This window comes from Coregonus lavaretus, assembly GCF_964263955.1.
Source record: "Coregonus lavaretus genome assembly, chromosome: 10".
NCBI classification, from domain to species: domain Eukaryota; kingdom Metazoa; phylum Chordata; class Actinopteri; order Salmoniformes; family Salmonidae; genus Coregonus; species Coregonus lavaretus.
This window is the reverse complement of record NC_139997.1, coordinates 57796148-57940326: the sequence shown is the minus strand read 5'-3', so window position 1 is coordinate 57940326 and position 144179 is coordinate 57796148. Positions and strand designations below refer to the sequence as shown.

Sequence of the window (144179 nt, the reverse complement as noted above, 5' to 3'; positions counted from 1 at the left end):
TATACACATGTTATGTATGGGAACAGAAGGGACTAGATTATGGATAAAAAGCTAGGAACAGTGATACATTTCTGACACAGTACCTCACAACTTTTCAAGACAGCAGAGAGAATAATCTAATTTGAACATTAGTCTTGGAGAATACAAGTATGTTGCCAGAGGCGAGCAAGTTATTTAGGTACACCTAACACAGTCCAAGTGGCTATCGTGTTCAACACAAGAGCTCAGTCAATTATTCAACACAGTGTCCCCTGCACACAACCTGATGGATCACTGCTTATGCGGATGTCTCCCTACACAAACAGGATTCTTTATGGAAAGGCAAACAAAACACAGCATGCAAAGTAGCCTAGCCTCAGACGGCCTACCTAACCTGTGCTCTTTCGTATCTTTCTGTCACCAGGCTCATCTTTTTTGCACACAGATACACACACACACACACACCCAGTAGGTAAAATTGTCTGCAATTACTTTATTTTGGTTATGAGGTCATAGTCAGATGGCAAACAGGTTGTACAATTTTTTTTTTTAGGGTTGTTTTCAATTACTGCCATGCAGAGGGAGGAATTTGCAGCAATGTTCAAGCAAGGTCTTATCCAATGCCGACAAGTACAGTTGAAGTCGGAAGTTTACATACACCTTAGCCAAATACATTTAAACTTAGTTTTTCACAATTCCTGACATTTAATCCTAGTAAAAATTCCCTGTCTTAGGTCAGTTAGGATCACCACTTTATTTTAAGAATGTGAAATGTCAGAATAATAGTAGAGAGAATGGTTTATTTCAGCTTTTATTTCTTTCATCACATTCCCAGTGGGTCAGAAGTTTACATACACTCAATTAGTATTTGGTAGCATTGCCTTTAAATTGTTTAACTTGGGTCAAACATTTCGGGTAGCCTTCCACAAGCTTCCCACAATAAGTTGGGTGAATTTTGGCCCATTCCTCCTGACAGAGCTGGTGTAACTGAGTCAGGTTGGTAGGCCTCCTTGCTCGCACATGCTTTTTCTGTTCTGCCCAAAAAAATTATATAGGATTGAGGTCAGGGCTTTGTGATGGCAAAGCAACCCCACAACATCCTGCAGCAAAGCACCCCCACAACATGATGCTGCCACCCCTGTGCTTCAACGGTTGGGATGGTGTTCTTTGGCTTGCAAGTTACCCCCTTTTTCCTCCAAACATAACGATGGTTATTATGGCCAAACAGTTCTATTTTTGTTTCATCAGACCAGAGGACATTTCTCCAAAAAGTAAGATATTCATCCCCATGTGCAGTTGCAAACCGTAGTCTAGCTTTTTATGGCGGTTTTGGAGCAGTGGCTTCTTCCTTGCTGAGCGGCTTTTCAGGTTATGTCGATATAGGACTGGTTTTACTGTGGATATAGATACTTTTGTACCTGTTTCCTCCAGCATCTTCACAAGGTCCTTTGCTGTTGTTCTGGGATTGATTTGCACTTTTCGCACCAAAGTACGTTAATCTCTAGGAGACAGAATGCGTCTCCTTCCTGAGCATTATGACAGCTGTGTGGTCCCATGATGATTATACTTGCGTACTATTTGTTTGTACAGATGAATGTGGTACCTTCAGGCATTTGGAAATTGCTCCCAAGGATGAACCAGACTTGTGGAGGTCTACATTTTCTTTTCTGAGGTCTTGGCTGATTTCTTTTGATTTTCCCATGATGTCAAGCAAAGAGGCACTGAGTTTGAAGATAGGCCTTGAAATACATCCACAGGTACACCTCAAATTGACTCAAATGATGTCAATTATCCTATCAGAAGCTTCTAAAGCCATGACATAATTTTCTGGAATTTTCCAAGCTGTTTAAAGGCACAGTCAACTTAGTGTATGTAAACTTCTAACCCACTGGAATTGTGATACAGTGAATTATAAGTGAAATAATCTGTCTGTAAACAATTGTTGGAAAAATTACTTGTGTCATGCACAAAGTAGATGTCCTAACCGACTTGCCAAAACTATAGTTTGTTAACTAGAAATTTGTGGAGTGGTTGAAAAACAAGTTTTAATGACTCCAACCTAAGTGTATGTAAACTTCCAACTTCAACTGTATGCAACAGTTCACCAATGACCAAGAAGAGGATAATGTTGCTGGAATTTCTCCAAAGGCGGTTGGTTGATTGGTTTATAAAAATCCAGTTGGAGGGAGGGTGGCTGCTGACAGACTTTTGACATGTTGACACGTTGGCTGGTTCTCTGTTGATGTGTTGGAGAGCAGAGGCTGGTTCTGTGGTTCTAACTGTGATACATATATTTTTGCAAAAGCATAAAGAAGTTACAAATAAACTGATACCAGGCTGGCTCTGGAGCGTTATAGAGAGGGCTGTTGACACTCTTGAGGGGAAGTACAGCAGGAAGCAATCAGGTGTCTGATTAACTGGAGCTCAGTGATACTCAGGGTTGATCTACTCATCAGAGCTCATCAGGGGTCCTGACAGTCCGCTGGTACAGGCCAAGGCCAGTTATTATACTGCAATATGACAACTGCATTGACATCCAACTACAATAGTTTCTGATCACAAAGCTTTCACATCAGAAGATCATCTTTCAAGTCCGAAGTCCAACACCCACGGGATGGCTGTGTTCGCTGGTGATTAGGTAGGACCATTAGTTGAACTGTTGATTGGATCAATGGAAAGACTTGCAGAGAGAAAATCTTGTGAAAAGCAGAAACCCAAGGATCTTGTCCTTTTCCACCACAATGTGTAGTACACTGACACACAGACATTATACATGTGACGCAACAGAGTGCTGGCTGGAGGCAATCCCATCTCAGAGAAGTGGATTATGAGACAAATTAATGTTCTCCATCTCTTCATGATGCGTCCCACAGTTATCAAGACACTACCTCCTTCAGGCTCTTTCTGTTGTGTGAAGGCAGGGCCTGTAACTTACAACACACACAAACACACACAGTTGCAAAACCTGCCTAAAATGCCAATCTATCTCCATTATCAAATCATCCTGCCAGAGCCCCTCTTCTTTTTCGTCCAGTCCTCCCTTACACATCCCTACCTTGCTCCATCACTCCCTCCATTCCGCCATCCTTCCCTCAAAGACTCTATCACATCCCTCCCTCCCTCCACCTGTGCATAGTGTCTGGCGGGGATCTCTGGGGTTGTTTTGTGTTGTTGTTTTACAGTGGCTAGGTGGGTGGGCCTTCCCTCTCTTCTGGAGGGTCCATTATCGATTAGGGGCCAGTGATTCACAGAGCTGCCAGCATCACACAGATAGCACACACACACACACACACACACACACAAACGCGCATGTATGCACACATGCATGAGCACACATCCATACTTGCACACACATTCACACATACTCACAAGCTATGAGCACATTAACAAATAAAGTCACTGACTCTGTACACACCCACAAATATTTACTCCAACACGTTTTCATAACTGCATTTATATGCAAACATAGACAAAGTACAGTAGATGTCTTTCTCTTTATTCAACCCCAAATCACTCAGGATAGTCAGGCTACAGCTCAGGCAAGGATAGCAGCTCACTGCTCTTTCCCTCTCTTCCTTTCTCTTTCCTTCTCTCTCTTTTTCACTCAGGCACACGCACAGTCATCTGACAGTAGGCAGGGTGATGCTGATATGATGAGTAAAGGGTTTTGCAGTAACAGTTAGTAATCGTACAGGATGCCTGAGTAGGTTTTTATCCAAGAGTCAGCCAAAACGACAGCTTGGGAGAGGAGGACAGACTGTTTACCTACGTGCTGCTGAGATGTTTATGTATGTAATGGTTATGAAACCAATATATGTATGAGATCTAAATATGGATCATAACTGATCTGGCCATGCTACTATACTAAAGGGGTTGGAGTGAATGGCACTGAATGTTTTGATGAAACACGAAAAGAGATCGTAAACTATGATCATTCTGTGGTGGAGAAATAAAGATGCAGAAACACTGAAAAGCAAAGCAACGCAAATCCCAGCCCTGAACACAACAGCTCTGATTACATCAGGCCCAAAGTTAGCAGAGAGAAAAGGGCTGAGGTGGTGAAAGTGCTCAGTGAGTTTTATAAGGTCTCTGTCGTCACCTCTATAAGGGCTGTGCAGTGAAGCCTTGAAGCCCCAAAGGACTGCCGCCCACGATAGGAGACTTTAAATAAAGCACTGGCCTGATTACAGTCTTACAGACACACGCACACACAAACACACACGCAGGCACTACAGGCAGGCTGGCCTGAATTCACCACAGCCCAGCTATCCACAGGTGCTCTAGCTAGCACAACGCGGAGAGGGAGACAGAGAGAGGGTAATATAAAGGTTGTGGTGGTGGTAATGGTTGTTCATGTGGGCTGGGGGTTGTGGTGGGAGTAGGGTGGCTGGTATTGTTATAATCATGTTATATGTAATCAGGGTAAGAAGGACCAAAGTCTCACCTTTGCTCGTTGAACAGACTCTTGTAGCTCTACATCAACAGGTGACCTTTCTATGACCTTGCTTGGTTGGTGGTTAAAAAACAACAACAACACTGCTGTTGGCAATCACCTTGACAGCCAACCTGTGAGAATAAGAGCAAACAACCTGGTCTCAGAACATTTCGTATTATTCTGTACGTAAATCCGTGAGACTCTGTTTAGTATGATATGTTACGTTTTGTATGGTATGTTACGTTTCATGTGGTATGTATTCATTTGTGGATGTCCGTCACCAATTTCATATTATATGTTACAAATTTACAAAATGTATGATATGTTATGGATGTTAGCTAGGTGCCTAACTTTATCTAGCTGGCTAATGTTAGCTAGGTTAGGGTTAGGTTAAAAGGGTTAGGGGAAGGGTTAGCTGAAAGGGTTAAGGTTAGGGTTAGGGGACGGGTTAAGTTTAGAGGAATGGTTAGCTAACATGCTAAGTCGTTGCAAAGTAGCTAATAAGTAGTAAGTAGTTAAAAAGTTGCTAATTAGCTCAAATGCTAAAGTTGTCCATGATGAGATTCAAACTAGCAACCTTTGGGTTTGCCTTAAGTAACCATCTGTCTTATTTAACCATACCAAACATAACATATCATACTAATTTGAGTTTCCCAGATGTACATTTACTATGTAAATGAGTATGTCTATGAGACCAGGCTGGAGCAAAGGGTGAATCATCATTCTAGAGCAGACTGACTGCCTGGGTAACAGGGGGTGAGGGGAAGGTTGACTTGTCAGATCGATGCATAATATTTGCCTGGCAAACGATGGCAGACTGGGAGGGCCATGCAAAAGAGGAGAGGGAGCAATGAGAGTGGTTGGTGAAAGGTTGCCTGGAACCCAAAGTGAATATTGCTCCATTTCACTAATGTGTGCTAGGACCAACCTCTCCCTGCCAGAGATAAGACAGGAGGCAATAGCCACTAATAATGCAGAGAGAGAGAGAGAGAGAGAGAGAGAGAGAGAGAGAGAGAGAGAGAGTGTGTGTGTGGAAGGTCAAGAAGGTTAACTCATCTAACAGCTAACTGTACATCTTTGTTGTCTCAATACAGAAAAGCAGAACAAATACACCCTCAGATCCTACATTGAGGCAAAGCAGTGCCAATTGTTACTGAGTGGACTATCATGGTTAAATAAATAACATAAAAAAGGCTATCTGTCTTGTATTCAAGAGCATGGCCAAGTTAATGATATACAGTAACTAATTACTTTGATTATGTGATTAGCACCAAATTGTAAGGCAGAGGTATTGACGTTTGGCCACTTGCTATTGTCTGTCAGAGATAATTCTTCTTGGCAAAAGACCACTAGTTATTATAGCAGGCACTTTCATCTTTGCTCTCTCCATAGACAAGATTAATCTTTCCCATTATGGAGAGTCCATAACAGGGATTCTGTAGGTACAGGGAATGAAAGGATTCAGAGCTCTCTGTGTGTGTGTCTGACTCCTTTCCTTCCCTGTGTGTGTGTGTGTGTGTGTGTGTGTGTGTGTGTGTGTGTGTGTGTGTGTGTGTGTGTGTGTGTGTGTGTGTGTGTGGGACAGCAGACCCTTGAGCAGAGGGATAGACTAGCTGTCTGTGACAGCGCATTAACCAGTTAAATGTAACTAAATGTAATTGAAAATCGAATCTACATAATCCCCAAAAGTAATTATTTATCATGAGAGGGCCATAAACATTAACTAGTAATGCTGCTACTCCAAGAAAGGTTAAAATCTCACCTTTCTGGTAAAAATAGTTATACATTGCTGAGTTCTAGTCACTTTTGAGGACACAAGCTCAAGTACAGTACAGATATGATACAAATATGAAAATATGAAATATTTTATATTATGTATTTCCTATTCAACAAAACTGTATGAATAAGGCTTGAAATGACTTATATGCTTTCCAAATATAGTAAAATCAAATTATAAAATGACAAACTATAAGGTTTCACCTTCCTTATAACTGTAAAATATATATTTGTATGTTTAGTGTTAGAGAACATTTGCATATTTTCCAAAGGTCTCTCTTGATCAAAACATCTGCCCCATCCCTGTGAACACAGCTCTAGCATGGCTTCCTGAACTCTTTAGGAACTCGCCTTTCATCTCATATTAATCTTGTTAGTCTATGACACTGTTTTTTGTTTAAAATATATGAATTATTTTAGATGAATGGCTATAAATTGATCTCTGAATGTGCTATAGGGATGAAACCACTCTCTCCTGCTGCGCTACAATGTAAGGATTGCAGGCATGTGCTTTGTCAGTGGCTGTGACATAGGGTTCAGCCAGGAGTTGATAGACAGTCGGAAGAGCGAATGAAATGGTAGGAGGGACATCCCAGCTTCAAGTGGTTTCAGATTTCACATCCTATGTCACACAGGCTCAGAAAATAGACTACTGTGTCCATGGAAACCAGGGCTATCACTCAATACAAGCCATTTCGATCTACAGTGTCCACAGATCGATTTCATTTCAAATGTGAAATCATGTGAAACCATGTGGTTTTGGAACATTTCACATGTGATGATATTTCACATAAAGTTTCACATGTGGATAAAATATTTCACGGGAATATTTTTCACATGAGATTTCCCTGCAAACAAAAATGAGTTGTTAGGATGTCAACTTACATTTTTGACATACATGATTACATTGTGTATGTTTATTTATACAGTAATTATTATTCAACATGTCCTCACCTGGGATTTGAACTCACAACATCTTGGTTCACAGCATTCTGATCTTCCTGCTACACCACCGTGTCTGTGTCAATGACTGATTTCACCTGTATTCCTACACTTTGGATTTCAAAGTAAATCTCAGTTTTGTTAAAAATACATTCAAGAAAAATTATTATATTTATCATAGTGATTCAGGAGTAACATTAAAACAGAATAATATGCCCCATCAACATTAGACAACTATACAGAAAATCCTCAAATTACTGAAATAAGTACATTAAATCAATAAGAGAATAGTCAGATTAAATGATAACTAAAATAGCAGCGAAGATGCTACTCTTTTGTACATAGAGGTATTATAGGTAATGAATGTGTAGAGGACTTCTGAGAATGCTACAGACTTTGTGGCGCAGCAGACAGATCAGCATATTCCAAGTCCAGAGGGTGTGAGTTCAAATTCCAGTTGTTCATGTTGAAAAGTCAGTACTAAGTGATTATATAAAAAGTAATCATATTGTCATTGATTAAAGATTTTTACACTATTTTAGCTGAACAGCGTACCACTTACCGTAAAACCCCCATACCATTTAATTACGTCCCTTACAAAAAAAACACGTGAAATGTGCAGTTTCACATGTGAAATAGCTTTTTTCACATGTTCAGCTGAAATGTTCATGTGAAAACAAGAGACACATGAGGTCAGTTGTTCACATTTAGAGTTCACATGTTACTACCTTTTCACATGTGAGGAGAATAACATGTTTTCACCTCACATGTGAGTTGCAGATTCACATGTGAAATGTGCAGATTCACAGTTGAAATGTGCAGTTTCACATGTGAAAATGCAAATTCGACTGCAAATTTCACCTGAGTCTGCACATTTCACATGTGAAAACCTAACTCTCATGTGGAATTGCATTTTCACATGTGAAAATGCATTTTGCAGTTTTACTTTCAAATGTTGACAGAGGTGTAGTTTCATGGAATCACATGTTGACATTTTGCATCCCCATGTTGTCACATTTATTTCACATGAGATCATGTTTTCACATGTGCTCAAATGTTTTTACATGTGCTCAAATGTTTTCACATGTGTAGTTTCATGTTATCAAATGTTGCTTTTACATGTTATCACATTAACTTCACATAAGATTACTTGTGATCACGTAAGACTTGTGTGTTTTTTCCGTAAGGGACATGCACACACGCACACACACACAACCACGGAACCATGCATGAGAGCACCAGCTGTTCCGGATGACTGTGTGACCACGCTCTTCGTAGCCGATGTGAGTAAGACCTTTAAACAGGTTAACATTCACAAGGCCGCAGGGCCAGACGGATTACCAGGACATGTACTCAGAGCATGCTCTGACCAGCTGGTAAGTGTATTCACTGACATATTCAATCTCTCCCTGACCCAGTCTGTAATACCTACATGTCTCAAGCAGACCACCATAGTCCCTGTGGCCAAGAACTCCTAAGTAACCTGTCTAAATGACTATCGCCATGCAGCACTCACATCTGTAGCCATGAATTGCTTTGAAAGGCTGGACAGGGCTCACATCAACACCATCATCCCAGACACCCTAGACCCACTCCAATTCGCATACCGCCCTAACAAATCCACAGATGACAATCTCTATTGCACTCCACACTGCCCTTTCCTGTTTATTATCTATCCTGTTGCCTAGTAACTTTATCCCTACCTATATGTACATGCTCCCTCAATTACCTCGTACCCCTGCACATCGACTCAGTACTGATACTTCATGTGTATATAGTCAAGTTATCGTTACTCATTGTGTATTTATTCAGAGTGTTATAATTTTTCTATTATTTATATTTTTCTCTCTGCATTGTTGGGATAGGCCCGTAAGCAAGCATTTCCCTGTTATTCTACACCTGTTGTTTATGAAGCATGTGACAAATCAAATTTGGTTTGATTTTGACTTCATTGACTACAGCTCAGCGTTCAACACCATAGTCAGTGGTGCAAAGTACTTAAGTAAAAATACTTTAAAGTACTACTTAAGTCGTTTTTTTGGGTATCTATACTTTACTATTTATATTTTTGACTACTTTTACTTCACTACATTCCTAAAGAAAATAATGTACTTTTTACTCCATACATTTTCCCTGATACCCAAAAGTACTCGTTACATTTTGACAGGAAAATGGTCCAATTCACGTACTTATCAAGAGAACATCCCTGGTCATCCCTACCGAGTCTGATCTGGTAGACTCACTAAACACACATGCTTCATTTGTATATTATGTCTAAGTGTTGGAGTGTGCCCTTGGCTATCCGTAAATAAAAACAAAACAAGAAAATGGTGCCGTCTGGTTTGCTTAATATAAGGAATTTGAAATGATTTATACTTTTACTTTTGATACTTAAGTATATTTTAGCAATTACATTTACTTTTGATACTTAAGTATATTTAAAACCAAATACTTTTAGACTTTTACTCAGGTAGTATTTTACTGGGTGACACTTGGGTCCTTTTTCCACCACTGAGCCATTAAGGGTCATTAAGTATTAACCAGCTCCAGTTCAACAGTGTAACAGCTGCATTGTCTCCCAAGTCCTGATGAATGAAAACAACACTGATAGCTGTACGGCCTGGAAAAAATACCAAATTAAAATCTCTGTGTCGTCTTTCCTCCAGCTTCTTGTTTCCAGTGGCCTGACCTTGTCCATCATATTGTGTGTATTTGGTCTGTCTGTTGTCTGTCTGTGGTATGTACCAAGAAAGACTATTAGATGACTATACTACAGCACAGACACAGAGCCACAAGCTGACATCTGATATTGTTACAATGTGTCTGAAATGGCACCCTATTCCCTATAGAGTACACCATTTTTGACCAGGGCCCATATACCCTATTCCCTATATAGTGCACTACAGGGCACTATAGGGCTCTGGTCAAAAGCAGTGAACTATATAGGGAATAGGGTGCCATCTGATAGAGTTACACTGTGTCTCATGACGATAAAGTATATTTCTCTAGCTACGTACCTCCATGATAAAGTATTGTACAGCACCGCTGCTCTGCAGCACATTTCTGTTCTGCTCAGCCAAGTGTGACCTGAATCCAGCGAGGGAATGTAGAACAAGTGGAAAGGGAGATTAGAAAGAAGAAGACAAATCACCCACAGCAGTTCAGCCTTGTAGTCATGTTTTATGGAATGACTATTGAAAAATGTTTTTAAAAATATATATATTTTTTCTGTGACAAACCGCATCCATGATATTCAAGATAACAATACTGCAATATGGACATCTACACTGAGTGTACGAAACATTAAGAACACCTGCTCTTGCCATTACAGACTGACGAGGTGAATCCAGGTGAAAGCTATGAACCCTTATTGATGTCACTTGTTAAGATTGTTACAGTAAAAAGCTAAATCCTTCACACTCCAACACGCTTCAATAACAGATAGATACAATTTTTACAATTTAAATAAAAAGCCTACAAACAGACAGCTTATTATGACTGAATGGCCACAGACGGTGAATGGGCAAGACAAAAGATTGAAGTGCCTTTGAACGGGGTATGGTAGTAGGTGCCAGATTCGCCAGATTCATACAGTCACAGTGCCGATATCAGATGGGGGAAACTTAAATGAAGTAAAGCATCTGTATCTGCAGTTTCCAGCTTTATACTGTGATTCCCCTGCAATGCAGCTCTCGGCTGCGGTCATACAGACCGACAGAGACAGTCTATGTTTTTATTTAATTTTTTATTTTCCCTTTATTTAACTAGACAAGTCAATGAAGAACAAATTATTATTTACAGTGCATTCGGAAAGTATTCAGACCCCTTGACTTTTTCCACATTTTGTTACGTTACCGCCTTATTATTGTTTTTTTCCCTCATCAATCTACACACAATACCCCATAATGACAAAGCAAAAACATTTTTGGTTTGTTTGTTTGATTATACTGAAATATCACATTGACATATGTATTCAGACCCTTTACTCAGTACTTTGTTGAAGAACCTTTGGCAGCGATTACAGCCTTGAGTCTTTTTGGGTATGATGCTACAAGTTTGGAACACCTCTATTTGGGGAGTTTCTCCCATTCTTCTCTGCAGATCCTCTCAAGCTCTGTCAGGTTGGATGGGAGCGTCGCTGCACAGCTATTTTCAGGTCTCTCCAGAGATGTTCGATCGGGTTCAAGTCCGGGCTCTGGCTGGGTCACTCAAGGACATTCAGAGACTTGTCCCGAAGCTACTCCTGCGTTGTCTTGGCTGTGTGCTTAGGGTCATTGTCCTGTTGGAAGGTGAACCTTCACCCAAGTCTGAGGTCCTGAGTGCTCTGGAGCAGGTTTTCATCAAGGATCTCTCTGTACTTTGCTCCGTTCATCTTTCCCTCAATCCTGACTAGTCTCCCAGTCCCTGCCACTGAAAAACATCCCCGCAGCATAATGCTGCCACCACCATGCTTCACCGTAGGGATGGTGCCAGGTTTCCTCCAGACGTGATGCTTCGCATTCAGGCCAAAGAGTTCAGTCTTGGTTTCATCAGACCAGATAATCTTGTTTCTCATGGTCTGAGAGTCTTTAGGTGCCTTTGGCAAACTCCAAGCGGGCTGTCATGTGCCTTTTACTGAGGAATGGCTTTAGTCTGGCCACTCTACTATAAAGGCCTGATTGGTGGAGTGCTGCAGAGATGGTTGTCCTTCTGGAAGGTTCTCCCATCTCCACAGAGGAACTCTGGAGCTCTCTCAGAGTGACCATAGGGTTCTTGGTCACCTCCCTGACCAAGGCCCTTCTCCCCCGATTGCTCAGTTTGGCCGGGCGGCCAGCTCTAGGAAGAGTCTTGGTGGTTCCAAACTTCCTCCATTTAAGAATGATGGAGGCCACTGTGTTCTTAGAATAAGGCTTTAACGTAACAACATGTAGAAAAAGTCAAGTCTGAATACTTTCAGAATGCACTGTATGTATGACAGTCTGTTGTGTGTCTGTGGTACGTATGACGACAGCACAGAGCCGAGACACAGCCAAGGTCAGGGATGCCACCAAGCACAACCAATTACCCTAATTAGAATCATGACTTGTACTCTAAGTTGCACATCCTAACACTAGGAAGGTCTTACGCAACCTCCATATCTAGTTGGCCAAAATTAAATCTCAAAAGAGATTTTATCTTTGGAATTTTTTTAAATAAAATGCTGCATCTTTATCTGTGCCTGTCTTTGTCACTCTTTTCCTCTCCTCCCTCTCTTTCTCTCCAACTGTGCCATAGGAGCTTAGTGTTGGAGGTGTGCATTTCTTTGTAGTCTCTTTCACTTTGCAGTCTTTCAATCCATCTCTGTCCCTCCTCGCTCTACCTCTGGTATCTCTACCTCTGGTATCTCTACCTCTGGTATCTCTACCTCTGGTATCTCTACCTCTGGTATCTCTACCTCTGGTATCTCTATCTCTCAAGTCCGACGCTTTCCTGGCCGGGATGGGACAATGCATCACGCATCATGCGTATTCCTCTCATCCATCCCCCTTTCCCTCTTTCACTGTTGGAGCTGTGTGTATGTGTGCGTGCGTGCCTGCATGTATGCGTTCGTGTGTAGTCTCTCAGTCAGGTGTTGGCATAGGGACCTGACTGCAGTAGTTCCTGTATTCAGAACAGAACAGCGGTAACCTTGCAGGTCCGACGCTTTCCTGGCCGGGATGGGACAATGCATCACGCATCATGCGTATTCCTCTCATCCATGCCCCTTTCCCTCTTTCATCACCTGTCTCCTTTTCTCCCCTCTTCACTACCTCTTTGTTTCTACTCTCCTCCTCTCTGTCTTATCTTCATCCTGATAAGGGCCGGTGCATGGTGTGTGGTTGGTTAGTTGGTGGGCTCTCAGCCAAACCCCTGTGTCTCTGACGAACACACCCCTAATTGAGGGATTTCTCCCTGAGAGAATCCTGACATTTAACTCCCCCTCCCACCCCTCTCCCCCAATCTCTCTCTCGCCCTCCCTCTTTCCAAATCATCATGAGTTCTGTTCACATAGGCCCCATCCCACAACCCAGCGATGGTCCAGTAATTGTAAAATAGAGGACATGGTGCAGCTGGGCAGCATAATGTCATTTATGGAGGTGTGCGTATTCGGACCATAATGAATTAAGGCACTTAAACTAGGCTCACATTATTACACCATTTGACTCATAAATGTTCACTTGATGTCCCTCTTTAACTCCTGCATCTCCCCAGTAAGATCGATAAGGTGATCCTATCATGTCCTAGACCTAGATTGTGTGTGTGTGTGTGCATGCATGCATGCGTGTGTGCAGATATGTGTGTGTTCATAGTACATGTGTGTGGCCTACAATAGAATCCTTATTCATCCTGATTAGGTATGATTAGGACACACAGTAGGAGCGCATAGCTAGTAATGTAATAAGACTGAGATAAATAGACAAATTGATTTAATAAGACACCTATGACCTTATTCAAGCTAAACCACTAAGCAGCCGGGCCTCGTCTGAACACAGAATTAAATCAAATGTTTTTTTTCCCATCACTTATCTTATGCAACCTTATCTGCTGGTTCATCTGGTGGCGGCTGTTCAGAGATTAAAGAGACAGAAAAAGGGCAAAAGAGGGAAAGAGAAAAAGAAGCGAGGGAAGGGAAGAGATAGAAAGAGAGAGAAAAAAGAGGGGGGAGAGCGAAAGAGAACTAAAGAGAAGAGGGAGAATGGGAAAAAAGAGAGAAAGGAGAGAAAGAGGAATACAGAAAGAGAAAGAAAGGAAAACAATTTCAGAAAAAGAGAGAGAGGGGAAGAGAGAGTAGGATCCTCCAGGCTCACCTGCAGCCCCAGTCCATTAGTGACCCGTGGGCAGCTGGAGCGGCAGCAGTGAGGGGAGAGGAGAGCCACAGACTGAGCCACGCAGCTGGGACTGATGGGAGTTTTACGACTTCTCTCTCGCTTCGCCTGTCTCCTGGCTCCCGTCTGCCTCCTACAAGAAAAAGCAACACAACACAGACTCCCTCCCTGCGCCCCGGAAGACAGGATAAATCAAAAGAGAGAGAGGGATAGGGAGGGATGGAAAAGAGAGAAGGAGTGGGAGAGACTCGCTGCCTGAGGATAGGAGGAAGAGAAGAGAATAGAAAAACCTCTACCTCTCTTTTAACCTTGGCTGAGTTTGAACCAAACGCTGCCTATAGATGTTTTCCACGACCAACATCAACTCGAGTAAGGAGGATGCATAATAAAAGTATGAAATAAAGTAAACTTTGTTGAAATTCAAGATAATTATCTGTCTATTGCCTCAGTAGGCTACACCATCATTAGCATTGAGTGCAAACAAAAAGGAATCAATCTCAGAAAATGTCCTGCTGATCATAGCTTGCAGCATTTATCTGCCACCAAAACACCCCTCAAATTTAAATCTGGACCTCGAAGCCAGTTCCACTATTCTTTTTAATAGACCTGGGACACCAGGTGGGTGCAATTAATTATCAGGTAAAACAGAAAAACAGCAGTGTAACGGAAGATTTCAATTCCCCTGCCCTACAGACTACCTCATGTCTAGTATCTAATATCTGTCACAGAAAAGCCTACAGTAACCCTCACATATCTGTCACAGAGAAGCCTAACCCACATCCATTTCCTGTCAATGACACGGCTCTATGGAGAACAGTCTTGGCCCTGACTCAATATCTCTATGTCCTATTCTGAAGTGAAAGCCAGCCAGCCCTGTTTTATCTCTATGGGGCCAGCCAGATGCGGTCTGTGCAGTCTGAAGTGAGAAAAGAGAAAGAGAAGAGAGAGAGAAGAACGAGAAAAGAGATGGAGAGAGAGAGAGACAGAGACAGAGACAGAGACAGAGACAGAGAGAGAGAGAGAGAGAGAGAGAGAGAGAGAGAGAGAGAGAGAGAGAGAGAGAGAGAGAGAGAGAGAGAGAGAGAGCTGTCAGTGCTCAGTGTTGCCACACTCCCAAGTCTTATTCATCACTGGGCTGTGAGAAGGAAGCCTGGAATCGAGGCTAGCCTCGACCTGATACCACAGGTGGGTCCTGCTGGTCTGGCAGAAAAGTCTCTAGCCTAGAATGAAATGAGAGAAGAGAAATTACATCAAAAACATGGCCTGTTTCTCTCCCCATGCAATCAGAGACAATAGCTGGTGGTGTGATCTGAAGTAGCAGCTAAATATGGGTGGGGTGATATCTCTATGGGTCGAGTTCAATATGTGTGTCTGATTCCTGCCAGGTTATTTAAAATACTCAATTACACACGATGCTGGTGGGAGGTGACCCACCACTGCCCTTCCTGTCTCCAGTGGGCACCATGAAGTAGGTCTCATTATGACGACCAATCAGGCTGCCTGGGAACGGAGGAAGAAGTTGTGGAGGCAAGGGCAGCGGAGACAATGACATCACATCATCCTACCACAGGCTTGACCATCTGTTTCTTATAGATGCTGCAAAGCCCTGTGTTATTAGCCTGGTCTTAGATCTGTTTGTGCTGTCTTGCCAACTCTTATGGTCATTGTCATGCCAACAATGATCATAGGAGTTAGCAAGAGAGCACAAACAGATCTGGGACCAGGCTATTGCTAGATGCCATAAACTTTGACTGGGTCAAAGTACAAGTGCTTGTCGTGAAGACTTGAAAACATGAGCATAGATTCTGTTGAGACAGCATAATAAAGGATTCCATGGCATCAGCCCAGTTACTTATTTTTCATCCAATGAACCGAAAAACAAACACACGCACCCGAAATACTGAAAGAGAGGGAGAACTGTAAACTTATACTGTATATAGGCCACTGACATTTCATGGTATGTTTTCGAAATGATACAACTATAACTATGGCATACATCTGCATAGTTTGAGTTGGGAATAGCACCACAATAAATAAAGAAATAGAGCGGGAGATGAATCCAGCTTTGATGATGCCAATTTAGTGACCTTTATAAATTGAGTCAGTTTGATCTAATAGAAAGTCACACAAAAACATGGCTTGTGACACAAGTAATGTTTCAATGGGGGTTTACGAAGGGAGGGTGGCAGTGGCATACTTCCAGTGACGTCACTGAAGGAGCCACTAATCTTCAGCATTGGACAAGATTGCTCATTCCTCAGATGTATGCGTTTGTAATGTGATACTCTTACACACAGTCTAAAGAAGTAACATTATGTCTACACTACCAGTCAAAAGTTTGGACACACCTACTCATTCAAGGGTTTTTCTTTATTTTTACTATTTTCTACATTGTAGAATAATAGTGAAGACATCAAAACTATGAAATAATACATATGGAATCATGTAGTAACCAAAAAAATGTTAAACAAATCAAATATATATTTAATATTTGAGATTCTTCAAAGTAGCCACCCTTTGCCTTGATGACAGCTTTGCACACTCTCGGCATTCTCAAAAACCCTTGAATGAGTAGGTGTGTCCAAACTTTTGACTGGTACTGTATATGGGCCAACATAGTTCTGTAAGATCTTGGAAAGACAACAAAGTCCTGGAAAGTGCATGTGGGGTTATAAAATCAAATTTCCCCAAATTGAATTAAAGCTAATCGCATTTAGTGGGAGTCCCACCATACAAGATTGAATTGGATCTCTCCCAGTGATGTCATGCCAACTGTGAACTGGCATCCAGCTCAGACCAGCCAGACCAGGTAGGTAGACCTTGGCTTGATTGTTCCTGGAAAATAATATTAAGCCCTCAATCTTCTCTGCAGCCCCCTCCTCTCTTCTTACCTCAGTCTAAATGAACCATTGTTCTAGTGTTTTCACGGTGGTGCGGTGCTGATATCTGGCGTGCGTAGTCATCTGTAATGGGCTATTTATATGCCCACAGACGGCAGGATGTGTCCCCATGTGATGACATCACCATCATCTCTCTCCCCCTATTCTCCTTCCTAAATCTCTCTCTTGGACGAACAGTGGGTGAGAGGGTTGGGATGAGGAGGGGGGAGATGGAGGCAGAGCACTGATTCACCCCAGTGTGGGGGCTATATTGTGTGTGTGTTTTGCAAAAGGGCAGTGAATCACCCCTCTGGAACCATTATTGAATATTTCCTCCATTTGATGTCATTATCACCCGGACGATCAGCATTCCCATCATCACCGGTGTCCCTGAGATTGGGAATCCTGCAGACAGAAGCGAAAGAGAGGCAGAGAGAGGAAGAGAGAGAGAGGTAGAGGAAGGGAGAGAGAGGTAGAGAGATATATAGAAAGAGAGAGAGAGGAGCAGCTGAGGTAATACTGAACTAGGTAATGACCTTCTTCCTTCACTTCACAGGCTGAGAAATTAGTTGAATTAATGTTAGGAAGCTGCATGTCCTGCCAAGACAGAAAGAAAATGGACAGCAGATTTATATAATAATAATAATAATAATAATATGCCATTTAGCAGACGCTTTTATCCAAAGCGACTTACTTATATAAATGGAATGGCAAGATAGGGCTCCAGATTCCAGAAACAATCAAATAAAGAATGGTCATGCTTTTTCAATTTCAGTCAGGGGGAGGGTTTAGTATTTTTTTAATCTAGTCCAGGGGAGGGTCACGTACAGTGGGGAAAAAAAGTATTTAGTCAGCCACCAATTGTGCAAGTTCTCCCACTTAAAAAGATGAGAGAGGCCTGTAATTTTCATCATAGGTACACGTCAACTATGACAGACAAAATGAGAATTTTTTCTCTCCAGAAAATCACATTGTAGGATTTTTAATGAATTTATTTGCAAATTATGTTGGAAAATAAGTATTTGGTCAATAACAAAAGTTTCTCAATACTTTGTTATATACCCTTTGTTGGCAATGACACAGGTCAAACGTTTTCTGTAAGTCTTCACAAGGTTTTCACACACTGTTGCTGGTATTTTGGCCCATTCCTCCATGCAGATCTCCTCTAGAGCAGTGATGTTTTGGGGCTGTCGCTGGGCAACACGGACTTTCAACTCCCTCCAAAGATTTTCTATGGGGTTGAGATCTGGAGACTGGCTAGGCCACTCCAGGACCTTGAAATGCTTCTTACAAAGCCACTCCTTCGTTGCCCGGGCGGTGTGTTTGGGATCATTGTCATGCTGAAAGACCCAGCCACGTTTCATCTTCAATGCCCTTGCTGATGGAAGGAGGTTTTCACTCAAAATCTCACGATACATGGCCCCATTCATTCTTTCCTTTACACGGATCAGTCGTCCTGGTCCCTTTGCAGAAAAACAGCCCCAAAGCATGATGTTTCCACCCCCATGCTTCACAGTAGGTATGGTGTTCTTTGGATTCTTTGTTCTCCAAACACGACGAGTTGGTTTCATCTGACCATATGACATTCTCCCAATCCTCTTCTGGATCATCCAAATGCACTCTAGCAAACTTCAGACGGGCCTGGACATGTACTGGCTTAAGCAGGGGGACACGTCTGGCACTGCAGGATTTGAGTCCCTGGCGGCGTAGTGTGTTACTGATGGTAGGCTTTGTTACTTTGGTCCCAGCTCTCTACAGGTCATTCACTAGGTCCCCCCGTGTGGTTCTGGGATTTTTGCTCACCGTTCTTGTGATCATTTTGACCCCACGGGGTGAGATCTTGCGTGGAGCCCCAGATCGAGGGAGATTATCAGTGGTCTTGTATGTCTTCCATTTCCTAATAATTGCTCCCACAGTTGATTTCTTCAAACCAAGCTGCTTACCTATTGCAGATTCAGTCTTCCCAGCCTGGTGCAGGTCTACAATTTTGTTTCTGGTGTCCTTTGACAGCTCTTTGGTCTTGGCCATAGTGGAGTTTGGAGTGTGACTGTTTGAGGTTGTGGACAGGTGTCTTTTATACTGATAACAAGTTCAAACAGGTGCCATTAATACAGGTAACGAGTGGAGGACAGAGGAGCCTCTTAAAGAAGAAGTTACAGGTCTGTGAGAGCCAGAAATCTTGCTTGTTTGTAGGTGACCAAATACTTATTTTCCACCATAATTTGCAAATAAATTCATTAAAAATCCTACAATGTGATTTTCTGGAAAGAAAATTCTCAATTTGTCTGTCATAGTTGACGTGTATCTATGATGAAAATTACAGGCCTCTCTCATCTTTTTAAGTGGGAGAACTTGCACAATTGGTGGCTGACTAAATACTTTTTTCCCCCACTCTAATTTGTAAATGATGAAATATCTATATTTCTCAGTGTTTTAGAATTAGTTGCTTATTAGGCTATATATCGATGTGTGCCTGATGCCACCACTCATCTCTGATTCTCCGCTGGGTGCGCAATATCAGGTGCGCCTATAGGCTATTTAGTGTGGTTTCAATCCAATGATCCATAGCCTATAGGCTACAAAGTGCATGCTCGGAGAAGCACAGAGCAAAGTTATATTCTAAGATTGCTAATTGGATGGTGTAAATAAAACTAGGCTGCATTACACACTGCAATGGATATTCCAACCCTGAGCCACAGCCTGTTCTGCTCTTGCTGATCAAAAACATTTTTGTGTGCTGCCTAACCAATGGCTGTGCTGTGTAGGCCTACGGTGGCAGATCAGGAGGAGAGTCAAATGTTGCGCGGACTAGCCTATAGCCTATGTTCTGTTAAGTTTGAGAAGGAGAGTGCGAAGATGAGAAGGGGGACCGGAGGTCAACTTTGATAGCTTGCTACTACTATGCTTCTTGCCCATGATGTATTTATCAGAGTTATTGGCCTCACAATAAGCCAGATTCGAGTAACTTACATTGTGGTGCTGAAACTTGAAGCAGCAGCTGCGGCACAATCAATTGGAAATGGACAGCTCATGGTGCAAATTCGAGTAGACATAATTCATTTAAACCGTCTTCATTTTAATTAGACTTTAACAACAAGAGGGCGTTGTGTTGGAGCCTATTTCTTCCTATTTAAGAAATAAGAGGGAGGTCTACCTGTTTGACTGACGAAATTAGGCTATAGGCTGCTATCCATAGATTTGTCGGTCAATTCCTCCACCCACCATGCACCCTTTAAATAGCCTACCTCCGTGTCAGTGAAGGGCTGTTAAGTTAAAACCAAGACTAGAATTGAGGGGGTATGAGAGGATATGCCATAGGACTACATTTTATTAAAGAAAATGGGAAAAAGCACAGGCCTACCCCGTGTTAGCTTAAGAGTGAAGAAAATAAAATGGATCCGATCATATAAAGTGATCTATAACAGTGCTTTGGTCTGCTTTATACTAGAAACAAGCTGTAAAATACCTGGGAAAGACTCCAATGCAAATGGGGATATCATTGTTTCGTTACTTAAACATTCAGAGGCTGAGCTACAACCTTCTATAGCCGAGGAGGCCAAAAATGTACTTTGCTTGGTAAGTCATCTAATTATGTCACTATCAATTGATTGAGCTATTCACTTTCTGTACAATAGAAGATGTTTAAACCCAGACAGCTTTTAGAGAAACACTTGTGACCATCTCTTGTTGGGTTAAGCCACGAAAGAAGAGTAGCCAGCAGTTAATGTTTACATTTTTCTGCATTGGTAGGCCTACTCTGTCTGGGGTGGAAAGTACCATGCTCAGAAATGTTCATTGCAAACAAGACACACTTATTTGACATTGGAGAAATATGATAGGCCTATTTTGCTGAAGGGAGGGCCATCCATTTTCATTTCAGAGCGGTACGATTTTCTTAGTGGACAATGACCATTGTAGTTGGCAAGACAGCACAGACATTTCTGGGGCGTTTATAAGGGGGGTTGAGCAAGAATAGCACAAGAACTATGCAGTAACGTAATGCAGCATCCGACCTGACTGACCCTTATTTGAACAGCCTCCATATCTTATCCAAAAATAATACTCATCCGAATGTATCCGTCAATTTACAATTGTTAAGCACATTTTAGGGGACAATGTTTTCATGTTAAAGCGTTTATCTTATCTAGTTTTGATCTTGAATGTTTAATGTTGAATATTTGTATTAGGCCTATATCATAGCGATTGCAATACATATGAAACATATGGAGTATCCAATACTTTACCTTGAATTCGGTACAAATCACATTTTTGTGGAACCACCCCCTTTAAGTGTATGAATTAGGCTGTTTGAGAAGGTTTTAATCCTAAACAACCTGCCTACACATAGTTTGAAGTACATTACCAACAAAGCTACTGTAGTAGGTCAAAGCTGTGTGCTGGAAAACCTTGGTAGCGCATGGGTGAAGTAGGCATTTTGGTGCTAGTGAATTTCCTTTCTTTTTCGGCACAACTATTTTCAGGTCTCTCCAGAGATGTTCGATCAGGTTCAAGTCTGGGCTCTGGCTGGGCCACTCAAGGACATTCAGAGTCTTGTCCCGAAGCCACTTATGCGTTGTCTTTGCTATGTGCTTAGGGTTATTGTCCTGTTGGAAGGTGAACCTTCGCTCTGGAGCAGGTTTTCATCAAGGATATCTCTGTACTTTACTCTGTTCATCTTTGCTTTGATCCTGACTAGTCTCCCAGTCCCTGCTGCTGAAAAACACCCCCACAGCATGATGCTGCCACCACCATGATTCACAGTAGGGATGGTGCCAGGTTTCCTCCAGACGTGATGCTTGGCATTCAGGCCAAAGAGTTTAATCTTGGTTTCATCAGACCATAGAATCTTGTTTCTCATGATCTGAGAGTCTTTAGGTGCCTTTTGGCAAACACCAAGTGGGCTGTCATGTGCCTTTTATTGAGGAGTGGCTTCCGTCTGGCCACTCTACGATAAAGGCCTGATTGGTGGAGTGCTGCAGAGATGGTTGTCCTTCTGGAAGGTTCTCCCATCTCAACAGTGGAACTCTGGAGCTCTGTTAGGGTGACCATCGAGTTCTTGGTCACCTCCCTGACCAAGGCCCTTCTCCCCCGATTGCTCAGTTTGGCCGGGCGGCCAGCTCTAGGAAGAGTCTTGGTGGTTCCAAACTTCTTCCATTTAAGAATAATGGAGGCCACTGTGTTCTTGGGGACCTTCAATGCTGCAGAAATGTTTTGGTACCCTTCACCAGATCTGTGCCTCGACACAATCCTGTCTCGGAGCTCTACGGACAATTCCTTTTGACCTCATGGCTTGGTTTTTGCTCTGACATGCACTGTCAACTGTGGGACCTTATATAGACAGGTGTGTTCCTTTCCAAATCATGTCCAATCAATTGAATATACCACAGGTGGACTCCAATCAAGTTGTAGAAACATCTCAAGGATGATCAATGGAAACAGGATGCACCTGAGCTCAATTTCGAGTCTTATAGCAAAGCGTCTGAATACTTATGTAAATAAGGTATTTCTTTTTTTTTATATATATACATTTGCTAAATTCTGTAAAAACCTGTTTTCGCATTGTCATTATGGGGATTTTTTTTCAAAATCCAGTTTAGAATAAGGCTTTAACATAAAAAAATGTGGACAAAGTCAAGGGGTCTGAATACTTTCCGAAGGCACTGTATGTAGGTCTGTTTGGATTGCAGGGCTGGGCATTCAATCTGGCCCGTGGGAGGTTTGAGCGAAAAAAATGTATAAAGAAAATGTTGAGGAGGAAATTGTCACGCCCTGGCTCTAGGGACTCTTTTATGTTGAGCCAGGGTGTGTAGAGTCTATGTTTTGTGTTCATTGTTTCAGTTTCTAGTTCATGTGTTTCTATGTTGGCCGTGGTGGTTCTCAATCAGAGGCAACGTGAATCAGCTGTTGCTTGTTGTCTCTGATTGGGAACCATACTTAGGCAGCCGTTTGGCACTTGTGTTTTGTGGGATCTTGTTCCGTGTTGGTTTGTGTATGTACCCAAGGACTTCACGTATCGTTTTGTTGTTTTTGTTCGTGTGGTAAAATAATAATAAAAGATGTTCGCATTCCACGCTGCGCATTGGTCCACTCCTTTTGACGATCGTGACAGAAGATACCACCATAACAGGACCAAGCAGCGTGTCCAGGAGCAGACAGCCTGGACTTGGGAGGAGATATTGGACGGGAAAGGGTCCTGGACTTGGGAGGAGATCCAGGCTGGTATGGATCGCCGTCCGTGGGAGGAGACGGTGGAGGCGCGCCGTAGAGAGGAGCAGCGGCGCCAACCGGGCCGACGTCGGACACGCAAGAGGCAACCCCAAGAAATGTTTAGGGGGGGGGGGGCACACGGCATGGACGACGGGGCTGCTGGAGGCAGCTACAGGGCGAGTTTGGGGATTAGGAGAGGAGGCCACCGGGTTTGGGGGGCCGGAAGGGAGGTTTGGCGGAGCCTAGAGGTAGAGCAGAGCCAACTCCCCGTACTCAGGCTAGGCAGCGTGAGACTGGGCAGGTTCCGAGATATGCGGAGCTGCGTACTGTGCCGCGAGTGGTCCGGCACAGTCCGGTACGTCCTGTGCGAGCACCACGCACGTGTCGTGCTAAGGTGGGCATGCAGCCAGGACGGAGTGTGCCGGCTCAACGCTCGTGGCCTCCAGTACCCCTCCTCAGTCCCGGATATCCTGCGCCAGTGTCACGTGCTGTTGTGCCAGTACGTGTACACAGCCCTGTACGTCCTGTGCTGATGCCTCACACAGAGTGTGTTAAGATAGGCATTCAGCCAGGACGGGTTGTGTCAGCTCTTCGCTCCAGACCTCCAGTCAGTCTCCACAGCCCGGTCCGGCCTGTTCCTGCCCCTCGCACCAAGCCAATGGTGCGCGTCACCAGCCCGGTCCGGCCTGTTCCTGCCCCTCGCACCAAGCCATTGGTGCGCGTCGCCAGTCCGGCCCGGCCTGTTCCTGCTCCCCGCACCAAGCCAATGGTGCGCGTTGCCAGCCCGGCCCGGCCTGTTCCTGCCCCTCGCACCAAGCCAATGGTGCGCGTCGCCAGCCCAGTCCGGCCTGTTCCTGCCCCTTGCACCAAGCCAATGGTGCGCGTTGCCAGCCCGGCCCGGCCTGTTCCTGCCCCTCGCACCAAGCCTATGGTGCGTGTCGCCAGCCCGGTCCAGCCTGTTCCTGCTCCCCGCACCAAGCCTATGGTGTGCGTCGCCAGCCCGGCCCGGCCCGTTCCTGCTCCCCGCACCAAGCCAGTGGTGCGCTTCGTCAGCCCGGCCCGGCCCGTTCCTGCTCCCCGCACCAAGCCTGTGGTGCGCATCGTCAGCCCGGTCCGGCCCGTTCCTGCTCCCCGCACCAAGCCAGGGGTGCGCGTCGTCAGCCCGGTCCGGCCCATTCCTGCTCCCCGCACCAACCCTGTGGTGTGCGTCGTCAGTCCGGCACAGCCCGTGCCCGTTTCACCGGTGCCTGGTCAGGTACCGGTCAGTTGCTCCACACCGGAGCCTAAGCAATCCGCTCCACCGATGTCCAGTCCAGCTCCAGCCAGCGGGACCAGACCAGGGGCACTACGGGGGGGTTATTAGAGGGTGGTGGTCACGCCCGGAGCCGGATCCGCCTCCGAGGAAGAATGCCCACCCGGCCCTCCCCTGTTCGGTTTATGTTGGCGCGGTCGCAGTCCGCACCTTTGGGGGAGGGTACTGTCACGCCCTGGCTCTAGGGACTCTTTTATGTTGAGCCAGGGTGTGTAGAGTCTATGTTTTGTGTTCATTTTTTCAGTTTCTAGTTCATGTGTTTCTATGTTGGCCGGGGTGGTTCTCAATCAGAGGCAACGTGAATCAGCTGTTGCTTGTTGTCTCTGATTGGGAACCATACTTAGGCAGCCGTTTGGCACTTGTGTTTTGTGGGATCTTGTTCCGTGTTGGTTTGTGTATGTACCCAAGGACTTCACGTATCGTTTTATTGTTTTTGTTCGTGTGGTAAAATAATAATAAAAGATGTTCGCATTCCACGCTGCGCATTGGTCCACTCCTTTTGACGATCGTGACAGAAATTATTATTTTGGGTTAAAAAACCCTCCAGGCCACCCTTGAACTTCTAAAACTAGATAGAAAGTATATAAAAAATTATAATGGGCGTTAATACGTTTTATAATACATTTTCAAATAACTGCCTGGCCCGCAAATTGCTTTGATAAAAACAAATTGGTCCGAAAATTTGTCTGTGGGGCCCTCCACTGAATTTTGAAATCCCTAACCAAAATCCTCAAACCAAAATTATTGCCCACACCTTGTATATTATATGTATTTCATCAATTTAATTGTCTGTAAACTGCCTTTAGAGAGCCCAGTCTTGCCTGAGCTGTGCATTTGTTTGCCCATCTGATGAGGACCACAATGGAAGTAATTCTGTTGACTTAGTTTTTTTACCCTTTTAATGTTTTTGCAATTTGCCAAATAAATAAACAAATTAGGCCAATTCCTTAATTCAGGTGGAGACGACACTTCATTTTGGGATAACGTAGGTTTTCCACCACTTCCGAATTCGCAAGATGAAGTGCCGCCCCCATTCAATTTCAACGGCAATGCGCAGGGGATTGTGGGAAGGTGAGTGGTGCGAACCCTGCTAGTGGAGCGATAGAAAAAGTTAAGCTCTGCTCTACTTCATGCAAATTGCACACAGCCACCGCTGCCATTATCCAATCAGTTGAAGAGCAGACATTTGCTTGAAAATCTTCCTTTCATGAAACATAGTTCTGCCTGTCATTAGTTCTGGGCAAGCATAACCAAAAGAGATGGAGGAAAGCCAATCATCGCTGTGTCTGGTTTTCCAATTCTATATGATTTAGCTTTGCTAGAATACAGAGACAAAATCATAAGGTCAATCGCATGGAGGAGGATTACAGAGATTGTTGGTGGGTGAAGAGAGATTTGCACAACAATGTTTAATTGTGCTGCTAGCCAGCTCTGAACATCAAGCAACGTAAACCTCAAAACTGTGATCAAAGCCGCCATTTTTGTGAGTTTAGCTATTCTCTGCTTCAGATGTACAATGACAAGATGGCGTCGACGGAGATGGCTGCCTCACGACTAGCTCTTAGGAAACTTTGCGGTATGTTTTTATATGTATTATTTTGTACATTATTAGCTCAGGAAATGTTTGTGTCATTACATACAGCCAGGAAGAACTATTGGATATCAGAGCGGCGGTAACTCACCAGAACTACCAGCATCACGACCAGGAATACGACTTCCCCGAAGCAGATCCTTTGTTCACTCTCCCCAGAGCAATTTAACTGATTCCAGAGGCCGACCCAAAACATCGCCGGTGGAGGAGAGGCACTGGAGGCGGCCTGCTGGTTCAAACGCACACCACCCAAAGCTTCCGAGTATATTACTCGCTAATGTTCAGTCTTTGGATAACAAAGTTGATGAGCTCAGGGCAAGGATTTCTTTCCAGAGAGACATCAGGGCCTGTAACATACTTTGTTTCACGGAAAGATGGCTCTCTCGGGATACTCTGTCGGAATCGGTCCAGCCAGAGGGATTCTCAGTTCATCGCGCAGATAGGAATAAATATCTCTCCGGGAAGCAGATGGGCGGAGGTGTGTGTTTCATGATTAACGACTTATGGTGTAATTGTAGTAACATACAGGAACTCAAGTCCTTTTGTTCACCCGACCTAGAATACCTCACAATCAAATGAAGACCGTATTATCTCCCAAGAGAATGTTCCTCCGTTATAGCCATGGCTGTTTATATCATTGAACTGATGCAAAAACAAAGTTGATTCAACCAGTGTGGGCCCAGTGGGTTATGACTAAAAAGGCTTCATGCATAGCTTAAATTTTTAGCCGTAGGAGTAAAATGCATCTAATTCTCAGCACTAGCGACCAATTTTGTACTCTGAGACGCTTTATGGATATATACGGACCAAGCTCTCGTCCAAGAGCTCCAGACAGGGGTCTATGACACCACCAAGCTCCGGCTCAAGGGCACCGACCTGGCCGGCTACGTCAAGCGATCCGTGGTGGAATGCACCAAGGGACCTGGCCTGGGTCTGTCTGAAAATTACCACTCTTGTAATTTAGATTGAACAGACAGACAGACAGACAAGAGGAGTTAGACGGGACAGAGGAAGAGCAGTGGGGATGGGATTCAAGAACACACAAACACAGACAAAGATGTGTAGTGGCATCCGTGGTGACTTCTAGACTGGAATCAGCAATGTTTCCAATAAGAGGCAGTACTACCAGAGAAAGGAGGAGATAGGAATCCCATTGGGCAATGAAACGTATAATGCCCCACTCAGCAGACTGCCGACCAATTGCGTTTACGTTTTCACGCTGCGCCACGCGGTTGGTTAAGATAATCGTCACGTAATCCCTTCTCAAAGTCAGGGTATGAGTCGAGAAACCTGCCTATTTTTCTCTAAGGTACGTAATGTCACGATTCCAAAGCAATACGATATTACAGAGAACATAGTTCATTATCTCACATCTCGGAAAAGATTTGTAATGTTGTTTTTCTTGTTCACGAAATTCATGCTAATTTTGGGTTTTTAAGCTAGTGCCAAATTCACTCCAATTCACTCCTTGAAGAAGAGCTCGCCTTGTTCCAGAATGCAATGTGCGGCACATTGATGACACATGGGCAACGTACATAATGTACACAATGGCCGTTAATACGATTCCAATGGAGTTTCCCCATTTCCTCAAAAGTATCTCTGGTACTACTAGGAGGCAGTAGTATTTGATGTAGAACCATCAAATTCAACTGTGTAGAGCAAGTCCTCAAATCCACAGAAACACCTGTAGTTCTTTAATAAAATAATAAATCCAAATAACTCCAAAAATGCTTTGTCAAATTTGTTGATAGTGAAAATTAGAGGAAATTCAATCATAAGAAACAAGGGAATGTATTTGTCAAATTTGAATATAAAGGGTATTCTGTGTTTTCATAGGGAATGTAAAAGTAAAAAAATATATACACTACAAAAGTTTTAGAACACCTTCTCATTCAAGGGTTTTTCTTTATTTTTACTATTTTCCACATTGTAGAATAATAGTGAAGACATCAAAACTATGAAATAACACATATGGAATCATGTAGTAACCAAAAAAGTGTTAAACAAATCAAAATATATTTATATTTGAGATTCTTCAAATAGCCACCCTTTGCCTTGATGACAGCTTTGCACACTCTTGGCATTCTCTCAACCAGCTTCACCTGGAATGCTTTTCCAACAGTTTTGAAGCACTTCCCACATATGCTGAGCACTTGTTGGCTGCTTTTCCTTCACTCTGCGGTCCGACTCATCCCACACCATCTCAATTTGGTTGAGGTCGGGGGATTGTGGAGGCCAGGTCATCTGATGCAGCACTCCATCACTCTCCTTCTTGGTAAAATAGCCCTTACACAGCCTGGAATTGTGTTGGGTCATTGTCCTGTAGAAAAACAAATGATATTCCCACTAAGCCCAAACCAGATGGGATGGCGTATCGCTGCAGAATGCTGTGGTAGCCATGCTGGTTAAGTGTGCCTTGAATTCTAAATAAATCACAGACAGTGTCACCAGCAAAGCACCCCAACACCATAACACCTCCTCCTCCATGCTTTACGGTGGGAAATACACATGCAGAAATCATCCATTCACCCACAACGCGTCTCACAAAGACATGGCGGTTGGAACCAAAAATCTCAAATTTGGACTCCAGACCAAAGGACAAATTTTCACCGGTCTAAAGTCGTGGTCAAAAGTTTTGAGAATGACACAAGTATTGGTCTTCACAAAGTTAGCTGCTTCAGTGTTATGATATATTTTTGTCAGATGTTACTATGGTAAACTGAAGTATAATTACAAGCATTCCATAAGTGTCAAAGGCTTTTATTGACAATTACATTAAGTTTATGCAAAGAGTCAATATTTGCAGTGTTGACCCTTCTCTTTCAAGACCTCTGCAATCCGCCCTGGCATGCTGTCAATTAACTTCTGTGCCACATCCTGACTGATGGCAGCCCATTCTTGCAAACTGTTCTTGGATGGTTGGGAGAAGTTGCTCTCGGAGGATGTGTTGGTACCATTTTTTATTCATGGCTGTGTTCTTAGGCAAAATTGTGAGTGAGCCCACTCCCTTGGCTGAGAAGTAACCCCACACATGAATGGTCTCAGGATGCTTTACTGTTGGCATGACACAGGACTGATGGTAGCGCTCACCTTTTCTTCTCCGGAAAAGGTGTTTTCCGGATGCCCCAAACAATCGGAAAGGAGATTCATCAGATAAAATGACTTTACCCCAGTCCTCAGCAGTCCAATCCCTGTAAATTTTGCAGATGTTTTTCCTGGAGAGAAGTGGCTTCTTTGCTGCCCTTCTTGACACCAGGCCATCCTCTAAAAGTCTTTGCCTCACTGTGCGTGCAGATGCACTCACACCTGCCTGCTGACATTCCTGAGCAAGCTCTGCACTGATGGTGCCCCGATCCCGCAGCTGAATCAACTTTAGGAGACGGTCCTGGCGCTTGCTGGACTTTCTTGGGTGCCCTGATGCCTTCTTCACAACAATTGAACCTCCTTGAAGTTCTCGATGATGCGATAAATGGTTGATTTAGGTTCAATCTTACTTGCAGCAATATCCTTGCCTGTGAAGCCCTTTTTGTGCAAAGCAATGATGACGGCACATGTTTCCTTGCAGGTAACCATGGTTAACAGAGGAAGAACAATGATTTCAAGCACCACCCTCCTTTTAAGGCTTCCAGTCTGTTATTCTAACTCAATCAGCATGACAGAGTGATCTCCAGCCTTGTCCTCGTCAACACTCTACCTGTGTTAACGAGAGAATCACTAACACGATGGCAGCTGGTCCTTTTGTGGCAGGGCTGAAATGCAGTGGAAATGTTTTTGGGGGATTAAGTCCATTTTCATTGCAAAGAGGGACTTTGCAATTAATTGCAATTCATCTGATCACTCTTCATGTTCTGGAGTATATGCCATCATCAAAACTGAGGCAGCAGACTTTGAAAATTAGTATTTGTGTCATTCTCAAAACTTTTGACCACGACTGTAATGTCCATTGCTCGTGTTTCTTGGCCCAAGCAAGTCTCTTCTTCTTATTGGTGTCCTTTAGTAGTGTTTTTTTTGCACCAATTCGACCATGAAGGCCTGATTCACACAGTCTCCGTTGAACAGTTGATGTTGAGATGTGTCTGTTACTTGAACTCTGTGAAGCATTTATTTGGGCTGCAATTTCTGAGGCTGGTAACTCTAATGAACTTATCTTCTGCAGCAGAGGTAACTCTGGGTCTTCCATTCCTGTGGCGGTCCTCATAACAGCCAGTTTCATCATAGCACTTGATGGTTTTTGCGACTGCACTTGAAGAAACTTTCAAAGTTCTTGAAATGTTCCGTATTGACTGACCTTTATGTCTTAAAGTAATGATGGACTGTCATTTCTATTTGAACTGTTCTTGCCATAATATGGACTTGGTATTTTACCAAATAGGGCAATCTTCTGTATACCCCCCTACCTTGTCACAACACAACTGATTAGCTCAAACACATTAAGAAGGAAAGAAATTCCACAAATTAACTTTTAAGAAGGCACACCTGTCAATTGAAATGAAGCTGGTTGAGAGAATGCCAAGTGTGTGCAAAGCTGTCATCAAGGCAAAGGGTGGATATTTGAAGAATCTCAAATATAAAATATATTTTTATTTGTTTAACACTTTTCTGGTTACTACATGATGCCATATGTGTTATTTCATAGTTTTGATGTCTTCACTATTATTCTACAATGTAGAAAAAAGTAAAAATAAAGAAAAATCCTTGAATGAGTAGGTGTTCTAAAACCTTTCACCGGTACTGTATATAGATTAATAAAATAATATAAATGAAAAAAATCTAATTAAGTTTATGGTCCAAAGTCTCATACTAAGTACTAGCGACCCTTCTGTATATGTAACACTGGCCAAAAGGGGGTTACTAAACTCTAGGGACTAGGGAGCTGCATCAAGGAACATTTTAGCTTTACTGAAAGTGCTTAATCTTGAAAATGTACTGTTGACATACACAATTTCCTCCGCGGCATATCCCTAATGATAAAGTCCAATAGATTGCATTGGATTCGTCACAATCCACTGAATGCACCGCTTAGTTCATAGAACTGCGGTTAAGTGAGTAACCTTCAATATTTGCTAGCGGTTGGGACAAATGGAGCAGTTCCTATTTTCTTCCTACAAATTTGACTCTAGCTTTTGAACGGTTGGAGATAATGCACCGAAAAGTGTTTTAAATAATAAAGCGATTGCCTAGCTGGTCACTGGTACAAAAAAAGCTGTTATAGAGGACATCTCCAGTTCAAGAACACTGTTGCAAGATGTTTTGAAGAATGTATCATTTAAAATAGATGAGTTTAAGACATGTAAAAAGACCCATACAACATGTAATAGACATGACCATTGAACAACACACGTGAGATGTAGACAACCACTATTTTCATGTTTTAAAGAGGTAGACTCAGCTAAATGACTTTGCCACGAGCAGCACCGCAGATATTGAGATGAGCAAGATGCAAGACTTTGCTCTCATAGTATCTGCGCATGTGCATGGGTTTGCTTCACGTGGTTCACAGCATGGTAGCCAGGCCACCAAACAGCGGAGAAGTTGAGCCTCGTGCTTCAACGCTGACCCACTATGCTGTTTAATTTCTGCATGTATGTCAAAGAGTCTACCTTTAAGTATTTTTTTTCACAATTACTTGCGATTGAAAAATGTATGCATTTTCAATTCCAGTGAAACGAAGGCTGTAATAATGTAGCACGACAGCTCCAATTTAAAGCTGCCGAGTCTGACTTGTCTCAGAAAATATTGCAAAGTTTAGTTTCAAAATAAGTCCCTAATGAGCACATCTAAAAGACAGAAAAAAATAAAGTTAACAGAGACAAACACGTCCCGCATCAAAATTGTGTTTTAATTAAAAACGGAACACAATTCAACCCAAGCAGTACTCCCCCCCCAACCCCCCCCCCCCCCCAACCCCCCCCTTCTCCAATGTGCCACTCATACAAAATCAAAAGAAGTGTCTAGTCTTTTGAGAACAATACAATATATGAATATTATTCTTTGTATGGCGGTTGATATGAAAGACTTTCCTCTTTTTCCCCTGCATTATTATTACTATGTGCAATTAACAATATTCACAACTATGTACATTCAAACCTAAGTCAGTTTAAAATAAACTTCATTCACCAAAAAAAAAGAGAATACTTTAAAAGTAAAAAGATAGAAAAAAGCTCAAATTAAACAATATATTTATCTTTAAAAATAGAATTGATGAAGACATTTACAATAATATGAGGGATAAATTATGATTCCTTTATGGGATTTTTTTACCGTAGGCACATTATAGTGACACTCCCCTACATATGTATTTGGACATTGAAGCTAAAACGTTTAATTTGGCTATATACTCCAGCATTTTGGATTTGAGATAACATTTTTATAAGAGGCTACATGTCACCTTTTATTTGAGAGTATTTTCCTACGTATCTGTTTTACAGTTTATAAATGAAAGCACTTTATGTATCCAGTCCCCCCATTTGAAGATGACATAAGCCTCTGGACAAATTCACTTATACTGTACTCTTTATCTGACAGCCGCTTTGCACTGTTTTACTATGGCTGTATTCATCAATCTAGCAAGAAGGCCCAGAAAGCTATGGTCTTTGGCTTTCACCTGGAATTGTTTATTCAGGTCTGAGAAGAAAAATAAAAAAAGTTTCAATCCATATGATCTAGTAGTACATAATAAAAGTATAATAAGCCATATACAAATATGATGATATCATAGTAAATTCATGACATGTGAATGAATAATCATTTTCATACTTTATAATGCGTCTATATATAGTTACAATCAGTTTTAGGAACATCTACCCGAAATATTTCACCTTCTTTATTGCATTTGTGATTTGTGAACGTCTTATCAACATTTTGGCCATTTAAACGGCATGCGTCCTCCATATCAACAAGGGGAGATGCTCTGCAAAAAGGCCTTTTTATTGGTTCTACTGATATGCTTTGGTGTCGATCTTCGACGTAAAAATAGTTGAATTCCACACAAAATGTTTTACTCATTTTTGGTTTAAGGAAGTGTGTAGGTCGCATTCTTTATCATACAGCTATATATTTAGAACCGTCTGCTTGATAGGAATCCAGCCATGTTTGTGTCATGTCTGTGTCGTGAGCAAGTCAACATAGAGAGCTGCTTTTCTTAGGACCACCCCTTTGACGTGACGTGGCAAAGAGCTGACAAAATAGATCGTAAAGACACAACCGACCACTGGATGGAGGCAGAGACACATTTCTTAGACATAAAAGCCTCAGTGTCTTAGAACTGTCTAGTTTTTTTGTGTTCTGGCTTACACTACATGACCATAAGTATGTGCTCCTCGAAGATCTCATTCCAAAATCATGGGCATTAATATGGAGTTGGTCCCCCCTTTGCTGCTATAACAGCCTTGACTCTTCTGGGAAGGCTTTACAGTAGATGTTGGAACATTGCTGCGGGGACTTGCTTCCATTCAGCCACAAGAGCATTAGTGAGGTCGGGCACTGATGTTGGGCTTGGGTCGCAGTCGGCGTTCCCATTCATCCCAAAGGTGTTCGATGGGGTTGAGGTTAGGGCTTTGTGCAGGCCAGTCAAGTTCTTCCACACCGATCTCGACAAACTATTTCTGTACGGACATCGCTTTGTGAACGGGGGCATTGTCATGCTGAAACAGGAAAGGGCCTTCCCTAAAAAGTTACAAGCACAGAATCATCTAGAATGTCATTGTATGCTGTAGCATTAAGATTTCCCTTCAGTGGAACTAAGGGGCCTAGCCCGAACCATGAAAAACAGCCCCAGACCATTATTCCTCCTCCACCAAAAATTACAGTTGGCACTATGCATTCGGGCAGGTATTGTTCTCCTGGCATCCGCCAAACCCAGACTGCCAGATGGTGAAGCGTGATTCATCACTCCAGAGAACGCATTTCCACTGCTTCAGAGTCCAATGGCGGCGAGCTTTACACCACTCCAGCCGACGCTTGGCATTGCACATGGTGATCTTAGGCTTGTGTGCAGCTACTTGGCCATGGAAACCCATTTCATGACGCTCCTGACGACCAGTTCTTGTGCTGACGTTGCTTCCAGAGGAAGTTTGGAACTCAGATGATTTTTACACGCTACACTCTTCAGCACTCAGCGGTCCAGTTCTGTGAGTTTGTGTGGCCTACCACTTCGTGGCTGAGCCGTTGTTGCTCCTACACGTTTCCACTTCACAATAACAGCACATACAGTTGCTCTAGCAGGGCAGAGATTTGACGAACTGACTTGTTGGAAAGGTGGCATTACATTTTAGTCATTTAGCAGACGCTCTTATCCAGAGCGACTTACAGTTAGTGAGTGCATACATTAATTTTTTATTTTTTCATACTAGCCCCCCGTGGGTGCCACGTTGAAAGTCACTGAGCTCTTCAGTAAGGCCATTCTACTGCCAATGTTTGTCTATGGAGATTGCATGGCTGTGTGCTCAATTTTATACACCTGTCACCAACGGGTTTAGCTGAAATAGCCCAATCCACTAATTTGATGCGGTGTCCACATACTTTTTTATTTATAGTGTATAAAACGGTGGGAAATTAATAAAATAAGTCATGTTAACGTATTGGTCCCATATTACTAGCATGCAATGACTACATCAAGCTAGTGATTACAAACTTGTTGGATGCATTTGCAGTTTGTTTTGGTTGTGTTTCAGATAAGGTTGAGGCCAATAGAAATGAATGTAAATAATGAATTGTGTCATTTTGGAGTCACTTTTATTGCAAATAAGAATATAATATGTTTCCGAACACTTCTACATTAATGTGAATGCTACCATGATTACGGATAATCATAAATGAATCATTAATAATGATGAGTGAGAAAGTTACAGAGGAACAAAGATCATACCCCCAAAACATGCTAACCTCTCACCATTACCAATAACATGGGAGTTAGGATTTTTTTGGGGGTATAATATTGATGCCTCTAACTTTCTCACTCCTCATTATTCACGATTCATTCATGATTATCTGTAATCATGGTAGCATCCACATTAGTGTGTTCAGAAACATATTCTTCTTCTTACTTACAATTAAAATGACAATTCATTATTTACCATTAATTTCAGAAACAACCTAAACAAACTGTAAATGCATCCAACAAGCTTGTAGAGTCACAAGCTTGATGTAGTCATTGAGTGCTAGGAATATGGGACCAATGTACTAAACTTTGGACTACTTTAATACACTAAGTGCATTTGGCCAAATTCGTATGACACCTTCAAATGGGGGACTAGACACAAAGTGCTTTCATTTCTAAACGGTAAAACAGATATGTATGAAAATACCCTCAAATAAAAGGTGATATTATGTACTGTCGCCTCATAAAACATTTGATCTCAAATCCAAAATTCTGGAATATAGAGCCAAATTAAACTTTTAGCTTCCCTGTCCAAGACGTAGGGGCGCTGTTGAACTGGATTCTCTGGGAGGGAAGAGACGCCCATGTTGGCGGTCATCTTGGTGACCATGTGGCGGCCATTTTTAGATGCTCAACACTGGCTGACGCATGTAAACAAAAACGTAGGAGACCCAACAGCCTGTGTCATCATCAGCTAGAACCCAGCTAACCCTCTCTAACCTGTCCTCAATAACAGTACAGGACCTCCAATAACAGTACAGGACCTCCTTTCCCCTATTTCCACACAATACAGAGCAGCTATGTGACAACACATCCTTAGGAGGCTCCATAAAGTGCTCTGGTTGGAAGAGATATTACAGACACATTTCATGTTTTGACAAAAAGGGTATTCTTTGGCATACATACACCACCGTCCGTCGTCTTTCCTATTAAATTATGCCACACACAAAACTTCAACAAAAATAGAACTCTGAACATTGCAATGAATCCCAATCACCATACTAAATAACACTGCAATATAATCATCGATCCAATTAATCTCAAGGAAGCTGTTTTAAAATAAAGGGCTTTTGTCTTTTAATCTATTTGATCAGGACAATTTATCAAAGGAAAAAAATGAATAAAACCAAAAGAATAAAAACTAAGATCTAAAGAACTAAAACAAAAACGATTTAATTCTAAATGTGATCATGAAACATAAGGTGTTCACATGTTTCTGATAAGAACCAATCACACTCCAGAAAGCTCACACACCTATCTGACCACAACCAATCACGTCACCTCATCAATATCTCAATCTGGCATGTCATTCAGGTCAAATATCCATAGTTCTGATTTGTGGAAGTAATACTCATTATTGAATCGTGAGATCCACATACTGTATGTGCTGTAGCCAATTCTCAAGTATTGTCAAGCCACGTATGTTGTTTTTGGCATGACAATGAAGGAACACAAGCTAGAGGTTGGCTATGGCACATTAAGCATGGACCGCCAGGCTACTATAATAAACTAGCCACATTATACGGTGCGTGTGTGTGTTCTGTACAATGGGCTTCATCTCACACAGCTGACTGACCCTGTTCTCCTATAGCTTTGAACAGAAATGGCAGGAAAACACTTTTCCCTGATGTCCTTATAATCTACAGTACAGTATATAGCCAGAGTGTGAAGATCTACTATAAACCCCATCAATACATTGCCACTGTCATGCAGACAACTCTACAGTGGTGCGTGGTGTTCGAGCATTTCACTCGTGGCATAATTAGCCGACACCAGTGACTGTGGACAAAAGTGAGTTTACCTGTTAACCATTGGTGCCGTGTCCATGCCCTACGACAATTTACCATGTCAACGGGTGCATATACCTATAGTCTGTGTGAATATACTGAAATCCAATATATAGGGGAACCTAGATTACAACTTCTCCCATTCTGTTGCTGAGCGGATGAGACTAGGAAGTATGACAACGTGAGACTGTTTCCAGAGTAACCCCATACGACCCTCTAAATGAAGTACTGTGATACAGACAGACCACACTGGGGCCAAAAACAGTTGTCCTCCATGTTCACAAAAAGGAGGAAGCTGTGGAGAAAACACAGCCGAGATGTTAGGTCAGAGCTGAGCTTTCTCTCCCCGTGGTGACATATTTGAGGCTCAGGAGCCTCCACAGCAATGTTCTCTCCGGTTCTGGGCTGTAGCTGTATTTTTAGTTCTGCTCTACACTGTCCACAGAGAGACAGGGATTCGGGGAGCTAGGTAAGGTGACCCGCTTTCTCCATGAACGACCGATTGTCTAAAACCAAGGTGGCTTTTGTCTAAGAAATAAAATAAACCGGAAATAAACGTCTATTTCTCCACAGAAAGGTGGCAAATTTGGCACACTTAATTTTCTTTAGCACAGGGGCTTCTGCAGCATCTTCAACCTAAACATAAAGCCACACAGCTAGGCTATCTATCTTCCTTCTCTGAAACCCACACGATGCTGATACATTGTATTCACCTAAGGCAAAAGGATTGTGATAGAGTGATGTGTTGTTGTCGAGTTAGCCCCCCCCTTTTCCCCCGTCAGTAAAAATAGTACAAAGAGTTGGAGAGGGAAAACAGGGGGATGGAGAGAGGATAGAAATTGGGTTTGAGAGAGAATAGAAGCAGGGAAGGAAGGAGTGAATCCCTTTTACAGTTCTGCCATTGCGGGAAGACATTCAGAAGGTATTTCTTTCTTTCTTTCTTTCTTTCTTTCTTTCTTTATTTCTTTCTTTCTTTCCCCTTCATCCCAGAGACAGGATATGAGGATATCCACCCCTCCAAGTCGCTCGCTTTCTTTTTCTCTTCCTCTCTCTCCATCGTTCCGTCTCTCTCTCCATTCTCAGGGGGATGTATTGAGCAGCTTGGTGGATTTATTGGGGTAATTGATAGCCAGACTGATGGCTGCGATGTTCTTCAGAGCCTGCATGATAAAAAAAAGAGAGGAAAGTGAGTGAATGAGTAAGTGAGTGAGAGAGGAGGGGATGTGGGAGAGAGAGAGAGAGAGAGAGAGAGAGAAAGAAAGAAAGGTGGGGAGGAGGGAGTGTGTGAGAGTGGAGGAGTTGAGCAAGGAGAGGAGTTACAGTGCATTCAGAACGTATTCAGACCCCTTGACTTTTTCCACATTTTGTTACGTTACAGCCTTATTCTAAAATTCATTAAATTACATTTTTTCCTCATCAATCTACACACAATACCCCATAATGACAAAGCGAAAACAGGTTTTTAGAAATGTTTGCTATTCTATAAAAAATAAAAAACAGAAATACCTTATTTACATAAGTATTCAGACCCTTTGCTATGAGACTCAAAATTGAGCTCAGGTGCATCCTGTTTCCATTGATCATCCTTGAGATTTCTACAACTTGATTGGAGTCCACCTGTGGTAAATTCAATTGATTGGACATGATTTGGAAAGGCACACACCTGTCTACATAAGGTCCCACAGTTGACAGTGCATGTCAGAGCAAAAACCAAGCCATGAGGTCGAAGGAATTGTCCATAGAGCTCCGAGACGTAGGCCACTCTGTCCCCAAGAACAGAGTGGCCTACATTATTCTTAAATTGAAGAAGTTTGGAACCACCAAGACACTTCCTAGAGCTGGCCACTCGGCCAAACAATCGGGGGAAAAGGGCCTTGGTCAGAGAGGTGACCAAGAACCCGATGGTCACTCTGATAGAGCTCCATAGTTCATCTGTGGAAATGGGAGAACCTTCCAGAAGGACAACCATCTCTGCAGCACTCCACCAACCAGGCATTTATGGTAGAGTGGCCAGACAGAAGCCACTCCTCAGTAAAAGGCACATGACAGCCCGCTTGGTGTTTGCCAAAAGGCACCTAGACTCTCAAACCATGAGAAATAAGATTCTCTGGTCTGATGAAACCTTGCACCATCCCTACGGTGAAGCATTGTGGTGGCAGAATCATGCTGTGGGGATGTTATTCAATGGCAGGGACTGGGAGACTAGTTAGGATCGAAGGAAAGATGAATGGAAAAAAGTACAGAGAGATCCTTGATGAAAACCTGCTCCAGAGTGCTCAGGACCTCAGACTGGGGCAAAGATTCACCTTCCAACAGGACAATGACCCTAAGCACACAGCCAACAATGCAGGAGTGGCTTCGGGACAAGTCTCTGAATGTCCTTGAGTGGCCCAGCCAGAGCCCGGACTTGAACCCGATCGATCATCTCTAGAGAGACTTGAAAATAGCTGTACAGCGACGCTCCCCATCCAACCTGACAGAGCTTGAGAGGATCTGCAGAGAAGAATGGGAGAAACTCCCCAAATACAGTTGTGCCAAGCTTGTAGCGTCATACCCAAGAAGACGAGGCTGTAATCACTGCCAAAGGTGCTTCAACAAAGTACAGAGTAAAGGGTCTGAATACTTATGTAAATGTGATATTCCCGTTTTATATATTTTTAATAAACTTGCAAACATTTCTAAAAACCTGTTTTTGCTTTGTCATTATAGGTATTGTGAGTAGATAGATAAGGGATAAATACTTATTATATTTTAGAATAAGTCTGTAATGTAACTAAATGTGGAAAAAGTCTAAATACTTTCCGAATGCACTGTATATACACAATTAAAAACGAAAAACTATGTTAAGTGAGAATAGGCATTGGTCTGAAGCCGAAAAATAAAGGAAATTCACATGAGCACCAAAATGCCTATTTCACCCATGCTCTACCAAGGTTTTCCAGCACACAGCTTTGACCTACAGTAGCGTTGTTGGTATTGTACTTCAAACTATGTGTAGGCAGGTTTCTTAGGATTAAAACCTTCTCAAACTTTATGGACGCTATAGTCTCGTTTTAATCCGATGTCTAGAATGAGCTAGGTAGGCGCAATACATACTTTTTTTAAATGAATTGCTAATGACCCTGTTAAAAAATCTGGTTTGTGGTTCTCGGTAAAGGCCGGACGGCTCATGACGAGAGGCGGGAAGTGTGTTGTGTACCTCCAATTAAGTTGATTTGCAAGTTTTCATCGAGATTGGTGTCATACTGTCTTAGATATGATGGTAGGGAGATTTGAATTGAACACTGAGCTTCAACCAATGCCTATAATAGATGAAGATCAATGAGGTTTTAGACATCTTTATAAAATACAGTCTTTTACATATTGTTGAATGTAAAGGAGAACTTCTCCCTCAAAATCTAATATGTGTACACTGATGACATCACTCATGTTCTTAGCAGCCTGGCCAGGTAAACATAGACAGAACAAACAATTAAATAAACCCATAATAGAACATTGACTTGAATGGGAATGTCCGTTCTAGTAATTCTATTTCTATGCAGATAAACCCTTCTCCGCTCTGACAATCAGACATTATAATTTAATCGTGCATCTCACACCCCGGAATCTCCCCTCCCACACCCAATCCCCTCCACTCCCACCACCCCTGGATTCCCTCCTCCCTCCACACTGCTTGGCTGCTGCCCCCTTGCCCCTCTGTTCGGGATCACAGCATAGCGGAGCAGAGATGACGTTCACTAAGCCACGCATGATAATGGGAAGTAATTACCAAATACATTAGTACAGAATGGAGGGTGTGTGTGTGTGTGTGTGTGTGTGTGTGTGTGTGTGTGTGTGTGTGTGTGTGGAGTCCGCTGTGTGTCACTAGCATTATGATTCACCATTAGAGGAGGAAATGAGGAACAGCTGAATATCATAACTAAAGACTACCGGTATTCTCACTCTGGGGCTCATCAAACCCTGATTGACAAATGGGAAAACAACAGTCTTAAAAGTGGTATATCAATGTCATTTGTACAGCATGGATGGAGAATGTTTTGGAATATTATGGAGATCTGGGTCTGGAAGCACAGTGAGAACGTTATCTAGCCTATATGTTTGAGCCCACATTCCAAAACGCATCATTCATGATATTGATAACCATCTAGGTCAAAGAGTAGTCCTAGGCAAAGTCTAAGTACTTAGAAGATGTTTGAAAGAATAGTTTCTAAGCATTCCCATCCTGAGTGAGTTGAATAAGAAAACGTTGAGTAGTTAAAGCTTTAAATCTTTATATGAGATTTAAAAAAGTGTCACTTTCAACATTGCTAGTCAATCCCTGTCTTCAACATTACCAGGTACAAAGTGGTGCAAGTCCATACAACTATCATGTGTCTGCTGGCCAACACATTATCAGGTGCTGTATATGAAGAGGTCTAACTGTAAGCTCTTACCAGTGCTGTGCGGGCGAGGAGCTGTTCATTGGTGGTCAGGGCTAATAGGTACTCCTGGAGAATGCCTTCCTCCTGGAAAACAAAGACAATGGTTTGTAGTCCTTCTCAATAAGACCTTGCTCATCCCTCCTCACATGCTTGTGGCACTGTGACTCCCACTCACAGAGCATACATTGAGCAATACATCTCAGGTACAAACACTCATTTACAACCCATACTCTTGACCCTGTCATTCCCGGAGTGAATATGCCATGGCTTTCAAATCATCGATTTCTGCCAAAAGTGCCCATACTACCTACAGTACACATTCACTGGAAAGAGTTATGAAACATTCTAGAGACAAACTCTCCTAGTGACAAGTGAGATTCTCTGACCACTTACCTCAGAGTACTGAGAACAGCTTTCTGTGGTATGTAGAACTTAGCGTAGGAAAATCCTTCAAAATTACTAACAAATAAAATAGAGCTTTCAGCAGCAGAAGCCAATTCTGAGAAAAAAATAACTGTCATGCAGACCTGGGTTCAAATAGTATTTGTTTTCTGTCAGATACTTCAGCTGTGCTTAATTGAGCATGTCTGGCGCAATGGAACTAATGGAATAGTCCCAAGAAGTGCAACTCCAAACCTCGCCCACTTGGCACTCCAGACAGGCTCAACCAAACTCTGGAATTAGACAAAAACTAATCCTATTTGAACACAGGCAGTTCTGGTGTTACTGTTGTTATATAACCGTGGAGAGAGAGAAGAGTTCTAGAACATAGATAAGACTAAATAGAGTCTAAATGGGCTGTGACTTCACATGACTGGCCAAATGGAGCTTTTATGGTGTAGCTAGTAGGAGAGGGAAACACAATCCAGATCCTCATACCTCCATCCCTCAGTCTTGCAAGCTGCTAAATGGCACCCTATTCCCTATTTAGTGCACTACTTTTGACCAGGGTCCATAAGGCTCTGGTCAAAAGTAGTGCACTATATTGGGAATAGGGTGCCATTTGGGACGTCTCCTCACTCTCCCTATCCCAGCCTGCTGTTTATACCAAGGTAACATCCTTGAACTATTTGTACAGCTGACAGTGCATGACAATCCCTGACATGTATACAGCAGGAGATATAGGCTAATATAACTAACGGATCACTTTGATGATGTTGGAAACGCCTTTATACAAGAGTCACTTCCTGTCTGAAGTACATTATGTGTGCGTCCCAAATAGCACCCTATTCACTACATAGTGTACTGCTTTTGAAAAGCAAAAGTAGTACACTATATAGGGAATAGGGTGCTATTTGGGATGCACCCTATGTCTTAGAAAGGAAATAGGGTGCTATTTGGAATGCACCCTATGTCTTAGAAAGGAAATAGGGTGCTATTTGGAATGCACCCTATGTCTTAGAAAGGAAATAGGGTGCTATTTGGAATGCACCCTATGTCTTAGAAAGGAAATAGGGTGCTATTTGGAATGCACCCTATGTCTTAGAAAGGAAATAGGGTGCTATTTGGAATGCATCCTATGTCTTAGAAAGGAAATAGGGTGCTATTTGGAATGCATCCTATGTCTTAGAAAGGAAATAGGGTGCTATTTGGAATGCATCCTATGTCTTAGAAAGGAAATAGGGTGCTATTTGGAATGCATCCTATGTCTTAGAAGTTAACATCTTCCCAGGGTGCTCTCATGCACATAGAACAAACATTTCGGAAGTTGGGAACCCAGACCCAAATCTCCCATTCATGCTGGCCAGCTCCGTCACGAGACACTACATAAAACACTGTTTGGGGAATCAGCAGAAGTGACTGTATATTAACCACTGAGCCTTTGCAGTTCATACAGTATGTCTACTTGTTCTGGATGATAAAGTCCTGAACCAGATAGACCAGACAGGCTACAGTTGACAACTAGCCAGCGGGCTTTATTTGGCACATTAACAGAAATGTTGATTCATGTCTATTGTCCCTGTCAAATTCACCTCAAATATGAAGGAGTGCCTTGGTCCTCCTTGTTTGTTTTCTTGAAAACCTAATAAAGTGAAGTAAAGCAAACCTGACGTGTCAACTTGTCCAACAGCACGCCATGCTCGCTGCCGCATCACTGTCAACATGGAACTGTGAACTACGCTGTATGTCATCACCTTACTGTGAACTGCCCCATTCGTCAACACACTGACAAAGCAGATTCAACGCTCATACTTATTTTTAGGACAAAGGTGATGACGCATCTGTTACACCTTCACGTTTAACTTACTCCTGTAGTCTGGTCTGAGCATAGACATCTGTATAATATATCGTCAAGGTGTGTGTGTCGATCTCGCTCTTTGTGTGCGTGTGTCTCTCTCTGTGTGTGTGTGTAACATAGTAGGACAGAGTTCATGAAGTCCATAGTCATAATGTCTAAACACAGACTAGTGCACGCTACAAGCTACAGTCAGTGTTTCCCTAGGATTTTTTCCAGTAGTGGTGACAAGGGTAGCGGGGGGGGGGGGCTGCTTTGTCTGAGGTGCTGGAGAGCCAACCTGTGCCAGCCATGTTGTGGTTCTGGCAAGGGCAGGCAGCCTGACATCACAGTTCACCAGAGCCAGCATCCCTTCAGCTCTTCCAAAGACATAATGCATCCCAAATGGTACCTTTGGACAAAAGTAGTACACTATATAGGCAATAGTGGGTCATTTGGGACACACAAATAGTGTGCAATATGTGTGACAAGGCCCTGCACACCTCTGGTATGCCCCTCCTCCTCTGTTCATTCTCAGAACACAACACTTCACTGCCCACCAGTTCAAAGATGGAGGGTGAGTCAGCACTAAATAGGCTTCGCAGCAAACAAACACATTTAGGTGTTTGTGAGAGTGTTTGTAAAAAAGTCATTTTCTGGCGGATGATTATACAGAGAAATGGATTATATATATATATATATATACATATACATACACTACCGTTCAAAAGTTTGGGGTCACTTAGAAATGTCCTTGTTTTCGAATAGAAAAGCAATTTTTTTGTCCATTAAAATAAATTGATCAGAAATACAGTGTAGACATTGTTAATGTTGTAAATGGCTATTGTAGCTGGAAGCGGCTGATTTTTAATGTAATATCTACATAGGCGTACAGAGGCCCATTATCAGCAACCATCAGTCCTGTGTTCCAATGGCCCGTTGTGTTTGCTAATCCAAGTTTATCATTTTAAAAGGCTAATTGATCATTAGAAAACCCTTTTGCAATTATGTTAGCACAGCTGAGAAATGTTGTGCTGATTAAAGAAGCAATAAAACTGGCCTTCTTGAGACTAGTTGAGTATCTGGAGAATTAGCAATTGTGGGTTTGATTACAGACTCAAAATGGCCAGAAACAAATAACTTTCTTCTGAAACTCGTCAGTCTATTCTTGTTCTGAGAAATGAAGGCTATTCCATGCGAGAAATTGCCAAGAAACTGAAGATCTCGTACAACGCTGTGTACTACTCCCTTCACAGAACAGCGCAAACTGGCTCTAACCAGAATAGAAAGAGGAGTGGGAGGCCCCGGTGCACAACTGAGCAAGAGGACAAATACATTAGAGTGTCTAGTTTGAGAAACAGAAGCCTCACAGGTCCTCAACTGGCAGCTTCATTAAATACTACCCGCAAAACACCAACGTCAACAGTGAAGAGGCGACTCTGGGATGCTGACCTTCTAGGCAGAGTTGTAAAGAAAAAGCCATATCTCAGACTGCCCATCTTCATCTTTTCTTTTTATTGGCCAGTCTGCTAGCTAGAAGGTCAGCATCCCGGAGTCGCCTCTTCACTGTTGATGTTGAGACTGGTGTTTTGACCCCAAACTTTTGAACGGTAGTGTATATACACACAGTATATCCAACAAGTCTGGTGGTCAAATGTCTGCCCTGCTAGAGCTGCCCCGGTCAACTGGAAGTGCTGTTATTGTGAAGTGGAAACGTTTAGGCGCAACAACGGCTCAGCCGCGAAATGGTAGGTCACACAAGCTCACGAAACCATAAAAATCGTCAGCCCTCGGTTGCGATGTTTGACGAGCAGGTGTGCACATACTTTTGGTCATGTAGTGTATATAGTTAGATAGATATATGGATAAATGGATAGATAGACAGATGGATAGATAGACACTGATTCACCTAAGAGGAACGTGTGTGTGTGAACTGCGTGTCGATCTCAGGCCATCCTATCACTATGGTACCCAGTGTGACTGTGTGTGCACTAGTGAGAACTACTACTGCCCCCTGCTGGTAGAACCACACACAACACTCCCACAGGAAAACAACAACACATCAGCCTTATCTCAGACTCATCAGCCCCCCCCCCCCCCACACACACACGCTCAACAACAACAAAAACAACACATCCACCATAGGTATTAGCCCAGACCAGACAGACAGACACCCAGACAGATTAATTTCCTCTCATCTCCCCTGCAGCCAGCGGTGGAGATCCATCTCTGTGACAAGTCAACAGATCATTAATTTCAGTACTTTCACTGTTGGACTGGCAGCTTGAGGCTCATTCATTCAGTGGGGAGTGGGAACTGGTATAGTCGAGAGCTTTTATAGCCAGTCAGGTTGAATGGGTATCTATCTACCTTTAAATAAGTAGACGTGATATTGTCTCACGCTGGATAGTGTGATGGCTCCGTCTGCACTAGTTCATTTGCGACACACACAAAAAATGTCTCCACCTGTCAGAAGACAATGTAGACGTGACTGGCTCAAGTTAAGGGACTCTAAGCTGGACGCATCGTTTCCTGCTGGACTGCACAACACATGCACTCCTTTAGCCTTTCCTTAATTCAGAATTCAAGACAGATTAAAGAGCACCTATTGAAGGTTTCAGTTGGGCAGCCCTCTCACTCTTCCTCACTCTCTTTTTCTCCTCGCTATCTCTCCTCTGGCTCTTCCCCCCTCTCCCACGTTCTCTCTCTCTTTTCATCCCCTCTCCCTCCCCCTCTCCTTCTTTCTCTCCCCCTCCCAGGCTCCATCCCTCTCTCGCCACCATCAAGCTAGAGAGATAATAAATAGTAGTGTGCCAGCCAGGTGGCAGGTGTCAGGGGCTGTGCTGGGTGACAGATGGCAGACCTGCTGCTCTATGCCTTGGGCCTGGACTGGGCCCAGCAGGTGAACAGGTGGGCTGGATAACACACTTAGGGGTCAGGGCTATGTGACAGTGCTATTTTAACCTTCCTAGGTGGAAACAGGCAGGGTTGTTGACAATACAGATTACCACACGTTATCACACACACATATCAAAGTGCATTAACACATCTCGAGTGCCAGCACTATCCATAGACGGGTAACTGGTTCTGCACATTGACATGTCTGCCTATATCAAAGGATGAGCTCCTTGGGTATTGGTAAACTAAGTATGACACTGTACAACCTTATACTTACTACCCTTCAGTCATAGAATGGTATGTCCTATAATTGGATTACAGCAAGTGTGTCTGCGTGTGTATGCTGTGTGTGTATGCTGTGTGTGTGGTTCTCACCATGGCCCTTGCTTCAGCGATGAAGAAGAGCTCAGTGAGTGCTCTGTGTAGGGGCAGTAGTACAGTGATGCTGGTGGGGTCCTGACTCAGACCACTCTCCATTGTCATGAACAGCTGCCATAGAGGCCTCAGCAGGGTCAGCTCACAGCCCCTACACACACAGAGAGAGAGAAAGAGAGAGATAGAAGCGTTAGAGACTAGCACACCCGGACACACTCAAACACGCACGAGTGTGAACACACACACACAAAGACACTGTTGTTTACTTGTTAAGTGTTTTTTTCAGTCAGATGTGACCCTGCAAGGTGGGTCATGTTAAGCTCCATTAGTTCTTACCATTAGACAACATTAGACATCTGTAGGATAGTGGGTTCAATTCCCGGAATTACCCGTACGTAACATGTACGCACACGTCTGTAAGTCGCTTTGGATAAAAGCGTCTACTAAATCACATATTATTATTATTATTATAACACATTGTGTATTCTATTTAGTCAGGGTGATGATGTCACTACGGCAGATGGGGCCATCGGCATGGAAAATATGCAAATCCTCCAATAGATATGTGACCTCATCTCCATGGCAACTATCAGGACATTAGGTTTCTCTGGAATACTCCAAGTAAAAACTGTTTTCGCTAGCTCTAGGGGCAAACAGACACACTAAGGACATAGACATGTTTGTAATCTTCATATTGAGCCTTCGAAATTGGGTACAAAAGGTCCCCAGAATATCATCCTAGGAAACTATAAAATGGTTTCAGTTGCTAATCAATAGGTTTTACCAAAGTTTTAAGTATAATAGTGTAGCCCAATATTTGTGACAAGTTTGCCTTACGGTTCTATTAGGCAGAGAGCGAGGTTGAGTGTGTTTGGGAGTGTGAATCCAGCTTGTTACTTTAGGTACCTGATTCTAAACTAGACCAGCTAGAGCCTGAAGCCTTGAGCAGGTGACAGAATGAGGTGTGTGTGTACTTACCTGTGTGTGTGTGTGTGTGTGTGTGTGTGTGTGTGTGTGTGTGTGTGTGCACAAGCGTGCGTTCAAGGTGGATGCGAGGGACAGGGACATTGGGAAGAGGCTCACTTCTGTGATTGACACTGCAGGAGGCGGAGCAACAGGTGGATGGCCTTCAGTCTTTGGTTCCCGGTCTGGCGGCAGGCCACGCCCACCTGCCACTCCCAGATGTCAGCCAATGGGAGGTGGCTGAGCACTTGGTCGTCAGCCAACATTTGTTTCAGGATCTCAAAACCTGTTTGAGGAAGAGACAGAGAGAGAAAGAGAGAGCGAGTCAGAAGAGGTGTGAGAAAAATACTTCACACGTTTTGAGGGTTGGTTGACTAGTACACGTCTACACGGCTGGTTGCTTTTCTATTGAGTGAATAATAGTTTCCCAAGACAGCTGCGTTCCTATGATAGAGAATTGATGTGAAGTGAATATGTTCCCTGAGATTTAGACTTCGAACATTAAAGGATAGTTTCTATTTCCCTCTATGATCAGACCCAGTAGCTCTTCTTCTTGTGTGTGTGTGTGTGTGTTCAGTCAGCTGCATTAGACTCCCATTATAAAAGCTTAACCACATGTGACAGGTCCTCAGCTGATGCCAGCCCTGGCCCACGTCGTTCATCAGTCTCACTCTCCCAATGCCGCTGCAGTGTGTGTGTGTATGTGAGTGTGCGCGTGTGTGTACATGCATGTGTGTGTACGTGAATGTGTGTGTGTAGACTGACCTGTCTGGAAGCGGCCCCTGTGTCCCCCGGTGACAGTGAATTTGTATCCCCACTCTGTGTTGCTCATGTCTGAGATGAACCTGTAGTGCAGAGTATCCCCTGTGGAGAAAACACACAGCACACTCAGACACGTGGTCAAACTATGTAGATTAAAACCACATTGTGGAAACATCTTCAATACCAACCCCGAAGCAATTCACTTACTTGGGTGGCATACTTACTCCGAGTCCCCTCTCCCAGACCCCTCTCTCCCAGCCCCCTTTCTCTCTCCATGCCCTTGTCCCTGTCCCAGCCCCCTCTCTCCCAGCCCCCTCTCTCCATACCCCTGCCCCCTCTCTTCCTGCCCCTGTCCCTCTCCCAGACCGTTCCTCTCCCAGCCGCCTCTCTCCATGCCCCTGTCCCCTCTCTCCCAGACCGTCCCTCTCCCAGCCCCCTCTCTCCATGCCCCTGTCCCCGCTCTTCCTGCCCCTGTCCCTCTCCCAGCACCCTCTCTCCCTGCCCCCTCACCAGGGATCTCGAAGTCAGTCCATTTCTGTGGGGAGCCGCTGAAGTTGTGCAGGTCCTGGAGGAAGTCAGAGCTGCTGCCCATGATAAGCTCATCACAGCCCTCCTCAGTGTAACAGCGGGAGTCAAACTTCACGGATAGGTAGATGGCCCCCGGGATGTGCACCTTGTCCTAGAGAGAGAGAGAGAGAGAGAGAGAGAGAGAGACAGAGAGAGACAGAGAGAGAGAGAGAGACAGAGAGAGACAGAGAGAGAGAGACAGAGAGAGAGAGAGAGAGACAGAGAGAGAGAGAGAGACAGAGAGAGAGAGAGAGAGAGAGAGGAAGCTTTACAACATCATTGTTCGGCTGTAGAACAGTCAGTCCAATGCAAGCTTCCTCCAGTAGGTCACACAGGAAGGCCACAGTACATATCTGGCGTGGTATTATCTTAATATCAAAAGAATGAAAAACACTGCCACATGCTTATATTTGAAGTTATGTATCATTTTCTTGCAAATGATCATTAATACTGATAGATATCCTTTTAGTTGCCTATATTGGGAACCTTGTAGACTTCCTAGTGTGCCTGTAGACCGTTAGATGTGGTAAGACCTCTCAGTGGGGAATTAGATATATGTGGTACCCACCTCAAAGTTGGTGTTGTTGTCGTAGGGGTGTTTGGACTCCCTGACTTGCACGGCCATGCCAGGCTCCTCCATGAACTGACACGCTGTCAGAGACAAACTACCCAGCATGCTCTGGCTGCAGCCAACCAGCACTTTCTGTAGAATCTGGTGACCAGAGGAATGAGTTAACCCACATCAACATGTAGACACCCCACACACTTCCATACCACTCACTCACACACACACAAATGTGTGCACCCCCTCTCACCCGTTTCCAGAGTGGAAGCTCAATAACTCCCTGTGTGAAACATCACACACACACCACTACCACACACTTACCCTCTCCCAGAGTGGTCTCTCCTCCAGCTGCATCAGCATGTCCAGGATGTAGGCCATGTGTGATGCTCCGCTCAGCTCCAGAGCCTCCTCACTCAGTGGCGCCCCCTGGGGCCAGTCAGCCAGCAGCGACGCCAGCACGTGACGGGCATACAGGGTGGCGATGGCTTGGTTCACCTGAACATAATGATGTCATCATATCATTTAGCAGACCATTTTATCCAAAGCCACTTACAGTACAGTGACTGCGTACATCTTGAGTAGGTACAGATTAAAACAAGTCCTGGCCTAAAAAAGCATGTTCAATGGCTTAATATGTGTCCGGGAAACAAGCCCGTTTAGTATACGTGATCCTTGCGGGAATCGAACCCATAACACTGGCATTGCTAGCTAGTGCCATGCTCTTCTAGTACCAACTGAGCGACAGACAGAACCTCCACCTCCACCTACCTTGACTAGGTACTGTCTGACAGAGCGGTTGCTGCGTGCGTCCAGCTCCTTGTGCAGCAGGGCGGAGGACTTGGTGCGGCGCTGCTTGGCGTAACTCAGCTGGAGGTCAGTCTCTGTGTTGGTGATCAGCTTCTGAGTCACCACCGTGGTCTCCTCTGTCGCCTTCTCACAGTGACTGGGCTTGGACTGGGGGAGGAAGGGTGGGAGTGGGTTGTTCATCAGCTGACACCAATTCTTCAAACTATGTCAAACTGTAAATGCAATGCAGTGCTCACCACACAGGGCACAACGATCATGTCAGTGTCCACAGCCTTGGTGCTCCTCTCCTCAGAGCGAGGTCTCTTGGAGGGCTGCCACTTCTGAGCCAGCGTCCTAATCGCCTCGTCCGTCTTTATCACGTCTCCGTCAAACCTGCGGGTCGTCAACCAAGTCAGGCATGAATACCACCATGCAATGTCATAGCAGAACATTGTCTGTGATGGATGAAAGCTACACAAGTCAGGTATGAAAATGACATGGTGCAATGGTATTCGAAACACATTATGAAGGATGTACTATTTTGATTTATTTTTCTGTGAAGTGTGTTGTGACTGTTAAATGCACTTTCAATAAATTGTGATTTGATTTGTATGAAGGAATGTATGACAGGAGTGTGATCTAATTCTTACCTCTTCTGCACCTCCAGAAAGAAGGAGTCCGTTCTCTTCATCTGCAGCTCGTACATGGCCCGCAGGATGTGCAGGGGCGCGTTTAAGGCATCATGGGTAATCTGAAACAGACACAATTCAAAGAGATTGTTACAATTCAGAGAGAGAGAGAGAGAGAGAGAGAGATCGTTCCATTCTCGTCCAAGTCGTTTAGAGCTATTGGAGCAGTGGTTAACACATTTTCCTACGGGGGCTGGAAACCCGGGATCGACCCCGGAGATCCAAGGGGTTGTCGCCCTTCGATACATTAGTTTCAGAAGTGGGATTTTTTAAAAACGGTATAATGAGGATGTGGGCATCCCTGCTGACCTGGAAGCAAATCTTGGTCTCTTCGTCGAGCCCCTCCAGTGGGTCAGGCCGGTTGGGGTCGGGGTCGTCGGCACAACAACTAGAGTGGTCCGAGTCATGCTCCTTGTCTTGTTCCTTCTCCTCCTTCTCCCCGTCCTGGCCCTGGGCCATGCTGTGGATCTCCCTCTTGGAGGAGTAGAGCATTATGGAGAGGATCTCCAGGTCTCGGAGCAGCCACAGCTTACTGAAGCCTGTCCCCTTACTGCACTTCCTCACCAGGAGCTGGGTCAGACCGGACTGTTGGATGGCCTCCTGGGCCTCAGTAACACCGTGCTTCTACAGGGAAGGAACACGACAGGAAATGTTAGACAAAGTCTTCAACTCACAGTCCAACCACAGTCCTACCATAGTGCATGATATGAAGTACATATAAAACGGGAATAAATGAAAAAGATATTCAGCCACTAGAAGACGGAAATGGACATTCAATAAAAAGTCTACCAGGAAAAATCTACAGGAAAAACACATAAATAATAACATAATGTCATATTGAAAAGAGAGAGAAAAGGACATTCTGTAGTAGTTGAGTGATGATAACCAAAAGGTGGCTTCGTTTCCGAGGTACCTTGAGTGTGTTGTAGAGGCCCTTGAGGGCCAGTGAGACGACCCAGGAGGCCTCCACAGCGTCGGGGGTGCTGCTGTCCTGACTGCTCTGCAGCAGGTGGCTGATGATGGAGGTGAAGTTACTGAGGTAGTGGGTTAGCTGGGCCTGGGGGGGTCCCTGACCCTGACCTACACCCTGGACCTGGGACCCTGGGCTGTGGAAGCCTGTAGCACTGGAGTCCTGCAGCTGGATCAGCTGGTAGTCCTTCACTGTAAGGACAGGAGAGGGGCAGCATACAGATTCAGAACATCTTTATTGCCCCATTGCTGGGCAATTTTGTTGCATTAGTATAAAAACATCAAACATACACGCAAATGTGTGAGGGTTTAACACAGCTCTACTATGAGCACCATGAGCAAAATGTATGAAAATAACTTTGCGACAGTCCGTCCTCTAACCCGTCTTTCTCTTGCGGGTCTTGACATCCACCACAGCCGCATGGTTCTTCTCAGTGAAGTGCTTGAGTAGGATCATATGGTGCTGCTCGTTGGCATTGTCTATGAACACTGACTGGGTGCCCATACACAGCACCTAGGATAGCAGAAAGAGACAAGGGGTCAGACAGAGGGCAGGACAGAAGGTCTACAAGCCAGTTGAATGGTGGACTACTGGAGGAGACAGCAGCAGGACGAGGACTCCAGCACCATCATCAAGTTTGCTGATGACACAACCGTGGTAGGCCTGATCACTGACTTCGATGAGACAGCCTATAGGGAGGAGGTCAGAGACCTAGCAGTGTGGTGCCAGGACAACAACCTCTCCCTCAATGTCAGCAAGACAATCGCGCTGATTGTGGACTACAGGAAACGGAGGTCCGAGCACGCCCCCATTCATATCGACGGGGCTGTCGTGGAGCAGGTCGAGAGCTTCAAGTTCCTCGGCATCCACATCACTAAGGATCTATAGTATCATGGTCCAAACACACCAACACAGTCGTGAGGATGCCTCTTCTCCCTCAGGAGGATGAAAATATTTGGCATGGGCCCTCAGATCCATAAAAAGTTATACAGTTGCACCATTGAGAGCATCTTGACTGGCTGCATAACCGATTGGTATGACAACTGCTTGGCATCCGACCACAAGGCATTACAGAGGGTATTGCGTACGGCCCAGTACATCACTGGGGCCGAGCTCCCTGCCATCCAGGACCTCAAGAAGAACGCCCTAAAAACTAGCAAAGACTCCATTCACCCAAGTCATAGACTGTTCTCTCTGCCACCGCACGGCAAGCAGTACCGATGCACTAAGTCTGGAACCAACAGGACCCTGAACAGCTTCTACCCCCAAGCCATACGTCTGCTAAATAGTTTACAGATACTATCTGCATTTACTCTTTTTGCACTAACTTTTTTGACTCATCACATACAGTGCATTTGGAAAGTATTCAGACCCCTTGATTTTGTTACGTTACAGCCTTATTCTAAAATTGATTAAATTGTTTTTTTTTCTTCCCATCAATCTACAGACAATACCCCAAAATAACAAAGCAAAAACAGTTTTTTTATACATTGTATATGCAAATGTATAAAAAACAACAACTGAAATATCACATTTACATAAGTATTCAGACCCTTTAATCAGTACTTTGTTGAAGCACCTTTGACAGCGATTACAGCCTTGAGTCTTCTTGGGTATGACAATACAAGCTTGGCACACCTGTATTTGGGGAGTTTCTCCCATTCTTCTCTGCAGATCGGGTTCAAGTCCGGGCTCTGGCTGGGCCACTCAAGGACATTCAGAGACTTGTCCCGAAGCCACTCCTGCATTGTCTTGGCTGTGTGCTTAGGGTCGTTGTCCTGTTGAAAGGTGAACCTTCGCCCCAGTCTGAGGTCCGGAGCACTCTGGAGCAGGTTTTCATCAAGGATCTCTGTGTACTTTGCTCCGTTCATCTTTCCCTCGATCCTGACTAGTCTCCCAGTCCCTGCCGCTGAAGAACATCCCCACAGCATGATGCTGCCACCACCATGCTTCACCGTAGGGATGGTGCCAGGTTTCCTCCAGACGTGACACTTGGCATTCAGGCCAAAGAGTTCAATCTTGGTTTCATCAAACCAGATAATCTTGTTTCTCATGGTCAGAGTCCTTTAGGTGCCTTTTGGCAAACCCCAGCAGGCTGTCATGTGCCTTTTACTGAGGAGTGGCTTCCGTCTGGCCACTCTACCATAAAGGCCTGATTGGTGGAGTGCTGCTGAGATGGTTGTCCTTCTGGAAGGTACTCCCGTCTCCCCAGAGGAACTCTGGAGCTCTGTAAGCGTGACTATTGGGTTCTTGGTCACCTCCCTGACCAAGGCCCTACTCCCCCGATTGCTTAGTCTTGGTGGTTCCAAACTTCTTCCATTTAAAAATGATTGAGGCCACTGTGTTCTTGGGGACCTTCAATACTGCAGAAAGGTTTTGGTACCCTTCCCCAGATCTGTGCCTCGACACAATCCTGTCTCGGAGCTCTATGGACAATTCCTCCGACCTCATGGCTTGGGTTTTGCTCTGACATGCACTGTCAACTGTGGGACCTTACATATACAGGCATGTGCCTTTCCAAATCATGTCCAATAAATGTAATTTACCACAGGTGGACTCCAATCAAGTTGTAGAAACATCTCAAGGATGACCAATGGAAACAGGATGCACCTGAGCTCAATTTCGAGTATTATAATAAGTTATTTCAGTTTTGTATTTTTAAGAAATTTTCAAACATTTCTAAAAACCTGTTTTCACTGTCATTATGGGGTATTGTGTGTAGATTGATGAGGAAAAAAAATAATTTAATCAATTTTAGAATAAGTCTAACGTAACTAAATGTGGAAATACTTTCCGAATACACTGTATGCTGCTGCTACTGTTTATTATCGATCCTATTGCCTAGTCACTCTATTCCTAGTTTTATGTAGATATCTACCTCAATTACCTTGTACCCCTGCACATCGACTCGGTACTAGTACCCCGTGTATATAGCCAAGTTATTGTTACTCATTGTGTATCTATGTTTTACTTTTCTATAATTTCTCTATTTTCTTTCTCTCTGCATTGTTGGGAATGGCCAGTAAGTAAGCATTTCACTGTTAGTCTACACCTGTTGTTTACGAAGCATGCAAGGAATAAAATTAGATTTTAGATTTTGAGTTCCAGTCGATATTAGTCAATAGAAAATAGGTATATAGCAGTGGATGCTCCCAAGTGGCGCAGCGGTCTAAGGCACTGCATCGCAGTGCTAGCTGTGCCACTAGAGATCCTGGTTTGAATCCAGGCTCTGTCGTAGCCGGCCGCGACCGGGAGACCCATGGGGCGGCGCACAATTGGCTCAGCGTCGTCCAGGGTAGGGGAGGGAATGGCCGGCAGGGATGTAGCTCAGTTGGTAGAGCATGGCGTTAGCAATGCCAGGGTTGTGGGTTCGTTTCCCACGGGGGGCCAGTATAAAAAATAAAATAATGTATGCACTCACTAACTGTAAGTCGCTCTGGATAAGAGCGTCTGCTAACTGACTAAAATGTAAAACATGTAAATGTAAATGTAGAGGAGGAAGGGGAGGACCAGCCTCTTCAGTGAATTTAATAAAAATAGTGAAACATTAAAAAAGTTATCATTTTTAGATAAAACTATACTAAATATATTCAAGCCACCAAATAATTGATTGAAAGACACTGTTTTGCAATGAAGGTCTACAGTAGCTTCAACAGCACTCTGGCTACACCATGGTGCTACCTTACAGAGGACAGCTAGCTTCCGTCCTCCTCTTGGTACACTGACTTAAATACAAAACCTAGGAGGCTCGTGATTCTCACCCCCTTCTATAGACTTACACAGTAATTATGACAACTTCCGGAGGACGTTCTCCAACCTATCAGAGCTCTTGCAGCATGAACTGACATGTTGCCCACCCAATTAAAGGATCAGAGAATGAATCTAGTACTGAAAGCATGAGCTACAGTCTACAGCTAGCACTGCAGTGCATAAAATGTGGTGAGTAATTGACTCAGAGAGAGAAAGATAATAGTTGAACAGTTTTGAACAAATTAAATTCTTCAAAAATGAAGGAGACGCAAGAGAGAGAGCTAGATGTATTTTGTTGTAAATTTTTTTCAAATGCAGCGAGCTAGTTTAGCCTACTCAAACACCCGACTCAAACAGAGAGGAATGTTATGTTAGTTAGCAGGCTATGGCTATCCAACACTGGAACTCTTCCAAGTCAAGGTAAGCTTTTGGTTTTATTAATATATTGCCACCGGTGCCCCCTGGTGTAACTTTTAAACTGCTTGCTGCTGACTGTACATTGTACTGCATGATTGTAGCGGGTTTGCTAACGCGTTAGTTGACTATGTTGACTATGACTGTAATAGGGTGACAACGATGTAGGCTGTGTGTAGCGGTTAGCGGTTATGATATAAAGGTTTGGCTTGGAAAGGTATTTTCGCCTGGTCACAGACAGCTGATGTGTTGTGCACTGAAGTCCACAAGTGAAGGGAAAAGGTGAGGGGAGGAGAGCGCGTAGGTGTGAGAAGGAATTATACAACGATCAAAGGGATCATGCTGTTTGTATGTGGCTGCTATAAAAGTGAACTGTGTTTGTGTCTGATCAGGGGTGTATTCATTCCGCCGATTCTGTTGAAAAACGTTTCTTAAACGGAAGCAAACGGAACGAAACGGGGATAAACATACCTGAATTTGTCCAATAGAAACTTGTTTGCAACTATTGGACTAATGATTACACCCTAGATCAGCTAGATGCAGGCAAGAGTGTTCAAGGCGGTATTGAATGTGTCACTGTCTGTCACCTTGATTACTAAAATTTCACTCGACCTGTGCACCTACGTTGTAAACTTTCATTCTTAGGCTAGGTTGTAGCAACCTCATGATCGGTATGGGGGAAAATTATAGTATCATGTAGTATCCTTAACCTATCGATGTTACATTGAGCTGGGTAAACGGAATATGAATAACAGTCATCCAATATGCTGTAATAGAAATAAGGCCATGCTCCAAAACATTGTCCTCCCTCATCTTGTTTTATTTGAGGGGATTTCCTGCGTATCTGTTTAGCATTTAGAAATGTATAGTGTATTAAATGAAGTAGTATTTGGTCCCATATTCCTTTCACGCAATGACTACATCAAGCTTGTGACTACAAACTTGTTAGATGCATTTGCAGTTTGTTTTGTGCTATGTTTTCCCAAAGGTGTTACGAAACCGATTAACTAGCCTGCTAATATTTTTGCACTTGCTAAGTCTAGTTAACTGGTCTGTAACCTGAATAAATGTGTGAATTCATTTGAGAAATCAGCGTTTGAGGACCGTGTTGGATGCACATGTGCCCAGGGAGACAGCAACCAGGCTCAGCACCTAGACAAGGTTGCTGCTGCCCCCTGTGGGAATGGAATGTGGACGCAATAGTCAGCTGTAGTGTGCGGTCTAAACTACCTAACCTATTCCATAACAATAGTAACTGAATTAGTCAGTACCTCAGGGAAGCCGACCAGCACCAGCAGGGTGAAGAGGTTGGTGCGTTTGAGCACGTGTGGTAGTTGCCGGACACAGTGGTCGGTGAAGGTTGCTATGACAACACTCCACTGGGGACAGGCGTTCAGGCTCCGCAGGATATCAGCCACCGAACACGCCCAGTCCAGACCTATACGACTATATTTCAAAAGACAGAGAGAAAATATATCCAGTGGCTTCATCATAACAACAACTGTCAAGCAACCTCTTTAGATTTAGATGTGTCCTATATGACAACAAAGAAGAGAGAAGGAGAAGAGATGTCTTACAACAATGGTGTTAGAATAATAGTCAAGCAACACAGTCAAATCTAAGGTGAGTTCAACATGGGTTTTGTTTGCGGCAAACTTAGGAACAATCTCAGTTGAACGATTTGAATGAACAATCCAAAATGTTACTGTGAAGCCGCAAAATAGCTCCTTTTTGTAAGGATTACTGTGCCTTTTTAGTGGCAATATTCTAACTGAAAAGGACTTTGCCATTCCTACTACATGTAATAGACAGCCTACATGGACACCTGATTATTTGTAGCGTTGGTTTCGACCTGAAATAAACATTTACATTCGCCACACACTACCTTCTATACTGTTAGCTAACGTTAGCGAATGTTCGTGGGTAGCACAAAACAAACAGAATATGTTAGCCAACATTAGCTAACGTTCGCAAACTATTTCTCTAGTTGAACACACCTCTAGATCTACTGTATGTCCTGTTCCACTCTCCAGTTTACTGTGGTTTACAACTCGTATTTAACACAAACAGTGAATATGCATGACTATGGTGCCGTGGTTTACCTGTCCAGACAGACAGCCCCCAGACTGAAAAGTAGCTGGGTGGTCTTCCAGCCCTGTGTGTCAGCCCCGGCGGCAGCCCCCTCTCCTGGGGTGAGCAGCTCGTACTTATCGGCTAGGGCCTCTCTGACGGCCGCATCCGCCTCCAGGGGGGGTATCCTCAGCAGCAGCTGCCCCAGCAGACCCAGGGTCAGGTGGTAGGTCTCGTTCAGACACCCGGCGTTGGAGATGACCACCCTGAAGAGCTGGGGCAGGATGGGGCTCAGGCTGGACAGAGCCAGGGTGGTGCCCTGGGGGGGGGGGGGGGGGGGGGGGGGGGGGGGTGCAAGAGGTCAGAGGTCAATGGATAGATAGTTACAGCGGTAACTACACAGTATTAACTGAAGTAACAATATTGCATTAACATGTAGTTGCATAGTAACCGTTGTTAGTTATTACTGTGTAGTTACATAGGGCAACTTAAGTGTTACCGATTAAACTTAAAGAATGGTGTATTGACTCTGAGCCCCCTTGGCTATTCGGAACAATAAAACAGAAGGCACTTCATAAACTCAGTATGGACTTCCTAGCTTCTTCTGCTATCTGGTAGTACAATCATCTTACCGGTTTGGCTGGAGGCAGCATGGCAGCTAGCAGCCCCAGGATCCTCTCTCTCGAGCACTCTGCAAACACATGCTCCTGGATGGGCACCTTGGCCATCCTCTCCATCTTCTCATCCCTCTCCTTCATCATCTCTTTCATCTCCTCTATGTCCTCTGGCGTTGGAGAGGTGATGGTCTCTGAGCCCGACTCTGGAGCTGGGGGATACACGGAAACAGGCAAAGGTTAACTTAGCTTCGTCTCCAGGCTAGACTAGACTAGGCGCAACACTCATTGACAAAGATGGATGGATGATGTGATACCAACTGACACACTCATTCAAACAGGTCGGTGGCCAGGATGACTTAACCAACATTCACTTCAGCTATAAGATAGGCGCAACAGTCTTTTACCATTTCACCAATTGGTGATTAAAGCTAACAATGGTCTGACACACATTCAATTGAATTGAATTCAAAGTGACTTTATTAATTCCAGACGGGGAGCGATTAGAAAAGCACATGGCTGGTCCCTCCCGCCTCACCTCTGACCACAGGAGACAGTGTTCCCTCGCTGGACAGAGAGGGGGTCTGGCTGAGGCTGGACCAGTCCAGGGTGTCCTGTTTCACCAGCTTCTTCCCCTTCTCCTGTCCTCCTTCTCTCTCTGACGTGGAGCACACCTCCAGGGCAGCAGGGGGAGACTCCACATCCTTCTCCTTCCCCTGGGCTTTACTCTGATGGACAAACAGAAGAAGGATCATCAGTGTGTGGTGGTTATCCATGAATGCCATTGTATTGGAGCAGTAGAAGTGAATAGCTGCAGGGGGAAATTGGTTCTGAAGCAGAATCATATCGATAAAAACAGACATTTTACAAAGAGTAGGGACACAATATTGAAGTCAAGGCCTGGCTCGAGGCCAGGGTGTAGTAACTCACCTTGTCCCTAGAGGGCAGTGGTGAGCAGATAGCAGCGGTGGAGCCAGGCAGAGAGGAGGTGTCTTCTGTGGTGGTGTTGATGCTGAGCTCCTGGGAGGGTGACTCAGGACACAGCTCACTCTCTGACTCATTAGAGGCCAGCAGGGACAGCAGGGCAGAGGACCGCAGACCTGCACACACACAGGGATGGAATGATTCAACAGAAACAGTTGGGGGGGGGGGGGGTCAGGAACAATGGCTATATCAATGGAGTTTCAAGAAGTTCAGTCAGTAGTCTGATGGGACAGTAAAACTGAGCGACAAGAAATGTCCTCAATTTATAACACTGCTCTATTCCCATCTATTTGGAATGGATAAGTTGGTTTGGCTTGAGTTGAATGCTATCTAAATCAATAAAACCACCTTTACGATAGGGCTGGGAATTGCCAGGGACCTCACGATACGATGTTATCATGATACTTAGGTGCTGATACCATATGTATTGCGATTCTCACGATTCTACATGTATTGCGATTAGATATTGCGATTTGATGTTCCAAATATATTTCTCACTATACGTCTGCTGCAGAGAGACAAGAGAGAGCATGAGAAATGCATTTTGATCAGTCATGGAAATAAACATGCTGATAAGAACAAGGTATACAGTTGCTGTGTGGCCTACCTTTGCCAGTCTGTCCTTTGAGCAGGCACTCGGTAATGAGCTGTGAGCAGCGTGTCTGCAGGGCGGAGGCCTGGGTCAGGGTGTCTGGTCCCAGAGGCTCCCCCTCCTGCTGTCTCTCGCTGCTCAGGTCTGAGGTGTAAAGAAAAGAAACAAATACTCTTTAATGACAATTACAACTCCATCAAGTTGCTGGTCCCATTTTTCCATTGTTATGTGACTGACTATTGACTTGAAGCTCCCTTTCATTTTTTTATGCCAGAGGATAAGAGTTGAGCATGTTTACCTGAGGTGTACAGGGCCAAGGCAGCGAACAGCAGCCAGGAGTAGTTGTGGATGTAGGGCTGGATGAGGCGGTGGCGGTCACTGATCCTGATGGTCACCATGGGGCAGACAGTGATCCGATGGGTCGGGAGGTGACTAGAGGACGACGTGAAGGGAAAAACAAGAGACAGGGTGAGAGATGGTAAGCCGCTGCAGTACCTGTGCATTACCACCACACAGTCAATTCTACTGAGAAAGATATCAGCTTTAGCAGGTTTTAGACATTCGATAGAAAGACATAACATATATCAAGACATTATAAAGCCTCATTCATGCTTTTAGCATTATATCTAAAGTGTTTCCAAAACAAAAATGGATTAATATATTACCTGTCAGGGTATTTCTTGGCATTGTAGCAGCCGAAGCAGAGGTCAAAGTCTTCACAGACATTACAGTTGATCCTGCTGCCCACGATGAGGCCCTGGCAGTGGTCACACGCATACTCCATGTTCACCATCTCATGGTCGTCCTCGTGACCCTCCGGCTTGGCACCACCTAGACACACAGAGCCGGTTCAGTTAGACTAGAGGAAAGATGTAACTGTTTTACGTTCTCGCGTTGAAGCTTAAACAAGACATTTCGGGGTATAAGTCCAGCTCTATACAGGTATACAGGTAGGGTGTGTGTGTGTGTATGTGTGCATGTGCAATGGGAGTGTGTGTGTACTCACTGAGGAAGCAGGTCTTGCACAGGTCCATGTCCATACACTGCAGACAGCGGTACCGGTGCCAGGGAGCCATCCTCTCACAGCCATCACAGGAGATCACCACGTTGAGCAGGTCACAGTAACGAGCTATGAACATGTGCATCTGAGGACAGGACAGGAAGGGGTTAACTACCTCAGCTTTTGGACAGTATCATGGACATGGTTGGGGTCAATTCCATTTCAATTAAAATTGTCCTCACTGCTTTTCAATGACAAAACAACACAAACACCTAAGATAATGTCAAAGATGGTCTAAGCTACAACATATGTGAAAATGAAAAAAAAATCGAAGTTTACACGTTTTTCGATAATTGACGTTAAAAAAGTACAATAATTACAATTTCTATTAACAAATAATAATAAAATAGTTTGACAACCCTGTTTGTAGGCTTTTAAATTATATCAAACTCACCCGTTGATATTTTCCAGTAATGAAGACATGGATGTCTCATGGTAGGGTGGGGTATGCAAAATAGGTCAACTTTGAACACCTCTATCCCCTAAATGTTTTGGCATTCAGTTCCAGAAAATCCCTTTCTGACCACATCTACCATTGCCAAAATGTATAAAAAGTTTTGTTCAAATCAAAAGGGGAGCGGTCAAAAAGTGATTGAAATCAAATGGAACGACCCCCTATCCAATCCTCTCAGATCTACACAAGTGCCTAGGGGGTAGGGGCTAGGAATTGAGTATTTGGGATTTAGGGCCTGAGTCCGCTCTACCTTTCTCCTGTCCTCCATGGAACCCTCCTCGTCAATCTTGTCATACCACTTCTCAAACATCCCGTCCACACACTCGTCCATCCAGTCCCGGTTCTTCTTATAGTCTGCTATCTCATCCTCCTCCGTCCACTGACTGAGGACAACATCAGACAGGGTGGAAAATTAGATGGCCATTTTCTCACATTTAGGTAACATCCTACCTTTTTTGTCTGGCTAATATCTAGCGTAGCATGGTCTTCAAATTAACACTGATAGTAGATATTTTCACAGGCCACAACACTCGCTCTTGTGGTGCATGAAGAAGGCTGTTGTGTCTAATGCTAAATATTAATGTTATGTGGCATACATTATTATGAAGATACAGTACGTGAACCCTTAGTGAAAAGCTACTATACAGCGCCACCACCACTCCACGCCACTAGTTGGCACCCTTCCTCTGTCCTCTGTCCCTCCTCAGACAGTACCTGATGGCGATGTCGTGCACGCTGATGTTCTCCTGGGACATGGTGAGGAGGAGGTCAGGTAGTTTGATCTGGAGGAACAGGGGGAGGTCCTGTACCTCCCAGCTCATGTCCAATAGATGCAGCAGGCAGGTCTGAACACAGGACAGGGCAGGCAGCAGGACCCTGGGGAGGGGAAGATACCAAATGAGTTATCAAATCAGGAGGAGAGAGCAGAATGGGTTTCACTTACTTTCTCTATGCTCCCAAATACACAATTATTTATCATACTTATAAATGTCTTATTACAAGGCTTATAACATGTTATGTCTCTCTATGTAGCACATGTTCAACTGAACAGGGATGAATTAATACATACTTCTCGTTGAGACTGCTGAAGCCTTGTACTGCCTCCACCAGCATGAGGACTAGTCGATGGTAGGACTTCCTCACCTTCTCTCTCAGCTCCTGCCCACTTCCAGACAACTGGGAGAAATAACTGCCCAGGGAAAACAAACAAACAAACCCTGAATGAGTGTCTTAACAGGAAAATTAGGTGGAAATAGATTATTATATCAATACATCTCAATCAGACCCTTATTTATGCAATCCTGAAGCCGTTATGGCAGCTACATTACACATATCAGTATTTATAGGGTCAGACGGACCTGGTGAAGTCTTTCTGGCAAGCCAGCAGTTCCTGTAGGAACAGAATGCAGGGGGCCTGGAAGAGGTGTGGTTTCCCCAGGGACAGTAAACACTGCTGCACCGTCTCCAGGACCTTACAAACACTCTGAGCCTGGGCCTTGTTCAAGGACAGCGTCTGTCGGACACTGCACAGGTAGATAAATACACATCCAAAAACAAAGGCTTAGCAAAACATAAATCACAACATTGGATCTAGAGAGCAAGTTTGTTCAATCTAACAGTTTAAGAACGACAATATAATAACACATTTGTAAAAATCACTGCTTCCTAATCAACAAAGCCAAACAATGAACCCTTCCCGTGCCCAGTGTGTGGATGACAGTGACACATACCTGACAGTAGTCAGTGTCTGGTCCTTCATGAAGTTGATGATGTGTTTGAGGAGAGGGTAGCGTTCCTTGACAGAGGGGGCAGAGCGAGGCTCTTCCACGGAGCGCAAGGAGAGGAGGCGGAGGCGGCCCCGGCTGAAGGAGGGAGCCTTCCGGGGGAAGGTGGAGGGGGATGCAGGCTCCGCTGCCCCTGGCTGGTAGGACAGGCTCTCTGTGGAGCCCAGTAGGCCCTGGCTGGAGGGGCCCGGCCCTGGGTCAGAAACTGTCGAACCCTGGGGATGGACCCGGAAGGAATGAGGGTAGCCTGGTCCAGGTACTGGGCCTACAGCTCCAGATCCAGCCCTTGCCTCACAGCCCCCCACCTCGGAGCCTGTTGCATGGGAGGACTGGGCTCCCAACGAGGGGCTGGGCAGGAAGTCCCCCTCTGATATGGAGCTGGAGCGGAAGAGTGGAGGCTGTAAGACAGCACTGCCCTCTGCTGCCCTGGAGGAGTCAGTGTCCAAGTGAGAAGAAGCGCCACTGGGGGGGAATCTCAACAACAGATAGGCCTTCCCAAGAAGCATCTCAGCTAGAGGAGAAGGAAGGGGCAGGAGGGAGAGATTCAAACATAAAATATACATAGAGAAGCATTTGTCCATAAATATGCATGATTCTAGTTAAGAGATTCGTATCAGTACGTTTCAAATACAAATCAAAAGGGTGGTAGTGCTCACCGAGACCATCCATGGTTACTTCACCGTGGCCCTCCTCTTTGTCCTCAGAGACATTCATTTTGCCCACCAGATACCGCTGCTTCATCTCCAACTGAAAACAACAGAAGAAAACACAACACTCACACCACTGATATGTCAAATCAAATCAAATTTTATTGGCCACATGCGCCGAATACAACAGGTGCAGACATTACAGTGAAATGCTTACTTACAGCCCTTAACCAACAGTGCATTTATTTTTAATAAAAAAAGTAGAATAAAACAAAAAAAAGTGTTCAGAAAATAAAGAGCAGAAGTAAAATAAAATAACAGTAGGGAGGCTATATATACAGGGGGGTACCGGTGCAGAGTCAATGTGCGGGGGCACCGGCTAGTTGAGGTAGTTGGAGTAATATGTACATGTGGGTAGAGTTAAAGTGACTATGCATAAATAATTAACAGAGTAGCAGCAGCGTAAAAAGATGGGGGTGGGGGGGCAGTGCAAATAGTCCGGGTAGCCATGATTAGCTGTTCAGGAGTCTTATGGTTTGGGGGTAGAAGCTGTTGAGAAGTCTTTTGGACCTAGACTTGGCACTCCGGTACCGCTTGCCGTGCGGTAGCAGAGAGAACAGTCTATGACTAGGGTGGCTGGAGTCTTTGACAATTTTGAGGGCCTTCCTCTGACCCTGCCTGGTATAGAGGTCCTGGATGGCAGGGAGCTTGGCCCCAGTGATGTACTGGGCTGTACGCACTATCCTCTGTAGTGCCTTGCGGTCGGAGGCCAAGCAGTTGTCATACCAGGCGGTGATGCAACCAGTCAGGATGCTCTCGATGGCGCAGCTGTATAATTTTCTGAGGATCTGAGGACCCATGCCAAATCTTTTCAGTCTCCTGAGGGGGAATAGGCTTTGTCGTGCCCTCTTCACGACTGTCTTGGTGTGTTTGGTGCCTTTGATTGTGTGTTATTTGTGATTCTTTCTTTTGTCTTCTGTGTGGTATTAAATTGTATAGAAAATGAGTTTAATGACTCATTCAAAAGACACTCACCATCCATGTTTTGATGCTCTCAGCCAGTGAGAAGACCTGCAGAAAGTCTTCACTCAGACTCCCCTGACCACCCTGGCTGGCTACTCGTACAGAAAAGGGGGGAGTGGGAGAAATGGGAAGGAACATAAGTCAATTCACCATCCAAATTCAACAACTGTGAATCTAATTAAAACAGTGGATATCAACAGTGCTCAGCACATAACAACCATGAGTGGGCTTCGCGTCCTGTTCTCACTGGCCACCAGTAAGCCTTTTCCCGTTTTCTAAACATCCATACAAGATCATAATACGGATGTGGTCCAGGAGGGGCCAGTTTTGTCCACAGGCGGTCCCAGAAGGCAGGCTGCAAGGCGGGCTGCAAAGCCCACATCCAGGGAGCATGGGCCTCCAAGTACCTGCTGAAGTTCTGGATGCCATTTTCTTTTGCCCCTTTTTCTCCCCAATTTCGTGATATCCAATTGGTAGTTACAGTCTTATCCCATCGCTGCAACTCCCTTACCGACTCAGGAGAGGCGAAGGTCGAAAGCCATGCGTCCTTCGAAACACGACCCTGCCAAGCCGCACTGCTTCTTGCCACACTGCTCGCTTAACCCGGAAGCCAGCCACACCAATGTGTCGGAGGAAACACTGTCAGCATGCATGCGCCCGGCCCGCCACAGGAGTCACTAGAGCGCGACGGGACAAGGACATCCCGGCCGGCCAAACCCTCTCCTAACCCGGACGACACTGGGCCAATTGTGCGCCACCTCATGGGTCTCCCGGTCGCGGCTGGCTGCGACACAGCTAAGGATCGAACCTGGGTCTGTAGGGACGCCTCAAGCACTGCGATGCAGTGCCTTAGACCGCTGCGCCACTCGGGAGGCCCACTATTTTCATTTTTGCACGTCATCTCCACCTCCTTATTAAGCTAAAAGATGACGTGGACATGACTATCCCCTGGCCATTCTTCAGGGAGGTGAGATGGATGAATGCAGAATCTTCAACGTTTATGATTGGATTACTTTCCAGCGTTAGGGTCTCTAATCTTTGCAGGCCAAAGAAACTATTCTCTGTAATCTGAGAGACCTTGTTAGTCATTAGGTTTAGGAATGTAGATCTTAAATGTAAAGTCCACAATAGTGATATCATTCCAACCGTTCCAGATTTATCCAGCAACAGAACTGCTCTGAGGGGATTTTTGCGATCTGACAGCGTCACAAGGAAAGTATTTTCAGCCATGTGACAGGACTCTTCTATGTGTCACAAAGCACATTTAACTCGGGGACAACATTGAAATCAGCAAGAACTATCATGTTGGTGAGATTCTTCAAATAATGTATCAAGCTCAGATTAATGGTCGCCTTAACACCAGTATAAAAGCTGATGTTGAGCACCTCAAGCCTTTGAGTATCTCACTGCAGATACTGCGTCGTTCCCAGAGTCATGGTTCTATAAATTAAGTTATGTGATAGTCTCAATACTGTTTCACAAACAGACTAAAAGGAAATGCTTTTCTCATTGAAAGAAACATAACGCAACTTGGAGACATTCGAATGCCACAGTACATTTCGCGTAAGGTTTTCGTGTAGCACATCCGGAGAAGATTATATGGACATTTAGAAAATGTGAAAAGGCGTCCTGCTTTAGAAAATGGGAAAAGGGGTGAGGCGAACAGGGCGCTAAAAGCCATTTTTGTAATTATCAAATAAATTATATTAATCACTCAATCAATCCATCACCCTAATTATTTAATTACCATAGATCCTGAGAGCCTGGTTGAGGGCTGGCGTGTGGTAAATCATGGCTGAAAAGATGGCATTCACCGCCATGTCAGCCTTCCACCCCGCAACTATCTCGTTCCTAATTGGCTGCTTCTTGCAGGCCAGCATGAGGCTTTTCATCAACTCAGTCCTGCCGTCTAGTGGCTCCTCTGTCGGGTTCCAGTGACCAAAGTCATCACAGAATCTCATGAACCAATCAGAACAACCTGACTGGCATGTCTTCACCTGATTCACAGAGCAAGAGAGAACGTTAGAAAGTGCCGTAACCTACATATACAATAAAATACTTTTCCATTTCATTCTGTGGCTGCAATATGATGTGACCTGCATTTATGCATTGGCATTCAGCTATCGAGTGAAAGGTATATACAAATATAAACACTGACTCAGTGCTTGTACACCATACCTCATCTGTATGGACGTGGGGAGATTCAATGAGTCCGTGTCTGAAGACAGGCTTCCACAGAGGAGAGGACAGGACGTGGGCCATCTTCCCAGCAGGAAGCTCCTTCACACTGCGGATCTCTGATGACAACATATCACATATGATCAAAAACCACATATACTAGAGACTAGGGAGTAGTTTTCGGTGCAGGCCTTAGTTTGAATTAGGGGAAAGAACAAAAATGGGGAGATTTTTGTTCTTTGTCTCTCTCTCCATCGCTCTCTCGCCCCCTACCTCCTTCCCTCCCCCCTCAGAATCCCTCTCCCCATCCCTTCCTCTCACCGTGGGGTGATTTGAGGGCCATGGTCCTGGAGGCCAGGCGGCCCATGAGTCGGGCCACCAGGAGCTGCAGGTCTGACATCCAGGACACGGTGATATCAGGCAGGCCGTGGGCCGTCACTGTGAACTTATAGCCCCACTCGTTGTTGCTGCTGTCTGAGTGGAACAGGAACTGCAGCTGGGGCCCAGCCTCAAACGTCACCTTCTGTGGAGCAAACAACACGATGGAGAACTGTCATTACCACAGACAGGGGAGAAGATGCCTGTAATGTCTCGGGTAGCCGTGGTTACCTGCGCACACTGTTCCTGTTGCGCACAATCACAAAAACGGAAACAATTTCCGCATCCAAAAACCAACAAGCCAATCACCCTGAAGAGCCTGACTTACTGCGCCTCTGAAGGAGTCATATAGGCTATCCAGTGCCCTATAGATTGGGAAGACCACACGCGCACTGAGAACACGGATCACAGAACACAAAAGCTCTATTAGACGCAAGGATGACAACTACACTCTAGCAGCCCACTTTATCCTGCAACAACACACAGTCAATGAACTAAAGTTCTGGGCAATAGAGAAAATGCAGAGGAATGAGAGAGGGGGTGATTTTTACAGTTTCCTACTACAAAAATATACGGCCGATCCCCACGGACTAAACAAACTAGAACTAAACAGTTTTCTAGTATACCTAGACTGACTAGTATAGCCTCTTGTGTATTTTCCTTGTTTTTCTGAGTTTTTGATGATTGCTATAGTCTCTTTTTTATAATAATAATAATAATAATAATATGCCATTTAGCAGACGCTTTTATCCAAAGCGACTTACAGTCATGCGTGCATACATTTTTGTGTATGGGTGGTCCCGGGGATCGAACCCACTACCTTGGCGTTACAAGGGCCGTGCTCTACCAGCTGAGCTACAGAGGACCACATTTATAGAACGTGTTTTATGCACCAGTGCATATACTGTTCTTTACGCACACAACTAACTCAGATTATCCCTTTACACTCTTCCTTTGTATATATTCCTGTGTGTTATTTTTCATGTTGCCTCTATACACTGACGTGATAATGTTGTAAATATGTTTTGTATATAGTTTATTTTCCTGTCATGTGACATTTACTTGTCCCCGCTTCTATTTCTAGAGATACGTCAGCTTCCGTCCAAAACGCTGCCAGAGGACGACTCTAGTAGTCGAAACACATTGCGGTTGTGCGTCCTCATGTACAATGCTGAGCTGCTCCTATATGTAGTCTTGTGTAAATATTTTCTGTTAATTGTTCACTAAAGTTTACTGCTCGTCTTTTTTTCTTGGATTACCTGCCATTTATGGGCATACCTTCCCACTGCCCTAATCTCAGCCGTGATTACCTACCTTTGGCCATTTCTCAGTCCCGACCTTCATGTCGTAACGGACCTTCCCTCCTCTGGCGTCTGTGAACTCTAGGTAGTCGTATCTGCCAGGATTCAAGAGAACGCTACATGAGGTAATGGAAATGTAAAGAGATTTCCTTCATCTCTTGATGATATTATGTCACATGAAGAGGAATTCAAATAATTACACGCATGCAAACAGTTGGTCTTCAGATATGCTAAGAATAAGTATCTGATCAGGCATACTCTTCAATGAAAAGAACAGAATAGAGAGAGAGGAAGAAAAGAGAGATAAAGAGAGGAGAGAGAGAAAAAGACAGAGAGAAAGAGAGGAGAGAGAGAAAGACAGAGAGAAAGAGAGGAGAGAGAGAGAAAAACAGAGAGAAAGAGAGAGAGACAGAATGGTGTGTGGATGATATGCTCACCTCTTCTCAGTCTCACTGCGTTCGTCAAACTCCACCTCGAAGGAAGTGGCCCCGGGGCAGGCGAAGATGGTGGTTTCGTGTCTGCTGTTCTCGTAGTTATGAGGAGACTCCATGTTCCAGGTCCTCAGGACCACCGGCTGCTGGGGCTGCTGGCAGCTCTCCAGGTCCACCTGGCAGGGACACAACACATCCCACATTAACATAACATCTAGGGTTGCAAATTTGCGGTAACTTTCCATAAATTCCTTGGTTTTCCAGAAATCCTGGTTGGAGGATTCCCAGATTTTCTCCATATTCTCTCATATTGGGACAGTTGCCGGAATGTTGCAACCGTAATCACATCAGACAAACACAGCACATGGGTTTATTCGGTTCCTTTAACCCAGGGGTGTCAAACGTACGGCCCGCGGGCCGGATCAGGCCCGCAAACGGGTTTAATCCGGCCCGCGAGATGATTAAAAAAAAAAAAAAAAATAAATAAAAAAAATTGTAAAGTATAAATATGCGCTGCAATTTTTCAATAATATAAACTGCTGTTCCAATTGCGTCCACTGGATGGCGCAATAGCAATTGTGTTAAGCAAGCAAACTGTTTATACCGGGGCAGAGCAAGTAGGTCAAGCACGTGCAGCCAATGAGCTACTTTGTTTTGCCCGCGATATTTATTACGGCTTCTACTTTTAACATTATGTGCTTTGGCACCCTCATTGCCCCAATATGTCTCTGTCAAAAAAGAGAAAAGTGGACGCAGAGTGCAGAGTGTTCCAAGAAAAATGGTCATCCTATTTAATCACGGAATTGAATGGGAAAGCTGTATGTTTGGTGTGTTCAGAGCATGTTGCAGTGCTGAAAGAATATAACCTTCGTCGCCACTATGTGAGTCTTCATGCCGACAAATATGACAACTTTCAAGGACAGCGGAGATGAGAGAAGGTGAATGAACTGTTGGCGGGTCTGAAGAAACAGCAGTCTGTGTTTACTCACAGCCGAGACATCAGTGACGCTGCAGTGAAAGCTAGCTACCTCATTGCTAATGAAATCGCAGTGGCTTCAAAACCATTTAGTGAGGGTGAATTTGTAAAAACATGCATGATGAAGGCAGCGGAGATTGTGTGCCCTGAAAAGCGGCAGGCTTTTGCAAATATCAGCCTGACAAGAAACACAGTTGCAGACAGGATTTCCGATCTTTCAGTGGATTTGGACAGCCAGTTGAAGCAAAAAGTAAAGTCATTTATTGCGTTTTCGGTTGCAATTGATGAAAGCACGGACATTACAGATGTTGCACAACTGGCCATTTTCATCCGCGGAGTTGATGACACATTGACCGTCACCGAGGAGTTCGTGGAGTTGGTGCCGATGACAGATACAACGACAGCAGCTGATATTTTTACCGCACTCGTCGGCGCGCTGGACAGGGTCGGAGTGGACTGGTCCCGCGCTGTCAGCCTGGCTACAGATGGTGCGCCCTCAATGATCGGGAAAAAGCAGGCGTTGTGACAAAGTTCAGAGAGAAAGTGCAATCTGCAAATGGAGGACGTGATTTTTTGACTTTTCACTGTATTTTGCACCAGGAGGCTTTGTGTTGCAAGTCATTAAAGATGGATAACGTCATGAAGGTGGTCGTCCAAACTGTTAATTTCATCGATCCAGAAGCCTGAATCACCGTCAGTTTGACAGCCTTCTCAGAGAGAAAGACCACATCTATGGCCTGCCATACCACACTGAGGTAAGATGGTTAAGCCGAGGTGCTGTGCTGAGGCATTTCTTTGATTTACGAGAAGAAATTGAACAGTTCATGGAAGAAAAGGGCAAACCAGTGTTAGAATTTCATTCCGCAGAATGGATGCCAGACCTTGCATTTATGGTGGATGTTACAGAGCACCTGAATAACTTGAACAAACAGCTGCAAGGGCGCAACAAAGTTGTCACGCAGTATTATGACAGCATACGTTCTTTCAAGTTGAAGCTGTCATTGTGGGAGACGCAACTTGCCGGTGGTGATGCAGCTCACTTCTCCTGTCTGAAAAATGTGTGCGCGACCCAACATGTGGCAGACATGAAGCGGTTCAAAGATAAAATAACGGGACTGTTACGGGAGTTTGAGCAACGCTTTCAGATTTATGTTTATATGTTTTTATGTTGATGTGCTATTGTTTTTAATTGTTTTTATTTTATTTGTATATTTAACCTATTCTTGACTCTGTGGTTCTTGCACTTGTTTGGGGAACAGGATTTCATTATTTTTATCTACATTTCTGCCTGAGAAATGACACCCTGATATAGTTCTGTGATCTGTGATATACTTCTGTGAATCACTGAGGCATTGTGTGTTTGTGTGTTCTTTGTCCTCAGAACTTTCAAATAACTTGAGGTGTTTTATGATTAATAGTGATGTTGTGCTTTTGGACACTGTCCTCAGGCTCCAGCTTTATGTTTATATGTTTTTATGTTGATGTGCTATTGTTTTTAATTGATTTTATTTTATTTGTATATTTAACCTATTCTTGACTCTGTGGTTCTTGCACTTGTTTGGGGAACAGGATTTCATTATTTTTATCTACATTTCTGCCTGAGAAATGACACCCTGATATAGTTCTGTGATCTGTGAAACAGTTCTGTTAATCACTGAGGCATTGTGTGTTTGTGTGTTCTTTGTCCTCAGAACTTTCAAATAACTTGAGGTGTTTTATGATTAATAGTGATGTTGTGCTTTTGGACACTGTCCTCAGGCTCCAGCTTTATGTTTATATGTTTTTATGTTGATGTGCTATTGTTTTTAATTGATTTTATTTTATTTGTATATTTAACCTATTCTTGACTCTGTGGTTCTTGCACTTGTTTGGGGAACAGGATTTCATTATTTTTATCTACATTTCTGCCTGAGAAATGACACCCTGATATAGTTCTGTGATCTGTGAAACAGTTCTGTTAATCACTGAGGCATTGTGTGTTTGTGTGTTCTTTTTCTTTAGAATTTTCAAATAAACTTGACGTGTTTTATGATTAATAGTGATGTTGTGCTTGTACTATTTTGGACACACTGTCCTCAGGCTCCAGCTTTATGTTGTATGTTGATCGTATTAAAACAAAGAAAACAATTTGAAGTTGTTGTTTTTAAGTTATATATACCATGATTTTTCCGGTCCGGCCCACTTGGGAATAGATTTTCCTCCATGTGGCCCCTGAGCTAAAATGAGTTTGACACCCCTGCTTTAACCCAAACCATATAGTTCTTCATGACACCAAAACCGTCCAAGTGCTCTATGGTAGTATTAAGGTTGACTGACCTTCGAGAAGATGTCTCCCGTCTCACTGGAGAGGTTTTTAAGCAGCTCAACCAGAGAGGAGAAACTGGTGAGCAGAATACAGTGAGGGATGTCCAGGTAACACAGCTCCAAAAAGAAGATCATCTGACAGAGACAGACAGACACAGAGGGTTGGTATTAGCATTTAGCATTAACCTCTGATAGACGAGAAGGTTAGCATGAGCATTAAGCGTCTCTCTGGATCAGTGTGATGGTACAGTTAGCTAGTTCAATGCTGGATAACTGCTGGATAACTACTAAATATCCAGATTCGCAGAACTGACTATTGAATGAGTGACGTAGCACCCAGTAAGTGATAAGAGGCAGGGGAGTTTTTCCACAGTGATAGAAACAAAGAGAGTGTACCATCTGTCTGGTGACCATGGCCAGGATGGATCCACTGAGTTTGTCAGTGATCTCAGCTCCACCGTATCTCTGCAGCAGGCCTCCCAGCACTGTCTTAGTGCTGCCCAGGAACTGATCCACATCTACAGGGACAGAGAAGAGACACACTCTTTATTCACTGTGGATCTCTGTAATTTAATTCATTTACAGATGCCCTTCAACCTCACAAAGTGTAATTAAAGGAGTGGTTCACTTTTTTTTCTCTCCCAAAATCCCTATTTTTTAAGGAAATGGCATGTTATAGACACTTTGGGGGAATTTACTTGGTTTTGAGTAACTTACTCTGCCGCAATAGACTTCCTCATTGCCCGTTCTGCAGTATGGGAGCTTCGGATAAACATGAACAAAGGTTCCAAAAATACCAAAATATGTCCCTTTTAGAAACCGCAAAGCTCTTAGCAGGTCATTAGATGTTGCACACATGAAATTGTGTCATTCCAAACTTTATCCGCATAGTTATATTCCGTTTTGTTGGACTTCAGCGTTACATGTGCGAGCATTTGCTGTTTCTAAACAGACTTATTTGGGTGTTTTTGGAGCCTTTGTTCATGTTTATCCATGGCTCCCATACTGCAGAACAAACAATGAGGAAGTCTATTGCAGGTGGGGTAAGTTTCCCCAAACCAAGTAAAATTGCACAAAAAAAGTGTTTGGACCCTACTATAACAAGCTATTTACATTAAAAAATAAAAAATAGTTTAAAAAAGTGAATCACTCCTTTAATTCAATGATCCACTCTACCATCCATCGACAGCATTGTCCTATGTAATAACAAATCAATGACATGCTGTTCATTTATTCCTCTTCAACTAACAAACTAACTAACTAACTAACTAACTAAGGAGAGCCTGTACAAAGGGATATTAAAAGTACCGGTAAGACATATTGGTGAGACACTTACACTTGAGGAGGATATCCCTGGCCAGGTCTGCAGCGGTGGGGGCTGCAGCAGCCCCTCCTTTGAGTTGAAGGTAACACCAGGAGAGCAGGCTGCCCTGCAGAGCCCAGAACAGAGACAGTAGCACCTTCCTGCTAGCCCCACCACTCAGATCCACCATCATCACCTCACACTGACAGAGGGAGAGAGAGATAGACATACAGAAGAGATGACCTAAATTAACATGACATTTTGTCATTACAGTTTGGAATGAGGTGAAGGAAACTGCCCAAAACAGGTGCACTGTTGAGGCCATTTGCTCCACTAGGGGCTAAAAGGATTATGGTTAAGTAAGTAAAGTCATTATAGTTGGTGTATAGTGCCTTGCAAAAGTATTCATCCCCTTTGGCGTTTTTCCTATTTTGTTGCATTACAACCTGTAATTTAAATGGATTTTTATTTGGATTTTATGTAATGGACATACACAAAATAGTGTGAAATGAAAAGTGAAATGAAAAAAATAACTAAATAATGGAAAAGTGGTGCGTGCATATGTATTCACCCCATTTGCAATGAAACCCCTAAATAAGATCTGGTGCAACCAATTACCTTCAGAAGTCACATAATTAGTTAAATAAAGTCCACCTGTGTGCAATCTGAGTGTCACATGATCTATCACATGATCTCAGTATATATACACCTGTTCTGAAAGGCCCCAGAGTCTGCAACACCACTAAGCAAGGGGCACCACCAAGCAAGCGGCACCATGAAGACCAAGGAGCTCTCCAAACAGGTCAGGGACAAAGTTGTGGAGAAGTACAGATCAGGGTTGGGTTATAAAAAAAATATCAGAAACTTTGAACATCCCATGGAGCACCGTTAAATCCATTATTAAAAAATGGCCAAGAGAGGGCTGCCCACCAAAACTCACGGACCAGGCAAGGAGGGCATTAATCAGAGAGGCAACAAAGAGACCAAAGATAACCCTGAAGGAGCTGCAAAGCTCCACAGCAGAGATTGGAGTATCTGTCCATAGGACCACCTTAAGCCGTACACTCCACAGAGCAGGGCTTTATGGAAGTGGCCAGAAAAAAGCCATTGCTTCAAGAAATAAATAAGCAAACACGTTTGGTGTTCGCCAAAAGCCATGTGGGAGACTCCCCAAACATATGGAAGAAGGTACTCAGATGAGACTAAAATTTAGCTTTTTGGCCATCAAGGAAAATTCTATGTCTTGCGCAAAACCAACACCTCTCATCACCCCGAGAACACCATCCCCACAGTGAAGCATGGTGGTGGCAGCATCATGCTGTGGGGATGTTTTTCATCGGCAGGGACTGGGAAACTTGTCAGAATTGAAGGAATGATGGATGGCACTAAATACAGGGAAATTCTTGAGGGAAACCTGTTTCAGTCTTCCAGAGATTTGAGACTGGGACTGAGGTTCACCTTCCAGCAGGACAATGACCCTAAGCATACTGCTAAAGCAACACTCGAGTGGTTTAAGGGGAAACATTTAAATGTCTTGGAATGGCCTAGTCAAAGCCCAGACCTCAATCCAATAGAGAATCTGTGGTATGACTTAAAGATTGCTGTACACCAGTGGAACCCATCCAACTTGAAGGAGCTGGGGCAGTTTTGCCTTGAAGAATGGGCAAAAATCCCAGTGGCTAGATGTGCCAAGCTTATAGAGACATACCCCAAGAAACTTGCAGCTGTAATTGCTGCAAAAGGTGGCTCTACAAAGTATTGACTTTGGGGGGGTGAATAGTTATGCATGCTCAAGTTCTGTTTTTTTGTCTTATTACTTGTTTGTTTCACAAGAAAAAAATATTTTGCATCTTCAAAGTGGTAGGCATGTTGTGTAAATCAAATGATACAAACCCCCCCAAAAATCCATTTTAATTCCAGGTTGTAAGGCTACAAAATAGGAAAAATGCCAAGTGGGGTGAATACTTTCGCAAGCCACTGTATAACTGTATGAGATGAAAGAAAAAGGGAAGTGGGGGGGGGGAATGACGACTCACTTCCCGAGTGGCCACCAGTAGCAGGGTCTCCATGACACTGAGGATTGGGCTGATGTCAAAGTCTGAAGGAGCTCCTTTAGGAGGAAGAAGGAGAAGGCCACTGGGATCCTGGTCACTGTAGTAGAGGAAGGGAAGACAACTGAGCACTAATTCACCTATTGTGTGTGTGTGTGTGTGTGTGTGTGTGTGTGTATGTGTACATTATTACCTGAAGTAATTACAAAGCGATTCAAACGTCAGCTTCACAGACTCTGGCTGATCCTCCTCTGTGATGTTTTTCTGAAACAATTAAAAAGAGAATATCGTGCACAGCTGTTAACAACAACTTCAACAGAAACAGCACAAAGTTCACCCATTGCCAATGGTCTGTCAGCAGCAGATGGAGCTCTTTCCCAGTCACTCACCATCATGTGGAAGAGTTTGTCTCTTCTGCTGTGTTTGTCAGGGAAGAAGATGGCTGCTCCGTTCAGAATGGCTTTCACTGCCTCCTTCCTCAGGGCTTTGTCCACCGTCCCCTCAGCCTCTGGACCGTCCACTACTGCTCAACACAACAACACAATTACAACGTTAAACCTTCTCCACTTCCAATACTCTTAATACAAGTCTCCAGTAGCTTTTATATAGTCTTTTATATTTTACCTTGGCTTCCAAGAGCACATTGCATTTTACGAAAAGTAACACTAAAACACCGGTAACACTGTGTGTCTAATAGATGGACAAGGCCTTTACTTTGACAGAGGTGGGTGTACAGCTCCCACACTGCCCTGGCAGAGTCTGGCTCGGTACCGCTGGATGTGGACGGGGATGCTGAGGCTGATGCTGAGGCTGATGCTGAGGCTACTGCATCCTCAGTTCCCCTGCTCTCCTCTAGGCCCCTGAATTCCAGCGAGCTGGGACTGGGCAGCAGGGCGAAACAGTTCTGGAGCAGCTGGAGCACCAGCACTCTGCTCTTCATCACCTCCTCTCCCTCACTGGGAAGACAGAGAGACAGAAGGTTGGTTAGACAGATGTCATACACCGGCCATACTCTGTTATCACAGACCACAATAGCAGCAGTCCCATGTGTGACCATGTGATTAGACGTCTTCATCACTAACCACGAGTGGTCAAAGGCAACTGTGGCCTATTCACTGACCACACCATTTCAAACCAACACAAACATTCACTTTATCTATACAGGAAAGGCCATTGAGAGAATAGGTTATCATGACTCAAAGGCGTGTATCTAGTGTATAACATCTCTCTCTGTACTCACATCTCCCGGAGTTTGTTGTAGAAGCTCCAGAACAGGATGAGGTTGAGGCCACTGAAGTCCAGTAGAAACTTCTGCTTGAACAAGGACACATCCTACAGAGTTAGATACAGAGGAGATATATCATGTCTTTATCTAGATATTTGATGCATAGACAGTCAACATGATCATCAAATAACATAATTGTCAAAGCAATGTTATTCGACTAGACCATTTAAAATCTGAGAGCTAAAAACGAATACAACAGCTGTATTGAGAACTGACGGACCTAAATTCAGTTCAGTTTAGTTCACTTAATTGGCCTTATTCATTTGTCTCTCATCTTGATCTTGGACTTAAGACACAATCAAAGGGCCTCCCGAGTGGCGCAGCGGTCTAAGGCACTGCATCGCAGTGCTAGAGGCGTCACTACAGACCCAGGTTCAATCCCGGGCTGTATCACAACCGGCCGTGATCGGGAGTCCCATACGGCGGCGCACAATTGGCCCAGCGTCGTCCGGGTTAGGGGATGGTTTGGCCGGGGGGGCTTTCCTTGGCTCATCGCGCTCTAGCGACTACTTATGGCGGGCTGGGCGCCTGCAGGCTGACCTCGGTCGTCAGTTGAACGGTGTTTCCTCCAACACATTGACGCGGCTGGATTCCGGGTTAAGCGGGCGGGTGTTAAGAAGCGCGGTTTGGCGGGTCATGTTTCGGAGGATGCATGACTCGACCTTCACCTCCCGAGTCCGTTGGGGAGGTGAAGGTGAGCTACAGTCCCGTGTAGCTCAGTTGGTAGAGCAAAAAATGAATGCACTCACTAACTGTAAGTCGCTCTGGATAAGAGTGTCTGCTAAATGACTAAAATGTAAAAAATTTAATAGAGTTAATTTCTTTGCCCCTTGTAGCTCAGTTGGTTGAGCATGGCGCTTGCAACGCCAGGGTTGTGGGTTCGATTCCCACGGGGGGCCAGTATGAATTTTTTTTTTTATGTATGCACTCACTAACTGTAAGTCGCTCTGGATAAGAGCGTCTGCTAACTGACTACAATGTAAAATGTAAATGACACAATATCGAAATTGGGGAGAAAAGGGGGGTAAAATACACTAAAGTAAATAAATAAAATAAAAGACAATCAACATGTACAGCCCACACTGACATACATAGTGTATACGTGTGCAGATATTATGATCATTTTATTTTGCTACAGCAAATAGTGTTTTATAAGCCCATGTAGGCTGGGCATCATTAAGACGCATGACAAGGGCTGTGGCGGTCATGACATTTTGTCATGCAATTAACTGCCGGTCTCACTGTAATTTTCCGCCATTAATTAACAAAAAACACGTTGAGCATCTCCGGCTTCCACGCATCGCCTACAAGCCACTGATGCGGACCTTTTGAACATGCACATTATAAAAGGTCTAATAAATCAATTTATTATAGCCTACACCATCACATTAAATCCATTATTTATTTAAGGCAGGTCTAAATAAATATTATGATATGAAGAAAATTAAGAAGAACATAATAGCATATTCTGAGTCATCCTTATGTTAGGCCCTGATCTGGCTATGCCATATGTCTGTGGGCTAGACTAGTTCATTTAGCAGGCAAGATTTGCTTATAATTCCAGTGGCATTATTTTATAGTAAGAACAATACAATTGAACATAGCTGAATAAAATAGAAAGGATATTTTTTATCCAAACATGCGGCTATTCTGTGTTGAGCGGTTAACAAAGAAACAGTTACTCCTACATGCCGAATTTAGAGTTATTAATGTAACTTTAGTTGTTCTACAAAAGGTTTGGCTACATGTTTCGATTTTTAATACATTCTAAGCCTGCATGATGATTTGAATAAAGTTGCATGGCATGAGCTCTGCTCTGTTTCTTGCGCAAGCTGCACACACTTCATCAGTCTCTCATTCACAATTTGACAAGCACTTGATAATACTTTCACCCAACAGACTAGTCTCAATTTAATCTGGTCTTTACAGATACTAAATAATATACACTGAGTGTACAAAACATCAGGAACACCTTCCTAATATTGAGTTGGAATCCCTTTTGCCCTCAGAACAGCCTCAACTCATCGGGGCATGGGACTCTAAAAGATGTCAAAAGTGTTCCCATTTTGACTAATGCTTCCCACAGTTGTGTCAAGTTGGCTGGATGTCCTTTGGGTGGTGGACCATTCTTGATACACATGGGAAACTGTTGAGCGTGAAAAACCCAGCAGCATTGCAGTTCTTGACACACTCAAACCGGTGAGCATGGCACCTACTACAATACCTTGTTCAAAGGCACTTAAATATTTTGTCTTGCCCATTCACCTGGTCAGTCCATGTCATGGAAAGAGCAGGTGTACCGAATGTTTTGTTTTGTCCACTCAGTGTATGTGTGACATTAGTTTTGATTTAGAATGGGCCATTATCATGCACTGTCGTAACAGCAGCAAGGTTAAAAAAAAGAAATGTAATCCGTATGCACTAGAATAGCGAATGGAGGACGCTTTTCCTATGGTTAATTTTCACGCCAGCCAGATAGGCTACTCCGAAGTTGAGAAATAAATATAGTAAGCCTATAGAAAGCTGATGGGATCATCCTCTTTTTAATAGAGGCCATCAAAACTCTGTTTTCTCACGCAATTGCATAGCATAGTCTTTAGAAATGTTGCGCAACATGAGCTTATAGGAACACTTATTTCATTCCATGCATCAACCAGCTATGAGGAGCTGTTTCTCGCCGCGCAACAGGTGATCATATTCCGGTCAAACTCTGAATGCCAGGGCTCTCATGAAGTGTTTGATTAGATTTTCGATTGCATTTGCATTGATGTCAGAATGATAAGAGGGACAATAGAGCGCTAGCTGTTAGCAAGTTTGGTAGGCTACTAATGACCATCAGCGGCATCACAGTTTTGGAGAAGCCTAGTTACCTTGACTCAACGGTCACATGTAATTTGACTGCGGTCATGACTTGTGACTGCCGGTGTGGCGGTAATACCGTCAACGTAACAGCCCTACGCATGACACTTTTATAATAAAATAAATCAAAACAGTAAAATGACTGAGGGTACTACTGACAGTGGGTACCATGTCTCGCGTAAGCTGCTGGATGAAGAAGAGGGTCTTCTTCAGCAGGGTGAGTCCAGTGACCATGTCCCCCTCTGAGCCATCTCCTTGTGGGCTCAGGTCGTCCAGATCATCCAGCCTCTCGGCCCCGGGACACAGGTACCCACTAAAGGACAGGGACTGGACCCCCAGACGCTCTGCACTGTCCTGCCGCGCACACAGGAACTTCACCATCAGGAACTACGGGGGGGGAGAAAGAGAGTCACTTCACAGTTATCAGCATGAGTGTTATAGAAATGTGGATGGTGGGACTATTCTTATACTGTTAATTTATTGATTCTCACAATTAACATTTCACATTAGGACACATAGTAATATCTGATTTCTGCAGATAGATACTCTTATTAGAGGTGGAGGAGAGGGAGGAGCAGGGGAGTGAGGGTTGTTGAGTGTCAGAGAGAGAAAGTATTGAAGAGTGGTTGAATGAGAGAGGAGGAGAAACTGAGGGAGAAACAATCATATGTACGAGGCAGAGCGTGAGTAACACTTGAAATAAACGAGCGATAGAGAGCGCGAAAGAGCGTCGAGTACCTTTGCAACGCGACACTTCTGCAGTTTGATCTCCACGTCGTTCCAGTCATCCTCCAGCTCAAACCAGCCAATGGGCTCATCCTCCGCCTGCAGTGGAATCCTCAGACTGCAGGGTAGGTCACATGACAAACCAGGGGTCAGACATTCATATGGAACAGGTCACTATACTGACTGTAGTTCAAGGTCTCGTTTTACACCAGACCTTCCGAGCATGGCTATGATGCCTGGTGCATGAGACTACTGTTCTACTGACTCCTTTACTAGCGAATTACATCCAGAAGAAAATAAATAGGTAGTTCATCAGGGTTCAATAGGCACAGGTACCACTCCGGGGAGGTCCTTACTTGTCTTGTACAAACTCCTTGTAGTCCTTGTAGTCCCAGGAGTCATAGTTTTTAAACCTCTTGAAGTGTTTTTCTGCATCAAAGGTGTCTCCTTCGCTGTAGGCAAACACCAGGCCACACTTTGCTCCAATGGCTCCTTTACGGACCTGTTGAAAAACACAGGTAGTATGGCGCAAACAGCGAATGGTATGGAGCAAACATACAATATGCCACAAATACACTGATTAAGGATGCTTAATGCTCCATGAGAACCCCATTGCTGTGAACACCAATACACTATTGAAAGATATGAACACCACACAGACAGACACTCACTTTAATCTTCATCTGAGTGACCTGGAAGTTGCTCTGGTCTTCTGTAGACAGGATCACGCTAGCTCTCTTCTTACCACTTTCTGTGAGAAACCCTGTAACGAACATTACTACAACTGATTAAGCATGCAAACTCAAAACATGCAAATACTTGGAGAGGGTGAAAGAGAGAGAAAGAGTGACAGAGAGAGAGAGACTGTAGTAACTATACCGTCTCCAGTGGCGGCGGATTCAGTCAGCATGTTCTCTGGTCCCGACTTCTCCTCTTTGCCCTTCACATCACAGGCCTGCAGGTGCAACTGAAGGGTCTTCCCTAGAGCAGGGCAAAATACACACTATCACTTCAGAACAGCCATATCTAAAGGCCATGGTCCCAAACCATTTGTAATGTAACTTGGGTTGCAAAATTCTGGTACATTTCCCAAAGTTCACAGGTTTTCCAGAAATCCTGGTTGGAAGATTCCCGGAATCAGGAGGGAATAAACAGAAAATCCAGAATCCTCCAACCAGGATTTCTGGGAAAAACTGGGAATATTTGGGAAATTACTCGAATTTTGCAACCCTAAAGTTTTATTGTGTACCACAGTTTCTATCCAGGAACTAGTGTCTACACGCGATTCAAAAGGAATCAGGCTTGATCCTGGCCCACCATTTTGGAAACACTGTTCTAAAGCATTATCACAGCACCATAGCCAGAATCGTCTGGTCAGCAGCCCATTGCCTCAACTACTACAGCCATACTGCTTCTACTCCTAATGGTATGGTTTAAAATGACCACGTAACACTTGCATGAGGGACATAGTAGATAAGGTAAGTGGGGTTGGCTGAAGACTGAGGAAAGGATACTGTAAGTGGGGTTGGTTGAGGTTACCGTTGCGGTAGAGCAGGCGCAGTCTGACCGAGGCCATGGAGGAGATGAGGGAGGAGGCTCTGTACTCTGCCTCCAGGTGCTCACTGATACCAGACAGGGACTGGAGGATCTTAGCCACACTGCCCCGGGCCAGGGCAAAGGCCAACAGGGTCAGTTCTGCATCAGGGGTCACACAGCAACTACAGGGGGTCGAAGAGAGACAGAGGAAATGGTGTGAGGTTGAGAGTGAGTGAGTGTAAGACAGACAGAAAGGTGGTGAGTGGGTGTGAGATATACGTAAGATAGTGTGCAAGAGAAAGAGAGAGAGAGAGATAGCAAGCAGGTGTGAGATAGTGTGTGTGAGAGAGAGAGAAGAGCGAGAGGGTGTGTGTGTGTGTGCATGTCTACATGCGAGAAATAGATAGTGAGAGAGTATTTACAAAGAGAGAAGATATTTAAGCAATAAGGCACGAGGGGGTTTGTGGTATATGGCCAATATACCACGGCTAAGGGCTGTACTTAAGCACGACGCAACGCAGAGTTTACTAACGTAATTAGAACAGTAAAAAATTTTTTCTCATTCCGTGGTATATGGTCTCATATACCCCGGCTTTCAGCCAATCAGCATTCAGGGCTCGAATCACCCAGTTTATAACACAGAGAATAGCACCACTCAATCAATGTGCTGATATCTGCCTGTTGAGGTCAGGGACACAGGCATACACATGCTAACACACACACTCTACACACACGTACACGTGGATTTCATATAGTAGATACAGTATGTGATAGTAGAGTAATGGCCTGAGGGAACACACTTAATGTGATGTGAAAAGTGTTATGAAATGTAATGTCATGTAATATTTGTAATTGTATATAACTGCCTTGATGTTGCTGGACCCCAGGAAGAGTAGCTGCTGCCTTGGCAACAGCTTATAGGGATCCTTAATAAATCAAATACAAAATGTCACCATAATGATGTCAGCATAGTAGTCTCTCTGGGCTCCGAGATTATCAGCATAGTGATGTCAGTGTAATGACGTAATCACAGGATCTTTGCATTATTCTGCTATTCTCATTTCAATGTTTTTATTGTCAGTTACACTCATTATATAGTTATATTATATAGTACTACTATAGACTTACTCTGCTATTCTGAGCAGGAACCCGTCCACCTCCTCAAGGATGTTCATGGAGAAGAACTTGGGGAACTCAGTGGACGACGGTGTTAAGGACAGTGGTGGCATGTGCTTTAAGGCTTTTCTACGAGAAGGAAACAGAAGATACAAAGCTCTGACACAGTGCCACAACAAAACATCAAGTCAAAGCATTCAATTACTGTTGACAAAAGTGAAATACTGTACAACATCTTCATAATCATGACGACTAGGAGTTGTTCCTGGTTAGGTCAAGTGGTCAGAAAGAAACTCCTGGCCCTAATGATGATCCCTTCATATGCATGCAATAAGACCCATTCATAACCACGACATCAGGGCCCGTATCCACAAAGCCTCTCAGAGTAGGAGCGCTGATTTAGGATCAGTTTCACCTTTTATATCATAATGAATAAGACAATATATATGGACAGGTGGGGTCCTGATCCTAGATCAGCACTCCTACTCTTGAGACACTGTGGCTACGGGCCCAGACCCCTAAATAAGCATGACATAGCACCCTTCCATAACCCCATAACCCTGTCTCTAGTCGGTACTCACTGTGTGCTCTGCAGGACAGTCTGTGCCAGGACAGGGTTGGTCTCCATTGAGGCTGTGACCAGGGATGTGAGGAGGGACAGGTACCAGATAGCTGAGGCATCAGACACAGACACCTCTTTACTCTTAGTGATCTGGTAGCCCAGGGTCTTCAGCCCGTGGATCCGCGTGTCACAACCATCACTCAGGCACCGCTTGATGTTGATCTGGATGTCTGGAGGCCACAGAGCGGAATGATTTGAATGGCGTAGGATAGGATATGATCGGATAGGAATGGATAGAAATACTTTCTTAATCCCAGAGGGTACATGTCATTAGTTGGCACACTGAAAAAAAAAATATTAAACTAAAAACTCTGTCACTAATCGGTCACCAGGGGTGGTCAAACTACGGCCTGATGGATTTAGTAATAAAATAAATAAACTCATCTAAAACTAGATAGAAAGTATGCAGAAATTATAATGGATATATGTTTTGAAATAACTGCTCTCTTTCGCCACTGAATTTCAAAATCCCGATGTGGCCCTCGAGCCAAAAAGTTTGCCGACCCCTGATCTATACTGTATATAAATTCCTGGGAGAATCAATTTCAAACAGAAGCTTAACCAGAGAAGCAGACTTCTTGCCTCCCCAAAAGACTAACTAGATGAATTGAGTAGTATGTAATACAGTAGGAGCTTTCACATTAGAGACTTATGATCCGGATGGATTGCACCCACATCAATTTGCATCATTCTTTTCTAGTGTGAAAGGCCCCTAGAAACTGACTCACAGAGGTGAAAAGAGAGGTCCAGACAGACAAGCAGACAGACAGACAGGCAGAGAGGACATGCAGGCAGGCAGACAGCGACTGACTCACAGGGTTGAGTGATGTTGGCGTTCTCCAGCAGGGCCACGTAACCCGTGACGTTGGAGGGGATGCGGACATCCTTGATCTCCTGCAGCGAGCGCCGGTTCTTGCCCACGGCCACCGACACCAGCTGGGGCATGTAGCTGTGGTCGTTGGACGCCACCGCGATGGCCAGGCGACGCAGCACCACGTCCGGCTTCATCTTCAACCTGAAAACACGACGATAAGGTAACATGAAAAGTAGGGCCCTGAGTTTAACCTGGTAACATGAAAAGTAGGGCCCTGAGTTTAACCTGGTAACATGAAAAGTAGGGCCCTGAGTTTAACCTGGTAACATGAAAAGTAGGGCCCTGAGTTTAACCTGGTAACATGAAAAGTAGGGCCCTGAGTTTAACTTGGTAACATGAAAAGTAGGGCCCTGAGTTTTACCTGGTAACATGAAAAGTAGGGCCCTGAGTTTAACCTGAGAATGTGACTTGGCCAGGTCAAACTCATTGCCCTAAACATGACACTTTTAATCAAACGACACTTGAACTCAAAGATAATAGTGTACTGGTCATGCAAATCAAACATTGCACAGAAGCTGGATAAAAAAAGGAGCCAAACAAAGAAGGACAAAGTTACATATCTGATTACTGTTTACTGCTTCAAAAAAAGTTGTTTTCAATTACAGAGGTACATTACATTTACATTTTAGTCATTTAGCAGATGCTCTTATCCAGAGCGACTTTACAGTTAGTGAGTGCATACATTTTTTTTCTCCATACTGGCCCCCCGTGGGAAACGAACCCACAACCCTGACGTTGCAAGCGCCATGCTCTACCAACTGAGCAACACGGGGACGTATACATTAGAAATCAACCACACTTCCCTTTCAAACTGGACGTGAACGCTTGGATCTAACCCTGACTAAAAAGCCATGCTTGTTAGCTGTAGTCTCTCACCTTATCCAGTGTGAGCGTGCGCTGCCGTCTGACTGCCAGAAGGTCACAGTCTCTCCGTTGGTCATCTTGTGGATGTCCGCAGCATTGGATGAAGCTTCTATGAAGTTGTAGCACTGTGTGACCACCTTCACTTTATCCACCTCCGGGTCCCGGTTCAACTCTGCCCTGTACTGGATGTCTAAGTCTGGGAGGAGGGAGAGATGAGAGGGAGAACCAGAGAGGCTCAATGAGACAGACTGAGGTGTTGTTTCTTAGTGAATAAAGAGTAAACTAGTATTACATGACCTTCATGATTTGAAGATGTGCAATACGTGTGTCATTGACGTGTCATAATAAGTTGTTAGTACAAGGCAATCTGCTTGTGCTAATTTAACAAGTGAAATGTAACAACATTCATGTTTCCAGAGGGTATTCTATCACTATTTTATAATAATTGTGTTTACCTTTCTCCTTCTGAAGGAGGAACTCTAGGAAGTCCTGCACCACGGTAGACCTCATGGTACAAATGCTGTTGTATCCCTCTAGAACAGGGAAAGGGATGGTACTGCTGGGAATACGGTTCCTGTGGAGGAACTTCAGGATTTTTGAGGCGTGCGCTCCCAACCGGTCTTTGGACTTGGAGAATATGTCAACAAATCCTAAAATAAAGAGAGATAAGATAAACGTATCAGATTTCTCATGCTTTGAGTGAACACAGAAATCCCTTTTACCTACGTCTTTCCCTTTCCCTCTCTCCTCTACGCCCCCACTCCCTCTGCCACTATCCTTTCCCCAATCTTCCTGTCGCAACTCTCCACAATGTACAGAATACCCACCACAATCTAGCTAAACTCCCCATTAACCTATAACATATATCAGTATCACATTGGGTCTGTTCCTACCTGGGGTTAGGGTGCACGCCTGGAGTTGTCTGATCACGTGACTCAGCTCTCCCTGTAGATTGGCCCCGTTGGAGTTCTTCAGAGACATCAGCATGTTCTCAACGTCCACCACTCCATCTCCCTCCGCGTCAAACTGACCAAAGGCCTAGAGCAGGGAGAAAAACACTCAATAAATTCAACTAGGGATAGGGACACAGACGTTCAACTACGTAGGTTTTTCGGCTCTGTTTCAGTCTACACTAGGACGTCACCTGGGTGACGGGGTTAGGAGAGAAGCAAATACATTTGACACACTGACCTGAGGTGGACACATTGCCAATGCCTTGACCCCCCCTGGCCTTTACAACAAACCTCCTAGGAAAGGCCTAGGACAGTACACAGGAGTGTCAACTGTCAGCTCTGGATAAAAGTGGCATAGACATAGACCCTAGAACCAAAACATTGAGCTATTTGATATCTGCCTGCTGATAAACTGTTATTAGATTACACTATAATTTGTTGTCTGTCAAACCAGACAGGTATACTGTTTCTATGGATTGTGGATGTTACTGTGAGTCAGGATTCCATAGCATTCTGAAGCATGCCTACCCTGCCATAGGCACACAATGTCCTAATACCTTGACAGAGATAAAGGCAAAGCTATTCGAACGTGTTCATTCATTACAGAGCAGGTCCTATTCATCTATCAACTCGTGACAGAAATTGTAGCTAAAAGGTTTACAAAAAGTACAACGCAGCTTGTTGTAGATAGAGCAGAAAAGAGGGAGGTTTGGCACCAAAATATCAATGATAACTGACAAACGTAAGGGGCTGACAGCACATAATTTCCACTTATGGCTCGAGGTGTGGTGACACACTTATTGCCTGGCATGGGTTAGACAGGGAACATGTAGCCAGGACTACAATGTAAACAAACCACATTCAGCCACTCCTATGTGAATCACATAAATGATGGACACTTGCTCTATGTTTGATAACATTCTGAGGTATAAGCAATATTGTGGGCTTTATATTATGGTAGTTCTCGCGGAAATAATGTACCTCTTCGCACTCATCTCGCGGAGCGTCTCGGCTCTCGAGCATCTCGCAAAATTGTTCCACATTTACAGATTCCTCTCCCCGGCTCAACCGGTCCTCGAGCCACCGCACCAGGACGCCCTCATTCCCGGCCAGGACCGACTCAGGAATGGCGACCCCCGAGTCGCTAATGCGGGCCGCCGCCTCCCTCAGTTTGACTTGCTCTAAAAGGACACCGGGAGTAGGTGGTCCGCAGCCCGGAACTGGAGGGTTATTCGATCCCCTTCCGCTCCTTCCAGAACCAGAGCCTCCACTGTTTGCAACGCCGACGCCCGTGGCCGCAGAGGCCGGGCTGCCTTCCGCGAACCCGGGGCTCTCGGCTTCGACATCCTCCTCGTCCCCACTACCACCTACGCAGCCGCTCTCTGCGTTTCCCATGTTGTATAGCGGCCTCTGGCTTTCCTAAAATTCGTAGAGGTCCGGTTGGAGATAGTTTTGTAAACGGGCTTGAAAAATCCACAGCCCTTTCCAAGCTGTGTTCTTCCGTTTCGTTCCACTACCGCATTGACGTTCAGTACGTGCCCTACTAGATCGCTCGCTACGTCATCAGAAGCTTTGGACCCAATGGGCGGAGGTGTACATTCTAGGCCCGGATCATAAAATAGCGTAGATGCATATAGAAAACAATATTTGATGAAGGCCTATTCTAAAATAAAACTATTCATGACAAAGCTACAGTACAAAAATCTCAGATTCACTATTATAACGTGCAATGCTGAATGTGCGGACACCAATCCAAACCAGGGAGCTATTTAACCAGATGATTTGTAAATCTGCACTGATGTGAGCATGCGCTGTGGATTAAACGCATACCCGGAAATAATATACAGAAACGGCGATTATCTTTAAAAATGTTTAATTAATTGACAAAATGTAACTGCACATGACAAGGAATAGCTGCAAAGGCTTCGACATAATGCTAGGGTTTATAATTTGATTTCGTTTTGTTTAGTGGCAATACTAATACTGCATCAGGACTGGGCCCACATTACTGACGATGCAGCTCCATCGTTAGTGTTATCTCTGTACAGCGGAGAGGAGGACAGCAAGGGCCTTTACCATGTGTTCGATGTAGAAAAAGGGATGAAACACTATGGACCTGGCGGTGGTTATAATTTATTTGCAGGTGATTTTCTCTACCTAGCTAGCTAACTTAGTTGACTGCCTTAGCTAGCCAAAAAGGACTCCATTTGAAAGTTGGATCATCTTATCCTTTGAGGCTTCAAAAGTGTTCTTACACTGATTTTTTAAACATTCAAAGCAACTGGGACACATCCATGCATTGTTGTCCTTTGAATGTTCAAAAATCTGTGTAAGAACACTTCTGAGCGATAGGAAGCCCGAGTAGCACCACTAATCAGTCTACACTATATAGTCCCGTGTAGCTCAGTTGGTAGAGCATGGCGTTTGCAACGCCAGGGTTGTGGGTTCAATTTCCACGGGGGGCCAGTATGAAAAAAATGTATGCACTTACTAACTGTTAATCACTCTGGATAAGAGTGTCTGCTAAATGACTAAAATGTACACCACTGAGCACACACCCGTTGTTACTATGACAACTATGTAAGCAAATGACTACAGTCTGAACACATGCAAATCCGATTTGTCACTTGTCTCTTGCTGTTTGGACAGTCAGCATTCCAAAACGGATAAAAAAATATATATATACTGATTTGAGCATTAAGGCCTACAGTGAGAACAAGCATTACATGTACATAAAAACATGTACAAGATTATATAGCAAATACACTTCAAAAGATACACACAGATTTTGTCAGACTTGTAAATGCATTTTATGCTGCTTTCTCTTTCCCCTTAAGGTAAAGATACATCTCTGGCCTTTGTCACTGTGGACTTTACAGATACCAGTCTGTCCTCTGCTCAGGTGGTGGCCCTGGCTGACCTTCTATCACAAGGACTACAAGCCTGTGGGTGCGTATCAATGCCTGTAGGCCAGGGTATCTTCATGTGAGGGTCCCATGCGTGGTCCATTTGACAGAGGAACTTTTGTCATTGATACTAGCACAGTTGATATTATTGAACTCAATACTAGCCTGGGCACCAGTCTGTTAATGCAGTCTTGCCAACTCCTTATGGAATCGTCATGCATTTGCAAGCAGTGGAGTGGAATGATACTTAGTAAACAGACTGGGACCCAGGCTAGTTCATTACATACATGAAAATAATGGTCAAATGTGTTTATTTTTATAAAGGCCCTCGCAGACTAAACAGGAAAACCCGGTGTTAGCCCACAGGACAAGAATATACAGAGAATCCATTGACATTATGAAGGCAAGCCCATTTGTGAGATTCAAGTTCCCCCTCTGTGATATGCTGCAGGCAGACTGGTGGGGGCGGATCTACAGTGATGGTGGAGAGCCCACAGAGGCCCTGCTGCAGGCGGAGGCAGCCCTGGAGGACGGGCAGAGACTCAAGGCCCAAGCCCATGCTGAGAAGTAACACCTCCCAGCCTGCAACTCAGAGTGGAGCGCTGCCAGTAGAGGACAGGTCTGGTGCTCCACCAAGAGGTACTGACATCATGGTGCACAGAGAAACTTTGGGCTTGTTTAACATTGCAGTCGTCAGTGCAGGCGACTGCCGACTGATTGATCTACAAATCACCCTGAATCATAAGTAACTACTACTCTTTTATTTGTAGATCAGTCAGTAACGATCAACAATATACCATGGATTTGATGCTCTTGACCACGGCCATTGTATTTACTAGCCTAAGGTTGATGGTGGCGCAATAATGTGTACGGCCCTAACATTCCCATGCTGAAGGATATCATACACTAGGGGGCGCTAACTCAAGCCTAAATAACATTAATTGTTGCCTCCTATCTCCTAGAATGGATAGAAGCATTCACAGCCATTATAGAGATCAGTCTATAATGGCTGTGAAGCATTACTAGGGAAGTGTGTTTTTAAACATGTAGCTCTGATTTGACTGTTCTTTTCTCTCCTCAGTGGTGTAGTGCAGAGACTGTGCCGGCGTATCTTGGAAGCTGTTCTCTCCTGGCTCGGGCAGCTCTCGCTGTGTGTCCAGAACTCCTCCACAGTGGGAAACCCTAACATCCAGGATTGAGGGCTGCCCCCTCACGCTGAGTCATGTCAGAGTGTAGCGGGTGAGGTTAGGCAAAAGGGGGCTCTGTGAAGGCTGGGCCACCTCACACAAGGACTATCTACAAGGGCCTATAAACTGTTATCTAAAACTTCCCAAGAGTTCTGAATTAGAATTACTGGGTATCTGATTGTCAGTTTGAAAATAACTTCAGTTGAATGGTTTCTGTTCTTTATGCATGTACATTTTAGTTCTGTTGAATTAATATGCAATATGTCAACTAATTGCAAATGCAAATGGCCAAATACTGGACACTCAATAATTAGGAATAGAAGGGAAATGTTTAATACTACACTGAACCAAAATATAAATGCAACATGTAGAGTGTTAGTCCATGTTTCCTGAGCTGTAATATAAGAGCCCAGAAATGTTCTATGCACAAAAAGTGTATTTCTCTCATTTTGTGCAAAAATTTGTATTTAATCCCTGTTAGTGAACATTTTTCCTTTGCCAAGATAATCCATCCACCTGACAGGTGTGGCATATCAAGAAGCTGATTAAACAGCATGATCATTACACAGGTGCACCTTGTGCTGGGGACAATAAAAGGCCACTAATGTGCAGTTTTGTCACAACACAATGCCACAGATGTCTCAGGTTTTGAGGGATCATGCAATTGGCACGCTGACTGCATGAAGAATGTTATTTCTCTACCATAAGCCACCTCCAACGTCTTTTTAAAGAATTTGGCAGTACGTCCAACCGGCCTCATAACCGCAGACCACGTGTATGGCGTCATGTGGGCGAGCGGTTTGCGGATGTCAATGTTGTGAACAGAGTGCCCCATGGCGGCGTAGGGTTATGGTATGGGCAGGCATTAGCTACGGACAAGGAACACAATTACATTTTATCAATGGCAATTTGAATGCACAGAGATACCGTGACGAGATCCTGAGGCCCATTGTCGTGCCATTCATCTGACGCCATCACCTCATATTTCAGCATGATAATGCACGGCCCCATGTCGCAAGGATCTGTACACAATTCCTGGAAGGTGATAATGTCCCAGTTTTTCCATGCCCTGCATACTCACCAGACATGTCACCCATTGAGCATGTTTGGGATGCTCTGGATCAATAGTGTGTTCCAGTTCCCGCCAATATCCAGCAACTTCACACATACATTGAAGAAGAGTGGGACAACATTCCACAAGCAACAGCCTGATCAACTCTATGCAAAGGAGATGTTGCACTGCATGAGGCAAATGGTGGTCACACCAGACACTGACTGGTTTCCTGAGCCACGCCCCTCTGAACAACAGACGCATTTCTGTATTCCCAGTCATGTGAAATCCATAGATTACGGGCTAATTTATTTATTTCAATTTACTGATTTCCTTATATGAACTGTAACTCAGTAAAATATTTTAAATTGTCACGTTGTTTATATTTTTCTTCAGTACACACAAAAATAAACAGATGTGGTTAAGACAAAGGACAGGAGCAAACATGTGCCATAAAGTTGCACTAAAACATGTCTTGGACTAGCTGCTTTTAGCAACACAGGTATATTTACATACAATTGGGAGCAACGCTAGTGTATTGGTTTGCACAAAAACAGTTCCCGGGAAGCTAGAAGTTAAATACAATTCCATTTAAACTTACTGCACCGGTGGACAGGAAAGTTGGTCATTATTTTGAGACAATAGCTAAAGGATCGTATTATTAAACAGACTTTCCAAATGTGGGTCTGTTGTAGACCCACTTCCTCTCAGTTTACCTCATGTCAAAAGAAAAGTCCCCCAAAATGAAATCCTTTTTTGTCCACATGGCACATGTGCATGACTTTTATTTTGACATTATGTAAGCAGAATGGAAGTGGGTCTACAACAGACCCACGTTTGGAAAGTCCTTTTAATAATACGATCCTTTAGATATTTTCTCAAATTCCCCCCCCCATTATAATGACCAACCATCCTGCCCACCGGCACAGTAAGTTGAAATGGAATTGTATTTAACTTCTGGCTTCCCGCTAACTGTTTTTGTGCAACCCAATACAATTGAGAGAAATGCTAGTGTATGCTAAATACACTCGCTTTGCTAAAAGCAGCTAGTCTTGGACATGTTTTTTGTATGAAAATTAGAGCAAAAAACAAGATCCTGTTCTTATTTTGATTACCTTTATGTAAAGTCGTCATCATGTAAAGTCGTCCTCCCTTTTGCAAGGAAGAAACAGGCTAGATATCTGAGCATACAGATACAATACAATGTGCATATAAGATTAACAGAAGAAAATATTTCAGTTTTGTCACGATGACAAAAAAAAAGCACAAACTGCATTAAGTACAAAACAGTTGTAGTGGTCAAAAATATTATACATTTATCTGTACAATTTAACAATACCTAGAGTGGACCACTGACAGACCCGTGGCCACCACCAACTCCTCTCATTCTCTCCCCTTATGATCAGAAATGTCATGTAAATCTTGATAAAGTGCACCTGTTAGGTTTTGAAATCAAGAAGCATTAAAACGGATATGCATGTTTTCTGGACACAGATTAATACACCTAGTTATTGACTAGAAGGCATTCATATTTTCATTGAAAGTGCTTTTTAGTCCAGGACTCAGTTTAATCTGGTTCGGGGAAACCTGACTTGAGGCAATACCATATAATAACAAATCCCCAACAAGAAGACCTTACTATAGGCCCGGATTAAATGGAATGTACACTTTGGTGATCTGGGTGACAAACATAATTCATGATGATTATGATATAATAAAAAAATGTATAGGCTACAAATTAAATGACATGCATAGACAGGCATTTTATCATAAGTATCATTTCATAGCGATGATTATTTTGCATTTGGGACTAACAAAACCTAAAATGGTAAAGGTTCTCACCCTATCCAGTTCTGATAGAAAATACATTGATTACACTTAATAGTTGAGTGCGTAATCCCATTTACCGATGAAGTTATACATCTTTTGACCGTGTGGTCTATAAATGCTTATGGAGGTTGTTTTATGCAGTTAAATTTAAATCACGTGAATATAAATCACCTTTTTTTTTTTTTAAGAAGCAGAGCTCACTTCTTTAACCAGTAACATAGTTAAAATGCAGGAGAGTTTTTTAACCCAGTTAGTGTTTCATGAACATTTTAATCATTGAATCAAAAATGTAATGTTGAAGCACTGATTAAAAAATATGTATTATTTTGTGTGTGTAAAAACTGTAGTCCCTACAAAAAACATGATCTGCTTCATAGTAACTCAACTCTATTCCCTTAAAATCCAACCCACCGGTCTCTTGTCCTTATTAGAACCAGCCACACAGCCAACAGTAAAAAGTAGAGGCCAAAACAACATAAGTGATCATCTTAAATTGACGGAAGTAGAACAGAAATGAACACCTGTAAACACTACAACGGTCAAGGAGTAAGGTCCTTTTTACCCAGAGGGGGTAAACCCAGCCCTGCATCCCAATAATTTGACATTTCTACCAGGTGCATTTTTTTATAGCAGTCCATTCTTTTAAATCCATGAAGGGAAGTTAATAAGTGCACATGTCAGGAGAAATTACAGATTGTGATGCAGGGCAGGTCTTGGAGGGCAGCAGGTGTGCTGCTTTGTCTCAGCAGCGAGTGGCTACTGCTGGAGAAATGCTTTCTGTTTGTTCTACAGCTCCCAACAGAGACCAGGGTCTAACCGCTCCTGCAATCTGACACCATTACATGTTCATCACTGATTCTCATGATTCCTTCAAAACACTTGATGAATGATATCTGGGGTCAAAACCATGACAACATGATCATTGTTCCTACTAAGACAATCTGAATAACAGCTCCCTGTCCCCTCAACTAGCCCAGTCCTGGAGTCACTGAGCCAGCAAGCTAGCGTTTCATTGCATCCAATTACACATCATGATTACTTTGATCAAAAAAACATTATGTTTTATAAAATCTACTTCATAAGTCCTGCTAGAACTTTAACATATTTGTATAGACTGGAATGAATAGTACAGAGGTTGTGGTCCATCCGTAACTCTGTCCAATAACTTTCCACAAAGTTAGACCTGGCTGCTACTGCCATGCCGCCACCTTGCCTGGTGTTGCCCAGCCCATAGTGCCAGGGTGGTGAGCCAGGCACGGCTGGCGGCCCATAACAGGAAGATGAAGGGAGGGAGGGTTGGATGGATGGAGGGGCATGCTGTACGGTGCTGTTAGGACACCCCACCCAGAGTCAGCACGTCGAAGCAGATATCACAGACCCTCACAGGCTTGTTCAGGTCAAACTTAATGATGGGGATCTCCTTTATGGAACACTTGTGGCAGAGCAAGCGGCCGCAGTGACGGCTGGGTGGAGACAGGAGAGGAGGAGGGAGACAGGGAGGAAGAGAGGGAAGGAGAAAAGGGCGGAGGGTGAGGAAGAAGAGCAGAGTGGGGGAGACAGTTTGGTGATTAAGGTCAACAGGACATACTTGGAACTACCAATTTCACTTCAAGGGGCAATCAGCAGTTCAAACGATATAGCAGCACCCCACCACCATTTTGGTAAAAATAATAACAATTGGGATGGGGCTGGAAAAATGTAACCACTCAAATTCAGATATAATATTTGACAAAAACAATCATTTCAAACTTATACTTTGATAGATTTCCAAAATATAAAATCACATGGAGCCGATTTGCTGGTGTTTTTACAGTCTTATGTCCTCCCCCACCCCCCCAAAAAAATATAAAATAATAATAATCACCCGCGAGTCGCCAGTTGGGGAACACTGCTATAAAGTATTTGTTTACATTTACATTGGAGTAAAACAAACTGATATTCTGGGTTCTGATGGGGTGCTGCAGTTCAACCAAGCTCATGGAGGCATTTATACTGTTATACTACTCAAGAATCAATGGCTATACTATTAATTTATTTATACGTTAAAAGGACTGAAGCCGTCTTTAATAGGAAACAGTTTTTCCCGGTTCTTACCAGTGATGTTTTCTTGTGGTGACTCCAAACTTGGCAGCACATTCATAACAGTTTGATCCATCACACCACGGGGGCTCTTTGGACAACATATCTAAAACACACAAAACGTAAGGTTACTTGCCTAACCCTGGTTATGTGTTAATATGAGTGAGATGTATCACGTGGAGTTTGCTAGGACCGCCTACTCTATTGGAAGTACCTATCAAAAGCTTCTCTGTTGTAGACAGACAGGTAGCGGCGAATGAGGCGAGACCCTCACTTCCATAAAAGGAACCACTCTCCCGCCCTCTGGTTATTCGCAAGCATGCTTCTCTTTCTCACGCTCTTGCGAACAGGGGAATGCTTGATACAGCTCACTCATTATTAAAGAACTGGGGTTACGCAAGTAACCGTATGGGTGCCTGCCTCCCTCAAGTGCGTCTACTCCATTTTCTCATATGAGCACGGTCACAAAAGTGAGCTTCTGCACAGAGATTTGTTTTTCTTTTTCTTAACGCAGCCCTGCCTTCCCACAGCTGCGAAACTCTGAGAGGGGAAGGAGTAGCAACCGTTAAACCCAGAGATAGAGAGGGTAGGGCAGAAAGCCGTAGACCCTGCACACTAGCTTCCTCAGCCGCAAGGGCTGCGCCCTAGGTTGGCCGACCCTTACCTTCCTTAGGAGGGTAAGAGGGCCGGATCCTTAATGCGGCTGCAGTGTAAGACTGCTTCCCTACAGGTTTGACTTGGTTCAGGGGCCTAGCCTGAGTTTTGGCAGACTGCTGCATTGCCAAGGACCTCAGTCCCCCAAGGCCAGCTCTTTGCACCCTGCCAGCTGTGAGCGAGATGCAGGAACCAAAAGGCTACCACGGGGCCCGGGTCTGCGGGGCAGCAGAAGTTGAAGGCTTCGCCGCCTTTCTTGCGCATTTCACACTTCTGCCACACAGCTTTGAAAAATAGAACCCAGTAGAAAATTGGTGATTTCATAGCGAACTGATGCTTATATCCCCTCGTAATAGTAGATAGCCCTTGGGAAGTAACTGCGAATCCGCATCAATTATCCGCTATGAGAAAGAGCTGTCCACAAGCCTGTCCACAACTGTGGTGGCACCCCCCGGTTGCGTCAAAGAGAGTCACTTATCGAAATAACACAGCCCTGTGCTCCTGTAGGGGACAGATATGTATTTTTGGAGGCACAGTGCTGTTAGGCACGGAGTGGGGAAAGTGCTTGTTGGCGACTGACATTTAACTCACTCAGCCTCGGTTTGAACCTCAAAAAGGTGCAGAGGGGAGAGCTTTAACTTGGAGGGCACTTGGTTAAGTAATCACAAAAACAACTGAACGTTATGTGAACCATGCCCGAGAGCCAAGTGGTAAAGCCAGCTTTGCCGCGTTAGCTAGCCTGTTTCAAGCCATCTCGAGGACCGAATCACCACCTAGCAGGGCCGGCTCAGTAAGCACAACGCACTCAATGCTAGGCGAACTAAAGACCAGAGCTAAGCTAGCAATAGCCAGACTGGTTAGCTAGCTGGTGTTAGCAGTGAGGACTAGTAGCGTGGCCTAGCACAGGCCGGTACTCGGTAAAACCTCACTCGCATTACTTGTTAGAGAGCTGAATGAGCATGTTAGTTTCCCATTGCAGGGGCCATAACTCTGGGGGGGGGAAAGCATTGCTTAACCGGGTTATGCGTGCTAGTTGACGCTTAGCCGTGAGGTTTTTAGTGTTAGCTAGCTAGTGTTCACCTAGCTGGTGAATGGCCAAGCTAGCCAGCACCATGTTAGCCAAAGACAACCGTGTAAATAGCGTTGTTTCTTCGGGTTTGAGAGTCTCTTTTTACCTTAGCACCGTAAGGTGTAGCTGGTCAGTTTAGCCAATGAAAAAGAGTGAACATTGGGTGTACTAAAACGAGAGAAGCAAGCTTTTCAGCACTGCTGCAAATTAGCCTTGACAGGCGTGAACTAGTTCATTTGATGCCTCGCGGCTAATGGCTAGCTGAAGTGAGCACTGTGTATGAATGCTATAGCCGTGAGGCTATTGTAGGTGTTAGCTAGCTAGCAGACTCCTCGTGAGGCTAAGGGTAAGCTGTAGCTAGCACAGTGCTAGCCGAAAGGAACAGCATGGGTGCATTTTTCGAATTTGCGCTGAAAATCTCCCACGACCATAATCTCCCACGAACATAGGTTGTACTAAATGAGAGAAGGGAGCTAGCAATACTACCGTCTGGGCAGGTAGGGAACTCGTTTCTGCGTAATCTAGCCATGACAATGCAACCGTATGTGCAGGTAGGAATGCTAGTGTAGGTAGCTTGCTTTCCAGCGAGCTAGCCACCGTAAGCTAGCTAGTTAGAAGCCTCATGGCTAATGCTAGCTAGGGTGAGCATAGCAATGCGTATGCTAGCTAGCAGCTACCTCGTGGCTAAGGAACGCTGTAGCTAGCATAGTGCTAGCCGAAGGGAACAGTTCAACTTTGGGTAGGTATTCTCCCACGACTGCAGAGTTGTGAGGCTAGCCAGTCAGTCTAGTTAGCACAAACAAATAAAAATAGGTTAAACTAGACGAGAGCAGGGAGCTAGTAATATTACTGTGTTGTAGGTAGTAATGCTGGTGTGGTTAGCTTGCCTGGGGCGTTAGCTAATTAGCAGCTACGCCGTGGTGAAGGTCTGCCGTGGCGAGCTCAGTGATGGCTGAAGGAAACCGCGTGGGGGCAGAGTTGGCCTTCAGATAGTTCTCCCGCGACCGATGGAGCCGTGAGGCTGAGACAGTCGGTCTAGTTAACACAACGGGTAAATGTAGGTTAAACTAGACAAGAGAAGGGAGCTAGCAATGCCATCATGTTGCAGGTAGGGTGTGCTAGTGAGGTTAGCTTACCTCTCAGTGAGCTAGCCAAGTTAGCCTTGCAGCGTGGGCTAACCCAGTCTCAATAGCAAGCCGTGAGACAGAAGTAGAAAGTGAATTTCTACACAAAAAAACAACAACTTCAGATTAGTACTCAACCTTCACGGTACACACGGTATCCAGTCGATATGAGGAGAGCTAGAGTAGTGAGGGAGAGAAGCGAGAAAGAGAGTGGCTCTTTTTGATAGGTATTTCCGAGAGAGTAGGCGGTCCTAGCGAAGCCCACGTGATATATTGAAACAAGTATTTGAAAGAGAACATAGTGAGAATTGTTTCCCTTCCTCTTAGAAATACCTATTTAAAATGTACCGACCGTAACGATAATGATTTTTGCAAGGATCAAAAGATCCTTAACTGATATATAACTAATGTAAACTATATGCTGTATTCTTATGAACTGTACTCTATGCTAAACTACTGTATAACAAACCAATTGCAGTGAACAGCATATCTATTCAAGGAGTACACCAGGACCAAGTGTCTCACCTAGAAGGCGGAAGAGCAGCTGCTTGGTGGCTACTTGGTAGTTGAAGATGTTGATTCCCTGGTTGTTGTTGAGGCCCATACGAGCCCCAGACCTCACAATTGCACGACACAGGTTAGCATTGCCCTTCACGTAGGCCAGCAACAGAACTGAGGAACAAAAATGTTTGATGTTATTCTTTAGAACAGAGGTGTCAAACATATGGCCAGCGGGGCAGATCCCGCGGGGGGTTCGCGTAATCATTTATTTTTGTAGATTTTTTTATTTTCTTCTGCCATTGAAATGACTTAAATCAAATTGAAACTGTAGAAATGATAATAGATCTACCTACATTTATAGTCTTCACTCTGTCCAGATTGCTAACATTTATCGACCATGAGGAAATATAATAAATTGTATGTTTGAAACCACTGTTCTAAAGAATAATTTGACGTCAGTAAAACCAAGGAGCTGATCGTGGACTACAGGAGGAGAGAGCACGCCCCCATCCACATCAATCGGGCTGTAGTGGAGCTGGTCGAGAGATTCAAGTTCCTTGCCGTCCACATCACTAAGGACTTAACATGGTCCACACACACCTGCACAGTCGTGAAGAGGGCATGACAGCGCCTCTTCCCCCACAGGAGGCTGAAAGGATTTGGCATGGGCCCTCAGATCCTCAAGAAGTTCTACAGCTGCACCATCGAGAGAATCTTGACTGGCTGCATCACCGCTTGGTATGGCAAATGCACCACCCTCGACCACAAAGTGCTGCAGAGGGTGGTGCGGACAGCCTATTACATCACTGGGGCAGAGCTCCCTGCCATCCAGGACCTCTATATCAGGCGGTCTCAGAGGAAGATCCGAAAAATTGCCAAAGACTCCAGACATCCAAGCCATACACTGTTCACTTTGCTACCGTCCGGCAAACGGTACCGGAGCATCAGCTCTCAGACCAACAGGCTCCGAGACAGCTTCCATCACCAAGCCATACGACTACTAAATAATTAAAATGTGCAGAAATAGCTAAGCAATTTTCTGGTTGCTAAAATTCTAATAGTTAACCTAATTTCAGTTTATGCGACAAAACAAGCAGTCGTGTAGAGATTGTACCATCTAAACCGCTGTGAAATATATTTCCATAACCAAAAATATTATATTTTCAGCGGTTTGAAGCTGGTGTACAAAACCGAAAATAAGATGCAAAAATTAAACTTAAGCACGAGAAGCATAGAAATAGCCCACATATAACAGATCTACTGCTTCTTAGACTTGCATTCAAAGAGAATGACAGATCTATAAATCACATTTCTATGTGAATATGGTTGGGTCACCCAAAAAGTTACATATTGCAGCTTTGATTAATGGTTACCCGGACTATCTACACTGACCATATCTAGCAGTGACTACGCACACTCAAGACTATATACAGTGCCTTCAGAATGTATTCACACCCGTTGAGTTTTTCCACATTTTGTTGTGTTACAGCATGAATTTAAAGCCGATTAAACTGTGTCACTGATCGACACACAATACCTCATAACGTCAAAGTGGAATTTTGTTTGTAGACATTTTTGGAAATTAATAACAAATGTAAAGCTTAAATGGCTTGAGACATTAAGTATTCAACCCCTTTGTTATGGCAAGCCTAAATAACTTCAGGAGTAAATATATGCTTAACAAATCACATTATAAGGTGCAAGCGACTGTACAGATAATTGTAAGGTCCCTCAATCAAGTAGTGAATTTCAAGCACAGATTTAAGCACAAAGACCAGGGAGGTTTCTCAATGCCTTGCAAAGAACGACACATATATTGGTATATGTGATTTTTTGTTTTTTTTTAAATAAGCTGATGCTGAGCATTGTGAAGTTATTAATTAGGCTTTGGATAGTGTATCAATACACCCAGTCACTACAAAGATAAAGGCGTCCTTCCTAACTCAGTTGCTGGAGAGGAAGGAAACTGCTTAGGGATTTCAACATAAGGCCAATGGTGATTTTAAAACAGTTAGAGTTTAATAGTTGTGATAGGAGAAAACTGAGGATGGATCAACAACATTGTAGTTACTCCACAATACTAACCTAAATGACAGAGAAAAGGAAGCTTGTTTAGAATACAAATATTCCAAAACATGTTGTTTGCAACAAGGCACTTCAGTAATACTGCAAAAAATGTGGCAAAGAAATTAACTTTTTGTCCTGAATACAAAGTGTTATGTTTGGGGACAAATCCAACATCACTGAGTACCACTTCATATTTTCAAGCATGGCGGTGGCTGCATCATGTTATGGGTATGCTTGTCATTGGCAAAGACTAGGGAGTTTTTTAGGATAAAAATAAACAATATAGCTATAAGCACAGCTCAAACCCTAGAGGAAAACCTGGTTCAGTCTGCTCTCCAACAGACACTGGGAGACAAATTCATCTTTCAGCAGGACAATAACCTAAAACACGAGGCCAAATCTACACTGGAGTTGCATACCAAGATGACATTGAATGTTCCTTAGTGGCCTAGTTACAGTTTTGACTTAAATCAGCTTGAAAATCTATGGCAAGACTTGAAAATGGCTGTCTAGCAATGCTCAACAATCAACTTGACAGAGCTTGAAGAATTTTAAAAATAATAAATGGGCAAATATTGTACAATCCAGGTGTGCAAAGTTCTTAGAGACTTACCCAAAAAGACTCACAGCTGTAATCGCCGCCAAAGGTGCTTCTACAAAGTATTGTCTCAGGGGTGTGTATATTTGTGTACATAAGATATCTGTATTTCATTTGAAATAGATTTGCAAAAAATTATTAAAAAACATGTTATCACTATGGGGTATTGTGTGTAGATGGGTGAGAAAAAAAATCTGTCATAATTTTTCAATTGAGGCTGTAAAAACAAAAAGAGGAATAAGGGGTATGAATACTTTCTGAAGGCACTGTAAAACGTCATGAAAATTGCTTATACAAGTCAGACAATTGAGACCGAGGCAGCTGTTAGTAAGGACTGAAATGCTCAACCCAAAGGGCCTTGATCCAGCCATTTAGATAAAGATTACAGCAGCACCCAGCTCTCCTTCCTACCTGTGTTCAGGGCTGGGCGAGATATGTCCTGAATATCATATCTCGATTTCTTCAAACTTATGGGTGATTCATGATATACATCTCGATTTGAAATCTTTTCACTAAATAAGCTTTGTTGTACAAGTAAAGGTCAAATACAATGCATTGCAAACAGTCAGCAATAATTTAATAAATTCAGGGCTTGTAAAATTATACCTAGGCTAAATATAAGCCTTGCACAACCAATAATAATATATTATTTTATCAAAATAGTTTTACCTGCTTTTTTGTAATAATCACTGATATGGCTTTCAAATCTGTCTATGAAAATACCCTTTTGGTTAAACATTTCAACCGGAAACATGCATAATGCACATTCACTAATAATGACTAACTTCTTATAACACAGGTCTCATAAACAATCTCTCAAACACAAGCCCACATGCTAGTGAGTAGCCAGCTACTCTTTATAATTTTAAGTTTAGCCAACTTGGATCTATTTGCTAGCTAACAAAGTAGAACAGCTGAATTGTTATGAAAACACTCTTCTGCTTGTAAAGCATGCTACCGTGTCCACTTCAGATGTTGAAATCAACATTTTTCTCAGAATGAGTTGCTAATTCCTTAAATAAAAACAGTGTTTTATGCTTATGGCACATTTATAAAACAAACTAGACAGCTAGTATAACAGTCTTTGGGTAAAATGCTGCCAGCGGTACGTGACACTGCAATGCCGCGTGCGACAAACTGAGCATTAATTTTCCAGAATCAATGTTCATTAATATTCCTGTTTCTGCTCTGCGCAATTTGAAGAGTTGATATATAAAAAGGGTATCATTAGAAAGGTTAACTTCTCCTCCACTACAGTAAAATAATGTCTCAATGTCTTTTGGTGTCCATATGACCGATTCTGTTGGACCTGAAACGCAAATAGTGAGTTGAAACGCTCGTCAGAGGAAGAAGTGTTCTCTCATCTTTGTTATTGTGAGTGGCAGGGGGAGGGGCTTGGTATGTGTGTCTAAACGGGAAGGTGCACAGTCACAGCAGAAGGAATGAGACCAAAAAGACAACATGAGAACAAGTGGACATAAACGCTCATAAAAACAAACAAAAACGTGATTCTTGCGATACAGGTATTTGGAATATCTCGCTAAAACATTAATTTGAATTAAATTTGATATATTGCTCAACCCTACCTGTGTTCCCTTCATTGTCCGGTTTGTCCAGAGGGTACTCAGGCATACACTCCAAGAACAGTTCAAAGATGGCCGCCGCATTCTCTTTCCCATATTGCCCCAGAACGTGCATCGGTGACTGGCCCCTACAAAACAAACAATAGCTCAGTGTACAAACACATTAAACCTCTCCCTTTGTCCTTCAATTGTACGTACGTACGTACGTACGTACGTACGTACGTACATACACACACACTACCGTTCAAAAGTTTGGGGTCACTTAGAAATGTCCTTGTTTTCGAAAGTAAAATAAAAATTGATCAGAAATACAGTGTAGACATTGTTAATGTTGTAAATGGCTATTGTAGCTGGAAACTGCAGATTTACAAAAGTATCTATATCCACAGTAAAACGAGTCCTATATCGACATAACCTGAAAGGCCGCTCAGCAAGGAAGAAGCCACTGCTCCAAAACCGCCATAAAAAAGCCAGACTACGGTTTGCAACTGCACATGGGGACAAAGATCGTACCTTTTGGAGAAATGTCCTCTGGTCTGATGAAACCAAAATATAACTGTTTGGCCATAATGACCATTGTTATGTTTGGAGGAAAAAGGGGGTGCTTGCAAGCCGAAGAACACCAACCGTGAAGCACGGGGGTGGCAGCATCATGCTGTGGGGGTGCTTTGCTGCATGAGGGACTGGTGCACTTCACAAAATAGATGGCATCACGAGGAAGGAAATTGATGTGGATATATTGAAGCAACATCTCAAGACATCAGTCAGGAAGTTAAAGCTTGGTCGCAAATGGGTCTTCCAAATGGACAATGACCCCAAGCATACTTCCAATGTTGTGGCAAAATGCCTTAAGGACAACAAAGTCAAGGTATTGGAGTGGCCATCACAAAGCCCTGACCTCAATCCTATAGAACATTTGTGGGCAGAACTGAAAAAGCGTGTGCGAGCAAGGAGGCCTACAAACCTGACTCAGTTACACCAGCTCTGTCATGAGGAATGGGCCAAAATTCACCCAACTTATTGTGGGAAGCTCGTGGAAGGCTACCCAAAACGTTTGACCCAAGTTAAACAATTTAAAGGCAATGCTACCAAATACTATTTGAGTGTATGTAAACTTCTGACCCACTGGGAATGTGATGAAAGAAATAAAAGCTTAAATAAATAATTCTCTCTACTATTATTCTTACATTTCACATTCTTAAAATAAAGTGGTGACCCTAACTGGCCTAAGACAGGGAATTTTACTAGGATTAAATGTCAGGAATTGTGAAAAACTGAGTTTAAATGTGTTTGGCTAAGGTGTATGTAAACTTCCGACTTCAACTGTACATATACATACACACATATACAGCTGTGGAAAAAATTAAGAGACCACTGCAAATATTTCTTAAATCAGCATATCATGTACGACAGCCATTCCATTCCAGTGTCTGTTGAATTCCAACACAGGCACACCTCATTCTACTGAATTAGGTACTGATTAGGTGATCACCTGAACCAAATCTTATTTAATGAGGAAAAGTATAAAAACCACTGCTGTGGTCATCACTATCCTCTTGCAATAGGACCAGCTGGATGGCAAAAACAGTGCTAATAGTACCTCAAAAGTAATATTAATCAAAAAATAACTATTGACCATGCCAAAAGAGTTGAAAAGGAAAGTTTTGTATGAGGAAAAGAAGGGTTCAATTCTAGCTTTACTGGCAGAGGGAGACAGTGAGCGTCAGGTTGCTTCCATCCTTAAAATGTAAAGGACGGCAGCAGACATTGGGACAACAAAGTTACAGACCGGCAGAGGGCAAAAACAACTCTACTGACTGGGATGACCGCCAACTCATTCGAATGTCACTCAACAACCGTAGGATGACATCAAGTGACCTACAAAAAGAATGGCAAACGGCAGCTGGGGTGAAGTGCACAGTGAGGACGGTTCGAAACAGTCTCCTAGGGGCAGTGCTGAAGTCGTGCAAAGCTAGAAAAAAGCCCTTCATCAATTGAGAAGCAAAGACGAGCCAGGCTGAGGTTTGCAAAACACCATAAGGATTGGTCCTCCGTAGAGGACTGGAGTAAGGTAATCTTCTCTGATGAGTCAAATTTTCAGCTTTGCCCAACACCTGGTCGTCTAATGGTTAGACGGAGACCTGGAGAGGCCTACAAGCCAGTGTCTCGCACCCACTGTGAAATTTGGTGGAGGATCGGTGATGATCTGGGGGTGCTTCAGCAAGGCTGGAATCGGGCAGATTTGTCTTTGCGAAGGATTCATGAATCAAGTCACATACAATGTTGTCCTGGAAGAAAACTTGCTTCCTTTTGCTCTGACATTGTTCCCCAACTCTGAGGATTTGTTTTTCCAGCAGGACAATGCGCCATGCCACACAGCCAGGTCAATCAAGGTGTGGATGGAGGACCACCAGATCAAGACCCAATCTCCAGACCTGAACCCCATTGAAAACTTCTGGAATGTGATCAAGAGGAAGATGGATGGTCACAAGCCATCAAACAAAGCCGAGCTGCTTGAATTTTTGCACCAGGAGTGGCATTAAATCACCCAACATCAATGTGAAAGACTGGTGGAGAGCATGCCAAGACACATGAAAGCTGTGATTGAAAATCAGGGTTATTCCACCAAATATTGATTTCTGAACTCTTCCTAAGTTAAAACATTACTATTGTGTTGTTTAAAAATGAACATGAACTTATTTTCTTTGCATTATTCGAGGTCTGACAACACTGCATACTTTTTTGTTATTTTGACCAGTTGTCATTTTCTGCAAATAGATTCTCTAAATGACAATATTTTTATTTGGAATTTGGGAGAAATGTTGTCAGTAGTTTATAGAATAAAACCAAAATGTTATTTTTACCCAAACACATACCTATAAATAGTAAAACCAGAGAAACTGATAATTTTGCAGTGGTCTCGTAATTTTTTCCGCAGCTGTATACACACACACACACACACTCATACATATTTGTCCTGATCATACTTTCTGTTTTTAATGTAAGAGCTTCAGCGAGAAAGATTTCCAATGTATTTATTACATTAAGCAAATCAATTTGAACTGTAAACCGGAACTGAACTACTGTTGAGAGAGGGAGTGTACCTGAGATTGAAGGCCTCCGCGTCAATGTTGGACTCTGTGAGAAGGGCTCGCACGTTATTAAGGCGACCCTGCATTACGGCCAGGTGCAGTGCTGAGGACAGAAAAGACAGAAGACAACCTGAGTATTAGAACGAGCTAAACTGAGATGAGGGACAAAGAAACAGTGAGTGCAGGGTACTGCATAGCAGAATTTCAAACTAATTCAATTACAGGAGTTGGAAATGTAATCTAAGCTGAAACAGCCCCATCAATACAGGACTAAGATCGAATCGTACTACACCGGCTCCGACGCTCGTCGGATGTGGCAGGGCTTGCAAACTATTACAGACTATAAAGGGAAGCACAGCCGCGAGCTGCCCAGTGACACGAGCCTACCAGATGAGCTAAATTCCTTCTATGCTCGCTTCGAAGCAAGTAACACTGAAACATGCATGAGAGCATCAGCTGTTCCGGATGACTGTGTGATCACGCTCTCCATAGCCGATGTGAGTAAGACCTTTAAAAACAGGTCAACATTCACAAGGCCGCAGGGCCAGACGGATTACCAAGATGTGTACTCCGAGCATGTCCTGACCAACTGGCAAGTGTCTTCAGACACTTTCAACCTCTCCCTGTCTGAGTCTGTAATACCAACAAGTTTCAAGCAGACCACCATAGTCCCTGTGCCCAAGAACACTAAGATAACCTACCTAAATGACTACCGACCCGTAGCACTCAAGTCTGTAGCCATGAAGTGCTTTGAAAGGCTGGTCATGGCTCACACAACACCATTATCCCAGAAACCCTAGACCCACTCTAATTTGCATACCGCCCCAACAGATCCACAGATGATGCAATCTCTATTGCACTCCACACTGCCCTTTCACACCTGGACAAAAGGAACACCTATGTGAGAATGCTATTCATTGACTATGCTCAGCGTTCAACACCATAGTGCCCTCAAAGCTCATCACCAAGCTAAGGACCCTGGGACTAAACACCTCCCTCTGCAACTGGATCCTGGACTTCCTGACAGGCCGCCCCCAGGTGGTAAGGGTAGGTAACAACACATCCGCCATGCTGATCCTCAACACGGGGGCCCCTCATGGGTGCGTGCTCAGTCCCCTCCTATACTCCCTGTTCACTCATGACTGCATGGCCAGGCACGACTCAAACACCATCATTAAGTTTGCCAAAGACAATAGTGGTAGGCCTGATCACCGACAACGACGAGACAGCCTATAGGGAGGAGGTCAGAGACCTGGCCGTGTGGTGCCAGGACAACAACTTCTCCCTCAACGTGATCAAGACAAAGGAGATGGTGGACTACAGGAAAAAGAAGAGGACCGAGCATGCCCCCATTCTCATCGACGGGGCTGTAGTGGAGCAGGTTGAGAGCTTCAAGCTCCTTGGTGTCCACATCACCAACAAACTAACATGGTCCAATCACACCAAGACGGTCGTGAAGAGGGCACGACAAAACCTATTCCCCCTCAGGAGACTGAAAAGATTTGGCATGGGTCCTCAGATCCTCAAAAGGTTCTACAGCTGCACCATCGAGAGCATCCTGACTGGTTCCATCACTGCCTGGTATAGCAACTGCTCGACCTCCGACTGCAAGGCACTACAGAGGGTAGTGCGTACAGCCCTGTACATCACTGGGGCAAAGCTTCCTGCCATCCAGGACATCGATATCAGGCAGTGTCAGAGGAAGGCCCTAAAAATTGTCAAAGACTCCAGCCACCCTAGTCATAGACTGTTCTCTCTGCTACCGCACGGCAAGCGGTACCGGAGCGCCAAGTCTAGGTCCAAGAGGCTTCTAAACAGCTTCTACCCCCATGCCATAAGACTCCTGAACATCTAATCAAATGGCTACCCAGACTATTTGCATTGCAGGCCCCCCCCCCCCCCTTTGCGCTGCTGCTACTCTGTTTCCTATCTATGCATAGTCACTTTAATAACTCTACCTACATGTATATATTGCCTCGCCTGGCCGGTGCCCACGCACATTGACTCTGTGCCGGTGCCCCCTGTATATAGCCTCGCTATTGTTATTTTACTGCTGCTCTTCCATCCATCCATCCATCCATCCATCCATCCTTTTTTTTTTTTTGGGGGGGGGGGGGGGGGGGGTATTCTTTCTTAAAACTGCATTGTTGGTTAACATTTCACTGTAAGGTCTACACCTGTTGTATTCGGCGCATGTGACAAATAACATTTTATTTGATCTGATCTACGGTCGAGTCCCAAATGGCACCCTATTCTCCAATTCCCTGGTCAAAAGTAGTGCACTATACATAGGGAATAGGGTGCCATTTGGGACACAGCCTACATTACTGCTCAGTCGGTACCGTTGTTGCCATTCTCGTCCACAGCGGTGAAGTCCACTCCGTTCTCCAGCAGCACAGAGCAGATAGTAGCCAGGTCCTGCTGGGACGCTAGGTGTAGAGCTGTCTGTCTGTGTTTGGTCAGCTCATTCACTTTGGCCCCTGCCAGCAGCTGCAAGGGACATAAAAGAGTCAGATAGGAGTCGAAATCAGACACACAAGCATCTCAGACACACAGAGACGTTGGTTGCATTCAAGGTTGTCTCTTTTACATTTGAGTTCCGTATCTCAGAACAGCATATTCATGTGGTTCCTGACATATTAAACACGTCACAATCTGATAATCTGCACACCATGACGAAACATCCTAGATAGACAACACTTGGGGCTCCATTTTCCTGGGTTTGGTTAATACCACCACACCGTGACAGTATAAAGCCATGGAGCATGTTGATTGCATCAAAACCCAGCCCTTTCGTGCCACGGCCAGCTACTGCGCCATTGATTCCCACTGTGCCATAGTGCCACGCAAGAGCGCCAAGATCGACTTAGGTTTGTTAAAATAGAGCCCACAGACACAGCTATTCAGACAGAATAACAGCTTCTCACACTGGTGAGAAAGCCGTTTAGCTCCAGGTGAGGAGGTAGGATAGGTATCATTACTAGGTTGCGGACGATGATCTCCGAGCCAGCCTGAACAGCCAGGTGTAGAGGAGTCTGCTTGGCAGCGTCCTGCACCCGGGAGTTCACGTTGGCCTCGACACTGATCAGGAACAGAACACTTTCGATGTCAGAGTTCTGCACCGCCACATGCAGGAAGTTACGCCCTTTGTTATCCACCTGAGAGGAAAGAGAATGATTGTGGGTTAGACTTCATCATACACAATGTGTTTGGCGTTACTAACAAAGGAGGGATGGGCACGGTTATTTAAATAGCTGAACGGACGTTAGTATGCGGCCTATTTTAACTCTTTACACTCGTACCCGTATACGGGTTCAAAATAACAGATTTGAAAACTGATAAGCACCTAAATTGGAACACGGTAGCAGTATAGTAACACGTTATACATGATGTCAGAGCTCAAGGTCTCCGCTTCACAGCGCAGTATTGTTTTGACTGACAGTGGTTCTTAACTTGAACAACGCCTGAAAAGAAGTTACTCCCATCACTCCCGCTAATTGGGCACCTTTTGCAAATGTTTTGTTGTCTGAGTGAGGAAACTGATGTAAATAATGAGGACTCGATGTACACTGCTCAAAAAAATAAAGGGAACACTAAAATAACACATCCTAGATCTGAATGAATGAAGTAATCTTATTAAATACTTTTTTTCTTTACATAGTTGAATGTGCTGACAACAAAATCACACAAAAATGATCAATGGAAATCAAATGTATCAACCCATGGAGGTCTGGATTTGGAGTCACCCTCAAAATTTAAGTGGAAAACCACACTACAGGCTGATCCAATTTTGATGTAATGTCCTTAAAACAAGTCAAAATGAGGCTCAGTAGTGAGTGTGGCCTCCACGTGCCTGTATGACCTCCCTACAACGCCTGGGCATGCTCCTGATGAGGTGGCGGATGGTCTCCTGAGGGATCTCCTCCCAGACCTGGACTAAAGCATCCGCCAACTCCTGGACAGTCTGTGGTGCAACGTGGCGTTGGTGGATGGAGCGAGACATGATGTCCCAGATGTGCTCAATTGGATTCAGGTCTGGGGAACGGGCGGGCCAGTCCATAGCATCAATGCCTTCCTCTTGCAGGAACTGCTGACACACTCCAGCCACATGAGGTCTAGCATTGTCTTGCATTAGGAGGAACCCAGGGCCAACCGCACCAGCATATGGTCTCACAAGGGGTCTGAGGATCTCATCTCGGTACCTAATGGCAGTCAGGCTACCTCTGGCAAGCACATGGAAGGCTGTGCGGCCCCCCAAAGAAATGCCACCCCACACCATGACTGACCCACCTCCAAACCGGTCATGCTGGAGGATGTTGCAGGCAGCAGAACGTTCTCCATGGCGTCTCCAGACTCTGTCACGTGCTCAGTGTGAACCTGCTTTCATCTGTGAAGAGCACAGGGCACCAGTGGCGAATTTGCCAATCTTGGTGTTCTCTGGCAAATGCCTAACGTCTTGCACGGTGTTGGGCTGTAAGCACAACCCCCACCTGTGGACGTCGGGCCCTCATACCACCCTCATGGAGTCTGTTTCTGACCGTTTGAGCAGACACATGCACATTTGTGGCCTGCTGGAGGTCATTTTGCAGGGCTCTGGCAGTGCTCCTCCTGCTCCTCCTTGCACAAAGGCGGAGGTAGCAGTCCTGCTGCTGGGTTGTTGCCCTCCTACGGCCTCCTCCACGTCTCCTGATGTACTGGCCCGTCTCCTGGTAGCGCCTCCATGCTCTGGACACTACGCTGACAGACACAGCAAACCTGTTGTCTATTCCATTTGCACAACAGCATGTGAAATTTATTGTCAATCAGTGTTGCTTCCTAAGTGGACAGTTTGATTTCACAGAAGTGTGATTGACTTGGAGTTACATTGTGTTGTTTAAGTGTTCCCTTTATTTTTTTGAGCAGTGTATTTTGAAAGAGGAGACGTTGAAGATTATAATAAATACAGCTTTGATGTCATACAAGCAATCCAAAACACCCATTATTTGGAAATGTGAAGTGCACATTGGGACTCATAAAACTCATGTCATATACAGTGTCAACGTTTATGATCACTATGCTTGATGTAAAGTCACAAGATGACATAGCATCATACCTTAGGATCATTCTGTTCAGAAAAACCTGTTTGTTGTATTGTGAAGAAATTTGATGGGGAACACGCACTTGAATGCACCGGACTATTGTAGGCGCACCAAAATTACAATCGTATTTTGTAACTTAGCTAGCCATGTTGGCAACAGAACACGCTTTCAAATTATGGCTCTATCCCGAGTCGCACGAACAAGTCTCCATTTAAGCTGAAACTATATAAAGTACCAGTCAAGAGTTGACACACCTACTCACTCAAGGGCTTCTTTATTTTTTTACTACTTTCTACATTGTAGAATAATATTCATATTATGGCAAGAACAGCTCAAATAAGCAAAGAGAAATGACAGTCCATCATTGCTTTAAGACATGAAGGTCAGTCAATACGGAACATTTCAAGAACTTTTAACGTTTCTTCAAGCGCAGTCGCAAAAACCATCAAGCACTATGATGAAACTGGCTTACCTCTGCTGCAGAGGATAAGTTCATTAGAGTTAACTGCACCTCAGATTGCAGCCCAAATAAATGCTTCACAGAATTCAAGTAACAGACACATCTCAACATCAACTGTCTGCGTGAATCAGGCTTTCATGGTCGAATTGCTGCAAAGAAACCACTACTAAAGGACACCAATAAGAAGAAGAGACTTGCTTGGGCCAAGAAACACGAGCAATGGACATTAGACTGGTGGAAATCTGTCCTTTGGTCTGATGAGTCCAAATTTGAGATTTATGGTTACAACTGCTGTGTCTTTGTGAGACGGAGAGTAAGTGAACGGATGATCTCTGCATGTGTGGCTCCAACCATGAAGCATGGAGGAGGTGGTGTGATGGTGTGGGTGTGCTTTGCTGGTGACACTGTTTGTGGTTTATTTAGAATTCAAGGCACACTTAACCAGCATGGCTACTACAGCATTCTGCAGCGATACACCATCCCATCTGGTTTGCGCTTAGTGGGACTATCATTTGTTTTTCAACAGGACAATGACCCAACACACCTCCAGGCTGTGTAAGGGCTGCATCAGATGACCTGGCCTCCACAATCCCCCGATCTCAACCCAATTGAGATGGTTTGGGATGAGTCGGACCTCAGAGTGAAGGAAAAGCAGCCAACAAGTGCTCAGCATATGTGTGAACTCCTTCAAGACTGTTGGAAAAGCATTCCTCATGAAGCTGATTGAGGGAATGCCAAGAGTGTGCAAAGCTGTCATCAAGGCAAAGGTTGGTTATTTGAAGAACACCTTTTTGGTTACTACATGATTCCATGTGTTATTTCATAGTTTTGATGTCTTCACTATTATTCTACAATGTAGAAAATAGTAAAAATAAAGAAAAACCATTGAATGAGTAGGTGAGTCCAAACTTTTGACTGGTACTGTATATAATTTAATATGTATTTAGATTATCCGGATATCCCCCCCAATGATATTATTTGAATAGTGAAATCATTTCAAATGCCCATCACTATAACGGGGTAGTATGTGACAAAATAAACAGGGAGAAGGTGTGTGTGTGTTTGTGTGAGTCTCTCTCACCTGTTCGGCAGCCCCGGGCTCTCTCTTGAGGATGGCCTCTGCAGCCTTGTTGTTCTTGTGTGTCATGGCGCAGGCGAAGGGGGTCATGCCCAGGCGATCACGCGCATTCAGACGTATGTCCGGGTGGGATATGAGCAGCTGGATGATGACATTGTGCTGGCTGCTAATGGCAACGTGAATTGGAGCCCGGCCCTCTGAGTCCTGGGTAGACATAGCTCATATAAGCCACAATCAGACGCAAGATACTCATTTACATTTACGTCATTTAGCAGATGCTTTTATCCAGAGCGACTTACAGGAGCAATTAGGGTTAAGTGCCTTGCTCAAGGGCACATCGACATATTTGTCACCTAGTCGGCTCGGGGATTAGAACCAGCGCCCTTTCGGTTACTGGCACAACGCTCTTCACCACTAAGCTACCTGCCGCCCACTCACTCTCACTCACTCATTAAGCATGCTTTTAGATCATGACTCTCAAAGTGGAGGAATCTATTAAAAGTGAGGAGTGGGAGATTCCTGTGCTTAGAGGAGTGACTGCCTGGTGAGACTGACCTGTGGATTGACAGTCAGTGAGACTGCATATGCTGAAAAGCTGTTGTAGATGGCCTAGGCTCCATGAGGAGTAAAAGGCCTAAGTAAGTAAGTGAGACGTACCTGTGTGTTGACATTGGCCCCAAACTCCAGAAGGCACTGCACCACCTCCTCCAGCCCCCAGCTGGCTGCCAGGTGGAGGGGTGACTGTCCGTCCCTGGCCTCCTCATCCCCCTCTCCGCTAGGACCCGGACGCCGCGGGCTGTTCACATCACAACCACTAGAGGAGAGACAGGATTAGACACATTTCAGCTTGCACTATACCAACAGGTTACAGTAAGAAACTAGAGCGTTGGAAGCCATTGACAGAGCAGCGTACACTCGACTAGAAAACACTGTAGATAGATCACTATTTGATATAGATCCTGTAAATAAAAAACTCAATTTCAAAGCGCTAAGTGTCTTTACCCTTTCATTCCTCTGTTAAACCAACATTAGAAATATACCCAGTTACCCCATGAATGAGTTGGCATGATAAAGTGGCTCTGTCGACAAGACAGATCACCTGAGGTAATTACAGAGCTACAGTAAGCCTGTTGGCTGGGACAGATTTGTATGGGCTGTGTGTGAGTTTACACAGTCATAAGGCATGGATCACACTGATTAACCATGAAACTACATCCTCTTGCTGACTCATTCAGAACCAAGATGGATTCCTCAACTATACCGAATAGAAATATATAAACGCAACATGCAACAATTTCAAATATTTTACTGAGTTACAGTTCATAAGGAAATCAGGTCAATTGAAATAAATTCAATAGGCCCCAATCTATGGATTTCACAAGACTGGGCAGGGGTGCAGCCATGGGTGGTGCGCCTTGGAGGGCATAGGCCCACCCACTGGGGAGCCAGGCCCAGCCAATCAGAATAACTTTATCCCCACAAAAGGGCTTTATTACAGACAGAAATACTACCACTTGAATTAGCAGCCAAACAACAATAAGTGTGAGCTTGATCATCACCCAGACCCAGGCTCTGCTAAACAGTAAAACCAACCCCCCCCAAAAAAACACTGGCTTAACCCGGGTTGAAAATGGCAGAGTTGGGCACTAATTAGTGCCTAAATTGGAACATAGTGGCTGTACACCAACGTGCTATACATGACGTCAGAGCTCTGGCTCTGCCCTTCACAGCACTGTATGGGTTTTGACTGACAGCGGTTCTGAACGAGCACCTTGCCCCCATCCCTCCCGGTAATTGGGCAACATTTGCAAATGTTTTGTTGTCCGAGTTAGGGAAATGCTGTAAATTAAGTTGACTCAATGTATTTTGAAAGATGAGGCGTTGAGGATTATAAAAATCAGGGATGCAAACTGGTGAGGGCTGAAAAAGGTGACAAAAACATTTAGGACAGAAACACGTGAAAAATCTGTGTAAATTGCAAGAAAATGTGCCTATTTTCAGAGTGGGGTTGTCGCAACACCAACATTTTACTAAATGTGATACCAGGCCAAGTATCACGATACCGAGTAGTATAGTGATACCACAGGGTTTGCCCCTCCAATAATTAAACACATTTAACATAAACCCCATCACTGTCTGCACGGTCATTAATTGAGAGAAGGTAGTGATCACACAGGAAGATGATCTGTTCGCACCTCTCTTTTCTGCTGAAATTGGAGATATACTCTGCTTCTGCGCACTTTGTCAGACCCCCTCATGACTTTCTATGCGCACCAAAATTACAATCCGTTTCTCTGAATTGCCTTGTGAAAGCTTAACACTCTAAGACCATATTTTATCATTTATAATCATGCCCACCTTACCCAATATACCGGTATTGATGCAAGGACCAGTTTGGGTTTTTACTTTACCTTCTATAACGGTATTTGAATGTTGGGTTTGTTAAAATGTGATATGCCGTGTGTAACATACATTTTTATAGTTTACACCGCTACTTGAGTCATCCCTCTCCACTCGCTCTCCATGCCACGTCACTCAAGGAGCGCATTTGTTGTTGCTTGACCAGGAGGGACTTGTGTTCAGTCTGCATGGTCAATGCAGCACATGCAACAATGTTGATGACAACGATGTTTCCACTTTGCTTCTTAATATAAATCCACATGCGTTCTATAATTGCACTATTAGTTTGTGTTTCTTACATCTGCAAACAGCTAGTTTGTCTTTTCTTAGCAAGTTCTTTTTTTTTTTTTTTGGGGGGGGGGGTAGATCAGCTTAATATTGCAGATAGATTGTAACTTCCATCAATGTAATTGTCTGCATCACTTCCAATCCCCCATGTTTTTTTTATATATATACACACTCACCTTTATTCCTTTTCAACCCCGCCATCCTTTCCATACTTGGGGTAAATGAGTGAACAACAATTCTTAGCAAGTTCTTGCTAAATAGTGTTAGCTAGCTAGCTAATAAATGTACTGAGTCAGAGCAAACGTAGCTAGCTGTCCAGCCTGGTACCAGTGATGGTGTAGGCCTAAATCAGCATATTGATTGTGCAACAGTATCTTCTAAGTCAGAGAGGAATAGGCAAAGCATGAACATGTTGGCTACATGAAGAAGAAACATTTAAGGTTGCCAAAGATTATAGGGTCCCCTAGAAAACACTGACCAACACTTTGGTTCCTACCCGGTCACAATAACTCCTCCCTGGCATTTTCATTAGTTGTCATGTCAAACAACACTGTATTCAAAGTGCCCTCTACTATTTATATTCTAACTACATAATTAGAATAATCATTCTATTTCCATGATTCCAACAGTTCACCCAAGTGTTTTGATCTAAAAATTGTCAAATAGCAATTGCAACATTTGGTTAAAAATAAGGCCTTGATTTTTTGCCCATATCGTGCAGCCTTATGTGGCAGTGTGAAAATTATCTCAATCAGTGCAGGAAATGCAGAAATTGATGAAAATACTGGAAATTATTTTTGGTTGAAGTTGAACAGTATAAAACAATCAGAAAGGAGAAAGACCCATTGAAATCACGAAATCATGTATGTGTTGCCGCCGTAGGGTCACGCACTACTCATACAGCAAATGTAGAAGTTGTATTATTCAAAAACATAAAATACTGTCAAAGATTACAAAAATAGTGATTTGAAAACTATTGTGATATTATATTTTGGCCATATCGCCCAGCCCTATCCAGAGTATTTTCAGATTTAGTTATCAACAAATGCCGCAAAAAGGATTATGGGCACATTGATGGATAAGGGCATTAGAAGGTGAGGTGCCACTCTCTCGGATATAAAAAGCAGTTTATATATTTGCTATAAAAGAGGGATGAGTATCATTTGCTGTGAGACCATAGTAAAGGATGAGTGCAGCCACCCATTGAGGCGGGTCGGCAACACTCTCTCCATTCTACAAATATGTTAATTTGATCAAGAGGAATGAGTGCGTTGTGAGGGATGAGTGATCAGACAGACCTGCGGATGAGGAAGCAGGCGGTGACCTCGTTGTTCTCATCCACAGCCCTGTGGAGGAGGGTCTGCTGACAGCCTGAGGGACCAGAGCTCCAACTGGTGGCGTCACAACCGTGTCGGACCTACAGTAGCAGAGACCAGCAGACATATTCACATACCAATCCCACTCAAAACTAGGACCGGCCAGGAGTTTTTTTTCCTGACCTGGATGACTCCTCGCCCTACTTATGACATGCACGTTATAGACTAGCATACTGAGTTGAGGCTCTCACATACAACCATCATGGGATTCCATGGTCACTTATTTGCATTCATCTGTGAGCTCCCATTTCCACAACCACCACACTTCCTCCCCCTTCGCCGCCTTCTTTACCCCCCTCTTCCTCAGGTCTCACCAGTGTGGAGGCGATGTCCTCTAGGCCGTTCTCCAGGGCCAGCCACAGAGGGGGGTGTCCCCTCTCGTCCACCACGGACATGTCGGCCCCCCGTGTGCAGATTGCGTCCACCACCAGGGGGAGCTGGTTACTGATGGCCAGCTGCAGCGCAGTCTCACCCTCCTGGGTTCTGCGGGGAGGGAGACATGTCGGTCTTTTACACCTACTTACATAAACACCTCACAGGGATACACAGCCAATGTGCAACACTACAGATCATATCATCTATGGCTTGTGCTACCATACATCTTTGCATTGTTGTATAAAATGGGAGACTGCTCCATTGTTTTTGTATGATACGTTGTCTGACTTTTAAGAAGGCAAATTAAATTCCCCTCGAGGGGAAATAAAGAATTGAGAAATGCAACTGCTGGTTTATGAAGCTCCTGATCTGTGACTTATTGTCCCCATCCTGTCCTCCTACTTGACATTGATGTCAGCCTGGTGCTCCAGGAGGAATAGGGCACTCTTGCTGTCCTGTCTGTGGATGGCCATGTGCAGCAGGGTCTGACCATTGGACATGGTGTCGTTGATGGACGCCCCAGAGCCCAGGAGTTGGGCTGCTATGGTGTGTATACCTGAGGGACAGACGAGAGACAAAGGCAGACTGAATGCTGTGGATCCCGAACAGCAGTGAGGTTGAACACATGATCTGATGCAGAACATTGTTCCGTGAGACCAAACTACCCTTTTAAAATCCTATTTAAAATCCTGTCAATTGCACCTCTCCACTGTTGATTTGTTCTGTATCTTGATCGAACAGTGCGAAAAGTCCAAAAGAAGCAGGTGCAAAGCACAGGCAAAGCAGTGGCGCACACGGCAGGAGCAGGACCTCAATCTGGGACAATCTGTAAGGGGAGCTACTGCTAGACTACAGTGGGGACTACGTCTATAGCAGCGGTTCCCAACCTTCTCCGTTCCGGGGACCACCAAATCAGTCAAAAGCACGAGGACCACCATTCGCGGAGTCACAAATCATTTCTAAAAATTATCTTGGTGGTCAAATTTAGTCCATTTTAGCAGTGAATGTTACAAGTTAAAGGCCTACTATTATTATTAACAATTTGCATTGTGAAAAGTACATGTAAAAATAGCTTAAAATACTATTAATACTCCCAAGTGTTATTAATTTAGGAAGAAAATTAATCTATAATTTTTTTACGTTTAAAATGTGCGGACCCACAGGTTGAAAACCACCGGTCTATGGACTATGTTTTAGGTTGGACTATCATGACTAGAAACGTTTGGCTGCACATACCTCCGTTTGTCTCGCTATCCATGGCATGCGAGACTGGAAAAGGAGGAGGAAGTGTGAAGGAGTGAGCCCTACAAGGACATGAAGCTACTCAGTCTGTTTTTAAAAGGATACTCCGCAATTCTGGCAATTAAGTTGTTTTTCTACTTACCCAGAGTCAGATGAATTTGTGGAGTACCTGTAGACTTCCAATGACTGGAAGTCTAAAGGCACATTAGCATATGCTAGCCTACCTGTAGACTTCCAGTCATTGCGCTAACGCTTGTTAGCGTTGGCTCACAAAACTACCTCTAATTTCCTTCATACTGCACACAGAGATAAAAATGATATCCACAAGTTAATCTGACTCTGTTTATGTAGACAAACTCCATAATCTCACAGTATCCCTTTAAATGCATTTTAATTGATAGAGCGTCGGCCAGCTCTTTCACACTGACATAGCTAGTAGCTACCCATCTGGTGAGTGTAGTGTTTTTGTTGTTAGTGAAGCCTACCTGTCCAGAGGGCTAGGCCCAACACCGTCTGGTCCATGGAGTCTTTGAGGCTGAAGTCTGGGATGATTTGTAGGTTGTTGGTGGCGTGAAGAGCATTGGCTGGAAACACCAGGAAATGACATTGTCGGTATGCCGGTAACAAATTCAATATTCCCTCTGGGTGTCAATCATGTTCATTCAACTCCTGGGCTGATTGACGTGGAGATGCTACCCACTGTCCACTAACCTACCTTTCTGTTCCAGGATGACTGACACCACGTCGGGGTGGTTGTGTACGATGGCCATGTGGAGGGGGCTCTGCAGGGACACCCCCTGGGCCAGGGCCTCATCGGGGAGGGCCTTCTGGGTCTGCAGGTTAGGGTTAGCCCCCTGCTGGAGCAGCTCTGCCGTCAGGCCAGCCAGACCACAGCGACACGCCGTGTGGAGAGGGGTCTCACCCTATGGGCGAGGAGGAGGAGACATACATACACAGAGAGTCAGACATACAAACAGACAGGATAGAGTGTGTTTTTTTTTTATAGCTTGTATGACGCAGTAGTTTGTGATGCAGTGCAGTTTGAAGCAGCAGAACTTAAGATTCACTATTGCACTGTAGTGTCTGAAGTAGTCATTTGTGATGAACTGACAGGGGTGTGATGTATCATGTGATTCTGCAGTACATCATTTCATACCCATTTGTTGGCATGGTTGACCTTTGCCCCATGTGTGGCCAGGAAGAGGGCGGCAGCCTCACTGCCAACACCTGCTGCCCTCTGCATGAGACAGTTCTCTGAGGAAAGATGAATGGAGGGAAGGAAGAAGCGAGAGAAGGAGAAAAAGAGTGTAAGATTCAACAACATAATAGTGCACTGACTTCCATATCGTTTAATACTTTATTTATTTTATTATTATTCATTCAAGTTACAAATCATACATAAACATGTATACATTATCCCATCCCATATTCCCTTCAAATCAGACATTTTACCTGTGGCTGTGTCTGGTGCGTCTGGGTTACTGCCTCTCTGGATGAGCTGGGCAGCAAAGCTGTTTTCATCAAACAATGTTCCATTCTCCACCACCGGAGCGTCGTCCTCGAAGGGGTTAACGTTGGGGTCAGAGGACACGGTGATGTACTGCAGGGCCAGCCACAGAGCTGTGCTCCCCTCATGGTCCTTCAGGTCCAGGTCCAGCCTGAGGAGAGAGGCACAGGAGGAAAGAGGGGAGGAAAGAGGGGGGGGGGGGGGGCGAGAGGAAAGGGGCAAAGAGAGGAGGGAATAGGAGAGGAAAGGAGGAAAGAGAGGAATGGGGAAAGAGAGAAGGAAATATGACAGTAATACAGCAGGAAATAGAGGCTACACCTCAGGATGTTTTCAATAAGGTCAATGGGGACTAGGACATGTGGTTGGTTTAGTAAAAGGTTTTCTGTTTTAACTCACTGTTTACACTGTAGGAGCTGGTTGAACACAGGCTCGTTCCCCGACACCACCGCTTCATGTAGGGAAGTTCTGTGAAACAAAAACCAAAAACGTATAGCATCACAGTATTGGGATCATGAAGAAAAAAAACTCACACAAACAGATCAAAGCATTAGAAGCAATGGCAGATTGTGTCTATAAAGTTCAGATGCTGATTTGAAGTCAGAACAATCAGTCTAAATCAAGCTCCAACTCGAATAGACCGTTGCTATATCACACCAGATGGGCTCAATGGATCAGAGTGATTGCTGTATAGTATTACCCACCTTCCCTTGCTGTTCTGCATGTTGGGGTTGGCCCCTATCTTGAGTAGGGCCTCTGCGATGCGGGCCATGCCACTCATCACCTCCCCAGAGTGCTTCTTGGGGCTAAAAGAACACACCAGGTGCAGGGGGGTCTCCACCGCCCCGACCGTGGCCGCGTTCACCTGGGCCGAGTGGCGGATCAGGAAGGTGGAGGCGAACTCATCACCTGCGGGGGCAGAGGAAGAGAAGAAAGGGTGAGGGAATCAAGACGCACGTCTCCATTCTCCACACTTTCCCATTCCATGACTGGCTGTGTGTGCGGGTGCTGTAGTAGTGCGCACATCAGGAGACGTGTGGAGAAGTAGGACACACAATGGGGTGTGTCTTTACCCTTAGTATTCAACACGGTTCATCTCTAGCCCAGCATTGAGCTTACATGGGGAGGGTTGTTGTTGATAATGCAATGTACCTGAAGCCATATATATTACGTGACATACTGTAGAGAAAGAATGTGCGACACCCACTACCTCTTTGGATGGCTTTGTGAAGGAGGCTCCAGCCACTCTGGTCCACCATGTCCACGTCTGCTTTGTTGTTGACCAGCGTGGTGGCGATACTCTCCAGTTTACGAGACAGAGCCAGGTCCAGGGCCAAGTCGCCATTGTTGTCCAGTTCATTCAGCTTCCCAGGCAACTGGAGATGTGGAGAATACAACATGTATACATTTTTTTATAAAAACGGTCTAGTTGGCTTCTCAACACTGCTCTGTAAACGGATCCTTTCTCAGCACTCCAGCTGAGACTCCTTGTGAATACGGGGCTGGGTGATAAATCAAATGAATCTTTTAGCACGATGTTCCAAATGCCTGTATCGCAATACCTTTTTAGTCTCTTCTTCATCGCTCCTTGTGTGCTGTGTGTACCATGCACCTTCCCACTCGCACAAACACCAAGCCCCTCCCCCCGCCACTCGACAAAAGATCCCTTCTTCCTCTGTGACAACAAGCAGTTTCAACTCGCTATTTGCATTTGAGGTTTGGTCCAACAGAAATCGGTTGATTCCCCTTCTAATGATACCCTTTTATCTCGACTTCCAACATTTAGAACATAGCAGACCCTACTGAAACGGGAGGATTCATTTGTTTTTTTTATTCAACTAGGCAAGTCAGTGAAGAACTCATTCTTATTTACAATGACGGCCTACACCGGCCAAACCCGGACGACGCTGGGCCAATTGCGTGCCACCCAACGGGACTCCCAATCATGGCCGGTTGTGATACAGCCTGGAATCGAACCAGGGGGTCTGTAGTGACGCCTCAAGCACTGAGATGCAGTGCCTTAGACCGGTGCACCACTCGGGAGCCCAATGAACATGATTGTGGAAAATTATGCTCAGTTTGTCACGCACTGCTAGCAGCATAACACGTATTTATATAAGGAATTGGCATAGCAACTTGAGAAATGCTTATCTTCTTACCCAGGTAGGCCACTTGATTTCAACATCTAAACAAAGTGAACAGGCTGTTGTTCTAACAGTTGGAGTTTGGAGACATACAGGAGGGTGTGTTCATAACAATTCAACTGTTCTACTTTGTTAGCTAGCATATACATCCAAGTTGGCTAAACTTGAAACATAAAGATTAGCTGGCTACTCACTAGCATGTGGGCTTGTGTTTGAGAGATTGTTTATGAGACCTGTGTTAATGTTCTAGAATGCCTGCTACCAGAAGTTGGTCATTATTAATGTGCACTGCATTTTGCATGGTTTTGGTTATAGTAACAAAAATTGCATTTTCATAGACTGACTTGAAAGTCAGATCAGTGATTTCTGCAAAAAAAGCAGGTTAAACTGTTTTGATAAAATAATGAAATTATTAGTGGGTCTTATGGTTGTGCAAGGCTTATACACTGCTCAAAAAAATAAAGGGAACACTTAAACAACACAATGTAACTCCAAGTCAATCACACTTCTGTGAAATCAAACTGTCCACCTAGGAAGCAACACTGATTGACAATAAATGTCACATGCTGTTGTGCAAATGGAAGACAACAGGTGGAAATTATAGGCAATTAGCAAGACACCCCCAATAAAGGACTGGTTTTGCAGGTGGTGACCACAGACCACTTCTCAGTTCCTATGCTTCCTGGCTGATGTTTTGGTCACTTTTGAATGCTGGCGGTGCTTTCACTCTAGTGGTAGCATGAGACAGAGTCTACAACCCACACAAGTGGCTCAGGTAGTGCAGCTCATCCAGGATGGCACATCAATGCGAGCTGTGGCAAGAAGGTTTGCTGTGTCTGTCAGCGTAGTGTCCAGAGCATGGAGGCGCTACCAGGAGACAGGCCAGTACATCAGGAGACGTGGAGGCGGCCGTAGGAGGGCAACAACCCAGCAGCAGGACTGCTACCTCCGCCTTTGTGCAAGGAGGAGCAGGATGAGCACTGCCAGAGCCTGCAAAATGACCTCCGGCAGGCCACAAATGTGCATGTGTCTGCTCAAACGGTCAGAAACAGACTCCATGAGGGTGGTATGAGGGCCGGCGTCCACAGGTGGGGGTTGTGCTTACAGCCCAACACCATGCAGGACGTTTGGCATTTGCCAGAGAACACCAAGATTGGCAAATTCGCCACTGGCGCCCTGTGCTCTTCACAGATGAAAGAAGGTTCACACTGAGCACGTGACAGACGTGACAGAGTCTGGAGATGCCGTGGAGAACGTTCTGCTGCCTGCAACATCCTCCAGCATGACCGGTTTGGCTGTGGGTCAGTCATGGTGTGGGGTGGCATTTCTTTGGGGGGCCGCACAGCCCTCCATGTGCTCGCCAGAGGTAGCCTGACTGCCATTAGGTACCGAGATGAGATCATCAGACCCCTTGTGAGACCATATGCTGGTGCGGTTGGCCCTAGGTTCCTCCTAATGCAAGACAATGCTAGACCTCATGTGGCTGGAGTGTGTCAGCAGTTCCTGCAAGAGGAAGGCATTGATGCTATGGAGTGGCCCGCCCGTTCCCCAGACCTGAATCCAATTGAGCACATCATGTCTCGCTCCATCCACTAACGCCACGTTGCACCACAGACTGTCCTCGAGTTGGCGGATGCTTTAGTCCAGGTCTGGGAGGAGATCCCTCAGGAGACCATCCGCCACCTCATCAGGAGCATGCCCAGGTGTTGTAGGGAGGTCATACAGGCACGTGGAGGCCACACACACTACTGAGCCTCATTTTGACTTGTTTTAAGGACATTACATCAAAGTTGGATCAGCCTGTAGTGTGGTTTTCCACTTTAATTTTGAGGGTGACTCCAAATCCAGACCTCCATGGGTTAATACATTTGATTTCCATTGATCATTTTTGTGTGATTTTGTTGTCAGCACATTCAACTATGTAAAGAAAAAAGTATTTAATAAGATATTTAATAATATTCATTCAGATCTAGGATGTGTTATTTTAGTGTTCCCTTTATTTTTTGGAGCAGTGTATTTAGCCTAGGTATATTTAGGCCTGAAACTACTTAGGGGTGTCTCCGAGGCAAACCTGTGAAGCTTTCACTCACCTGCGAGTCCATCTCAATGAGGTAGAGGAAGACCACGTCTTCCCTCTCGACTTTGATGGCTTTGTGAAGTGGGAAATCTGTTTTAGACTTGATCATCTTGTAGAGCAGCGGAGCACTCATAGTGCTGAAGTCCTCTTTCCTCAAGTCATCCTGTTGAGACAAAGATAGAAGTTTATTTTATTTTTTTAATATGAAAAATGCTCTGTCATCTGGGTCACAGAAATAGAATTACTAGAACAGACATTCCCATTCAAGGTGGTCTTGAGGGGCTTTGTCCCTTCTAGAAATTCTATGATCTAAGTGGTGTTACAGTAAGACAGGAGGATGCGTGTCTTCAATATTCCATTTCTTTCCAGTTTCTTCTGTCTTTTTCTCAGTCCAAACCTCTAATCAAAGCCTACGCCAGAGTAATACAAGTATAATGAAACAGCAGATTGAGGCTTCAGGAGCCACAGCAGTCAGTCAGACAGCGTCAGCAGCAGCACTAACAGCAGTCAGCTGAAGAAAAATGACAAGTCATTTCCTCGGTCCTAGTCATTAACAGGACCTTGAGAATCACAGGATTCTGGCCGCCGAGCATGGGATTTATGAGGTTATAAGACGATGGGCTCCTTGACACACAGAGAGAGATAACTCAGTTCTGGGCTCAGGACTTAAAAGACATGGGATACACCCCACAGACTGGACACATGGAGACAGTCCAGACGACCAGTTTCAGTGTTTCCCCTAGGATTTTTTTCAGCAGCGGTGGGCATGACCAATGGTGTGGTCGCCGACCGAACATTTGAGTCTGTCCTTTTAGACAAAATGTTGCTGTTTTAAAGCAAATGTTCTGTTCTACACATTTTGCCATAGGCAGAAAGAACATTGTACAGTTTTAAAGCAAGTTCGCTGCAATACGACATTTTTCCATTGCTTATGCCGTGTTCTTATGCTATCGGAATCACTTAAAACATAACAACAAAATCAATGGGGGCCCCATGCCATGACATTTTTGGAATTTTAGATTCTCCCTGACTGTCTAGTTAATTTTGGTGATCGTTAGTGCTCAAAGATGATCTTATTTAAACACATATTGCTCCATTATCTTTTCTATATACTTCCTATCCTGGTTTTAGTCGTTTAAGTTTACACTGAAAACATTTTACCATCCCAAATAAATAAATAAAAACACACAGTCAAAAGTTAACACCTTCTCATTCAAGGGTTTCTTTATTTTTACTATTTTCTACATTGTAGAATAATAGTGAAGACGTCAAAACTATGAAATAACATATGGAATCATGTAGTAACCAAAAACAAGTGTTAAAACAAATCAAAATATATTTTATATTTGAGATTCTTCAAATAGCCACCCTTTGCCTTGATGACAGCTTTGCACACTCTTGGCATTCTCATGAGGACCGCCACAGGAATGGAAGACCCAGAGTTACCTCTGGTAGAGAGGATAAGTTCATTAGAGTTAACAGCCTTAGAAATTGCAGCCCAAATAAATGCTTCACATAGTTCAAGTAACAGACACATCTCAACATCAACTGTTCAGAGGAGACTGTGTGAATCAGGCCTTCATGGTCGAATTACTGCAAAGAAACCACTACTAAAGGACACCAATAAGAAGAGACTTGCTTGGGCCAAAAACAAGAGCAATGGACATTAGACTGGTGAAAATGTGTCCTTTGGTCAGGAGTCCAAATTGGAGATTTTTGGTTTCAACCACTGTGTCTTTGTGAGACGCAGTGTGGGTGAACTGATGATCTCTGCATGTGTATTTCCCTCCGTAAAACATGGAGGTGGTGTTATGGTGTGGAGGTGCTTTGCTGGTGACACTGTCTGATTTATTTAGAATTCAAGGCACACTTAACCAGCATGGCTACCACAGCATTCTGCAGTGATACGCCATCCCATCTGGTTTGGGCTTTGTGGGACTATCATTTGTTTTTAACAGGACAATGACCCAACACACCTTCAGTGCTACATCAGATGACCTGGCCTACACAATCACCCGACCTCAACCAAATTGAGATGGTTTGGGATGAGTCGGACCGCAGAGTGAAGGAAAAACAGCCAACAAGTGCTCAGCATATGTTGGAACTCCTTAAAGACTGTTGGAAAAGCATTCCAGGAGAAGCTGGTTGAGAGAATGCCAAGAGTGTGCAAAGCTGTCATCAAGGCAAAGGGTGGCTATTTGAAGAATCTCAAATATAAAATATTTTGATTTGTTTAACAGTTTTTTGGTTACTACATGATTCCATATGTGTTATTTTATAGTTTTGATGTCTTCACTATTATTCTACAATGTAGAAAATAGTAAAAATAAAGAAAAACCCTTGAATGAGTAGGTGTTCTAAAACTTTTGACCGGTAGTGTATATATATTTAAACAATTTGAGAGAGAACATTTTTCATACAGTATCTTTTGGAGCGGCAGCAACGATTTGCTAAATAAATATAGGGGAATCACTGTGGTTGCTACGGGAAACTAAGTAGTGATACCATAGAGATTGAGCTGTTGAGTACAACTTGGCTGCTAGATTATTGACTGGATTCATTTTCATTTAAAAAGGACAGGTTACACATTATATTTCCGCAAATCTAACAAAGTAGAGAGATGATATTCCATCTAAAATCGGTCTTTAGGCAAAAGTTTATGAACAACAAATATTACACAGTTCTATTTTCGCAATTTGAATTACATTTATCAAAAACTCATACCAACAATACCTTGCGGCTTTGACGTCAAGAGAGGAACGGCCTGGTGGTGGCGGCAGTGCACCGTTTACTGGCATGCATGTTTGGTCGAAATGCGAGAAAAAAGTTGTACCGCTTCAGGCAGACTGGGTCAGGGGAACCCCTGGCCCTTCAGTCATAGTCGGGGCTCACTTTTCCCCAAACGTTTATGACGGCTTCCAACAGTGGAAGAGTGGATTCACCATGAAGCGGAGGCTAAAAACTGGTTCTGTGCCCACAGTATATGTAGGTTCCAAGTCCACTGACACCAACGGTGTTACAGCACCACAGGGCGGCTTCGGTGATGGCGCTGAATCGGGTAAGTAGGTACTAAAGTGCGCAAAATAGTTTTGTCATGTCATGTTGCTAGTAGATTATAAAAAAGTTAGATATACAGTTATCCAAGTGCACTGGGCCATGCAAAATTAATTGGCCCACTCACACGGATCTAGCATGGTGTTTGGTGATAGAATAAGCTAGCTAGCAAGCTAGCTACAACAACTACAACAACAGAATACTGCATGTTTTGCAGAAATGAATGGTCAAATACCAATCTGATTAATGTAATTGTTTATGTCTTTATTTTCGATGAACTGCTTGGTCATTATAGGCCGACATAACATGCAGGATATCATGGAAGGCGATGTTTGTTTTAGCAACTATACCTGGATTTACTACTGCTAGTGGTAGCACTTAGGTTAGCATGTGGCTAGCTATAGCTACCATCGGCCAACAGAGTTTTAGCCAGTTTGGTTATAAACGTTCAATGTCTACTATGACGGTAAAGGTTTATCTTGATTTTGTGTAACAGTACGAGAAATGTTGATGTGCTGAACTGCTAATAAGTGATGCGTTTATTGGATGCTAGTGGTTAGCTAGTAGGGGTAAGCTAGCAGGGGTGTAAAAGGGGCTATGCTAAAAGCCTGCACGCTGTATAAGCAAAAATTATTTTGCAATACAGAATAATTAAACTAGAGGATATGGTCAATGATAAATTGCCATTTTTCAATGTGCAAAGAATAGGACTCGTTCTTTACCGTCTTATGTGGACAGTGGCTTGCTTCACTCCTGCTCGTGTAGTGCTCCTCTTTACGTCACTTTACCGACATGACTTCGGTCAAATATAACTTTCTCCCAAAATACAAATGTAAAGTGATATGTCGCATTGGGACTTTTAGTTGGAAGGATGAAACAAATCAGAATGTTTTAACAGCAACCTAATTCTGCAATCTTCCCTTTAAGGTATTTCGAAACATATTTTTAGATGAGGTTAAGGAGAGTGAAGTATGTAACAGATCATCCAGATGGGAGCTAGAGAATAATCAATAGCACTGTAAATTGAGATGACAGTATAATGAGTGATGCATGATCAGGCCGAGCACTACTGGACATCATCTGAGATATGAAATGAACTGTGTATTGATTCAAGCCCCTTCAATCCCAGCCAGGACTTTCCGATAAACATGGAGACAGTCCTGTCCACAGTTGGACAGTCAGTGGAACAGTGGAGACTCACCCAGTGGCTGGCGATAATCTCTCCGCAGTAGTTCATGAGGGTGGTGGCGTCCAGCTCCTCAGCCGTCTGGTAGAACCGGATACAGTTCCTCACGTTCACAGATGACATCACCCCTTTCTCACACCTGTTCCAAGAGAACAAAAGCAGTGTTTGAGAACACTGATGTCAATCAGAAATATTGGACAATGCATTTATAGCCACCCTAGAGGAAAGGAAAACACAAAGAGTACATGTGCCCTTAGGCAGTAAACACACACTTGGCTTTAGAACACCTTATAGCCCCCAGAGTGTGTGTATGTGAGTTTGAGATGACAGTCGGTAACCGATCCGTGACTAAGCAGAATTGATGCTCTCAAACACAGCCAATGTGTTTCAGCCCCTGCCTACCTTTCTCGGAGCAGCTGCAGCTGGAAGCGGTTGGCCAGCTTCATCAGGTCGATGAGGAAGGCATCGTTCTCACTGAGCTCCAGATCGTCTGTGTAGGCCCAGCGCAACATCGCCATGGCAACCTCCGGCTTGGCATCTGGAACACCCAGCATGGGAGAGACGGTTTTAACTACCCAGAGTGGAACGAAAGATAACTTAACTGAACTAAAGCTACACTATCAATGAACCGCTTTTAAATGCAGTTGTTGGAAGAAACCAAAACTGTGAACACAATGGACTCGAGGGTGGAGTCTTTGTTTTTGCTCAGCAAGTTCATGGCGTAACAAACCAAAATATGTGAGATTTTACTTCTGGGTTAACAGAGATTAAATTCTGGATTATAGTGACGTGAGTGTGACAGAAGGGAGGGTAGCTCACCAGACAGGTCCAGTTCGGAGGTGGAGGCCAGGTTGGCCAGGCTCCAGGCATCACTGCGAGCAGCCAGGACAAACTTGTGAGCGTTGAGCGTCGTCTCTCCAACAGTCACCTTCAGATCACTACAAACATGGCAACAACCACAACATAAGTGAGAAAGAATATCTTCATAGCTAAAGTAACTAGGTAGGTATTGCGTAATTTCTCAGGATTTCTGTAGATATCTGTGAATCATAGAATCTAAGACCGGTTTGGTATAATCGATGGGGAAAAATGTATCCTTGGTGTCATTGACCAATGATATCACATCAAGTGCAATTATTTTCTTGTTCTCCACCTCAAGAAAACGAAGGAGCAAAAGCACAGTAGGTCTGAGTGGCGCAGTGGTCTAAGGCACTGCATCGCAACTAGAGATCCTGGTTCGAATCCAGGCTCTGTCGCAGCCGGCCGCGACCGGGAGACTCATGGGTGGCGCACAATTGGCCCAGCGTCGTCCAGGGTAGGGGAGGGAATGGCCGGCAGGGATGTAGCTCAGTTGATAGAGCATGGCGTTTGCAACGCCAGGGTTGTGGGTTTGATTCCCACGGGGGGCCAGTATAAAAAATATATATATATGTATTCACTAACTGTAAGTCGCTCTGGATAAGAGCGTCTGCTAAATGACTAAAATGTAAAATGTAAATGTCTTCTTACCTGGTGTGACCATGGGAGTATGTCACTGCATACATCACACACTACATGCCACCCCCCCCACTCACACACACACACACACAAATACACACCTCCCCTCCACACCACTACCCTCACCTGTACTGGTCCTGCTGGTAGAGCTCGGACACGATGTCCAGCAGGCGGCTGATGAAGGTGTCTTCTGACCCGGCTACGGAGGCCTTGGTGGAGCCCTGGCCAGAGGCCTGAGCAGCCAGCACGGCACAGCGCCTCTCTGTGTCAGCCAGCTTCTGCTGCATCTTCACATACTCCTGCCTCAGCAGGGCTAGGTGCTTCTGCAGCTTGGCCACCTCCTCTGTCCCAGAGAGAGTAAAGAGATAACTGCATGCTTTCCCGACGAGGCATAGTGGGAGGACCACACACCATGTCATTGCGTGACTACAAGTTTACTTCGATATGACGGTTATTATATCAATATTTGCGCATAAAGGAGTTTCCGTCACCATTTCTCCCATAATGAGCTGGGATGATAAATATAAAATTATTGATATTGATCAAACCAATAATTTATCAGACATTTTACTGATATCGATGCACACTGTATACTTATTGTTCAATTTATAGTTATTGTGAAATTTCAGTCGATTTATTGGGATATGGATTTATGTCCATATCACCTAGCTCTAGTCTATAGGCTCTGACATGAGGTTGGAATGAAATATTTCTGGGGATTACAGTTCCCTGTAGCTCAGTTGGTAGAGCATGGTGCTTGCAACACCAGGGTTGTGGGTTCGTTTCCCACGGGGGGCCAGTATGAAACTGTATGCACTCACTAACTGGATAAGAGTGTCTGCTAAATGACTAAAATGTAAATGTAAAATAATACATTATACAGACAAAAACATCTCACCATGTCGACCAAACAAATTATCTGTCTGCATTTATTTAAAAAAATTGCAAAACCTCCTGTTTCCATCACAGCGGTTGTGATTTATTTTATATGGTATGACATTACTCGCATAATAACTGGATGGAGACTTGGTTATTTTTTTCTTGCCAAAGTAACCCTAATCGAGGTTGTATTGTTTAAAGGAGGCCTAGTATTTTGCAAGGCAGCTTCCTGTCTGTATATAGGCTATGGATATTTCACATTAGGGCTTACTACGCATCTGAGCCCACTCAGCCCAGGATTGCACTTAACTTCCCTCTCCCATTTCCTTCCCTTTTCGCCCTAAATTTTGAGTGAAGACAGAATGCTGAGGCAGCACATAACTTTGCCCTCCCATGGGTCAGAGGGTAAGGCTAACTCTAGCTTACTGGCTATAGTCATGGGCGGCTGCCAGTACCACCTGATCAACGACCACAGGAAAGGCTCACTGATGCAATAGCAAGATAGGCTGAGCTGTTTAACAAAAAAACGTTTCAGAGCCACAGTCTGAATGCATGCATTACCCCAGTGCTACTCATACTTGTCACACTTCATTCATAATGTTCCATTCGTTTTGAAAAGAGGATATGAATGCCATTTTTTGTTGCATGTTTTAAGCTTATTACCTTCAACTCAGCACTTTTAGACATCTTTAGAATAAGCTTTACAGGAGCAATACAACTATAGCCTTCTCCAAGTGTACACAGCACTTGGGACTTCAATGGACGAGTGACAAGCTTATGAAATCTAACGTTAGCTAGTGAAAAATGATTGGTGGCTTAGCATGACAAAAAAAGAAATACTGAACAAAACCAATCCATGCAACAGTTGTAGGCAGCACAAACACTAGCCGAGTTTACTCAACTCCACGACATGGAAGATATCCATATAACAGGGATCTCTAAACTAGAGATACAAACACCTGCTAGTGTAGCATTATAATTGATTTAGAGTAGTTAGTTAGCATGTACTGTAGGCCTACTGTATATGCACTCTCAGGCTGCCACACAGCAGAATGAGCAAAAAATAAACTGGCGGTAGCCACAATCAAAACATGACCACTGTACTGACACCGCTGTGTCAAAGCAGGTAAATTAGTTACATTTATCTTCAGTCGAGATTAATTGGCATGTATCCCACAAACTCATAAAATCTAGGCAGCTACCCTTTCAGCTAACTAGCTACAATAAAAACAAAAGCGTTCAATAATGCAACAACCATTTTGCATTTGGTTACAATGTTTAATTTAGCTGAGTAACTAACCTTACCTAGCCCGCTAGTTAGCTACATTGTAACGTTATTCTCGACATAAAATGACTCCTCCTAAGAGGTCGATTTGCACAGTTAGTTTTAACTACAATATCGACAAAAAAGCTAACGTTTTCTTACTGATAGCAAATTAAGAAGTGTATAATCACTTTCCTTATGCATTCTGCGTCAGCACATTCGGCTTTCTTTAGCTATATACCAATCCAGTTAATTACGTTCAAGCACCCTGCGAATTAAAGAAGTGTCTAGCTAAACTAGTATAGATGGATAGCTGCCTTCTCCGCCCAACCCACACCAGACCACCTTACAAGCTAGCTAAGGTTTCCACTAGATAGTACAACCACAAAGTCAAAATAGGCTATATCGTAACAATTCATGAAAACTAAATGTAGTTTTTTGGTCTTAATTTAAGGTTAGGGTAAGGCATAAGGTTAGCAGTGAGGTTAAATTTAAAATAGCATTTTAAGAAGATACATTGTAGAAAAGGGCGGGGTGTATGACTTTGTGGCTGTAGTAACTAGTGACGACCACCTAGTTAGCTGCAAGTTAAAATTAGCCGCTAACTGCACAAGATGAAAAAGAGACAGTCGTTTATCTTTTATAACATTGCAAATTAAATCAAATCTCGTATAGTCATTCAGCGATTCCTGTAATACATTTAATCCGCATCTAACTAGCTAATAAAGAAAGGGCGTAAACATACACATACCTTCCGCCATGTTGGTTCCGTGGCTTTTGGTTTTTTGGTTTTCTGGTTTTCTAGTTTCTTCTTCTTCTTCTTCTTCTTCTTCTTTTTTGGTATAATGGGGTTCGCAACAAGTATATGTGCATTCCGCCACTTACTGTGCGGGTGGATAATAAAGATCCCCAAAATTAAATCATGCAGTTGGTTTTCTATCGCGAGATGACAAAGCAGAAAGTGGGCGGTGAAAGTAAATTCTCACTCAACATTTTCTTCTTCTTGCAATGTGTATTGGAGGATCGAAACCGTTAGGGGTGTACACCGCCACCTACTGTACTGGAGTGTGAAGCCTGTCACTTCCCCCCTATTCATCCATTTCTTTTTTCTTTTACACCCCCTTTTTCTCCCCAATTTCGATATTGTCTCATCACTCCAACGGGCTCGGGAGGTGAAGGTCGAGTCATGCGTCCACCGAAACATGACTCGCCAAACCGCGCTTCTTAACACCCGCCTGCTTAACCCGGAAGCCAGCCACACCAATGTGTCACAGGAAACACCGTTCAACTGACGACCGACGTCAGCCTGCAGGTGCTAGGCCCTCCACAAGGACCCAGCTAGCAATGAGGAATCGGCCCTCTTTCGGGGGGGCAGAACTGATTGACTCGGCCCGGAAACAAAATTAATGACTGCCCAGAATGGGCCCAAGTACATCGGGCCGTTTCCGTCTACCAGAATTCAGCCGACTTTGCTGGCATCTTACCAGAATCCCCCCAGAAGCGTCCCGATGCAATTTTTAATAAATGTATACAAAATTACCCGATTTAGTCATTTTAAATATTACTATTATACATACAAATTATACCCATCAACAAAGTTTTGAATGCTGATCAATTGCCTTGCACAAAATATCAAAATACTAAAATACTACTTAAACAGCAAAGACTCTTCAACATTTTTATTTAAATGTTAATTTTATTTCTTGATCACAGAAACAATGAGAAGTAGTTGATTTTGTCTATTTAAGCTTTCTTTCTATTTATGCTCTGGTAGGCATTCATTTTTCTCCATCACTCCTCCAAGGTCTGGTCACTTCTCACTCGCTCTCTCCTTTTTCTCCCTCCATCTCTGTCAGGGGCTAGCTGCATCCATCGTTTTATGTATCTTTCTATCTCCACATCAGGAACTTCAGAATAGCTGCAAAGCACAGCACCTTTGTAAATATCAGAAAGAGAGAAAATAGAACACTTATTGAAATACTCCCTGAAATGTGTGTGCATTGGGTATATGTTCTGAAATTGTTAGATATTACTTGTTAGATATTACTGCACTGTCGGAGCTAGCACAAGCATTTCGCTACACACGCAATAACATCTGCTAAACACGTGTATGTGACAAATAAAATTTGATTTGATTTGGAATATGACTCATAGTTTCTGCAACTCCCCTATCCATACAAAATAGTTTTATCAATGGCTTTTTGTAAAATATTTCCAGTTCATTATATTCTTCCTGCCTTGAAAACTGTGTTGTAATAATGAACTCTGCTGACAATCAAATCGACATGCTGGCCTGTTTTATTTAATTAATCACTTCTGTGACATTATGCCTCTCTGCCCCATGCAGTGGCCTTGAAAGCAAACTTACCCATAACAACACTTTTTAAGGCAAGAGGTTCAAAAGCCTGTTTCCCATTGGCCCCTCTCCAATTCATTTTCATGGCCAGGCCACTTGTAAGGAGTTTTGAGAGGATTCTCCACACATTCTCCTTGGTGGTCATCCCTCCAGACAGTCCCAAATATATGGTCTGAAAAACAAAAACTTGTATATGATGAATATAATACTAATTTGAAGAAAGCTGGAATGGTACTCTGGGTCAGATTATGGCTTGGTTGATTACTTTTCAGCAATACATGTAATGATATAATGATATTTTGTCACATCAGGTTTTTTTAAAAGTCTTGATCTAAAAGTTGGCCCTCAATTCTCCTCAAGTCTTCCAGTGAGGACATTGGAAGTCGAAGGTCTGTCAAATCTGGAACCTCATCCAGGGTTGATCTGTTCGCCTGGAGCTTTTGCAGCTGCAGCAAAATCAGCTTTTGCTGTTGCTTAATCATTTCTATGGAGGTTAAGATCTCACAAAGAATTGCTGCAAAAATACAAAACAGAACACAGTTGTGTTTTATCCCTCACATTCTTTCAGTATTTAAAGTTATAAAGGATAATAAAGATAAATGTAAACAACATAATCAACGCAATCACATTATAGATCAGGGGTGAGCAACTTTGATGTTGGTGGTGGCCACAATATGTACCTTACATGTAACACTTATGATAACACACTGGCTGCTGCTGTTGTTGAATGTTTGGCTCAATCCTTGTTGGCCTATCAGAATTCCCAGGTGTCTCTCTTCTGTCTTCTGGAGGTCTGATAACTGGTGCAGGTGGCAAACCCTTAGAGGAGTTTGACTGGCCCTTGCGTGGAAACTTTTCCTTTGGCTCCTCATCCTCACTTTCAGTGGCACTGAATATTTGCGTATTTGTGCCCCTGATGTTAAAAATATAAGGTTATTGAACTCATAAGAACGACCAGTGAAACTGGCCTCGAAACATGTTAGAAATCCCTTAACGTTAGTCGTTTTATGTGTTGATATCCTACTCAGTCCTATAAATTAACGTTAGGCTACTGCAACCTGCCTTTTCACACTGGTAACTTAAACGGCAGTAAAATAACTTTAACATACTTTTCTGCAGAATATTATTACAAAAATTATCCAGTTACTTAATGTCCAAATTGGATGAGAAATATTATTTACCGTTGAAGTTTAACGTTATATTGTAAACACAATCACAGAAACACATAACGTGAACGTACTCTGATTTCCCAATCATTTTACCAGACCATTTAGCAAACGATACCACAAACAAAATATCATAAATAGATGACCTTTAACGTTAGAACTGTCACAAAATAACAATAATTAGCTGGCTAGCTATTTTGTTTCCATCTTAACAAAAGGGGTCTACCTACCTGCCCAGACCCACCTGCCCACACCCCCATCTCCAGATAAAAAAGCATTTGATCTTTCTACCTACGGTCTTGATGGTCGAGCTCTAGTGACAGTTTATGACAGTTGGAATAGCAGGTGCCTCATTTGAGCACTGGTAGACAGGAAGTAGATCTGCTCAAGCGCAGGTGGTGGTCAACGCGGAATACGACCGCGCAAAATAACTTTCAAAAGCTGAAATCTAAATTGAGTTTGTCTTCCATATCAATTCTATTTGAACTACCATTTTATGGAAAAAATAAATAAATAATGAAATGTTAATTATATAAAGCAGCCCGTGTTGTCAGCTGCCAGAGAGTAGTAATACATCTGGGCCAGATAACTCACACCGGAATCGGCCCGAGCTCAATCCCCGCATCCTAGCCATAAGTAATACTGCCGAAGGCTAGCCAGACTCGGGCCACATGACGTCGGCCGAGTCTGAGTCTCAGCCGGAATCGGCCCAGATCCACTGTGCTCGCTGGCGAGTCGCTAGAGTGCGATGAGCCAAGTAAAGCCACCCTGCCCCCCCTGGCCAAACCCGGGTCTGTAGTGATGCCTCTAGCACTGCGATGCAGTGCCTTAGACCGCTGCGCCACTCGGGAGGCCTCTATTCATCCATTTCTCTTATGTAGCTCTGTGTTTTCCGCCTACGTTTTTTTTTCCAACAATACAAAACATACACATACAAACATCAACAACATCACCCTGCCCAGACCCACCTGCTCACACCCCCATTTCCAGATAAAAAAGCATTTGACCTTTCTATTGTGTTAACAATGGAGGATTGGTTGATTTCCAGTTTTTAAGTATATGTTTTATCATGTGCCATGTCTTGAAATATGCAGACAGAGGGATTAAAAGTAAATTTACAATGTAATACTTCTGACAGCCAACTTTCTAACTCCGCCCATAACTTTTGGACTTTATAGCATTCCCAAAAGGCATGGATTATTGAGTCATTGTTAGTTTTACACTTAAGACATGATCCTGCCGTTGTGCTGTATAAATTGTAAAATTTTGGCTCTTGTATAATACATTCTATACATTTGTTTATACTGGATTAAGCGTAGATTTTCGTTACCTGTGATTTCGCTAGTTATGATCCTAAACCAGGCCGGCAGCCTGGGACGACGGGACACTATTGCTCAAGACAGCATCTAACTCTTCTGCAGTAAAATCTTGTATGCCCAAGTACTTCTCTGCAGCTGCCACCACCATAGCTATTTTCTGTGATATACGTTCCATTTCTGCGGTACAGTTGATAACCATAGCTATGAACGCTAATAATTAAACCTTACTGAAGTACATGTTATTCCTATCACTCTCTATTGGCCTCAGCCTACTCACAGGGATCCCTCGCCCTGGACCCATCTGCCTCTACTACTCTCTTCACTGCCTCAGCATAGAACACCTTCTGTACAACTCTGAACCTGGCAACTTAACCTGCCTTTCTCTCACTGGACACTTCTGATCCCCAGCACCATGGGTACCCATCCAGTTAACACACACAACCTCTTCCACTGGTACTACACAATCCTTTGTCTCATGCCCTCCTACACACTTCTCACATGTAGGAATCTCCCTCCTACACACTGCTGCAACATGACCATAAACTTGACACCTAAAACACCGTAATGAGTTTGGGACAAAAGCTCTCAAGGCACATCCTAATTTAACTTTGTCGGGTAAAGACGCTGCATAAAAAAATCAGCAGAACAGACAATGTCTTCTCTTTTTCACCACGCTCTCCACCAGGTCTACGTCGCAGCAAACTTCGGACGTCACAGACACCGGGAATCTTCCATTTCAATTGCTCCTCCTCAACACTTAACGCCACTCCAGTTATCACTCCTTTCAACGGCGTTCTGCTCCGGAGAGCAAAGCAAGTAACAGGACTTGTCCCTAGGTGCTTGGTACGAATCGCCCGCTCCCTCTGGATGGTAGAACCGCAAAAAATCATTACGAGTCCACTTCGAGTTACTTTCACCAACTCAACAGTCCCCAACCTCTTCTCCACCCAACCTGACACCACATATGAATCCGCCAGAGGGCAAGGATCCATTCTCTCAAAAAATCTCACTCCCACTGGACCAGAATCATCTTTGTCATCATCAGGACGAGACTCAATCTCGGCGGTCTTCACTGCACCTGCCACCAGGTAATTCATCCTTACTTTTGTCAGGTGTAGTGGTAGATGTTGCTTTCTTCCATCTTTTGCTTTTCTGTTTTACTGCCATGCTCAACATACTTTCATTGACCTCCACGCTCTGCCATCGCATGCGGTTTCTTTTCCCCTCCATCTTCCCTTAGTTCATCGTTTACCTCATCGACACAGCTAAATTCCCTCTCTCAACATCCTTCCAACAAATGTCCTAAAAAGTCAAGTACCCCCATGGAGATAGACAGAGGACTCATCTTTGTATCTCTGCCATTATAGCGTCTGTGACAGCATGGGCAGAGTCATTGAGGCTATCTCCATTTTGAAGTAGTCCATTTTCTTCTTCACGATTTGGCTGATCCCTCCTGATGACCCGGTTGGACATGACTCCAACAGGATCAACAGGAGGGATCAGCCAATGAAGTTTGAAGTCCCACCCAGTTGACTAATTTAAAATGGTGGAAGCCCTCAATGGCGCTGCCAATGCTAATATGGCCTTTTGGCCACTAGAGGACTCTATCATTCACCATGAGTACCCCTTGCTGCAGCACATCGAACGGGGTCGTAGGTACATGTAACTGATAAGCTAGTTAGCTGGCTAACATTATAGGTTTACGGAGTCATGTCTAACAATAAAAATCATTATTTTCTAATCAATTTTTTGGTTAATAATTATCTGTTGCCTGTAAATCATTTTTATGCATGCTTATGGTGATATAACATTCACCTTTTCACAAGTCGAAAACGTTTGTTTATTCTGTTGCTACGGTTACCGGCGGCTGTCATCCTCGTGTGTGTGGGCTCGCCTTCAAAATAAAAGTCCCTAATTGACAGTGATGCAAACGGATACAAATAGTGGAATCATGTCATATTTGGACTAGATAATGCTAAACAAGGTTGGAATGTATGGAGGACCAAATCTTCCGTAATTAGAAATAAGTGAATAAATAAATAAATACACACATAAATAGATAAATAATTAATCCCACTTTCTTTCATTTTATTCATTTATATTATTTATTATTCTATTTATTTCTGTATTTCTTCCTCCAATATGATATTGAGGGGGTGTCAAACGAACATGTGTGGGTGGTATCTAACACACCATTTGTTGATCAATGCCACATAGAGCGTTGATCAACTGCATTTGCCTGGGCTGCGTTCAGTATGACAGAGCGGTGTTCAACGTTTAAAGGCCATGTTTCCCAAAGGAGGGGGAAATGGCGGCGAGTAGTGCGGACGAAATGGAGAAAAAGTTAGTGAAGCAACAGCTGTTCTGGAATGCAAACAATATGGGTGTCAGTTCTGATGGTATGGAGCGGGAGGATGAGGGTCAAGGACCAGAATGGCCGGTAGTGGAAAGACAGTCCCCTGTAGCTCAGTTGGTAGAGCATGGCACTTGCAACGCCAGGGTTGTGGGTTCGTTTCCCACGGGGGGCCAGCATGAAAATGTATGCACTCACTAACTGTAAGTCGCTCTGGATAAGAGCGTCTGCTAAATGACTAAAATGTAAGAAGAGAGATCATGATACAGAAAGCAGTGGAGTGTCTAGTAAAGAAAGCATAAAGAGGGCCAAGGTAAGAAGCAAGAGTAATGATGTGTTGGAGTGGAAAGTGGTGGTAGTGTTTGATGAGAACACAGGGCCTCACTTACACCCTAACTAACTAATGCCTCTGTAGCTCAATTGGTAGAGCATGGCGCTTGTAACGCCAGGGTAGTGGGTTCGATCCCCGGGACCAACCATACGTAAAAATGTGTGCACACATGACTGTAAGTCGCTTTGGATAAAAGCGTCTGCTAAATGGCATATTATTTATTATTTAGAAAGAGGTAGGTGAAGTGAAATTTGCTCGGTTCATTGGAAATGGTAGATTGTTAATATTGTTTGGTAGCTAGGCTCAGCAAGAGAAGATTCTGAAAATGGAAAAGCTTAATGGGAAGAAGATTAAAAGCCATGTCCCTGGTGCTTATGCTAGGTTGAGGGGGTCATCACTGTGGTCCCAATATCTATGTCCACAGATGATATTAAAGAAAATGTGAAGGGAGGCAGAGGTATTGAGGCCAAAAGGTTGATCAGTAGGAAAGAGGGTCAAAGAAGTGAAAGCTTATCAGGGATGCTGAGGTTTGAGAAAGTCTTGCTGGGAAAAGTAGAGATAGGATTCCTTAGTTTCAATGTTAGAGAATTTGTCCCATATGCACTGCGGTGTTTTAAATGCCAAAGAATGGGACATGTAGCTGCTCAGTGTAAAGGAAAGAAAAGATGTGCCAAGTGTGGAGGGGCACATGATTACGGTGAATGTGGAAGCAATGTGAAGGTTAAGTGCTGTAATTGTGGGGGAGAACACAGTGTAGCATTTGGTGGATGCCAGGTCCAGAGAGCGACTAGAGAGGCTCAGAGATATAGGATCAGTCATGATGTATCATATGCAGAGGCTGTAAAACAGATTGGTAGAACTACAGCGCGGACTGGTGGAGCTTACGTGGATGTACCTGTAGTAAGTGGACCTACTGCTGGGGCTGGTGCTTCTGATGGTCCTGGCATGGTTTAGAGGCCTGTTCCGAAATCTTGTGCTCATGAATGTGCGGTGTCAAAGGACACTTTGATCATGAATAAAGTTGACTTCATAGCTTTTATTGGTAAGGTTATCAATACGACTCGGGTTGTGGAAAGCAGAAATGCCAGGTTGAAGGTTATTGTGGAGATGGTAAAAGAGATATTGGGGGTAACAGATGTTACTGTTGAAATGGTTGTGGACATGCTGAACAATCCTAAGGGTGTAGTGTTTCAGCATGATATAGATCAAGTTTAATGGGGTTGGGGAGGGGTTTTGGGGGGAGGGGGGAGGGTGTGGTAGAAGTTGGGGATTTATTTGGTTTTGAATTTATTTGTATTTTGTCATGGTAGTACAGAATTGGGCAGATCATGATTGATCGTACATTTCAGCACAGTAGGTGGCAGGCATGCACTTAAACAATTGTTTGCGGACCGCCATGATATCATAGAAGAAGAAGAAGAAGAAGAAGAAGAAGAAGAAGAAGAAGAAGAAGAAGAAGAAGAAGAAGAAGAAGAAGAAGAAGAAGCGCCCCCCCAAACAATAATGTGTAGCGCATATAGTTATGTATCAATATGACTATGACATGTCACCTTTCTTTGGGTGGAAATTTGAGATAAAATGTATTATATGCTGCTGTGCCACACACGCGCCATAAAAACACACAAAATGAACATTGTCCTTGCTTGACATAGAAACAGGTAAACAATTCTGGAACACTGAGCCATTGACTGAACCAGGTGGCTGTGTTAAGACTAGGGCTGTTGCGGTGACTGTATTACCGCCACACCGGTGGTCATGAGTCATGAAGGCAGTCAAATTCCACGTGACCGTTTAGTCACGGTAATTAGGCTTCTCCAAGCTCTGATGCTCCTGATGGTCATTAGTACTCAGCACTCTATTGTCCCTCTAATCACTCTGACATCAATGCAAATGTCACCAAAAATAATAATAATAATAATATGCCATTTAGCAGACGATTTTATCCAAAGAGACTTACAGTCATGTGTGCATACATAAATCTAATCAAACACTTCATGAGAGCCCATGAGCTCATGTTGCGAACATTTCTATAGGCTATGCAATTGCACGACAAAACAGAGTGATGGCCTCTACTAAAAAGAGGAGGATCCCATCAGCTTTCTATAGACTAGGCCTACTATATTTATTTCTCAACTTTCCTAATATTAAGCACATTGTTTATCTTTACAACAGGAGTATAGTCTACCTGGCTGGCATGAAAATGAACCACAGGAAAAGCTCCCCCATTCGCTTTAAGTGCATAGATGACAATTATTTTTTCTCTCTGCCCGTTTTGAGACAGGTGCATGATAATGGTTCATTCTAAATTAAAACAAATGAGTTTCAAGTTTGGGGAAGAACATTTTCACCATAAAAATGCACCTTTATAATAAAATCATTACATGCATAATGGAATTTGCGGTCACTTTTGATAATGGTGTTTTCCGTTAATGGAACATTGGCGCTTAATAGTCTACTGCCATGTGCGCATTGCTACGCTTATGTGAAGAAATAGCCTAATTGTTCATCAACATTTTAAGCTAAACGTTCTGATCTGTTGCGTCAGCCACATTGCGTAAAAAAGTTTTTTTTGATGCTAGGAATATTTGTACTACTACTACTTTTGTACTATGGGGGATAGTAGATTGGCATAGGCTAGTGCTTTTGCTGTTCGTTAGGCCTACTCATCTTGTTGGCTGACGAAAAGTAAATGTGGACAGTTCTTCCAATATCTTCAACATGCACCTCGGATAAGGACGCGCGCAGTTGCATCCCTGATGTGTCTCTCTTCGCATTTAGCCTGTGAGAAAGACCCGATCACTTGATGGAGAGCCATGTGAGTGAGAGGCGCTTCGGATAGCGCATCACTCAGGGAGAAGGGCACAACGCAGCACTCCGGGCCTCAAAAGGCATGCATTTTTTAGGGTGCATTACAGCCACAAAGGGGATGCCGCCGTGAAATTCGAGTGCTTGACAAATTGTGAATGAGAGACTATTGAAGTGTGTACAGCCTGCGCAAAAAAACAAAGCAGAGCTCGTGCCTTTCAAGCAACTTTTTTCAAATCATCATTAGAGTCTCATCATGCAGCCTTACAATGTATTAAAAATCTAAACATATAGCCCAACGTTTGTAGAACAATTTAAAGTTACATTAATAACTCTAAATTACGCACATAGGAGTACCTATTTCTTTGTTAACCGCTCAACACAGAATAGCCGCATGTGTGCACTCCCTCAAATCGTTTGGAGAAAATATTTATATTTTATTCAGCTTTGTTCAATTGTATTCTTCATGCTATAAAATAATGCCACGGAATTCTAAGCAAATCTTGTCTGCTAAATGAACAATTGTAGCCCACAGCCTTTTGTCATAGCCAGATCAGGACCTAACATATGGACAACTCAGAGTATGCTATTATTTTCTTCTGAAATAGACTACATTTTCATCATATCATGCTTCTTTATACCTGTCTAAAATAAATAATGGATTTATTGTGAAGGTGTAGGCTATATTACATGGATTTATTAGACTTTTTTAAATGTAGATGTTCCAAAGGTCTGCATCAGTGGCAGTAGGCTATGTGTGGAAGCCAGGAGATGCTAAATGTGTTTATGATAATTAACGGTCAATTACCGTGAGACCGACAGTTATTTGCTTGACAATCACCGGCTGACGGAATTTCGTGACCGCCACAGCCCTAGTTAAGAGTGGTTTGCTTTTGACGGTAAGGCACTGGACTACAGCCATATAGTTGTTTTGAACCTAGAAAAAGACGAAGGGACGGGAGTAGGCAAAAAGGAGTTGACCGGGATTGGCCAGAAAGTCATGGTAAACTAGTTACTGAGTGAGAATCAAGCTAGCTAGCTTCGCTATAACTGAACTGATAAAGTCGAGTTTTACAGCCAGACTCTGTTTTACACTTAGCTAGATAATGAACTAAACTGCAATATAAAACTAGCCAAATATCTGTTAGATGTAAAGCAAGCAGGACCGTGGAATGTGTCAGAAGCAATGCAAGTTGGCTAGCTCACGTTAGCTAGATCACTTATTAAGCAATATAG

General features: G+C 43.9%; 3 protein-coding genes across 4 annotated transcripts; 1 reads left to right on the top strand and 2 right to left on the bottom strand.

The window, feature by feature from the left end:
- Positions 1-31763: 31763 nt before the first annotated feature.
- Positions 31764-88493, bottom strand: zzef1 (zinc finger, ZZ-type with EF hand domain 1). Its single transcript, XM_084169812.1, has 56 exons — positions 87952-88493; positions 86911-87055; positions 86473-86667; positions 86030-86213; positions 85095-85294; positions 84239-84449; positions 83670-83786; positions 82545-82723; positions 81885-81986; positions 81677-81768; positions 81362-81507; positions 81018-81123; positions 80439-80666; positions 77376-77467; positions 76850-77091; positions 76525-76658; positions 76329-76399; positions 76121-76235; positions 74118-74286; positions 73178-73299; positions 72794-72916; positions 69508-69677; positions 69084-69165; positions 67713-67914; positions 67392-67510; positions 66961-67210; positions 65226-65305; positions 64200-64290; positions 63490-64054; positions 63118-63282; positions 62829-62948; positions 62474-62635; positions 62010-62142; positions 61252-61390; positions 60911-61076; positions 60544-60677; positions 60261-60389; positions 59600-59769; positions 59208-59397; positions 58688-58881; positions 58088-58374; positions 57257-57431; positions 52202-52334; positions 51765-52012; positions 51161-51475; positions 50813-50913; positions 50420-50555; positions 50145-50330; positions 49698-49871; positions 49380-49523; positions 48755-48923; positions 48248-48346; positions 47603-47768; positions 46520-46670; positions 41044-41115; positions 31764-37770 (listed from the first exon to the last, which is right to left on the bottom strand). Exons 1-56 carry the CDS (start codon positions 88363-88365, stop codon positions 37690-37692), a joined length of 9285 nt encoding a protein of 3094 aa, XP_084025938.1. The 5' UTR covers positions 88366-88493; the 3' UTR covers positions 31764-37689.
- Positions 88494-88738: 245 nt separating this feature from the next.
- On the top strand, positions 88739-92487 carry LOC311135759 (uncharacterized protein). Its single transcript, XM_084169811.1, has 4 exons — positions 88739-89113; positions 89808-89919; positions 90328-90515; positions 90958-92487. Exons 1-4 carry the CDS (start codon positions 89071-89073, stop codon positions 90963-90965), a joined length of 351 nt encoding a protein of 116 aa, XP_084025937.1. The 5' UTR covers positions 88739-89070; the 3' UTR covers positions 90966-92487.
- A 1114-nt stretch (positions 92488-93601) lies between these two features.
- LOC311136414 (rabankyrin-5-like) lies at positions 93602-133545 on the bottom strand. 2 transcript variants are annotated; one of them, XM_084170538.1, is made up of 25 exons: positions 133365-133545; positions 130597-130813; positions 129793-129911; positions 129376-129511; positions 128989-129112; positions 124747-124896; positions 121723-121888; positions 121217-121421; positions 120912-120980; positions 120461-120666; positions 120165-120262; positions 119724-119931; positions 119494-119592; positions 118169-118322; positions 117706-117874; positions 117314-117432; positions 113985-114141; positions 113331-113531; positions 109693-109869; positions 109054-109201; positions 106724-106814; positions 103623-103747; positions 99396-99542; positions 96039-96129; positions 93602-95407 (listed from the first exon to the last, which is right to left on the bottom strand). In XM_084170538.1, exons 1-25 carry the CDS (start codon positions 133372-133374, stop codon positions 95275-95277), a joined length of 3519 nt encoding a protein of 1172 aa, XP_084026664.1. In that variant the 5' UTR covers positions 133375-133545; the 3' UTR covers positions 93602-95274. The 2 variants fall into 2 exon arrangements, with proteins under 2 accessions (XP_084026664.1, XP_084026663.1); XM_084170537.1 differs by lacking the exon at positions 133365-133545 and having other exon boundaries at positions 130597-131144.
- Positions 133546-144179: the final 10634 nt, after the last annotated feature.

Bases quoted from the DNA above. Each gene is read 5' to 3' on its own strand.
- LOC311136414 (XM_084170537.1), bottom strand. From the start codon at position 130,889: ATGACATGGTGTGTGGTCCTCCCACTATGCCTCGTCGGGAAAGCATGC. The intron at 120,981-121,216 runs GTGGGTAATACT...TTTGTTTCACAG, and splicing joins ATGCAGAACAGCAAGGGAAG to AACTTCCCTACATGAAGCGG. The intron at 99,543-103,622 runs GTAGGGTTGAGC...TTTGTTCCTCAG, and splicing joins GGACAATGAAGGGAACACAG to TTCTGTTGCTGGCCTACGTG.
- LOC311135759 (XM_084169811.1), top strand. From the start codon at position 89,071: ATGAAACACTATGGACCTGGCGGTGGTTATAATTTATTTGCAG. The intron at 89,114-89,807 runs GTGATTTTCTCT...TTTCCCCTTAAG, and splicing joins TGGTTATAATTTATTTGCAG to GTAAAGATACATCTCTGGCC. The intron at 89,920-90,327 runs GTGCGTATCAAT...GATATGCTGCAG, and splicing joins CAAGGACTACAAGCCTGTGG to GCAGACTGGTGGGGGCGGAT.
- zzef1 (XM_084169812.1), bottom strand. From the start codon at position 88,365: ATGGGAAACGCAGAGAGCGGCTGCGTAGGTGGTAGTGGGGACGAGGAG. The intron at 77,468-80,438 runs GTCAGTAGTACC...CTAACTCTGTAG, and splicing joins CGCGAGACATGGTACCCACT to GATGTGTCCTTGTTCAAGCA. The intron at 61,077-61,251 runs GTGAGTACACAC...CTGTGTGTCTAG, and splicing joins GTGCAAGACCTGCTTCCTCA to GTGGTGCCAAGCCGGAGGGT.